At 42.9% G+C, this 130,138-nt stretch overlaps 4 protein-coding genes, 1 long non-coding RNA gene and 1 pseudogene across 9 annotated transcripts; 4 read left to right on the forward strand and 2 right to left on the reverse strand.

The window, feature by feature from the left end:
• Positions 1–13,085: 13,085 nt before the first annotated feature.
• LOC109894110 (uncharacterized) lies at positions 13,086–21,862 on the reverse strand. The gene is made up of 6 exons (XM_031828182.1): positions 21,361–21,862; positions 20,346–20,473; positions 19,984–20,151; positions 16,388–16,537; positions 14,703–14,814; positions 13,086–14,510 (listed from the first exon to the last, which is right to left on the reverse strand). The coding sequence occupies exons 1-6, from the start codon at positions 21,614–21,616 to the stop codon at positions 13,564–13,566; spliced, it is 1,761 nt and encodes a 586-aa protein (XP_031684042.1). The 5' UTR covers positions 21,617–21,862; the 3' UTR covers positions 13,086–13,563.
• An 11,250-nt stretch (positions 21,863–33,112) lies between these two features.
• Positions 33,113–37,519, reverse strand: LOC109894108 (uncharacterized). 3 transcript variants are annotated; one of them, XR_002255843.2, is made up of 5 exons: positions 37,205–37,466; positions 36,519–36,580; positions 36,220–36,354; positions 33,967–34,093; positions 33,113–33,845 (listed from the first exon to the last, which is right to left on the reverse strand). It is a non-coding gene; the product is annotated as an uncharacterized LOC109894108 (long non-coding RNA). The 3 variants fall into 3 exon arrangements; XR_002255842.2 differs by having other exon boundaries at positions 33,967–36,354; positions 37,205–37,519; XR_002255844.2 differs by lacking the exon at positions 36,220–36,354 and having other exon boundaries at positions 37,205–37,389.
• Positions 37,520–38,269: 750 nt separating this feature from the next.
• Positions 38,270–58,175, forward strand: LOC109894756 (uncharacterized; annotated as a pseudogene).
• An 8,086-nt stretch (positions 58,176–66,261) lies between these two features.
• LOC116374614 (myoneurin-like) lies at positions 66,262–75,500 on the forward strand. Of its 2 annotated transcripts, XR_004210511.1 has the most exons (5): positions 66,262–66,704; positions 67,119–67,249; positions 67,469–67,654; positions 74,117–74,228; positions 74,457–75,500. XR_004210511.1 is itself a non-coding variant. In XM_031828186.1 (3 exons), exons 1-3 carry the CDS (start codon positions 66,437–66,439, stop codon positions 68,729–68,731), a joined length of 1,662 nt encoding a protein of 553 aa, XP_031684046.1. In that variant the 5' UTR covers positions 66,262–66,436; the 3' UTR covers positions 68,732–70,271. The 2 variants fall into 2 exon arrangements, 1 of the variants encoding a protein (XP_031684046.1); XM_031828186.1 differs by lacking the exons at positions 74,117–74,228; positions 74,457–75,500 and having other exon boundaries at positions 67,469–70,271.
• Positions 75,501–81,281: 5,781 nt separating this feature from the next.
• On the forward strand, positions 81,282–98,205 carry LOC109894059 (uncharacterized). Its single transcript, XM_020487276.2, has 6 exons — positions 81,282–81,776; positions 83,569–83,699; positions 83,897–84,061; positions 94,650–94,761; positions 96,063–96,160; positions 96,878–98,205. The coding sequence occupies exons 1-6, from the start codon at positions 81,488–81,490 to the stop codon at positions 97,793–97,795; spliced, it is 1,713 nt and encodes a 570-aa protein (XP_020342865.2). The 5' UTR covers positions 81,282–81,487; the 3' UTR covers positions 97,796–98,205.
• A 13,552-nt stretch (positions 98,206–111,757) lies between these two features.
• LOC109894091 (zinc finger E-box-binding homeobox protein zag-1-like) lies at positions 111,758–122,193 on the forward strand. Of its 2 annotated transcripts, XM_031828120.1 has the most exons (7): positions 111,758–112,238; positions 112,757–112,887; positions 113,063–113,224; positions 115,902–116,054; positions 118,679–118,790; positions 118,996–119,117; positions 120,683–122,193. In XM_031828120.1, the coding sequence occupies exons 1-7, from the start codon at positions 111,980–111,982 to the stop codon at positions 121,691–121,693; spliced, it is 1,950 nt and encodes a 649-aa protein (XP_031683980.1). In that variant the 5' UTR covers positions 111,758–111,979; the 3' UTR covers positions 121,694–122,193. The 2 variants fall into 2 exon arrangements, with proteins under 2 accessions (XP_031683980.1, XP_020342911.2); XM_020487322.2 differs by lacking the exon at positions 120,683–122,193 and having other exon boundaries at positions 111,761–112,238; positions 118,996–120,646.
• Positions 122,194–130,138: the final 7,945 nt, after the last annotated feature.

Genomic DNA, 130,138 nt, shown 5'->3' on the forward strand with positions numbered 1-130,138 from the left:
ATTGGACACTGCGGTTTTGTTGTTTGCGCCAAAGTCTGACCAAAGGCAGTACAGAAACTCTGTGGTCCAACAATTGTGACGCAGGCAAGAAGAACTAAGTACTTCCGAGTCACGGATTTTTCGAATCCTGAATAAGAGTCCTGTAGTGCCAAAATAATGGAAAAGGTCCACAATTATCGATCTATTTTTACTAGTTATCATACAAATAATACTTGAAAGTATTTTTATGTGATTCATGTTTAATTTTTTAAATCCTAAATGATCAACAATGTTTTTTGTGTGTGTTAGTCCTATCATTTATTGGACTGTACCACAGGAGGTTGGTGGCACCTTAATTGGGGAGGACGGGCTCATGGTAACAGCTGGAGTGGAACATTATCAAATGTTATTCCATTCGCGCCTTTCCAGGCATTATTATGAGCCGTCCTCCCCTTAGCAGCCTCCACTGGACTGTACCGCAGAATGAGCAGCAACGCTCCTTGGGGTGTAAACCTTGTGGATTTGGAATGTAGAAGTTCTCCCGAGTAGAATGATTTTCCCTTTTACTGAGACACAACGTACAGGCAATTGTGTATTGGTATTTATTATGGATCCCAGGCAGCAGCTACTCTTCCTGGGGGCCAGCAAAATTAAGGCAATTATACAATTTAAAAAACCTTACAATACATTTACAACAGATTTCACAACACATTAAGTGTGTGCCCTCAGGCCCCTACTCTACTACCACATATCTACAACACAAAATCCATGTGTATGTGTGTGTATAGTGCGTATGTTATTGTGTGTGTGTGTATGCATATGTCTGTGCCTATGTTTATGTTGCTTCACAGTCCCCCTTGTTCCATAAGGTGTATTTGTATCTGTTTTTTTCATCTAATTTTACTGCTTGCATGAGTTACTTGGAGTCATGGCTCTATGTAGTATTGTGTGCCTCCCATAGTCTGTTCTGAACTTGGGGACTGTGAAGAGACCCCTGGTGTCCCATGTCTTATGTGGTATGCATGGGTGTCTAAGCTGTGTGCAAGTAGTTCAAATAGACAGCTATGTGCATTCAACATGTCAATTACTCTCACAAATCCACTTTGGGCCAGGAGAGATTGACATGCATATTATTAATGTTTGCTCTCTGTGTACATCCAAGGGCCAGCCTGCTGCCCTGTTCTGAGCCTATTGCATTTTTCCTACGTCCCTCTTTGTGGCACCTGACCACCCAACTGAACAGTAGTCCAGGTGTGACAAAATTAGGGCCTGCAGGACCTGCCTTGTTGATAGTGCTGTTCAGAAGGCAGAGTAACGCTTTATTATGGACAGACTTATCCCCATCTTAGCTACTGTTGTATCGATATGTTTTGACCATCACAGTGTTACTCCAAGCAGTTTAGTTTTTGAAATATTTGGGACTAACTTATTACTTGCCACCCATTCTGAAACTAACTGTACCTCTTTGTTAAGTGTTGCAGTCATTGCAGTCTCTGTAGTAGCTGACGTGTATAGTGTTGAGTCTTCCGCATACATAGACACACTGGCTTTCCTCAACATTATATTGTTATGATTAGAACACAGGAAAATCCAAACTCAGAGGGGGAAATGTAGTGTTACACTTTAATGCCAGCACACCAAACAACAAGTCATGTGAGAATGTGAGCATACCCAGATGCTCAACTGAGGCACTTAGTCATCCAAAGAAAACTCTTACGCCAAGACACTTCACATGACAACCATAATAGGTCAGCTAAAGAATGGTGCACAGATAACCCCTGCGTACATCTCAAGTGCTACAGTGCTACGATTTCTCCCCATTGTGGACACTCCTATGTCTGGTAAGGTTACTCAGGAAGAAGAAGCTCTTGTAACATAGTTTACACTTGAAGGGCCTCTCCTTGGTGAGAACGATCTGGTGCCTCTTCACATAGTTTGCCTCAGTGAAGCAGTTCCCAAAAGTGGGGCAGGCGTACAGCTTGTCAGCGTCCGTCCTAATGCTCGACCTCTCACATTGTGACCCAATGACACTAGAGGTAGAAACAGAAGCAACCACCCACATGTGGTTAGTCTTTGAGCTCCCTCCTTGACCTTGTTGTTGTTGGGATTGTGTGCTGTGTTATAGGCTAGATACCTCTTGTGTTGAACACCCATCCTGTATTGGTGGGGTAACCATGAGGTAACTGAGGAAGGCCTAGACCTTCTATGAACCCATTCACTAGGCATTAGACGATATCCTGAAAGAGAAGACAGACTTCCTATTAGACTACCACCAGGGGGGTCTCCCACAACTCTCTGTGAAGGCTGAAGCCCAGGGTGACCTGCTCAGTTCATCATGGATACTCTGGTGTTTGTATCATAGGAACAGGAGGGTCTATCTCTATCAGCCCCAGGTCCGGCTCCATCCCTGCACTGAGCCTGAAGAGAATGGTCTGGGCTGCAGACTGGATCCCTGACTGGAGCCTCTGTCTCACTGATGACCACCAGGACTGAAGTTGTTCAGTCCACCTGTCCACTGGTTGTGTTTTGTGCAATGGTGGAGTCTCTGTCCCTTGCGGTTCGGTCCTGGTTCTGACTCGGGAAGGAAGAGCAATGGCTTCTGATCCAGGGTCAGGGTTTGTGACCAGCCGCTTTAGAGTCTCTCCCCCAGCATGGACTGCAGACTGTCATAACAAATGGCCATTTTCATGTAAAAGGATCCATGAGAACTGACATGACATTTGCCTGGGGTTAGGTTTATGACAGTCATAAATACTTCTTCCCCCATTTTTCATCTCTCTACCCTACTGATGTGACATTTGAAAACCCCTTGGTTAACATAGAGATTCTGGGAACATCAGAAGGTGGGGGGAAATGAACTATATTCTGGTAATCCGACCAATTGAACATATGCGGTGGTACTTAATAAATATGATGTCAGTTCGGTTGTCATCTGAGACATAATCATCGATGATAGAATGACAAACTCTACCGTGGAAAGTCTACACATCGGAGAGTTATCGGATTCACATGGAATTGTTGTTCAATTTAAATGTTTGAATATAAAATTATTAATGAAAAGATTAAATGTAATTTTAGCTTCCAAATGAGAGATTTGAGTGGCCCGCCCCTGTGAAGAGACATGGGTTATAAAACTTTTCAAACACACCCTTCTCACTCCACTATATAAAGCCTTGACGAAAATGTAACCTCCTGTTCCAAGTACCTGAGGTCTGCAGCCTCTGCGTTAAAAGGACTAACATGTCAACTACAGAACTAAGCCAACCTCAGAGTGAGCTTTGGTTGCGAATGGTATGAACTTTGAACTCTTATTCACTACAGAAGTGATACCTCCTAGCCGTTGAGTTAGCCACAGCAGCTGCAAACGCGGGCTAGGAAAGAACAGACAGAGTATCCCATCTACCACACAACGACTTTACTACAATGTATCCAATTGACCACCAGAGACATTCTTCAAAGGACTCGGTTTGGCAACATGGCCTTCCTTCTACCACCAACCTACCGAAGCGCAGCGCAGAGAAAATATTTATTGCATTTTCCTTTTCCAAATGGGAAGTAATTTAGAATGCATAAGATACTGTATTTACGATAGCACAGCTTCTCCCTTTGTCCCTCAGTCTTCCCGCTCTTTCACTCAAACCCAGCCCCTTTTCTTTTGTGTAACCAGCTGTCATATCTGTTCCGCCCGCTAGGGACGTTTTCCTTTATGACGTAATTTGTAATCAAGGTATTATTCATTCTTTGTATATGTAATTCTGTGTGATTAGTTAGGTATTTAGTAAATAAATAATTAAACCCAATTTTGTATTCCTGATTCAACTTGTTAGCCAGGGTTTGTGAAGAAGTTTTATAGAATAGCATGTCATATCACTTAATCCGGCATAGCCAAAGATACGACAACACCAACACGTGAACATCATAGGATCATGTCAAATTGGGTGTCAAATGAAAGGTAAGAGTCTATATTTTTGGGAAATGTAGGCATATATACAGATTTAAACCATTTTATATACTAAAAAAATTGTTATATGCAAAGGCTTTGATTGCTGGTCAAACAAAACAGCTTATTATTTTAGGGTGTTGTTATAGGCCACCAAGTACTTACAGTCAGTATCTAGATAATGTGGTGAAATGCTTGATAGCTTGTGATGTAAACAGAGAGGGCTACTTCCTTGGGGACCTGAATATTGACTGGTTTTCATCAAGAGGAAGCTTCTCTGTAACCAGTGCCTGTAATCTGGTTCAGGTTATTAATCAACCTACCACGGTGTTTACAAACACCACAGGTGTAATGCTCCGGGTGTCGTGGGTGTGGAGTCAAATGCAGGAGACAGAGAGTTCAATGCTGTGCGTCTTTTAATAGCGCCTAACACACCACAGGGTGCTCACAAAAGTAACGTTCCCAAACACAGGGAATCAAAAATGTACAATGGAACAAATCACGACCAGGCACAAAACACGTACCTCTACAACAGAGCCGAAGGTTACATAGAAATAATCCCGCACAACAACCAGGCGGGCCGGCTGTCTAATAAAGACAAACTAATTAACCCTACACAGGTGCTACCACTAAACATACAAGGAGGGGGAGGAAAAACAATCAGTGGCAGCTAATAGGCCGGTGACGACGACCGCCGAGCGCCACCCGTCCGGGAAAAGGAAACACCCTCGGTCGGACTCGTGACAACAGGAACTGTGTAGTCCTCATGTAATTATCACATTGGTACTAATACTGTAGAACTATATTCTAAAGCTATATCCGTATCCATTGGATGCACACAATATAGTGGCTATATCAAGGAAAGCCAAGGTTCCAAAAGCTGGGCCTAAAATAATGTATAAGATCATACACAAATATTTGTAAGAAGCACCCAGATGCTGCATTTGATGAATTTATGAAATTGCTTCTTCCAAGAAACGTTATTATGAAGCCAAGATCAATGATATAAAGAATTATAGAAAACAAACTTGAGTACTTCAAATTAAATTATGGGCAGAAATACAAATTCAACTACATCTTTCCTCAAGTCAGATTGGCAACATCAAATGCTTTTGTGATGAATAACCAACCATTTGAATGATTACTTCATTGGCAAAGTGGGCAAACGTAGGCAGGAAATGCCAAGAACGAACAGAAAACCATCGTATTCATGCATAAAAAAACAAGTAATGAAAAAAGCATTCAAAGTTTGAATTTTGTTACTGTGAGAGAGGTGGAAAAAAGTATTGTTATTGATCAATATTTGTCCTCGGGCCTGGAGGTAGGCCAAAGTCATTCTGCTACCCAAGAATGGTAAGGTGACCTTTACTGGTTTTAACAGCCGACCTATCGGCTTGCTGCCAGTTCTTAGCAAACTTGGGAAAAATGGTGTTTGACCAATATAGACTTTCAGAATTCTTAAAGAGAAGGGCACTCAACATGTACTACTGACACAAATGACTGATGATTGGTTAAAATAAATTGATAATAAGAAGATTGTGAGAGCTATACTGTTACATTTCAGTGCAGCCTTTGATGATTCAACCCTATATGTGTCAGCAACCACAGCTAGTGAAATCACTGCAACCCTAAACAAAGTGACCCTAAGCATGGAGTTGCAGTCAGTTTTAGAATGGGTGACCAGTAACAAACTGGTCCCGACATATCTACAGTATTATACAGAGCACAGGAGCTTGGTGGCACTTTAATTGGAGCTTGTGGTAATAGCTGTAGCTAATGGAATAGCCATTCCAGCCACTATTATGAGCCGTCCTCCCCTCAGCAGCCTCCTCTGATACAGAGACATGATGGCAAGGAACTCCCTTCCATCTAATATAGCACAAGTTAACCGCAAACCTGGTTTAAAAAAAACAAATAAAGCAACACCTCACGCTACAACAGCTCTCCCCCATGTGACCAACTTTGTGTGTATGTACTGAAATGTACAGTGACCTCATTAAGTATTCATACCTCTTGACTTATTCCACATTGTTGTTACAGCCTGAATTCAAAATGGATTAAAGATAACAATTCTCACCCATCTACACACAATACTCCATAATTACAAAGTGAAAACATATATTTTTTATTTTTACATTTGAGCAAATTTCTTCAAATTGAAATACAGAATTATCTAATTCACATACGTATCCACATCCCTTTGTTGATACTCCTGAAGACACTGTACATTTCAGCATCCTTGAGATGTCACTACATCTCTCAATTGGAGTCCTCCTGTAGCCAATTCAATTGTTTGGACATGATTTAGAAAGAAACACACCTGTCTATATAAAGGTCCCACAGTTGACCCCGCAGATGGCCGTGCATCTAAGAGCAAAAACTATACTATGAAGTCCAAGGTACTGTCTGTAGATCCCCGAGATAGAATTGGAGTTTCTCCCAATGGTTGTTTCTCCCATTCTTATCTGCAGATCCTTTCAAGCTCTGTCAGGTTGGATGAGGAGCGTCACTGCACAGCTATTTTCAGGTCTTTCCAGAGATGTCCAATCGGGTTCAAGTCCGGGCTCTGGCTGGGCCACTCAAGGACATTCATAGACTTGTCCGGAAGCCACTCGTGCATTGTCTTGGCTGTGTACTTGGGGTCGTTGTCCTGTTGGAAAGTAAACATTTGCCCCAGTCTGAGGTCCTGAACGCTCTGGAGCAGGTTTTCATCAAGGATCTCTCTTATTTCGTTCTGTTCATCTTTCCCTCGATCCTGAATAGTTTCTCAGTCCCTGCCTCTGAAAAACATCCCACAGCATGATGCTGCCACCAACATGCTTCACCAGAGGGATGGTGCCATGTTTCCTACAGACATGACGCTTGGCATTCAGGCCAAAGAGTTCAATCTTGGTTTCATCAAAACAGAGAATCTTGTTTCTCATGGTCTGAGAGTTCTTTAGGTGCCTTTTGGCAAACTCCAAGCGGTTTGTCGTGTGCCTTTTACTGAGGAGTGGCTTCCGTCTGGCTATTCTATATTTAAGGCCTGGTCGGTGGAGTGCTGCAGAGATTTTTGTCTTTCTGGAAGGTTCTCCAATCTCCACAGAGGAACTCTGGAGCTCTGTCACAGTGACCATGGTCACCTTCCTGACCGAGGCCCTTCTCCCTCAGTTTGGCCGGGCAGCCAGCTCTAGGAAGAATGTTAGTGGTTCTACATTTCTTCCATTTAAGAATGATGGAGGCCACTGTGTTCTTGGGGACCTTCAATGATGCAGACATTTTTTTGGTACCCTTCCCCAGATCTGTGCCTCGACACAATCCTGTCTAAGAGCTCTACAGACAATTCCTTCGACCTCATTGCTTGGTTTTTGCACCGCCCGATGGGACTTCCGGTCGCGGCTGGCTGCGTAAGAGCCTGGACTCGAACCCAGAATCTGCGCCATTTGGGAGCCCCCGCATTTGCAAACATTTCTAAAAACATGTTTTCGCTTTGTCATTATGGGGTGTGTAGATTGATGAGGAAAATATTTTATTTAATACATTTTAGAATAAGGCTGTAACGTAACAAAATGTGGAAAAAGTCAAGGGGTCTGAATACTTTCCACTGAACTCTACTGTGATGTCCAAACTTGTGAAACGTCGATGTACAGTTGAAGTCGGAAGTTTGCATACACCTTAGCCAACTACATTTAAACTCAGTTTTTCACAATACCTGACATTTTATCCTAGTAAACATTCCCTGTCTTAGGTCAGTTAGGATCACCACTTTATTTAAAGAATGTTAAATGTCAGAAAAATAGTAGAGAGAATGATTTATTTCAGCTTTTATTTCTTTCATCACATTCCCAGTGGGTCAGAAGTTTACATACACTCAATTAGTATTTGGTAGGTAGCATTGCCTATAAATTGTTTAACTTGGGTCAAACATTTTGGGTAGCCTTTCACAAGCTTCCCACAATAGAGCTGGTGTAACTGAGTGAGGTTTGTAGACCTTGCTCGCACACGCTTTTTCAGTTCTGCACACAAATTTTCTATAGAATTGAGGTTAGGCCTTTGTGACGGCTACTCCAATACCTTGACTTTGTTGTCCTGAAGCCATTTTGCCACAACTTTGGAAGTATGCTTGGGGTCATTGTCCATTTAGAAGACCCATTTGCGACCAAGCTTTAACTTCCTGACTGATGTCTTGAGATATTGTTTCAATATATCCACATCATTTTCCTTCCTCATGATGCCATCTATTTGTGAAGTGCACCAGGCCCTCCTGCAGCAAAGCACCCCCACAACATGATGCTGCCAACCCCGTGCTGCACGGTTGGGATGGTGTTCTTCGGCTTGCAAGCCTCACCCTTTTTCTTCTAAACATAACGATAGTCATTATGGCCAAACAGTTCTATTTTTGTTTCATCAGACTGGAGGACATTTCTCCAAAAAGTACGCTCTTTGTCCCCATGTGCAGTTGCAAACTGTAGTCTGGCTTTTTTTATGGCGGTTTTGAGGCAGTGGCTTCTTCCTTGCTGAGTGGCCTTTCAGGTTATGTCGATATAGGACTCGTTTTTACTGTGGATATAGATACTTTTGTACCTGTTTCCTCCGGCATCTACACAAGGTCCTTTGCTGTTGTTCTGGGATTGATTTGCACTTTTCGCACCAAAGTACGTTCATCTCTCTCCTTCCTGAGTGGTATGACGGCTGCGTGGTCCCATGGTGTTTATACTTGCGTACTATTGTCTGTACAGATGAATGTTGTACCTTCAGGCATTTGGAAATTGCTTCCAAGGATGAACCAGACTTGTGGAGGTCTACAATTTTTTTTCTGAGGTCTTGGCTGATTCCTTTTGATTTTCCCATGATGTCAAGCGAAGAGGCACTGGGTTCAAAGGTAGGCCTTGAAATACATCCACAGGTACACCTCCAATTGACTCAAATTATGTCAATTAGCCTATCAGAAGCTTCTAAAGCCATGACATCATTTTCTAGAATTTCCCAAACGGTTTAAAGGCACAGTCAACTTAGTGTATGTACACTTCTGACCCACTGGAATTGTGATACAGTGAATTATAAGTGAAATAATCTGTCTGTAAACAATTGTTGGAAAAATGACTTGTGTCATGCACAAAGTAGATGTCCTAACCGACTTGCCAAAACTATAGTTCGTTAACAAGAAATTTGTGGAGTGATTGAAAAACAAGTTTTAATGACTCCAACCTAAGTGTATGTAAACTTCCGACTTCATCTGTACATGATAGGTTTAGATTTTGTCTGGTTCGGACCAACTGTGGTCTTGTTTGGGGGGGTCGAGTGCTTTAGAATAATAGCCTGTGTGTAGATTAATACCCAAATATGCAAAGGTGGATATCACATATTCCTACCTGTGTGTACCTATTCAGAATTCATTACCATGAACATTGAAATCCATAATTATGCATTTCTGTACAGTACAAATAGGGGTACAAATAGGGGACCCATAACGTAATTCCGTTACCGTAATTCTGTTAGCGGATGTAAATCAACTTCGATTACTGTAGTTCAATTACCCAAATAGATGTTCTCAAGGTGTCATGTCATAGCTGACACCCCATTCTTTCTGCAGACATCTTTGCATCTTAATTCTTAATTCAATCACTTTTTATAGCTACTGTTTACAGCCCTCCTGGGCCATATACAGCGTTCCTCATTGAGTTCCCTGAATTCCTATCGGACCTTGTAGTCATGGCAAATAATATTCAAATTTTTGGTGACTTTAATATTCACATGGAAAAGTCCACAGACCCACTCCAAAAGGCTTTCGGAGCCATCATCGACTCAGTGGGTTTTGTCCAACATGTCTCTGGACCTACTCACTGTCACAGTCATACTCTGGACCTAGTTTTGTCCCATGGAATAAATGTTGTGGATCTTAATGTTTTTCCTCATAATCCTGGACTATCGGCCACCATTTTATTATGTTTGCAATTGCAACAAATAATCTGCTCAGACCCCAACCAAGGAGCATCAATAGTCGTGCTATAAATTCACAGGCAACACAAAGATTCCTTGATGCCCTTCCAGACTCCCTCTGCCTACCCAAGGACGTCAGAGGAATAAAATCAGTTAACCACCTAACTGAGGAACTCAATTTAACCTTGCGCAATACCCTAGATGCAGGTGCACCCCATAAAAGTAAAAACATTTCTCATAAGAAATTAGCTCCCTGGTATACAGAAAATACCAGAGCTCTGAAGCAAACTTCCAGAAAATTGGAACGGAAATGGCGCCACACCAAACTGGAAGTCTTCCGACTAGCTTGGAAAGACAGTACCGTGCAGTATCGAAGAGCCCTTACTGCTGCTCGATCATCCTATTTTTCCAACTTAATTGAGGAAAATAAGAACAATCCGACATTTATTTTTGATACTGTCACAAAGCTAACTAAAAAGCAGCATTCCCCAAGTGAGGATGGCTCTCAGTTCAGCAGTAATAAATTCATGAACTTCTTTGAGGAAAAGATCATGATTATTAGAAAGCAAATTACGGACTCCTCTTTAAATCTGCGTATTCCTTCAAAGCTCAGTTGTTCTGAGTCTGCACAACTCTGCCAGGACCTAGGATCAAGAAAGACACTCAAGTGTTTTAGTACTATATCTCTTGACACAATGATGAAAATAATCATGGCCTCTAACCTTCAAGCTCCATACTGGACCCTATTCCAACTAAACTACTGAAAGAGCTTCTTCCTGTGCTTGGCCCTCCTATGTTGAACCTAATAAAGGGCTCTCTATCCACCGGATGTTTACCAAACTCACTAAAAGTGACAGTAGTAAAGCCTCTCTTGAAAAAGCCAAACCTTGACACGGAAAATATTTAAGAACTATCGGCCTATATCGAATCTTCCATTCCTCTCAAAAGTTTTAGAAAAGGCTGTTAAGCAGCAACTCACTGCCTTCCTGAAGACAAACAATGTATACGAAATGCTTCAGTCTGGTTTTAGACTCCATCATAGCACTGAAACTGCACTTGTGATGGTGGTAAATTACCTTTTAATGGCATCAGACCGAGGCTCTGCATCTGTCCTCATGCTCCTAGACCTTAGTGCTGCTTTTAATACCATCGATCACCACATTCTTTTGGAGAGATTGGAAACCCAAATTGGTCTACACGGAAAAGTTCTGGCCTGGTTTAGATCTTATCTGTCGGAAAGATATCAGTTTGTCTCTGTGAATGGTTTGTCCTCTGACAAATCAACTGTAAATTTCAGTGTTCCTCAAGGTTCAGTTTTAGGACCACTATTGTTTTCACTATATATTTGACCTCTTGGGGATGTCATTCGAAAGCATCATGTTAACTTTCACTGCTATGCGGATGACACACAGCTGTACATTTCAATGAAACATGGTGAAGCCCCAAAATTGCCCAGACATAAGGAAGTGGATGGCTGCAAACTTTCTACTTTAAAACTCGGACAAAACAGAGATGCTAGTTCTAGGTCCCAAGAAACAAAGAGATCTTCTGTTGAATCTGACAATTAATCTTAATGGTTGTACAGTAGTCTCAAATAAAACTGTGAAGGACCTCGGCATTACTCTGGACCCTGATCTCTCTTTTGACGAACATATCAAGACTGTTTCAAGGACAGCTCTTTTCCATCATTGCAAAAATCAGATACTTTCTGTCCAAAAATGTGGCAAAATAAACTTCAGTTAGTGCTAAATACGGCTGCCAGAATCCTGACTAGAACCAAACATTTTTATCATATTACTCCAGTGCTAGCCTCCCTACACTGGCTTCCTGTCATGGCAAGGGCTGATTTCAAGGTTTTACTGCGAACCTACACAGCATTACATGGGCTTGCTCCTACCTATCTCTCTGATTTGGTCCTGCCGTGCATACCTACACATACGCTACGGTCACAAGACGCAGGCCTCCTAATTGTCAGCTGGAGGCAGGGCTTTCTCCTATTGAGCTCCATTTTTATGGAATGGTCTGCCTACCCATGTGAGAGACGCAAACTCGGTCTCAACCTTTAAGTCTTTACTGAAGACTCATCTCTTCAGTGGGTCATATGATTGAGTCTAGTCTGGCCCAGGAGTGTGAAGGTGAACGGAAAGGCTCTGGAGCAACGAACCGCCCTTGCTGCCTCTGCCTGGCCGGTTCCCCTTTTTCCACTGGGATTCTCTGCCTCTAACCCTATTACAAGGGCTGAGTCACTGGCTTACTGGTGCTCTTTCATGCCTAACCTAGGAGGGGTGCGTCACTTGAGTGGGTTGAGTCACTGATGTGATCTTCCTGTCTGGGGGTATCATCGGATGGGGCCACAGTGTCTCCTGACCCCTCCTGTCTCAGCCTCCAGTATTTATGCTGCAGTAGTTTGTGTCGGGGGGCTAGTGTCAGTTTGTTATATCTGGAGTACTTTTCCTGTCTTATCCGGTGTCCTGTGTGAATTTAAGTATGCTCTCTCTAATTCTCTCTTTCTTTCTCTCTCTTGGAGGACCTGAGCCTTAGGACCATGCCTCAGGACTACCTGGCATGATGACTCCTTGCTGTCCCCAGTCCACCTGGCCGTGCTGCTGCTCCAGTTTCAACTGTTCTGCCTGCTGCTATGGAATCCGGACGTGCTACCTGTCCCAGACCTATTATTTGACCATGCTGGTCATTTATGAACATTTGAACATCTTGGCCATGTTGTTATAATCTCCACCCGGCACAGCCAGAAGAGGACTGGCCACCCCTCATAGCCTGGTTCCTCTCTAGGTTTCTTCCTAGGTTTGGGCCTTTCTAGGGAGTTTTTCCTAGCCAACGTGCTTCAACACCTGCATTGCTTGCTGTTTGGGGTTTTAGGCTGGGTTTCTGTACAGCACTTTGAGATATCAGCTGATGTAAGAAGGGCTATATAAATACATTTGATTATATATATACACATATATATATATATATATATATATATATAATGATTATATAGATATTCACCAAATTCAACAGAAAAGCATAAAGGTTTTCTAAGAAACTATTTGCTGTACTTACAGAAACATGAAATTATATAATAAAATGTTAATCACAGTCAAGCCCATCTTTAACACTGTGATTGAAGTACCTAACAACATGGAGTCATTGGAGTTCATAAAAAAATTCCATATGTGTTGATTCAAGAATTAAGTATAATGTTTTGGTTTGACTGAGCTAAGGGCAACTCAGTCCCTGCAATGATACAAAAATAACCAAGTCAGTCAGTCAGCAGAGTCTATTTTGTAATTAATGTTTTTTTAAATGGTCACACACATTGCACAAATGATATATGTGACAAGTAGAATAACTTTTCTCACTATGGTAACACTTTACCTTTTTCTGTAAATCTGGTTCCCTCGCTTTGGAAAAGGTTCAACATTACAGTACGCACATCTTCACTACTTTATGTCAAGTAAACATGAATTAAGGCACTATAATTTCCTCATTATAAAACACCAGCATCAAACAAAAAAGACAAGGTTATCAATTTATCATTGAAGCATTTTTACAGACACCATCATCACCATATCATCTACTCTGTCTCATCATACTCATTCTTTCCTCAGTTCACCTCATCCAGTTCCCCACTACATCCAAAACCAACAGAATTAACTACAAACTAACTAGTACTACATTACATGTCACTGTACACTAAACTAGCTAATACTACATATCACTACAATCTATACAAGGCTGTGTGTATTTTCTGCTGGTGTATCCTGAGGTAACGTACAGGCGAACGGCCTCTCTCCTGTGTGGATCTTAAGGTGCATCTTCAGATGGTGCTGGTGGGAGAACCTCTTCTCACACTGGGGGCAGCTGTAGGGCTTCTCCCCCGTGTGGACCCTCTGGTGCCTCTTCAGGTGGCCAGCCTGCGTGAAGCGCATGTGACACTGGGTACAGCTGAAGGGTTTCACACCTGTGTGGACCCTCTGGTGCCTCTTCAGGTTGGACGGGTGGGAGAAACTGGCCCGGCATAGGGGGCAGACAAACGGTTTCTCCCCCGTATGCATCCTCTGGTGGATCTTCACCTGTTTGGGGAAACTGAAGGCTTTCCCACAGAACGAACACGGGAATCGCTTCTCTTTGGCGCTGCCACCTTTACTGATTCCATCTCTACTACTGTCATTTGTCAATGGGCTTGTGTAGCCATTTAGTGTTGAGGCACTGGTATTGTCTGAGGTCTGGTTTAACATTAGGAGAGTGTGAGGAGGATGAAGGCCAGGGAGTGTCTGTGTTGTCGCAGGGTCCATGTTCCAGTTGATAGATCCTATAGAAGGCAGGCTGAAGGCAGCACCTGTTAGGGGGTTAACCTGAGGCCCCATCAGTCTCTCTGAATCACAACTATAGGAGCAGGACGGACGTCCCTGTCCCCGCAGACCTAATCTACGCCCCGCCCTGGTCTCAGCCAGTCTGTTGTCATGGAGACTAAGTTCGGTTGTTGTTTTGTGATCGACTGTCTGTTTCTGGTTGTGCTTAACAGTGTTGTTCCCCATCCCAAAGTTGATGCTGTCCCCTCTGGTCCTGGCCTGCTCAGTGACCTTGTCCCCTGTGCTCTTAGCTGCACCCGTCTGGGTCTGGGAATCCAAGATGGCCACCCAGTCTGCTCTGTTAGCCTCCAGCCAACCACCTTCAGGAAGAGGTTCGAAAATAGACTTCACAAACATGGCAGAGAAGACTCTACACGTGCAGAAATTATAATGTGTGTGTTTTGTATGTAAACATAAGTTGTATTGATTTCATTTTATGAATGAAGAAAATAAAAAAATAGTCCCATTGAAGATCTATTACTGTATGTAGGCTATATGTATTTCTCCCTTACCTTGCTCCCCCCTCTTTAGTCCACTCAGCAGGTCAATACTCTCTGGTCGGTCTTCTACTTTCTCCTCTTTGACCAGCAGCAGATGAGGCTTCCCATCCTCCATGTCTACTGACTGTAAGAGATACAGAGTGAGAGGATGTTGGATCAAGAAATCTGATATCAGCACCCTGCTATGGATCATCTTCTGATTGGGCAATGAGGGATTTCTATGAGTATTATGCAAACATGTTAGTTAATTTGATTACTTGACACTCTTCAATGGTTTGATAATTCAAAGACATGGTCCCACACTAAAGACAAAATTTATCAAGACCTGGGCCCGTATCCACAAAGCATGTCAGAGTAGGAAATTGGTCGTAAGTGCTGAGAATACTCCTACTCTTATGGGTAAATATGCAGCGAGTCAGTGGTTCCTGTGCCACTTGCAAATGCTTTAGAGTTGTTCAAATAATGTTTTGATATTTCTATATGATCAATCCATAAATAATATAGACCTACATGCAACATTATATCTTGCACTTTTGATAAAGATTTCATGAGGCCCATTTCACATATGTCTAAATACTTATAACCACTAGGCAAAAAAAAAAAGTATAAACATGTTTTTCTTTAATTATTGAATTTCCTACACGTTATGCCAAGCTATCCCTTTGTAGCAATGGAAGGCATCTAGAGCTTATGTTAACTTTGATTGTGTTCGATGAAAATTAATCGACCTTTAGTAAAATGTTGCATGTAACATTATTGACAAGTGACTTGATGCCTACTGTGCCAAAGCGATATAGAGTTGTTAAAAAGGAGTGACGAGTGTGTTGACATAACAGCAACATTTTGCTTTTAACAACCCATCATAATTGGTTAAAAAAAATACTTTTAAAAAAAGGATATGCATGCCAACATATTATATAGGCAATAATTAAGACTAGGCAAAGTGATCGTGTCAGGTGACAAATGATATCAAACGATTTACTATTGCAACATTCACAGTCACATTCATTGTGGTTGTCTAAAGCGTGCTACAGAGCAGGGGTTCCCAAACTTTTTCACTCAGGCCCCCCTATCCAGCATTGCGGAACATCCCGTAATATTTGAGTAACTCAAGCATTACAAAAAAATCTATGGGCTAAAAAATGTTAGCTGACGTGGGCTAGTTGATCTGGACATTTCTGACAAGTTCAAAATAGCTCTCTAAGGTATACAATGACTGACATGACAAGAGAAAAACGAATTTCCAAATTACACTGCCTCCCCAGTTTTGGAATCACTGCTCTAGAGTTCACAGCTGGCGATGCCTCATTGCGATTGGTTATTCCCCATTATTTGAGACAATGCCAATGAGCGTCAACTGTCGAGTTTACCAGCTGACAAACTTTTATGAGTTGATTTTACTCCTGGCTCAGAGTTTGTCTGAACAGTGTCTTTACATCATCCTAAAACCTACTCTGAGCTGGGAGTTTTTTTAGTCTTAAAAAAAACTTTGAACTGGATTCCTTAGGCCCTTTTCTGAGATGCCCAGGGCCCGTATCCACAAAGAGTCTCAGAGTAGAAGTGCTGATTGAGGATCAGGTCCCCACTTGTCTATGTAGTCTTATTCATTATGATCTAAAAGACAAACTGATCCTAGATCAGCACTCATACTCTGAGAGGCCTAATACCAAACAGACTGTAGTTCACAGTGGGTTTACCTCAGTGAGACTGTGTGTGGTCCTGTGCTGCTCAGCTGGTTCCTCTGTGGGTTCAGGAGGAGGTGTAGTCTGGTTGTCCTCCATGACCATGTTCCCCAGACCCTCCTCACACCCCTCCTCCTTCACCAGCAGCACCTCCAGACCCTCCTCCTGGAAGAGACAAGTGATACAGATTACACAGACATACACTCCCTCAGGTACACACACACACACAGATAAACACGGAGTGTTTATCAATCCCCACTACATCCGAGTCCTATACTGTAGTTAGAGAATGATTTCATTGTTGTTAAACCCATCATGGAGGACATAAATATGATGTGGGTAAATATGAGTCAGCTATGATAAGTCAAAAGTCAGACAAACCTGACAAAACTATTTTGACATGACCAGTAGGTGTTTGTTAGTGTGTGGGTATGTGTGGGTATATTTAGTCAGTGTATAATGGTTATAAAGTGCTGTTGGATGTTTGCAGAATAGGGTGAAATCATATGTGATGTATATTAAAGAGAGCCTCAATGATAGTCTTAGAAGAGTAGCATTTTGTGTTTATTAATAAACAAACAAGTTTTAAATACACCACAAATATACATGTCAACTACAAATCTGCATTCATATGCTCATTAAAAGGGAAAAAAATTAAGTATTGAATGGAAGTAATGAAATAGGCATTTGTGAACATCATTATAGACTACACAGTACAAACACAATATCTAACAGACTTTTTAGGCTTATACACCAAGTGTACAAAACATTAGGAACTAGGCTTGGGAAGTAAACCGTGTATACTGGGGTATTTGGAAATAGCCACAGGATGGTTTATCAATACCGTATTAACTATTTCTTTGCTGTTTTTCAATACATTTTTATATTTGTAGCTACTTAAAATGTATAACTTGACCAATTCGGCACATTTGGGCAAATTCCTGGCAGACTTGATACAAAATGGTGTAATTGTTCGCTGCCCGCACCTGCCCGCCCGTCCAGCATCACTACCCCTGGACGGTTCTGACTTAGAATATGTGGACAACTACAAATACCTAGGTGTCTGGTTAGACTGTAAACTCTCCTTCCAGACTTACACTAAACATCTACAATCTCCTTCCAGTTCTCTGCTGCCAATGACTGGAATGAACTGCAAAAATCTCTGAAGCTGGAGACTCATATCTCCCTCACTAGCTTTAGGCACCAGCTGTCAGAGCAGCTCACAGATCACTGCACCTATACATAGCTCATCTGTAAATAGCCCATCCAATCTACCTCATCCCCATACTCTATTTATTTATTTATCTTACTCCTTTGCACCCCAGTATCTCAACTTGCACATTCATCTTCTGCACATCCTACCATTCCAGTGTGTAATTGCTATATTGTAATTACTTTGCCACCATGGTCTATTTATTGCTTTACCTCTCTTATCCTACCTCATTTGCACATGCTGTATATAGATTTTTCTACTGTATTATTGATTGTATGTTTGTTTATTCTATGTGTAATTCTGTGTTGTTGTATGTGTCGAACTGCTTTGCTTTATCTTGGCCAGGTTGCAGTTGCAAATGAGAACTTGTTCTCAACTAGCCTACCTGGTTAAATAAAAGGGTGAAATAAAATAAAACAATTAATAAACTGATCAGTCTGAAACTTTGCACACACACTGCTGCCATCTTGTGGACAACATCTAAATTACACAGAATCCTAAATGGACTTTCTATTGCATTTCAAACATGATGGAACAAACATGTTTTTTTTTTGTATTATTATATTTTACTAGATCTAATGTGTTATATTATCTTACATTAATTCCACATTCACACAATCTTCAAAGTGTTTACTTTCAAATGGTATCAAGTCAGGGCCTGAGCTACAGGCAGTTAGATTAGATGTCATTTTAGGCAAGAATTTTAAAAAAGGGCCCGATCCTATTAAGTAAACTTGTGCAATACGTTAGGAGATAAAGCAGATTGCGTTCTTCATTATGAAGCTTACTGCAGTTCCCCAGAACAGTTGGTTTGCAAATAGCACAACGGGAGAAAGCGGGTGCAGGTGAGTCAACCTGTGTAGACAGTGTCGCGTTTTTAAGTGCCTTTGAATGGGGTATGGTAGTAGGTGCCAGGTGCACCGGTTTGAGTGTGTCAAGAACTGCAACGCCGCTGTGTTTTTCTCACTCAACAGTTTACATGTGTATCAAGAATGTTCCACCACCCAAAAGGCATCCAGCCAACTTGACACAACTGTGGGAAGCATTGGAGTCAACATGGGCCAGCATCCCTGTGGAAAGCTTTCGACACCTTGTAGAGTCATTTCCCTGACGAATTGAGGCTGTTCTGAGGGCAAAAATGGGGTATAACTCAATATTAGGAAGGTGTTCCACACAATGTCTGGATGCAATATTCTACCCAGGAATATTCAACATTTAAATCTGTTACTCTTGTTATTCTATATGAATCTGTGGATATTTTCTGCTTACAACAATGAAAATGTATATTTTCCTTTAGCGCAGGGTTTGATCTAAATGTCAGAATTTATTTAGTGGAATGTTTTTTCTGCTGGTGTATCCTGAGGTATCTCCTCTCTGAAAACCTCTTCCCACACTGCGTACTGGTAAACGGCCTCTCTCCCATGTGGACCCTCTGGTGCCTCTTCAGGTCACCAGCCTGGGTGAAACGCATGTGACACTGGGTACAGCTGAAGGGTTTCTCCCCTGTGTGGACCCTCTGGTGTCTCTTCAGGTCACCAGCCTGGGCGAAGCGCATGTGACACTGGCTACAGCTAAATGGTTTCTCCCCTGTGTGGACCATATGGTGCCTCTTCAGGTTGCCAGCCTTGGCGAAGTGCATATGACACTGTGTACAGCTGAAGGATTTCACCCCTGTGTGGACCCTCTGGTGGATCTCCACCTTCTGGGGGCAGCTGAAGCCTTTGTTACAGAACATGCAGAGGAACCGTTTCTCTTTACTGTTGTTTGATGTTGCTCCCCCTCCCTGAGCCTGCGCTCTAGCCCTGTTGTTTGAGTACAATACCTGATCGAAAAGGATGCGGCCGTGTGAATTGGAAGGTGCCATCGACGTGGACACTGGGTCGCGATCTCTGAACGCGAGTAAAGGGGAGTGGGTCGCAACATTTAGATTTGTCTCTAAGCTTTCCCTGTAGTCTAAGAAGTCACTGGTGTTTCCCTGCGAGTGTCCTTCTCCTAAATGAGTCTGGTCTGCATTCCATGTCAGAGGAGCACCGCCCTCCACTTTCACAGTCACCTCATCTACGACCAGCCCCTCCCCTTTATTATCTTGGACCCCTTCAGAGTATACACTACTACTGTACTGGTTCCAGTCCCCTGTCATTGAATTAGTCTGTGTATCCAAGACCAAAGGCATGTCACCAGGTATCATCTCTGTCTCTGCAGCATATGAACAGGACGGGCCATTCTGTGTCTGTAACAAGTCACTTGAATACGGATGGGACCTCACCGTCCTCTGGCTCGTGTTACCATAAAGTAAATACTCTGAGCGGGAAGCAAGAGGACAGCCAAGTTGCCCCAGCCCCGTTAAAGTCTCGGAGTCTGTCTCTGACTTGAGGACGGCGTTCGGCGTTCCACTGACCTCCGTGATTCTGCGTCGGGTCCTGGGCTGCACTGGGGGGGTGGTGGGGTCCTCCATGGCTACAGGGGGCTCGTTAGCTGCTCCAGTCCGAATGTCTCTGCTGTGCCGTAGGTCCTCCTCTCCTTCAGACCTCTCCTGCTTGACTCCAGGACCTGCAGCCTCTGCAGACTGACACAAAAAGAGAGGAGGTTATCAGTACATGAGTTCAATTGTATAACAATGTTGTAGGGAAGTCTCACAAGCTCCCCTATGGCAGATACATGAGGATGTACATGTAAACAAGTGAATAGCTGAGGGGAGCCTTTCTGAAATACTTTGATTTACAAAGTAGCAAATTTTTTATGCAACACTATTACACTAACCTCTATCATGATAATGTGCTGGGTTGAGGTTCCACTCCCCTCATCAACAGTGATTGGTTGGTCATCTCTCCATGTATTATGTCCCGCTGGTTTCACAAAGCTCCTGTAGCCTCCAGTGAGATGTCCACCTGAGAGAGTGATTGGGGGGGAAAGAGGTGGTTAGGTTAGCTACTGTCAATGTTCAACTGTACACTATTGACACTGTCTAGAATTGGCCAGGATGTAAGGCAACACTTCTCATTACTTCTTGATATACTATTTATTGATTGACGTATTATATTCCATGCATCACATTGTTTTCATTGAGTAAATAACAAGTGCAGTAAATTAAGAATCTGGTTAGAATGAGTGTCTTTGAGCAAGACAGCTAGCTAAGTAATCAGTGGAATTATTGCATAATATCCAAAAACTGCCCAAGACCCAATTCTTGGCAACACATCTCAATAGGGTCCAGTTGCTACATCCTCTCTCAGAGCAGTCATCCCTTTAGAAAGTGGGCATTTTGGGAAGGGTGGATTTCGAGAAGTGCTGGAACCACAATGACTTGATATATCAATTATATTTCAAATATTGTAAAAAAAAAGTTAAGGTAGTTAACGTTAGCTAGTACTTACATTTACGAAAACATAGTTACATACATGGCTACCTGTAGGTAACGTTCAAAGACAGCTCACAATAGACATTTTCTTTGCATAACTGAAATTCCTTGCGGTCATCTCTGCAGAGTGCAGACCACGACTAAAGTCCTATAACCCAAACGAAGTCTTGAGTTGCACCTTTTAAAAACCCCACATCTTCTTATATGGTTCCTTTCTAAATGTCCACTCCTTTCGAAACCACTACTTTTCCTGAGAGATGAGCTGCGCTGCACTGAGAGATTGATTTACATATCAGTAGGTGGCAGCATAGAGAACGTAAAGGGATGACCTCACAGCTGGGCCGCTGTCACACATCTGAACACATGTGCAGGAGGCGACAGACATATATTTACAGCCTCGGCCTTTGCTAAATGTACCTCTTGCCATTCCTCTGTATCGGTCGATGATCTTGACACTACTGGGACTGGCGAGGACGCGCTCCCGTGCCACCTTCAGTTCCAGTAGCTGTAGTTTCCTTCGCAATGTCCTGTTTTCTTTTTGGGTTTGAGTTATTTCCAAACGAAACACTGCATAGTCGTCGTCTACGACTTTACAGATCTCTGCCACGGCTGCATTCGCTAGCACCTCCATGATGGAGGCTATTTGAGTGTGAAAAACAATACAGTTAGCCATTGTTAGCAGCTTGCTAACGTCAGTATCTAGCTAGCTATCGTCCCCTAGATAACTTCTATTGACAACGTCTGGTCTCCAATGCGAACTAAAGACTACATGTGGTAAGTGTGTGATATTGTGCAGTTAAATTAGTCATATCTTCAGTTCCAGAGTGTTAATAAATCCATAAATAGCAACGCTAACCTGGAAACGGTTCTTGTTCACCGTTTAACTTTTTTTGTATTAATTTCCGGCAGACTAGACGCTGTGTTGCGTATTACTGCCTGTCACAGGTCGGAGTGTGAATTGCACATTTTGTTCACAAAAGAAAAGCTTTAACAGATCCTGGATGCAAGCCCTTCTCTCAAAACCCCCTGCACTAAAATATCTGCTGTTGCTACTACCAAATCAAACTTCTGGGATTTCCATTCCATTTGTGCGGTACAATTAATGACCATAGCAATAAACAGACATTTGCCGCCGTCCTCGCGCTCTAATAGAAAGTAGTGCGTAAAACCAGTCTATTAATGCCAAATAATACAGTCAGTCCACCATCAACACTACCTTACTAGGGCTTGTACTATTTATAGCTATATACTGTTTAAGGTGCTATTTAACCATTTGATACAACAATTACACATCAAATCGTCTAACAATGAGGAAAAAAGTAGCCGGTTTGAGGATAAATGCAGAAAAACATATTCACCACCCGGATTGAATATTAGAAACACCTTTGGCAGCGATTGAAGCTGTGAGTCTTCTTGGGTAATGGTTAAAGGTCTCATAAGAGCTTTGCACACCTTTAACCATTACCAGGTCTTGCCATAGATTTTCAAGCAGATTTAAGTACAAACTGTAACCCGGTGTTACAGCTGTCCAACAAAGCCAAGAAGACTGGTTTCAGCACCAGCGTAACATATGTGATCGTACTTCTTAACTCTCTTGCATAGTGTTTTTAAAGAAAGGACTGTCTAGCCAGCGAGCCCAGTTGATTGGTGTTTATTCTGACGAAAGACACAAGGAAGCACATTAGATGTGCAGGACAACAGTATGTTGATGGCTGTAGATTTGTGATTAGTCGCTTGCATGTCAGTATTAGACGGGGTATTTTGAAAATCAAATATATCATAATGTAAAAAAAATACAATAAATGTAAGTACCTGACGATAGGCACAAGGAACTCTGCAAGGTGTCGAAAGCGTTCAACAGGGATGCTGGCCCATGTTGACGCCAGTGTTTCTCCCAGCTGTGTCAAGTTGGCTGGATGTCCTTTGGGTGGTGGACCATTCTTGATACACACGGGAAACTGCTGAGCGTGACAATCCCAGCAGCGTTGCATTTCTTGACACAAACCTGCACGCTAGGCACCTACTACCATACGCCATTCAAAAGGCACTTCAATCTTTTGTCTTGCCCATTCACCCTCTGAATGGCAAACATACACAATCTATGTCTCAACGCATAAAACTCAGTCTTTAACCTGTCTCCTACCCTTCATCTTTACTGATTGAAGTGGATTTAACAGGTGACATCAAAAAGGGATCATAGCTTTCACCTCGATTCACCTGGCCAGTCTGTCATGGAAAGAGCAGGTGTTTTGTATACAAAGATAAATATCGCTCTAGATATATGTATATATATATATCGCTCTCAATATATATGTGTGTGTGTATATAGAGCGATATCGCTCTCTCAGCAAAAAAAGAAACCCCCTCATTGTCAACTGCGTTTATTTTCAGCAAATTAATGTGTAAATATTTGTATGAACATAACAAGATTCAACAACTGAGACATAAACTGAACAAGTTCCACAGACATTTGACTAGCAAATGGAATGTGTCCATGAACAAAGGGGGGGTCAAAATCAAAAGTAACAGTCAGTATCTGGTGTGGCCACCAACTGCATTAAGCACTGCAGTGCATCTCCTCCTCATGGACTGCACCAGATTTGCCAGTTCTTGCTGTGAGATGTTACCCCACTCTTCCACCAAGGCACTTGCAAGTTCCCGGACATTTCTGGGGGAAAGGCACTAGCCCTCACCCTCCGATCCAATAGGTCCAAGACGTGCTCAATTGGATTGAGATCCGGGCTTGTCGCTGGCCATGGCAGAACACTGACATTCCTGTCTTGCAGGAAATCACGCACAGAACGAGCAGTATGGCTGGTGGCATTGTCATGTTGGAGGGTCATGTCAGGATGAGCCTGAAGGAAGGGTACCACATGAGGGAGGAGGATGTCTTGCCTGTAACGCACAGCATTGAGATTGCCTGCAATGGCAACAGGCTCAGTCCGATGATGCTGTGACACACCGCCACAGACCATGACGGACCCTCCACCTCGATCCCGCTCCAGAGTACAGGCCTCGGTGTAACACTCATTCCTTCGACAAACAAAAATCCGACCTGCCTTACAACAGGCCTACAAGCCCTCAGTCCAGCCTCTCTCAGCATGTAGGGGACAGTCTGAGCACTGATGAAAAGTGTGCGTTCCTGGTGTAACTCGGGCAGTTGTTGTTGCCATCCTGTACCTGTCCCGCAGGTGTGATGTTCGAATGTACCGATCCTGTGCAGGTGTTTTTACACGTGGTCTGCCACTGGGAGGACAATCAGCTGTCCGTCCTGTCTTCCTGTAGTGCTGTCTTAGGCGTCTCACAGTATGGACATTGACATTTATTTCCCTGACCACATCTGCAGTCCTCATGTCTCCTTGCAGCATGCCTAAGGCACGTTCACCCAGATGAGCAGGGACACTGGGCATCTTTCTTGTGGTGTTTCTCAGAGTCAGTAGAAATGAAAACTTAGGACACTAAAGAGGCCTAACTGTCACCTCAATTGCCTACTGTCTGTAAGCTGTTTGTCTTAACGACCGTTCCACAGGTGCACGTTCATTAATTATGGTTCATTGAACAAGCATGGGAAACGGTGTTTAAACCCTTTACAATGCAGATCTGTGAAGTTATTTGTATTTTTCAAAATTATCTTTAAAAGACAGGGTTCTGAAAAAGGGATTTTCTTTTGTTTGTTGCTGAGATACACACACACACACACATACACCAGGACATGTACATAATGACCTCGTACACATTGTAAATATGAAAATAGAATACAGTATTTCAGACGTGACCTACCGCTTACATGTCAATATCAGACTGGGAAGAATTAAACGTTTGCCATTTCCACCTATCTGTAAGCATGACAAATGGCATAACACTTTATTGATTTGTGAATTCAACCAACCAATAGGAATACCTAAACATCAAATACATATTTCTGTCTTGCCAAGTGGAAACATAACTAACCCTGTTACACCGGCAACACGGTAACATTCACTGTCTTCTTAGTAAGCAACTCCAGTGTAGATTTGGCCTTCTGTTTTAAGTTATTATTCTGCGGAAAGGTGAATTCATCTCCCAGTGTCTGGTGGAAAGCAAACTGAACATGGTTTTCCTCTAGGATTTTGCCTGTGCTAACTCCCTAGTCCTTACAATTATAAGCATACCCATCACTTTACTTGAAAATATTGAGAGTAGTACTCAGTAATGTGTTGTATGTTTGGGGAAAATCCAATAACACTTTGTATTCAAGACAAAAAGTGAATTGCCTTACAACATTTTTTGCAGTATTACTTTAGTGTCTTGTTGCAAACAGGATGCATGTTTTTGATTCTTTTTAGTCTGTACAGGCTTCTTTCTTTTCACTCTGTCTATTAGGTTAGTATTGAGGAGTAACTACAATGTTGTTCTCCCATCACAGCCATTAAACTCTAACTGTTTTAAAGTCCCCATTGGCCTCATGGGGAAATCCGTGAGCGGTTTCCTTCCTATCCGGCAACTGAGTTAGGAAGGACGTCTATATCTTTTTAGTGACTGGGTGTATTGATACACCATCCAAAGTGTAATTCATAACTTGACCATGCTCAAAAGGATATTTAATGTCTGCTTAAAAAAAAAACCATCTACCAATAGGTGCCCTTCTTTGCAAGGCATTTGAAAACCTTGCCAGTCTTTGGTTGAATCTGTGTTTGAAATTCACTGCTCGACTGAGGGACCTTACAATTATCTGTATGTGGGGGGATACAGGGATAAGGTAGTCATTCACTACATACGCATACCGACAACACACATCATATGCTGCTGTCAGGATATATAATAAACAGAGTACCAGCAGCGTATATGAAGTGTGAAAAATGTGTGTGGCATGTAAGCATATGTAGGGAGTGTCAGTGTAGAATGTCTGAGTGTGTGGGTAGTGAGTAGTGGGTGTGCATAGAGCCAGTGCAAGGAAGTCAGTGCAAAAACAATTAAGATAAATGAATAATAAAGGGGGTCAATGTACAGTTGAAGTGGGAAGTTTACATACACCTTAGGAAAATACATTTTAAGCTCAGTTTTTCACAATTCCTGACAATTAATCCTGAGTAAAAATTCCCTGTTTTAGGTCAGTTAGGATTACCACTTTATTTTAAGAATGTGAAATGTCATAATAGTAGAGTGATTTATTTCAGCTTTTATTTCTTTCATCACATTCCCAGTGGGTCAGAAGTTTACATACACTCAATTAGTATTTGGTTTCATTGCCATTAAATTGTTTAACTTGGGTCAAACGTTTTGGGTAGCCTTCCACAAGCTTCTCACAATAAGTTGGGTGAATTTTGGCCCAATCCTCCTGACAGAGCTGGTGTAATTGAGTCAGGTTTGTAGGCCTCCTTGCTCGCACATGCTTTTTCAGTTCTGCCCACAAATGTTCTATAGGATTGAGGTCAGGCTTTGTGATGGCCACTCCAATACCTTGACTTTGTTGTCCTTAAGCCATTTTGCCACAACTTTGGAAGTATGCGTGGGGTCATTGTCCATTTGGAAGACCCATTTGCGACCAAGCTTTAACTTCCTGACTGATGTCTTGAGATGTTGCTTCAATATATCCACATAATTTTCCCGCCTCATGATGCCATCTATTTTGTGAAGTGCACCAGTCCCTCCTGCAGCGAAGCACCCCCACAACATGATCCTGCAGCCCCCGTGCTTCACGGTTGGGATGGTGCTCTTCGGCTTGCAAGCCTCCCCCTTTTCCTCCAAACATAACGATGGTCATTATGAATAAACAGTTATTTTTTTGTTTCATCAGACCGGAGGGCATTTCTCCAGAAAGTACTATCTTTGTCCCTATGTGCAGTTGCATACCGTAGTGTGGCTTTTTTATGGAGGTTTTGGAGCAGTGGCTTCTTCCTTGCTGAACGGTCTTTCAGGTTATGTTGATTTAGGACTCGTTTTACTGTGGATATCGATACTTTTGTACCTGATTTCTCCAGCATCTTCACAAGGTCCTTTGTTGTTCTGGGATTGATTTGCACTTTTCGCACGAAAGTACGTTAATCTCTAGGAGACCGAACACGTCTCTTTCCTGAGCTGTATGATGGCTGCGTGGTCCCATGGTGTTTATACTTGCGTACTATTGTTTGTACAGATGAATGTGGTACCTTCAGGCATTTGGAAATTGCTCCCAAGGATGAGGTCTACAATTTGTTTTCTGAGGTCTTGGCTGATTTCTTTAGATTTTCCCATGATATCAAGGAAAGAGGCACTGAGTTTGAAGGTAGGCCTTGAAATACATGCACAGGTAAACCTCCAATTGACTCAAATGTCAATTAGCCTATCAGAAGCTTCTAAAGCCATGACATCATTTTCTGGAATTTTCCAAGCTGTTTAAAGGCACAGTCAACTTAGTGTATGTAAATGTCTGACCCACTGGAATTGTGATGCAGTAAATAAGTGAAATAATCTGTCTGTAAACAATTGTTGGAAAATTGTGTCATGCATAAAGTAGATGTCCTAACCGACTTGCCAAAACTATAGTTTTCTAACATGAAATGTGTGGAGTGGTTGAAACACTTAGGTTGGAGTCATTAAAACTAGTTTATGTAAACTTCTGACTTCAACTGTAAATAATCCGTTTTGATTAACTGTTGAGCGAGTAGTCTTATTGTTTTGGGGGTAGAAGCTGTTCATGTGCCTTTTGGTCCCAGACTTTTGCGCTCGGGTACCACTTGCCATGCCGTAGCAGTGAGAAGTCTATGACTTGGGTGGCTTTCCTCTGACACCGCCTGGTATAGAGGTCCTGGATGGCAGGGTTCGGCCCCAGTGATGTACTGGGCCGTACGCATTACCCTCTGTATACGCCCTGCGGTGGGATGCCGAGCAGTTGCCATACCAAGCAGTGATGCAGCCAGTCAATATGTTCTCAATGATGCAGCTGTAGAACTTTGAGGATCTGAGGGCCCATGCCAAATCTTTTCAGCCTCCTGAGGGGGAAGAGTCATTGTCGTGCCCTCTTCACAACTGTTTTTGTGTGTTTGGACCATGATAGGTCCTTAGTGATGTGGACACCGAGAAACTTGAAGCGCTCGACCTGCTCCACTACAGCACCGTCGCTGTGAATGGGGGCGTGTTCGTACCTCCATTTCCTGTAGTCCACAATAAGCTCCTCTGTCTTGCCCATGTTAGTTTTTGTCCAAGAGTTAAATACACTACCGTTCAAAAGTTTAGGGTCACTTAGAAATGTCCTTGTTTTTGAAAGAACATTTATTTTTTTGTCCATTATCAGAAACCATCAATCCTTTGTTCCAATGGTGCATTGAGTTAGCTAATCCAAGTTTATAATTTTTAAAAGGCTAATTGATCATTAGAAAATCCTTTAGCAATTGTTAGCACAGCTGAAATCTTTTGTTCTGATTAAAGAAGCAATAAAACTGTCCCTCTTTAGACTAGTTGAGTATCTGGAGCATCAGCATTTGTGGGTTTGATTACAGGCTCAAAATGGCCAGAAACAAAGAACTTTCTTCTGAAACTCGTCAGTCATTCTTGTTCTGAGAAATGAACGCTATTCCATGAGATAAATTGCCAAGAAACTGAAGATCTTGTACATCGCTGTGTACTACACACCTTCACAGAACAGAACAAACTGGCGCTAACCAGAATAGAAAGAGTGGGAGGCCCTGGTGCACAACTGAGCAAGAGGACAAGTACATTACTGTCTAGTTTGAGAAACAGACATCTCACAAGTCCTCAACTGGCAGCTTCCTTAAATAGTACTCGCAAAACACCAGTCTCAATGTCAACAGTGAAGAGGCGACTCCGGGATGCTGGCCTTCTAGGCAGAGTTGCAAAGAAAAAGCCATATCTCAGACAATAAAAGATTAAGATGGGCAAAAGAACACAGACACTGGACATAGGAAGATTGGGAAAAAGGTGTTATGGACAGACATAAAGAACATTCGTGACACACAGAAAAAATGAAAAGATGCTGGAGGAGTGCTTGACGCCATCTGTCAAGTATGGTGGAGGCAATATGGTCTGGAGGTGCTTTGGTGGTGAAGTGGGAGATTTGTACAGGGTAAAAGAGACTTCCTTCTTCAAGATACATCACTCCATTTTGCAACACCATGCCATACCCTGTGGATGGTGCTTAATTGGAGCAAATTTCCTCCTACAACAGGACAATGACCCAAAGCACAGCTCCAAACTATGCAATATTATTTAGGGAAGAAGCAGTCCACTGGTATTCTGTCTATAATGGAGTGGCCAGCACAGTCACTGGATCTCAACCCTATTGAGCTGTTGTGGGAGCAGCTTGACCGTATGGTACTTAAGAAGTGTCCATCAAGCCAAACCAACTTGTGGGAGGTGCTTCACTAAGCATGGGGTGAAATCTCTTCAGATTACCTCAACAAATTGACAACTAGAATGCCAAAGGTCTGCAAGGCTGTAATTGCTGCAAATGGAGGATTCTTTGATGAAAGCAAAGTCTGAAGGACACAATTATTTAAATAAAAAATCATTATTTATAACCTTGTCAATGTCTTGACTATATTCCTTATTCATTTTGCAACTAATTTCATGTATGTATAAATGGAAAACAAAGACATTTCTAAGTGACCCCAAACTTTTAAACGGTAGTGTATCTCCTTTAAATACATGGGTTCCTTGAGGGGCGGTCCAAGGCGCTGCCTCGAAGCGGTCCAAGGCGCTGCCTCGAAGCGGTCCAAGGCGCTGCCTCGAAGCGGTCCAAGGCGCTGCCTCGAAGCGGTCCAAGGCGCTGCCTCGAAGCGGTCCAAGGCGCTGCCTCGAAGCGGTCCAAGGCGCTGCCTCGAAGCGGTCCAAGGCGCTGCCTCGAAGCGGTCCAAGGCGCTCCCTCGCAGTGACTTGCCTAGTTAAATAGAGGTTAAACAAATAAAATAAAACATTGTACCCTTGCACATTGATCTGGTTCCCTCTGTTATAGCTTCTTTCTTGTGTATTTTATTCCTCTTGTGTTACTATTTTTATAAAAAATAACTGCATTGTTGGGAAGGGCTCATAAGCAAGCATTTCAGCGCATATGACAAAGAAAATGTGGATTTGATTTAGAAGAACGACGGTGTTGCAATTGTGGTGGGGATCATGATCCCGAGTGCCCTGTAAGGGTGAAGGGGATTGAGGTGTCACAAGTTAAATGTCAATCAAACTTCCTATGCCATTTTAAAGAGGTCAGAAAACAAGTGACGCCCATCGACAATATGGATATTGCAGCCAGTCAAAATATACCCTGGTGTTAAGGTAGATTTTGTGGCGTTCATTGCCACAGTTCTAAACTGTACGGCACTGTTTCCATCCCGCACAGTAGGTGGCGACATGCACACTAAATTGTGTGATAGTGAATATACCATAGAAGAAGAAGTAAACGGAAGTAAGCCTTGACCAATACATTTTGACGTTAGGGTTTTTGTTGTTATTTATTAATACCCTGCAACTTAGCATATGACAAATTTGAACTGCAAAGCATAACATGCTTACCCCAGGTAGTCGTTAATTCGCGTTGGAGACAGGGCTTGGTTGATAGATGAGATCTAACTAGGTGGTAACGTTAACTAACAATGGCCAATTGTGTGGTTTTTCACACTCAAATAACCTCCATTATGGAGGTGCTAGCGAATGCAGCCGTGGCAGAGACTTGTAAACGACGACTATGCAGTGTTTCGTCTGGAAATAACTCAAAAGACAAAAAGAAAACAGGGCATTGCGGAGGAAACTACAGCTACTGGAACTGAAGGTGTCACGGGAGCGCGTCCTCGCCATTCGTCCCAGTAGTGTCAAGATCTTCGACCGATACAGAGGAATGGCAAGAGGTACCGTTTTTAACCACATTGGGTTAAACACTTCGTCAGTTTTTGGATTGTATGAAATAGTTCCCCTGATTACTTAGCTATCTTGCACAAATACATCATCATGTTCTTGATGTACTGCATGTCCTATGACTAACTCATTGAAAACAATGATGCAAATCAACTCATGTCACATGCACCGAATACAACAGGCTGTAGACTTTACAGTGAACTGCTTACTTATGAGCCATTTCCCAACGATGCAGTTAAAGTAAATAGTAGCACAATATAACAATAACGAGGCTATATATGCATGTGACATATCAATCAATAAATAGAATATCAAAAAGTTATTTAAAGTGTTACCTTACATCCTTCTAGACAGTGTCAATGGTGTATAATATACCATTTGAGCATTGACAGTAGCTAACCTAATCAACTCTTTTCCACCAATCACTCTCAGGTGAAGGACATCTCACTGGAAGCCACAGAAGCTTTGTGAAGCCAACAGGACACAATAGATGGAGAGAGAACCAACCAATCACTCTTGATGAGGGGAACGGAACCTCAACCCAGCATGTTATCATGATAGAGGTTAGTGTAATAGTGTTGCATAAAATATTAACGTTACTTTGTAAATAAAATGTGTCAGGTTTAAATCAGTAAGGCTCCCCCTCAGTTATTCACTTGATTACATTGTCATTTATCTGCCATAGGGGAGCTAGTGAGACTTCCTTACGACACCGATAATAACCTCTTCTCTTCTTGTCAGTCTGCAGATGCAGAGGCTGCAGGTCCTGGGGTCAAGCAGGAGAGGACTAAAGGAGAGAAGGAACCACAGCACATGGGAGACATCCAGACTGGAGTGCCCCCTGAAGCCATGGAGGACCCCACCTCCACCCCAGCACCATCCATGACCCGACCCAGCATCACGGAGGTCAGTGGAACGCCGAATGCCGTCCTCAAGTCAGAGACAGACACGGAGACGTTAACTGCAACACACAGGCTCTTACACACAGGATCTGACCACAGCTCAGACCCAGAGATTTGGGCTGGGGCCATTGGGCTGTCATTCTCCCTGTTCAGAATACTTGCCAGTATTTCACCAGAGCAAGAGGACGGTTCATTCCTGTGGAGGCGGTGATGGTGACACGTTAGACGCTGGTGTTGATGTTCCGTCTTGTTCTTACGCTACAGAGATGGACCCTGACAACATGTCCATGGGTTTAGACACACAGGCTGATCTGTCAAGAGGGGGACTGGAACCATTATACTAGTAGTGTATACTCTGGGAGGTTATAGTCATAGATGAAGTCAAAGTGGATGGAGACTCTCCTCTGACCTTGAACGCAGACAAGACTCACTTAGGGGAAGGACACTCACAAGGCAGAGATTTCTTAGATTACAGGGAAAGCTTAGAGACAAATCCAAATGTTGCGGCCCACTCCCCTTTACACACGCTCAGGGATCGTGACCCAGTGTCCACGTTGATGGGGCCTTCCGATTCACAGGGCTGCGTCCTTTTGGATCAGGTATTGAACTCAAAGGGCCAAGGGGAGGGGAGGGGGAGCAACATCAGGCAATAGTAAAGAGAAACGGTTCCTCTGCATGTTCTATAACAAAGGCTTTGGCTGCCTCCAGAAGGTGGAGATCCACCAAAGGGTCCCCACAGGGGTGAAACCCTTCAGCTGTTCCCAGTGTCACATGCGTTTTGCTGAGGCTGGCAATCTGAAGAGGCACTAGAGGGTCCACACAGGGGAGAAACCCTTCAGCTGTACCCAGTGTCATATGCGCTTCTCCCACTCATCCAGCATGAAGAGGCACCGGAGGGTCCACACAGGGGAGAAATATTAAAGCTGCCCCGAGTGTAAGAAAGGTTTTCCCATCAGAACTACCTGAAGATGCACCTTCAGGTCCACATGGGTGAAAGGCTGTTCACCTCCTAAGCAAAGTGGGAAGAGGTTCTCAGAGGAGATACCTCAGGATACACCAGCAGAAAAAAATTCCACTAAATAACTTCCGGACATTTTAGATCAAACCCTGCATTAAAGACAAAGATACATTTTCAGTATTGTCCGCAGAAAAGATCCACAGATGCATTTGGAATGACGAGAGTGACAGATTTCAGTGTTGAATATTCTTGGGTAGAATATTGCATCCAGACATTGTGATATATAAGGCATATTTTAAGCCTAAAGTCTGTTACATATTGTGTAGGCTATATGATGTATATTACTTCCATTTAACTACTGTACTTCATTTTTTCCCCCAAGACAATTGTAATGAGAAAATGATTGCAGTTTATAAAGTTTAGGGCTGTCCCCGACAAAAAAGAAAGAAAAGTTAGTTGACCGAGAGTCGTCTGTTCTTTTGACAATCGATTGGTAGACATTTTTTACATAATTTTTTTTATACATAGTGTTTTAATAAAATCAACTGTATGATTGTGTGATGATTTAAAGGAGAATTACACCTGTTGATTTGGCCTTGTTTTTTGGCTTGCTCCTCAAGAAATGCTGGTGGCCATGACAGAAGCCAAACCTGAGTTGGCTTGGGGGTGTGGTTTGATGCAGGTGTTTGTTTGTCCTTGCCACCACCAAAACACACCCATCTGTCAGAACCTTGCCCACAACTGTTTCCCCCCACTCAGTTACAACAAACACACCTCCTGCAGGTTGAGCTCAATAACTACAGGCAGATATAGAGAAGCTTTGAATAGATCAGCAGCCTGAAGAGTAACATGAGATGAATGTAATTGCTAAATTTATGTATATATTCTGAACTAAGTGTTTTGCTAACTTTCAGATGTAGTCACAGGTCCATGTAGAATAAACAACACTTCACATAATATTATAATATATAATAATTCCTGTGTGGTGTCCTGTTCACAACAGCAGTTCCCTGATCCTGGTGCAGAATAACACAGGGTTTCTCCCTCCACATCTTGTCTGATCCTTTATTTTTTATTGAATTAAATGGTAAAAGTTGTCTTGTAAAATGTTACTGCCGAGTGCCAGGTCTTTCTCCATTCAGAGACATCAGTATCAAGCCCGCCTGTCAGTCTGGACTTCACATCATCTTCCAAGTCTCCATGTGCTGCCTCCATACATGTTTCTATGAACACATACATACATACTCACTGTTCTATTACCACTGGCCATTACAAGGATAGATAGTACCTGTTTGTGTATCTTAGATATTGTGTTGAAGTTTGAACAAGTCAGACTAAACCTACCTTATTCTGTTCTCCCTATTGACAACTGTTGGTGAGCAGGCAAAAGGTGAGGCTGGAGGTGAGGTCTTTTCTACAGCTCCATTGATGGGCATAGCAGCATAGAGCAGCTCCTGGCCCCTCAAAGGTACTGGTGGGTCACACACACACAGAGCACTGATTACATTATCAATGGTGGTTCTAAATAGCCTGGTCCTGGTGGAACCAACCGGATCGCTTCGTTCACCTTTCTACTTCACTGCAGATATCATCAAATGTGAAGTGAAATAGAATGGTAAAAAAAGATCAGGCTGGATCCACCAGGCTAGGTTATGTCCTGGACATTATATGCAACAAATAATGTCAGTTTAAATAAAATGTTTCATAATTGGGGTTATTTTTACATTATGATGAGCCTGTGAAAGCTGTTGCCGTCGACAGGTGAAGATTACTGGCCAGGTACTTGCCAACATGCTAGCTATATTTTAAAGACTTGTTACTGACTTTGAACACTTGTCAAACTACCTCACTGCCTGTTCATTGATTATTTGGTGACTGAAAAACTTAAGGTACATGTGGCTCACTGAAATGAGCCGCACTGAAATGTAAGCAGTGGGGTTAATGTCTTCCCCCTCTCTGCCATTTTCCTCAGGTTGAAGCACATCCCTAACACCCAGACATATGTCAAGAACTTGGGAACCTCCTAACCACCAGGATAATCATCTTGTTTAGGGGGTTTATTCACATGGTTAGATAGAGAATAACCTGGGTGGATCTATTTATATCATGCAGAATTGTAGCTAAACTTGTAACTTGGGAAGCTCATTCAATAATACAGATGTGGGTGATTTCTGGGCAAGGGACTGAACTGTGTACAAGTGTTTGTTCAATTTAGACCACAATTAGTTGAATGAGGTGTTAGTGAAGTGCTGGAATAAAAACCTGTACACTCCTGTGTAAAGAACCTATGGCTGTCATGACTTCAACTGCATAAATACAGTTGCCATTTTATTTTGTTAATCTATGCAGGTTTGTCATATGATTTCCAGGAGCCTGGTGGAGATGGATACAACCATACTCCAAGGCATGCCATTTCCCTGCAACCAGCAGGAACATGGAGCACTCCATGTAAGTCATGCATGCATACACATCGATACCTTATGCACCATAAACCTGTCAACTCCTGGAGTAACTCCCTGTCAGAGAGACTGATTAGAGGGTTTTGCCAGAGGCCCTGGGCCAATGGGAGGTCAGGCATGAGGGCTTAGGGGTCAGACGGAGTGAGAGTGAAGTTACAGACATGAAGATACAACTTGAACCACAGAGTAAGGCTACCTTCAAACCTAAATACATGAAATGCTTATCTGTTTGGTGGGGTAAAATGCTGTTTTACGTTTGTAATTGGTTGATGGATAGTCTTTGGAACTTTTCTGACGGACAGCACAACACAAGTCTAGCCCCCCCCCCCGTCTTTTACGCATAATTTGTGTGATTGGAAGGCACCCTTATAACCCTCAATCGTCAATGTCAACTCTCTTACTGTACTCACTCAAACTAATGCACTCGCCTCCCTCTAAAAAAAGTCTCCCAGACTTTTATAAAAACTAAAGATGTCCATCTCCCATCCCCAGGGGAGTCTGCTGGGCCATGGAACTCTGACAACATGGTGGTAGGTATCAGCAGAAAGTTGCATCCTTCCTCAGGGAAATATCAAGGCTTAAAAATGGTCAAATTTGGGGGAGGGATGACCACCAAATGCAATCAAGTTTTGTATAAACTACTCATGTTCATTTAAAAAAAATACAAAACCACAACTGTTTCAGCCTGGTCTTCTCATTTTGACGAACTACTATACTACAAACTACTACTTAAACATCTGACAACATGCAGACTTTATCCATCAAGACTGCACTTCTGATTCAAAGAGGTCTAAAAATCAATGCAAGTCTGAAAAAAGTATTATTCATATATAAAATATATCACACAGGTGTGCCAACTAAAATATAGATATCCCAGACAAGCCTGACGAATAGGACAAATAGGCTGTGTTTACAGGCAGCCCAAGTCTGACACTTTTTTCTCCCACCAATTGGTCTTTTGATCAATCAGCTCTGAAAAATGAACCAATGTGAAAAGATCTGTGATTGGTCAAAAGACCAATTAGTGGAAAAAATATCAGAATTGGGCTGCCTGTAAACACAGCCAGAGGCAAGTGAATATAAGTCTGTTCATGTATTCGTATAAGTTTGTAAGAATTTGAGTGGTTACATAAAGTACATGTTAAATGGCTATAAGACTTAATAAGGAGACTCTTGCTGTAATCAAAGGGAAGGTACTGCTGAAGGCCCCTGTATTGTCAGGCAGCTTGAAGCATATGTCACCATCCGGGCCCTTGTCACAGCAGGCTGAGGCCTGACAGGGAGATGACAATAAATACATTATTTACCTTGCATCACCAAAGCCGTGTTAGCATTTAGTGCACATGTTTCTGAACAAACCAACCATTTGGTTAGTGTCATTTATATAAATGGGCAATTCAAATTCAATATCTGGTTCATAAGCATTGACTGTAATACCTCTAGGGTCCTGTGGTGGTCTGGCAGCATGCTGCTTTCTAGTGGTCTTACTCCCGCTCCACCTGAAATGCAATAACAAAAACATGAAAAACAATAAGCCCAGTCAGTAAATTGGCTAATTAAACACTCATGTAATGTGCACACCAGCCAAATGATACTCAACCAATACAGCCGACTAGTCTATTTGCAGTGAAATTGGGAGGGGCACTTTTTCAGTCACCCATTAATCAATAAACAGGCAGTGGAATTAAGTAGTTTGACAAGTGTTCAAAAGTAACGTCTTTAAATTATAGCTAGCAAATATCGTTTTTATTTTCTAGAAACCTAGCTAACATTAGCTACACTTCATTGATGATGGTAGGAGTTAGCTAGCTTTTCCCCAGTACATTCAATTTAACTAGATAGCTAGTTAAGTAAGTAATGGCATGTATATCAACTTTACCAATCAGCTGGTTAACTAGCAAATATATTCGGTTTCCCCTCGCATTTAAAGCTGCATGATAAAGTTTGTCATAGTAAAGCTAGGATGAATGTCAGAAGCCAGATAACTAACCCTAGCGGCTGTCAATGCAATGGCTAGTCTGGAGTTCGTCTGAAATGTACCATTTTATTTCACATGATAAGCAAACTGTCATGCATTTTCACAGCAACAACAAAAAAATCGATGTACACATATAAACTATTACCTTCGAATAGATCATTTTTGTTTTATTTACTCTCTTGTTCAAGTGGGTAGCTATTTCCTGAGATTGGTTAGGCGGCTGTGGTTTTGGCAAAGGGAACTGATTGGTCAGGAGTAAAAGGTCCTGTCCCCAGAGCTTGCGAAATCTCTTTCTTCAAATTTACAAATCTCTTTAGCGTGTCAACAGTAACAGAACGCGCAGATTAAAAAACTGCAAGTGTATTTTTGATTCACAGCAGAATATTCATTCTCGTAAAAGGATTTGTAATCATTCTGAAAAATAAATTATGCTTACAAATCTTGCTCCTCAAGCAAAGGGGAGGCTAATGACATCACATTTGACCATCAGGCCAACTATTGAGCAGTTGTCTAAAAAACACTATTTTTCTCAAAACATATGTTTTATCCTTTAGTGTGTGCGTACTTTACTGTATTTATACTTCGAACATCGTTTTTCAACAGGAAATTGTTTTTTTTTAATCGCTGGAGGACATCGTAACTGTTTCTGCTCAAAGGCTTATCTATCATCTGTGGTTTGGGACCTTTACAAACAGTCCTTGACCTCAAGCTGTTTACAGTAAATGGCCTGAAGCCTTCAGGTCTTGTGATGATTGGGTTGAAATATTAAACATGAACTAAAGTGCACCTGTACTTGATATTCCAGAATGACTGGTCTCCACAAACGGTGTCAGAGTGTTCAGCATTTTAATGTCTGTTTAAGAGGGTAATTAACCACATACCCCTCATTAACCCTGTTTTTAGAGAGACAGTAAACCTAGGCAGTTGAATATTTACGTTACTGTGGTGATGTAAACCTAGATGGAATAAAGTCATTATATAATTGTTATATTCTGGCTAACACACTGTTCTTTCTAAGCAAGTCTTCTCAGATTCAAAGATACTGCACATAAAAGGTCGTGATTTGTTGTTGATTTCTATTTATGAATATTTCTGTTGTGGAGACACAATGTCTGTGCAATTTGTCTAATTTGTAATGGAATTAGCATTACCGTAGTTCAAAGAGCAGCACGCACTCTTTTTTTCATTTAATCACGCCCCAAGACGTCCACCAATGAAATCATTTTTCGTCGTGTGGATGGGAAGTAAACAGTGACCAAGAACAATTTTCACGATAGTGTTTTTATTATTGTTATTTAGACATTTATTAACACAGGACTTGGTTGATCGATAGTACGTTATTTAGACAACGCTAGATAGCTTCTAACGTTAGCTAGCTAACAACAATGGCTATGGGTTTTCACACTCAAATGGCCTCCATTATGGAGGTGCTAGCGAATGCAGCCGTGGCAGAGATCTGTAAACTCGTAGACGACGACTATGCAGTGTTTCGTTTGGAAATTTCTCAAAGCCAAAATGAAAACAGGGCATTGCGGAGGAAACTACAGCTACTAGAATTGAAGGTGGCACGGGAGCGCGCAGAGAGGACAATCAGAGAACGCGTCCTCGTCAGTAGTGACAAGATCCTTGACCGATACAGAGGAATGGCAAGAGGTACATTTTGCCCCGTTCCCCTCTGCGCATGTTGGATAGTATGCAGTAATTCCCCTGATTACAACTTAGCTATCTTTCAATAAGTTATGAGACGTGTTACCTAACAGACAGTGTCAATAGTGTACAATTGAGCATTGACAGTACCTAACCACCTCTTTTCCCCCAATCACTCTCAGGTGAGGGACATCTCTCTGGAGGCCACAGGAGCTTTGTGAAGCCAGCGGGACACAATACATGGAGCGATGACCAACAAATCACTGTTGATGAGGGGAGTGGAACCTCAACCCAGCACGTTATTGTGATAGAGGTTAGTGTAATAGTATTACATCAAAATTACAGTACATCAAATGTGTCCAGTTTTATTTCAGAAAGACTCCCCTCAGCTATTCACTTCCTGACATGCAACATCCTCATTTATCTGCCATAGGGGAGCATGTGAGACTTCCTTAAGACATTATCCAATTAAACTCATGTACTGACAATAACCTCTTTCTTGTGTCAGTCTGCAGATGCAGAGGCTGCAGGTTATGGAGGATTGTCTCTGGTCAAGCAGGAGAGGACTGAAGCAGAGGACCCACAACACAGCAGAGACATTCAGACTGGAGCAACGTCTGGAGTGGTGCTCCCTGTAGCCACGGAGGACCTATCCACCGTCGCTGCGCCTCAGCCCAGAACCCGACACAGCATTACGGAGGTCAGTGGAATGCCAAACGCCATCCTCAAGTCAGAGACAGAGACTTTAACTGTAACACAAAGGCTTTTACACGCAGTACCTGACCACAGGTCAGACCCAGGGAGACTGGGCTGTCCTCCTGCTCCTGGCTCAGAGTATTTACTTTACGGTAACCCGAGCCCGAGGACTGTTCATTCCCATCGGGACTCAGGTGACGCGTTAGAGACTGGCAGTGATCCGTCTTGTTCTTACACTACAGAGATGGACCCTGGCAACATGCCCTTGGGTTTAGAAACACACACTGATCTGTCTAGAGGGGACTGGAACCGGTACAGTAGTAGTGTATACTCTGAAGGGTGCCTAGATAAGAAAGAGGCAGGTCTGGTCGTAGATGAAGTGACCATGAAAGTGGAGGGTGACGTTCCTCCAACATGGAATGCAGATAATCACCTAGGAGATAGACACTCACAGGGCAGAGATTTCTTAGATTGCAACGAAAGCTTAGAGACAAATCCAAATGTTGCAACCCACTCCCCTTTACACGTGTTCGGGGATTGCAACCCAGTGTGTACGTTGATGAGGCATTCCGACTCAGACAGCCGTGTCCTTTTCAATCAGGTATTGAACTCAAACGACAGGGCTAGAGCCCAGGCTCAGGGAGGGGGAGCCACATCAGGCAATTGTAAAGAAAAACGGTTCCTCTGCATGTTCTGTAACAAAGGCTTCAGCAGCCCCCAGAAGGTGGAAATCCACCAGAGGGTCCACACAGGGGTGAAACCCTTCAGCTGTACCAAGTGTCACATGTGCTTTGCCCAGGCTAGTGACCTGAAGAGACACCAGAAGGTCCACACAGGGGAGAAACCATTTGGCTGCCACCTGTGCCGGGCCAGTTTCTCCCACTCGTTCAACCTGAAGAGGCACCAGAAAGTCCACACAGGGGAGAACCCTACAGCGGCCCCCAGTGTGAGAAGAGGTTCTCCCACCAGCTGAAGATGCACCTTGAAGGTCCACATGGGATAGAGGCCGTTCACCTTTACGCACTGTGGGAAGAGGTTCTCAGAGAGGAGCAACCTCAGGATACACCTGCATAAAGACCCCTTTTGTCCTCAGAACAGCCACAATTCTTCAGGCCATGGACTCTACAATGTGTCAGAAGCGGTCCACAGGGATGCTGGCCCATGTTGACTCCAGTGCTTCTCACAGTTGTGTCGGGTTGGCTGGATGTCCTTTGGGTGGTGGAACATTCTTGATAGACATGTAAACTGTTGAGTGAGAAAAACCCTGCAGCGTTGCAGTTCTTGACATTCAAACCGATGCGCCTGGCACCTACTACCATACCCCATTCAAAGGCACTTAAATATTTTGTCTTGTCTGGTCTCCCTCTGAATGACACACATACACAATCCATGTCTCAATTGTCTCAACACTTAAAAATCTACACGTATTTGAAATGGATTTAAAATAATTGCGTCATGTATAATGGAAATGGCAGAAATAGCAGACATTTTCTAGAGATTGACAACATTTATATCCGTTCGACCGGTGGATTTTTCTTCTGTCTAATTTTCTTTGTGACAAATTAGGACGTAAACTGTTTTTCAAAATAAATTGCAGAATGATTTTGAAGGCACGTGATGTCACCGTGTAACAATAAAGCTCCACTCCACATTTTAATTCTAAATGCCAACTGCCAAGACAGTAGTTTTGGAATTGTTAGTTAGATTACTTGTTGGTTATTACTGCATTGTCGGAACTAGAAGCACAAGCATTTCGCTACACTCGCATTAACATCTGCTAACCATGTGTATGTGACAAATTAAATTTGATTTGATTTTTGATTTGATTTGCTTGCAAAATACATTTTCCACTGTAAAAATGTTTCTTTGCAGAACAAGGATTGTCCTGAATTTCAAGAGCGTCTGAATTGTTTCACCTTGCTTTTCTGGTTGGCTTTAAGTTTCACCATCCAATTATTTCAGATCGACAGGAGTGCACGTTTCACCATGGCACAGACCATGGCGATACATTGGCACTTGAGAATTATTAGTATATGGAAAATATGAGTAAATTCTTGCATTCTATCCATGGGGGCTTTCGTAGACTACCTGAGACATGAAAGAGATAGGTGGGAGGGCATACAGGCTTGCCAATTTATGAATGTGCAAATTGCCTAAAATGGGTAATGGAAACACTTCAACCACTACATTTTTATTTGACACTATATGTTCTTGCGATGTTACATTTTTTTTGAAAATGAAAAAAAACAAACAGGTGTGACATCATTACGTTCAGGTGTTTCCATTTATCTATCTTGTGTCGATGAAGACGCACACTAGCAGGCAATTGTTGCATCTATTTTCTATGCTAACGTTCTAAATGTCGACAAAAAAAATGACTGGACAAGTTAATGAAAACACTAGCTTTGTCACTGAAATGACGTGTTCCTAATGTGTGTACACTCAGTGCATAAGCCTAAAGTCTGTTACATGTTGTGTTTGTACTGTGTTGGCTATATGATGTTCACAAAGTGCCTGTTTTATTACTTCAATCCAACTACTTTAAACTGCATTCAGAAAGAAAAAAAATATTAAGTTTATGCAAGTCTTTAGTTGAGATGGGCATGTGTGGTTTTCATGTGGTTTATTTAAAACTTGTTCATGTTTAATAAACACAGTTGGACCTTTTCGTTTTAAGACTTTCATTGAGACTATCTTTAGTATACATCACATCTGATCCCACCCTATTCTACATATACCCGACAACGCTTGATAACCAATATACACTTACTAAATATACCCACACACCTACTGTACATGTCAAAATAGATTTGTCAGGATTTTCTGACTTTTGAATTATCATAGCTGACAGAGTTTTAACAATGAAGTTCATCTGTAACTACAGTATAGGACTCAAATGTAGTGGGGATGGGTAAACACTTTGGATCAATACTTGCAAACACAGGGGTATAAAAATACTTTAAAGTAATACTTTTTATTTTATGTTGGCGTATCTGTACTTTACTATTTATATTTGACTACTTTTACTTCACTACATTCCTAAAGAAAATTATGTACTTTTTACTCCATACATTTCAACTGACACTCAACAGTACTCATTATACTCGTTATATTTTGAATGCTTAGCAGTCCAATTCACACACTTATCAAGAGAACATCCAAATAAAATGTTATTGGTCACATACACATGGTTAGCAGATGTTAATGCGAGTGTAGCGAAATGGTTGTGCTTCTATTTCCGACAGTGCAGTAATATCTAACAAGTAATCTAACAAATTCACAACGACTACCTTATACACACAAATGTAAAGGGATTACACGGGTGGTGCAGTGGTTAAGGGTGCTGTACTGCAGTTCTGCTGTGCCACCAGAGACCCTGGGTTCGCGCCCAGGCTCTGTCGTAACCGGCCGCGACCGGGAGGTCCGTGGGGCGATGCACAATTGGCCTAGCGTCGTCCGCGTTAGGGAGGGCTTGGCCGGTAGGGATATCCTTGTCTCATCGCGCACCAGCGACTCCTGTGGCGGGCCGGGCACAGTGCACGCTAACCAAGGTTGCCAAGTGCACTGTGTTTCCTCCGACACATTGGTGTGGCTGGCTTGGATGCGCACTGTGTTAAGAAGCAGTGCGGCTTGGTTGGGTTGAGTATCGGAGGACGCATGACTTTCAACCTTCGTCTCTCCCGAGCCCGTACGGGAGTTGTAGCGAGGAGACAACAATTGGATACCACGAAATTAGAGTAGAAAAATCTATATACAGCATGTGCAAATGAGGTAGGATAAGAGAGGTAAAGCAATAAATAGACCATGGTGGCAAAGTAATTACAATATAGCAATTAAACACTGGAATGGTAGGATTTGCAGAAGATGAATGTGCAAGTTGAGATACTGGGGTGCAAAGGAGCAAGATAAATAAATACAGTATGGGGATGAGGTAGATTGGATGGGCTATTTACAGATGAGCTATGTACAGGTGCAGTGATCTGTGAGCTGTCTGACAGCTTCAGAGATTGTTGCAGTTCGTTCCAGTCATTGGCAGCAGATAACTGTAAGGAGAGGTGGCCAAAGGAAGAATTGGCTATGGGGGTGACCAGTGAGATATACCTGCTGGAGCGCGTGCTGCTATGGTGACCAGTGAGCTGAGATAAGGCGGGGATTTACCTAGCAGAGACTTGTAGATGACCTGGAGCCAGTGGGTTTGGCGATGAGTATGAAGCGAGGGCCAGCCAACGAGAGCATACAGGTCGCAGTGGTGAGTAGTAACAACTCGGTTGGCACTGTGATAGACTGCATCCAATTTGTTGAGTAGAGTGTTGGAGGCTATTTTGTAAATGACATCGCCAAAGTCAAGGATGGTCAGTTTTACGAGGGTATGTTTGGCAGCATGAGTAAAGGATGCGTTGTTGCGAAATAGGAAGCCGATTCTAGATTTCATTTTGGATTGGAGATGTTTAATGTGAGTCTGGAAGGAGAGTTTACAGTCTAACCAGACACCTAGGTATTTGTAGATGTCCACATATTCTTTGTCAGAACCGTCCAGAGTAGTGATGCTGACGGGCGGGCAGCGATCGGTTGAAGAGCATGCATTTAGTTTTACTTGCATTTTTAAAGCAGTTGGAGGCCACGGAAGGAGAGTTGTTTGGCATTGAAGCTCATCTGGAGGTTAGTTAAAACCTCTTAGAACTACCCATCCTGGATCCGGTATATTTGTCATCAGCAACGCTGAATAGCATAGCGCAAAGTCAAAAAATATTACTAGAAAATATTCATATTCATGAAATCACAAGTGAAATATAGCGAAACACAGTTTATCCTTTTGTTAATCACCTTGTCATCTCAGATTTTGAAATGATGCTTTACAGCGAAAGCAATACAAGCATTTGTGTAAGTTTATCGATAGCCTAGCATAGCATTATGTACACTTAGCATCAGGAAGCTTGGTAACGAAAATCAGAAAAGCAATCAAATTAATCGTTTACCTTTGATGAGCTTCAGATGTTTTCACTCACGAGACTCCAAGTTATACATGTTCCTTTTGTTCCATAAAGATATTTTTTATATCCAAATACCTCCGTTTGTTTGATGCGTTATGCCTAGGTATCCAACGGAAATAGCGGTCACGACAACGCAGACAAAAATTCCAAATTATATCCATAATATCGACAGAAACATGGCAAACGTTTTTTATAATCAATCCTCAAGGTGTTTTTCAAATACAGTGCCTTGCAAAAGTATTCAGCCCCCTTGAACTTTGCGAACTTTTGCCACATTTCAGGCTTAAAACATAAAGATATAAAACTGTATTTTTTTGTGAAGAATCAACAACAAGTGGGACACAATCATGAAGTGGAACGACATTTATTGGATATTTCAAACTTTTTTAACAATCAAAAACTGAAAAATTGGGCGTGCAAAATTATTCAGCCCCCTTAAGTTAATACTTTGTTGCGCCACCTTTTGCTGCGATTACAGCTGTAAGTCGCTTGGGGTATGTCTCTATCAGTTTTGCACATCGAGAGACTGAATTTTTTTCCCATTCCTCCTTGCAAAACAGCTCGAGCTCAGTGAGGTTGGATGGAGAGCATTTGTGAACAGCAGTTTTCAGTTCTTTCCACAGATTCTCGATTGGATTCAGGTCTGGACTATCCATCAGATATGAGAGGTTGAACAGGCTAGTAATAGGGGTTGCAATAATTTTGGCAGATAATTTTAGAAAGATAGGGTCCAGATTGTCTAGCCCGGCTGATTTGTAGGCGTTCAGACTTTGCTGCTCTTTCAGAACATCAGCTATCTGGATTTGGGTGAAGGAGAAATGGGGGAGTGCAGTGGGCAGCTGGGAGGAGGTGCTCTTATTCTCCATGGACTTTACAGTGTCCCAGAACTTTTTTGAGTTTGTACTACAGTTTCTGTTTGAAAAAGCTAGCCTTAGCTTTCCTAACTGCCTGTGTATATTGGTTCCTAACTTCCCTGAAAAGTTGCATATCACGGGGGCTATTCGATGCTAATGCAGAACGCCACAGGAAGTTTTTGTGCTGGTCAAGGGCAGACTGGTCTGGAGTGAACCAAGGGCTATATCTATTCCTAGTTCTCCATTTTTTGAATGGAGCATGCTTATTTAAGATGGTGAGGAAGGCACTTTTAAAGAATTACCAGGCATCTTCTACTGATGGGATGAGATCATGATACTCCGGCCAGGTCGATTAGAAAGGCCTGCTCGCCGAAGTGTTTTAGGGAGCGTTTGACAGTGATGAGGGGTGGTCGTTGACCGCAGACCCATTACGGATGCAGGCAATGAGGAAGTGATCGCTGAGATCTTGGTTGAAAACAGCAGAGGTATATTTGGAGGGCGAGTTAGTTACGATGATATCTTTGAGGGTGCCCGTGTTTACGGATTTGGGGTTGTACCTGGTAGGTTCATAGATCATTTGTGTGAGCTTGAGAGCATCAAACTTAGATTGTAGGATGGCCGGGGTGTGAAGCATGGCCCAGTTTAGGGCACCTAGCAGCACAAGCTCAGAAGATAGATGGGGGGCAATCAATTCACATATGGTGTCCAGGGCACAGCTGGGGGCAGAGGGTGGTCTATAGCAAGCGGCAACCGTGAGAAACCTGTTTCTGGAAAGGTACATTTTTAGAAGTAGAAGCTCAAATTGGTTTGGTATAGACCTGGATAGTAAGACAGAACTCTGCAGGCTATCTCTGCAGTAGATTGCAACACCGCCCTCCTTTGGCAGTTCTATCTTGGCGGAAAATGTTATAGTTAGGGATGGAAATTTCAGGGGTTTTGGTGGTTTTCCTAAGCCAGGATTCAGACATGGCTAAGACATAAAGCAGTGAATAAAGCAAACTTAGGGACTATGCTTCTAATGTTAACAAGGCTTTTACAGTTGCAGAAGTCAACAAATGAGAGCACCTGGGGAGTAGGAGTGGAGCTAGGCACTAGAGGCCCTGGATTAACATCTACATCACCAGAGGAACAGAGGAGAAGTAGGATAAGGGTACAGCTAAAGGCTATAAGAACTGGCCATCTAGCATGTTTGGAACAGAGAGTAAAGGGAGCAGGTTTCTGGGCACGATAGCATAGATTCAAGGCATAATGTACAGACAAAGGTATGGTAGGAAGAGAGTACATTGGAGGTAAACCTAGGCATTGTGTAATGATGAGAGAGATGTAGTCTCTGGAGACGTTTAAACCAGGTGATGTCATCGCATATGTGGGAGGTGGAATAACATGGTTGGTTAAAGCATATTGAGCAGGGCTAGAGGCTCTACAGTGAAATAAGTTAATCGCTAACCAGGACAGTAATGGACAAGGCATATTGATATTAGGGAGAGGCATGCGTAGCCAAGTGATCGTATGGGTCCAGTGAGTGGTTGGGCTGGCTGGGGACACGGCGATTCAGACAGTTAGCAGGCCGGGGCTAGCAAGCTAGCAGTTAGCAGGCCGGGGCTAGCAAGCTAGCATAAGGGCCTTAGAGAGACGTCGCGATGGGGGGGAAGTCTGTTTTTGCCTCCTCGTGCGGTGACGTTGCTAGACCAGTCGTGGAATTAGTAGGGTTCCAAGTAGCAGAGGGGTCCAAGTCCAATTGGCAAAATGGGTATAGTGGTTCAAGAAACTGGCCGATGGATCAGCTAACAGTCCAATATGCTATAGATAGCTAGCAGGCCGCGGTTAGCAGAATGGGCCTTCAGGGGACGTCGCACCTGAGGGGCCTGTTGGGATCCTCGGGCAGATTACGTCGGTATTCCAGTCGTGAAGGATCGGCGGGGTTCCGTGCAGTTAGCTAGCTGCCATGATCCAGATGAAAAGGTTCAGAGTTTGCGGTAGGGATCCGGGGATATGGAGAGAAAAATAGGTCCGGTATGCTCTAGTTTGAAACGCATTGTACGAACTGGCGAGAGCTTAGCTGGTTAGCTGATGAAGTTGAGGTTTAGGTGAAAATTACAGGCCTCTCATCTTTTTAAGTGGGAGAACTTGCACAATTGGTGGCTGACTAAATACTTTTTTGCCCCACTGTATACATGGGACGAGACAAGACAAAGACATATGACTGCTCTGCCGTCTTGGAAAACTCGAGGAGTTTTCATTATAAATGATGTCAGAGTGTGTCCCTGGCTATCTGTCGATTAAAAAAAATAAAAATAGCATTGTCATTTGGTTTGCTTAATATAAGGAATTTGACATTATTTATACTTTTACTTTTGATACTTAAGTATATCTTTGCAGTTGCATTTACTTTTGATACTTAAGTATGTTTAAAACCAAATACTTTTAGACTTTTACTCAAGTAGAATCTTACCGAGTGACTCACTTTTACTTGGTATTTTTCTATTAAGGTATTTTTACATTTACTCAAGGATGAGTGTCGGGTATTTTTTCTACCACTGTGCAAACATAAACCATTTAAATGGTTGCTTATCTGCCACAAAATGCGTATCAACCAATTAAAATCATCATACTTGCACGTGACAGAATGCTAAATTGTAGTAGCTGGTCCCATAACATGGCACACTTTGGCCTATGCTAACCTCAACAGGTAGCACTGATTTATATCCTGGCACAAATTCTTAATCAGCCTATCAAAGACCTTAGACATTTTATCCACCAACCAATAGCATTTCATAAAATAGGTCAACCCTAGCAACTAGATTGATATTTTAAACCTTCAAATTCAAGGTGACTTTTGTTCCGTTGGTCTGTAACAAAATGTTGGGTGCCAATATTGCATTGATGCATCCTAGGTTACTAGCTAATACTAATGTTAGACTACATTTTCACAGTTTTGGCATATATGACAAAATTCATGTTTCTGTTTCACACACACTTATCCACAAGAGGTCCTTACGACACAAGTTTATCATACATCGTAAACACGTTTTCAGTCATGTAGGCTACCATTATCACCATTACTTCTAGGCAGCACACTCTGCTAAAGAGGTTGACTCTAAATCAATAGTGCACTTTCTCCATGAGCCCCTCCGCATCAAGCTTTTTAGTTTAGGAAAAAACTGTTCACTGCCGGACCTTGATGTTCGATTCAAAGCGCACGTGACAAAATGGATGATTTATAATAATGCATAGCCTATAAAACGTTATAGGCCTGCATGTAAGTGTAGCCTACATAAGAATATACTAATGACAGCCAAGTGTCATCCTACATTAAGACTGTCGATTTAAACATCTTTAAAGGAACTGCAATACTGCCTCGTGTAGGATGAGAACGAGAATGCAACCTATAATCCTACTGTACACTAATGCTCATCCTCCTCCAGTCAAGTGATGCATCTGTAACCACGTTTCCATCCACAGTTTAAGTAAAGTCATACTGTATATAAAAACAGGACTGCTGTGATGATGGAAACAGGAAGTTTTGGTAAAATTGTATCTTTGCAGACATAATTTGTTCTTTCGTCATGGTGGGATGTTTTTGGGTTGGTAAAGTGTATTGTGTGAGAAATGGTGGTGGAAACGCCTTTTATATCTAAATATTGATATTTAGATATCATCAAGCTCGAGACCCTGGGTCTCGACCCCGCCCAGTGCAACTGGGTACTGGACTTCCTGACAGGCCGCCCCCAGGTGGTGAGGATAGGTAACAACATCTCTACCCCGCTGATCCTCAACACTGGGGCCCCACAAGGATGCGTTCTGAGTCCTCTCCTGTACTCCCTGTTCACCTGTCACGGCTTTCGTCGGAAGAAGAAGAGGAGTCATTGGACCATAATGCAGCGGGGTACGTGTTCATCTTTATTAGCTTAACTGACTGAACACTGAATACAAAATAATAAAAAGAATAGCCAAAACAGTTCTGCAAGGTGCAACCAACACTAAACAGAAAATAACCACCCACAACTAACAGTGGGAAAACAGGCTACCTAAGTATGGTTCTCAATCAGAGACAACGATAGACAGCTGCCTCTGATTGAGAACCACACTCGGCCAAACAAGTAAGAAATCCAAAACATAGAAAATTAACATAGAATGCCCCCACTAGTCACACCCTGGCCTAACCAAAATAGAGAATAAAAGCCTCTCTATGGCCAGGACGTGGCATCACCCACGACTGCGTGGCCATGCATGCCTCCAACTCAACCATCAAGTTTGCGGACGACACTACAGTGGTAGGCTTGATTACCAACAACAACCAGACGGCCTACAGGGAGGAGGTGAGGGCCCTCGGAGTGTGGTGTCGGGAAAATAACCTCACACTCAACATCAACAAAACAAAGGAGATGATTGTGGACTTCAGGAAACAGCAGAGGGAGCACCCCCTATCCACATCGACGGGACAGTAGTGGAGAGGTTAATAAGTTTTAAATTCCTCGGCGTACATATCACGGACAAATTTAATTGGTCCACCCATACAGGCAGCGTTGTGAAGAAGGCGCAGCAGCGCCTCTTCAACCTCAGGAGACTGAAGAAATTTGTCTTGTCACCAAAAGCACTCACAAACTTCTATAGATGCACAATCGAGAGCATCCTGTTGGGCTGTATCACCGCCTGGTACGGCAACTGCTCCGCCCACAACCGTTAGGCTCTCCAGAGGGTAGTGAGGTCTGCACAACGCATCACCGGGGGCAAACTACCTGCACTCCAGGACACCTACACCACCCGATGTCATAGGAAGGCCATAAAGATCATCAAGGACAACAACCACCCGAGCCACTGCCTGTTCACCCCGCTATCATCCAGAAGGCGAGGTCAGTACAGGTGCATCAAAGCAGGGACCGAGAGACTGAAAAACAGCTTCTATCTCAAAGCCATCAGACTGTTAAACAGCCACCACTAACATTGAGTGGCTGCTGCCAACATATTGACCCAACTCCAGCTCACTTTAATGATGGAAATTGATGGAAAAAATGTATCACTAGCCACTTTAAACAATGCCACTTAATATAATGTTTACATACCCTACATTACTCATCTCATATGTATATGTATATACTGTACTCAATATCATCTACTGCATCTTGCCATCTTTATGTAATACATGTATCACTAGCCACTTTAAACTATGCCACTTTTATGTTTACATACCCTACATTATTCATCTCATATGTATATTCTGTACTCGATACCATCTACTGCATCTTGCCTATGCCGTTCTGTACCATCACACATTCATATATATTTTTGTACATATTCTTTATCCCTTTACACTTGTGTGTATAAAGTAGTAGTTGTGGAATTGTTAGGTTAGATTACTCGTTGGTTATTACTGCATTATCGGAACTAGAAGCACAAGCATTTCGCTACGCTCACATTAACATCTGCTAACCATGTGTATGTGACAAATACAATTTGATTTGATTTAACTATCATATCGAAGTAAACTTGGAGTCACGCAACAATATGTTGTGTGGTCCTCCCACTACGACTCGGGAAACCATGCAGTTTACAAGGCTACAGATGAAATAAGTTACGATGAGCTTCACAGGGGAGTGAAGGTGCACAGTATTGAGTTTGATGCTCCTTTCCAATAAATATTGAGGGTCTTCTGGTGACTTGATGCTTGACCGCCATTTGGCAAATACAAATATTATCGCTCTTATCCATAATCTAAATATGTAGACTAGCCTATGCAATACATTTGAAAGTGTTACATTTAACACTGTCAGCGAGTACATATTGTCCCACTCTACACAGAGGAAAAAGTACAAAGTGTTACATTTTCTAGTGTTGATTTAACACGAGTGCAAAAAGTTAACCCTGCACTACACTGGCCAGTGTTGATCAAATTGAACACTAAGGTAATCAACACTGTGTTATAGTGACACTCACTTGTGTTGATCTTGGGTGACTCCTATTAGAGTACACATGTGTTGACTCTATTCAGTGTTTAATTGATTTACTCTCTTGTAAATCATATTTTGTAAAAGCGCTTGGAATTTCACAAACTCAAGCAAAGCGGTTTCAACATTCAAATATGTTTTATGACCAAAACATACGTCTCAGCCCTGGCTTAAACTATTATCAAGTGACAGTAGAATGTAGTCAAACAAATCCCTTGCTCCATATGACATGAGCAAATCAATAGGTTTGTTGGAAAATGCTGACATTTACATTAAAAACAAATGTTTCTCACAACCTAACCATAAGTAACAGCCCTGGCTTAAACTTATCAAGTGACAGTGTGGGACAATATAGTAAAAAAAATCCCTTGCTCCATATGACATGAGCAAATCAAAAAGTTTGTGGTCATGTTAAATACCTTGCATGGTGGACTTTGCTTCAAAACAACTTTAAATGCATGCAAATTATCAAAAAAACGAGCTGACCCAACCAAAAAAAAAACATTTCTCTTTCGGAACAATAGCCTTATTTTTGTAAAATACTGCCATTTCAATGACTGTTTCACCACATATGACCAAATCAAGACGATATTCTGTAGCATGGGGCTTTATCCATTTACCTGACAAAACATTTGTGTGCACTGAGACATTCAACTTGGCTGCAATCTCATTGCTTTCTTTCAGGTCATTGAGCCTTGACATCTTTCTGGACCTGTAGCTAGTCTACTGAACGTTTCCCAATTATATGCCATGTCATTTTGGTGTTACTTGGCTACATTCTTAAAACCCTTCAGTTTCTTTTTAAAGAAATTATGTTTTGCCTCGAAGCGCATACACCACAAGTGAAGAATGGGCCCAATATTCCTTATACAACGAGGATAATGTGTCATGAAGTGGTGTTTCGGTAACAGATTTCTATCAGGAAACAAATACTTGAAAAGGCTGATGATGTTCAGCAATTAAGTGCTTCAGATAGATTTTTTTTATTTATTTAGCTTTAACTAGGCAAGTCAGTTAAGAACAAATTCTTATTTTCAATGACGGCCTAGGAACAGTGGGTTAACTGCCTTGTTCAGGGGCAGAACGACAGAGTTTTACCTTGTCAGCTCAGGGATTCGATCTTCCTTTCGGTTAGTAGTCCAACGCTCTAACCACTAGGCTACCTGCCGCCCCAGATAGTAATGCCCTCTGTTAGTATAGGAGAAAACACAATATTTACAATTTGTAGTAGTAACAGAAGCAGCTGCCAGTATTTATCATCTTTCTGTACCAGATCACCAAATATCAATGTCAAATTACGAAGACACCAAGACTGAATAGCATTTAGATCCAAATCATTGCTCCCATCATCCAATTTGAGTGCAGGTGGACGATTCCTCTTCTCTGTGTGGCCATAGTTAAATGATACCGTACACATCTTTAGCAGTCACAAAGTTGGCTTGTATATAGAGTAACAAGTTTTACCTCATTGTGCAACTCCTTCTAAAATGTCATGCATTATATCAACAAAAATTGCCTGTAGTATTGAAGTACTGCAGAGTTCAATAAGCAAGCATGCTTCACACCGTACATATGAGGTAGTGTTGGGTTTGACTGAGTAGTTTGACAATGGTCTGAGTTCATGTGTTTTGTTCGTAAAGTCAGTCTTTGGTAATCCTCAGAACACTGTTTGAAAATCCACTTTCTCATTGAGGCAAAAACGGCAACAATAACGAGCACTAAATGATTCCACACAACCAAACAGGCAATGTATACCAAGATTATCTCTAGTTACTTGGACATTACTGCCATGTATACGACCACTGAAGAAGGGAACTTCAATACCCTCAGTCTCAAGCACTCTCAAGCACTTTCAAATCGCCATGAATGGATTCAAATCCATAAATTAAGGTCCTGGGTATGGAATAGTGCACATAAGTGAATATTTACCAAAATTGAATTAAACTTTGGGGTAACATTTCTGAAAGTAAAATATATACCTCCCAAATTGTGAATACCCTTTTTTGATCGCAATGGATTAGCAGTCTCAAAGTCATCAAAATAGTTGAATTTGCAATGCATTTTTCTCATTATAAAAGAGAGGATATCTCTTATATATATTTTAGGCCATCTTCCAAATCAAAGTAAACTCCATATTTAAAATTGTGCCCCGAGTTAATTTCTACAAAATTGACTGCAATGTCTCGAGAATTGGAACGTAAGAAAATGTATCAGTTATGACTGTTTGATCATAAGTTCCAGTAGTGTTCTTTCTTCTACTGTCAAATCGAACAGTAGAAAGGATGTGAAAGGATTTTCAATATCCTGAAAAGAATGTTGGATGTTTCTGACAGTTTGTCTCTTTTGAAGATATACAAAGGGGTCGCTTTAGCTTGACCCTGTATCTCCTGAACTAGTCCTTCCATGGAAGATACAAAACTATTTACAGTTGTCTGACCTGTAGACTGCAGTTGTGCAATTGCAGACGCACACATATCAAGTGTGTTCTTGTTAGATATTGGTACAACCTGGTTACAACTAGAATTTGAAGGAAAATCCCCATTACTTGGCTGATTATCAACGGCTATATTAGCATCCAAGTTAGCGTTTAACAAAATTTGACAGTCTCCGGAATTGTGCCCTGTTCAAATGCTTCCTAAAGCCTGAAAATTTACCAAATACACGACAACAATCTGCTTGACCACATTTTAGTTTAAAAGTTCTACCAGGGCACATTCCATGCATCAACTTGAGATGCCTCATGAGGAAGTTGGTACTTCCATGAATAGCATGGCAAACAAAACATAACTTAATCAGCATTAGTGCAGGAGTCTAGCTCTGAGCTCACAACCCTTGGAGTCTCCTTAACCTTCCCAATGTCTGTTGTACACAGTTGTCTGTTTATGAAGGTGTACATGTTGTGCAGCATTGTATTGTAAGCAGTACCAAAAACAAAGTGAGTCTTGAAAAGCTCATCGAAGGCACCAAGAGTGCTCGTTGACATAAAAGGCTCGCTTGTCCAGGATGATGAAGTAAGAATGGATGCTGCTCTTCCTGGTCCCGACTGCAAGAATATATGGTTGGCGGCTCGGGTCAATCGTATCAAGGTGCTCCTGGATACTGGTTCCTGCCTGAAGACAATATGAACTAATGATGGTGTTCGTTTTTAACGGCTACAGCACTGTCCAAGAATAAGAATGCCAATACAAACCTTTTAGAATATCACAAGATGCAGTTCAGCTTGGAATTCAGACATCTTGGCTGGTCTTTTGCGGCTTCGTGATGAAGGAGGAATCAAATGGAGCAGGAGAAGGATGGAGGAAAGGTCACCGTCCCATCCTAAACAAAGAGATCCTGATTAAAATGGTAAATTCCATCATCAGTGACATTAACATTTCAGAGTCATTTGAAATATAAATGATAAATGATGATCATCTAACCGTCAGCATTCGTGTCAGCTCATCAACTGCAGATTCTGCCATCTGGATCAGCTCCTGAAGTTCAGCTCCCTGAGTGGCCTTGCTTAGGGTCTTGCTTAGCATGAGGATCTTTTGCTTGAATGTAGTTGGCCACCTCTGCAAAAACTTGGCTGATGTGCCCTCTCCAAACAGCAGCACAAAATCCTGTTCAATCTGAAACAAATAAGACAAAGACAACTTTAGTTTTGTGTCAATTTCTTTCTCACAAAACATTCCACTTTAGTAAATCACCAGCCTTCAACTCACTCAGCAGTTGGGCCTCCAGAGTATAATTGAGTGGGCAGTTTCTTGAAGTTGAAGCCAAATTCTATACCAGAGGTACCTTTCTCCACTATTAGGGTCGTAATAATGTTCCTTAAGAAAATGAACATGGTTACTAATCTTGAAAGAAAAACCAAATAACCAAGTCCCATTTGCTCCGATACCATACCAGACGAATTAAATGCAGATGCCCTTTATCAGTCGTAATGTATACTTACATATCCATTTGCAGTGTAGGGATCTTTCAGGTTATGGGAACAAGGAGACAATTCCTTGTGCAAACGTTTCTCACACTGAGCGGTGGTGATGTCCTGACAAGGATATAATTATAAAATTGCATATAAACATTTAGGCCTACATTTAAGTGTATGCGTATGACCATTTGAAATAACCTATACAATACGATTATTAGCCAATAGCAGCGTGTTTGTGCAAGGCTTAATGATTCATTCTTAATCTTCATTTTCAAGTTGTTGGCTGTAGGCTACGTCCCTTTTCAACACACTAAGACAATACATGTAAATCTACATTTCAAAGAGTGTGAAAAACGTGTGCGATTCGAACACTTGCCGCCACAATTTGCAACAATTATGTGGACTAGGCAATTTACACAGAGAGCAATTTGACCAGTCAGTCAAATACATGTGATAGTTGTTTTGATGATCAGAACGTGTGGTTGGAAGAACTTGTGCCTGGATAAAATCAGTGAGGTTAGCATAGGGCTAACCTCACTGTGTGCCATGTTGTCTGATGGGACCAGCTACAATTTAGCGCTTCGTCACGATTTTAATTGGCTGATACATATTTTGTATCAGGGGATCAGTTTAAATTTAAGCGGTTGCTTATGTTTGCAAGTATATCCGTTGAAAGTGTGTTTATTATCTGTGTGTATATACCTGAGGGAGTGTATGTCTGTGTAATCTGTATCACCTCTCTTCCAGGAGGATGAAGGTTCAGAGGTGCTGCTGGTGAAGGAGGAGGGTCTGGGGAACACTGAGGGGACCATGGTCATGGAGGACAACCAGACTACACCTCCTCCTGAACCCACAGAGGAACCAGCTGAGCAGCACAGGACCACACACAGTCTCACTGAGGTGAGCCCACTATGAATTAACATTTTAATGGTACTAGGTCAGGCTCTGTCCACAAAGTAGGAGTGCTGATCTAAGATCAGTTTGGTCATCAAAATGAATAAGACTATATAGACAGGTGCGGGACCTGATCCTCAATCAGCACTTCTACTCTGAGATAGTTTGTGGATACAAGCCCAGGTCTTGATTAATTTGGTCTTAAGATTTGGACCATGCCTTTCAATTATCAAACCATGAATTAAAAAGTGTCAAGTAATCAAATCAACTAACATGTTTGCATATTATTCATAGCAATCCCTCATTGCCCAATCAGGAGATGCTCCATAGCAGGGTGCTCATATCAGATTTCTTGATCCAACATCCTCTCACTCTGTATCTCTTACAGTCAGTAGACATGGAGGATGGGAAGATTGATCTGCTGGTAGTCAAAGAGGAGACAATAGAAGATGGACCAGAGAGCATTGATCTGCTGAGTGGACTAAAGATGGGGGAGCAAGGTAAGGGAGAAATACATATAGCCTCCATACAGTAATAGATCTCAATGGGAATAGTGATGCACCTGGCTATTGTTTTTTCTCCATTCATGAAATGAAATGAATACACCTTATGTTTATTCACAAAAACACGTATTATAATGTATGAACTTGACCAGGTAATTGACAAACTCCATATATAGAGTTTTCTCTGCCATTTCTATTAATTAGATTTTGTAACCTCTTCCTGCAGGTGGTTGGCAGGAGGCTAACAGAGGAGACTGGGCAACCATCTTGGATTCCCAGACTGGTATAGCCAAGAGCCCAGGGGACGCCATCACCGAGCAGGCCAGGACCAGAGGCGACATAGTGGATGTTAGTGGATGGGACAATATACTTAACTCTTTGCTGGGGAACAAAACTGTTAACCACAACCAGAAACAGACAGTGGAACACAAAACAACATCTGAATTTAGTCTCCAAGGCAACAGACTGGCTGAGACCAGGGCGAGGCGTAGATTTGGTCTGCGGGGACGGGGAGGTGTCTGTATGAGAACAGACTCGGCTAGCGATGCTCCGTCCTGCTCCTATAGTTGTGATTCAGAGAGACTGATGGCGCCTCAGGTTAACCCCCTAACAGGTGCTGCCTTCAGCCTGCCTTCTATAGGATCTATCAACTGGAACATGGACCCTGAGAAAACACAGACACTCCCTGGCCTTCGTCCTCCTCACACTCTCCTTATGTTAAACCAGACCTCAGAAAATGCCAGTGCCTCAACAGCAAATGGCTACACAAGCCCATTGACAAATGACAGTAGTAGTAACGCTATCAGTAGATCTGGTAGCAAAGAGAAGCGCTTCCTGTGTTCGTTCTGTGGGAAAGCCTTTCGTTTCTCTAAACAGGTGGAGATCCACCAGAGGATGCACACGGGAGAGAAACCGTTCGGCTGCCACCTGTGCCGGGCCAGTTTTTCACACTTGTCCAGCCTGAAGAGGCACCAGAGAGTTCACACAGGGGAGAAACTTTTCAGCTGCCTCCTGTGCAGGGCCAGTTTTTCACACTCCTCCAGCCTGAAGAGGCACCAGAGGGTCCACACAGGGGAGAAGCCTTATACCTGCTCTCAGTGTGAAAAGAGGTTCTCCCACCAGCACCATCTCAAGATGCACCTGAAGGTCCACACGGGAGAGGCCATTCACCCATTCACAATGCGGGAAGAGGTTCTTAGAGAGGAGTTACCTGACAATACACCAGCAGAAAATGCACACGCCCCATGAATAGTGTATGTACTAGTTTGTTTGTAGTTAATTTAGCTGGTTTTGGATGTAGTCGGAAACTGGATGAGGTGAACTGAGGAAAGAAGGAGTATGATGAGGCAGATGAGAGATGGTGGTTGGTATGATGGTGTAAAAATGATTCTCAGATGGAAAGTGACAACCTTGTCCTGTTTGATGCTGGTGTTTTATAAGGAAATGATAGTGCCTTAATTAATGTTTTCTTGACTTTAAGTAGTGACGATGTTGAACCTTTTTCAAAGCATTCTAAAAAATAATTTTATCAAAGCAAACCTTTTTCAAAGCGTTCTAAAATTAATTTATCAAAGCGAGGATACCAGATTCACAGAAAAGTGTTACCATAGAGAGAAAAGTTATTCTACAATACTTGTCTGTATATTTTTGTGCAATAAAAGTACTGACCAGTTTGTTGAAATTAAATAGGAAATTTAATCTGTGCTGACTGACTTGGTTATTTTTATCATTGCAGGGACTGAGTTTCCCTTATTTCAGTCAATCCAAAACATTCTTAATTCTTGAATCAACACATGGATAAAAATATTTAAAAAACTCCAATGGTCCATATTGTTAGGTATTTGAATCACATTGTTAGAAATGGGCTTGCTTGTGGTTAACATTTTATAATGTCATGTTTCTGTGTGTACAGCAGAGTTTTATGTAAACGATTATGCTTTTCTGTTCAATATGTGTTTTACAGTCTGCAGCCCATGAGGACATACTGATATTTGATGTTGCTGGTGGGAGAGATTGGACCTCTGAAGCGGCTGGTCACAAACCCTGGCACCAAATCGGACCGAAGTGCGAGGGACAGACTCCACCACACAGAACAAAACCAATGGACAGATGGACTGAACAACCTCAGTCCTGGTGGTCATCAGAGAGACAGAGGCTCCAGTCAGGGATCCAGTCTGCAGCCCAGACCCTTCTTTTCACAGTCTCAGTGCAGGGATGAAGCAGGGCCTGGGGCTGATAGAGATAGACCTTCCTATTCCTATGATGCAAACACCACAGTATCCATGATGAACAGAGCAGGTCACCCTGCGCTTCAGCCTTCACAGAGAGTGGGGGGTAACCCTCCTGGTGGTAGTCTTTCAGGAAGAGCCTTCTTCTTCTTCAGGATCTCATCCAATGCCTAGCAAATTGGATCATAGGGTCTGTATAGGTAGCTCTTGTGGGCGTTCACCGCAAGGTACCTAGCCTTTGACACAGCACACAATCCCAACAACACCCAAACAATGGCTAGAGGTTAAGGAGGGAGCTCAAAGATTAACCACCTGAGGGTGGTGGCTCCTGCTTCTACCTCCTCTGGTGTCATTGGGTCACAACATGAGAGGCCGAGCAGTAGGACAGACACCGACAAGCCATATGACGTGTGGGAAGCGCTTTACTGAGGCGAACTGGGAAGAAGCACCAGACTGTTCACACCATGGACGCCCATCAAGTGCAAACTGTTACATGAGCTTCTCCTTCCTGAGTAGCCTTAACAGACATAGGGAAGAAATCGTAGCAGTGTGGCTTGAGATGTACACATGGGTTATCTGGGAACCATTCCCCATATATTCCCATACGCATCGGAGTCCCGTCTTTCCAGGTTATTTCACAGCTTGTTTCTAGCATAAGGCATTGCAGCCAAAGTGCTGTTATACTGTAGATCACCTTATATAATCGGATCAGTTTAATTTTCTTTCAAATCATAAGCTGTAAAAGGGGTAGGCCTGTGCTTTTTGCAATCTTTTAAAATAAAACGTAAGTCGGTTTGACAGACAATTAGGCTATAGGCTGCTATATCCATCGATTTGTCGATCAATTCCCCCACCCACCATGCACCCTTTAGGACCAAGTCTCTAATTGACGGGGTATGAGAGGGTATTAAAATGAAGACTGTTTAAATTAATTATGCCTACTCAAATTTGTCTACTTTCAGCACCATGTGCTGTTAATTTCCAATTGATTGTGCCTTTGCTACTGCTTCACGTTTCGGCACCACAATGTAAGTCACTTGAATTGGGCTTATTGTGAGGTCAGTAACTTTGATAAATACATAATTGGCAAGAATTTTTTATTTTTATAAAATCACTTCTAGTAGTAGCCAGCTATAAAAGTTGTGCTCCAGTCCTCCTCATCTTCGCCCTCTCCTCAATTGAAATTGCGCACCCAGCATTGAATCAGAAATGGCATTGGGCATACCAATATACACTGCTCAAAAAAATAAAGGGAACACTAAAATAACACATCCTAGATCTGAATGAATGAAATATTCTTATTAAATACTATTTGATTTACATAGTTGAATGTGCTGACAACAAAATCACACAAAAATGATCAATGGAAATCATATTTATCAACCCATGGGGGTCTGGATTTGGAGTCACACTCAAAATTAAAGTGGAAAACCACACTACAGGCTGATCCAACTTTGATGTAATGTCCTTAAAACAAGTCAAAATTAGGCTCAGTAGTGTGTGTGGCCTCCACGTGCCTGTATGACCTCCCTACAACGCCTGGGCATGCTCCTAATGAGATGGCGGATGGTCTCCTGAGGGATCTCCTCCCAGACCTGGACTAAAGCATCGAGACATGATGTCCCAGATGTGCTCAATTGGATTCAGGTCTGGGGAACGGTCGGGCCAGTCCATAGCATCAATGCCTTCCTCTTGCAGGAACTGCTGACACACTCCAGCCACATGAGGTCTAGCATTGTCTTGCATTAGGAGGAACCCAGGGCCAACCGCACCAGCATATGGTCTCACAAGGGGTCTGAGGATCTCATCTCGGTACCTAATGGCAGTCAGGCCACTTTGTTTTTGTACATTTTCTGCAAAAGCGCAAAAAAAAAAAAACTTGTTTTAAAAGCCTGTGGGATTGTTATTTTTGTTGTTTTGTAATTTGCTTGTTTCTGTTGTTTGTTTCTGCTGGCGAGCACATGGAGGGCTGTGCGGCCCCCCCAAAGAAATACCACCCCACACCATGACTGACCCACCGCCAAACCGGTCATGCTGGAGGATGTTGCAGGCAGCAGAACGTTCTCCACGGCGTCTCCAGTCTGTCACGTCTGTCACATGTGCTCAGTGTGAACCTGCTTTCATCTGTGAAGAGCACAGGGCGCCAGTGGTGAATTTGCCAATCTTGGTGTTCTCTGGCAAATGCCAAACGTCCTGCACGGTGTTGGGCTGTAAGCACAACCCCCACCTGTTGTTCGCCTTTTTAGAAAGAATTTTAGCAGAATTTCAGGTCCCCAGAAAGGGACTGATCTATGGACACACTTGTTTTAGTTACTTGTTACTTGTTACAGATTCAATCTTTTTACCAAATGTAGCGACAATTTGTCAGTCAACCAATCTCTAACAAAATGCAATTCCTTACTCAGGGTCTCCTCTATATAAACATTATCCTTCACTGATACCAGTATGGCTGAGTCATCAGCATAAAGCAAGAGTTTGCACTTTACTGTATCTGGCATATCATTAACGAAATAAGAGAGGCCCTAAAATGTATCCCTGCGGTACTCCACAGGATATTTATTTGGACTTTTGACAGAACATCACCAACATTACATACTTGTGTTCTGTTGGTCAGATAAGACCTAAACCAATTCACTGCTACACAATTTAGACCCATGGATTACAGTTTCATCAGAAGAACATCATGGTCCACAGTGTCAAAAGCTTTCTGCACGTCTAACATGACCATACCTGTATAGTTCCCCTTCTCACTTTCCTGCTTGATGTGGTCAAAAAGGTGGATGAGGCAACTATCAATGTAATGAGCTGTTCTAAAGCCAGATTGGAGTTCATAAAGAAGTTTGCGCTCGAGAAGGAATCCCTCAAGTTGATTAAAAACGAATCTCTGAACAACTTTGGATAAGGTGCTGAGGATTGACACAGGCCTGTAGTTTCCTACATTTGTTTTACTGCTCTTCTTGTGGAGTGGAACCACCCGGGCTGTTTTGAGATCATTGGGAAATGTACCACTACTAATAGAAAGGTTTACAATATGTGTTATCATTTTATCAGTGACACAAGCACTATACTTTATGAATCTTGCAGGAAGGTTATCCAGCCAAATTGCTTTGTTTGTGCTCATTAAGCATAGTAGATTGGAAACTTTGTCCTCTGTTACCATGTACAGCTCAAGCAAATCATTTGAGATAACTTTGCTAAGGTACAAGTTGTTAATGAATGACTGGCCATAGTGTCCAGAGCAGGTCGGTAATTCTTAACTAGAGATGAGGCTATAGTGGTAAAAAATTTGTTAAAATAATTGTTCAACCTTTGCCTGGTCATGACATAAAACATGATCAATATCCAGGCCAATGTACCAAATATAATTTAATCTCTGAGAAATTAAGCTAATTGATTTCAACCCAATTGGCCATTTTAAATGTACAGGATTCGTTTAATATTCAAAAAATATAGTACCTAACATCCGATTTGGACAAAACTTTTTTCTAACAATGAGTTGGGTGCAATCAATTACCTGAATTTCTCAGAGATTACATTATATTTCAACAAAATAATGATTCCAGAATCATCTGTTTCTAAATACAGAAACTATTTCAGAACAATCAGATGGTGGGTGTCATGGCTTGCAGAAATGACATGGAATGACCCGGAAGCAATATCTAAATGACATACGTCATATCATGTTGATTGACTATCTGTATTGATTATTATTACAGCTGTGGTAATTGGGTAACTGATAAGGGAATTATATGCTTAAAGGTAATGATTAAAATATTCCACCCTGAAACCATATAATTGTAGGAAATTTATAAGAATCATAAGTCTATAATCTGATGGTGTGTGTAGTTTTAGTCAGAATTAGAACAAGGACCGTTTGCTCCTTTTTAGTATGTAAGCAGGGTGCAAGTGGGAAACAAATGATAAGAGGAGCTATCGACAGACAAGTTGTACTACTTTGTTCCTTACAGGACATTCTGTCTCCACCCGTGGAGAGGAGAAACTGTTAGGCTTGCAGAAGATTATGAAACGTTGCAAATTAAAGAAACAATGTATCTGTTTAGTGGAAAAACACTGACTGTCTGAGCAAGCGTAGCTTAAGATTTGAACTTGTTTGTGTGTGTGTTATAAAGACTGTGTTTGCATTTTTGATTTCAGAGCGTTCTCGTGAATAAACTGTACGAACCTTTTGCATAAGCTGAGTCTTTGCCTAATTATTATTAAACGCATGGTCTTACAAACCTCGGGGATTGGTCAAGCTATTGATTGTTAGTTATTATCATTGTGATTGAAAATTCTCCTGACAGTAACACACTGGAAATATTTTTTTTTAAAGTATTGTGATGATTAAGTAAGCATTTGTATTGTGATGATTAAGTAAGCATTTCGTTGGACGATGTACACCATGTGTATCCCGAATATCCCATTAATAAAACTGTAATAATAATAATAACAACACAGGGTCATATTCAATCTCTCTTCCCCCCTTCAACCAGTGCTATTCTGGTTGGAGTAAATATTACAGGACCTGATGGGTAACAATGTAATGTACTGCATGTTCACAGAAAATTAATGATATATAAATGCATCCAGTAGCTAGCAGCAATTGTCAATTGTTTTTGTGTTAAGTTAGCATTTCGTTGGATGATGTATCTACCAGCTCTCACAGTCTCACATCAGAAGACGCTCATCCATGTTTATCAAACGTCACATTTTTAAGTATTGAAGGTTAATGCCTTAACTCCGCATTTTTAAAGTTAGTGTTAAGTTCAGGCATTAACTCCAAATTCTTTAGGTTCAGAGACAGATGCTTACACCCACCCGCCATCCCCATCCACAACGCCCTAGCAAAATCAAAATCTACTTGAAGGTAACAGAACTCACCTGTAGCCCCTCGTGGCCGGTTTCCATGTCATCTCCCAACGTTCTCAAACATGGATGGACGTTGAGTACTGACTTGTATCATGGGTGACCTGGCTGAGTGTATACAGTAGGCCTACCATGTGTATCCCGTACATATGACCAGTGGCGATTTTAGCATGTAAATCTTGGTGGGTCAAAAAAAAAAGAAAAGTGGAATGCATGCCAGCAAAGCCACTACACAACACTAAACAATACATTAATTGCACTAGAACGGTGACAAACTGTGCCCTCAAACTGTTAGGACCTACAACAAACTTTGTCATCAAAGTCTGGCATTCTCTGGATTTATGGTGGGAACTCAAGGGGTGGGGGGGGGGAAACAGCCACTCCATTGAATAGCAGGCTGACGTTAGTGGTTTCTTTGCAATGCTTGCTGTTAGCCACTGATTCCTTCCAAACGACTCATTGTTGAATTTGAGATTTCCAACTTGTGTAATCTATGTACAATGTAATCTTTATGTACAATTTCTCTTCATTATTTATCTTCATATGACAAGGAATAAAAAGGATTTGCCAGTAGATTGTCGACTTGATGACAACTGATGATGACTGCTGGCTAAGACTTTGAAAGTAAGATGATCAGTCCAATCAAACTGGCCAATCAGGTGCAGCACTCTGTATTTTCTGCTGGCTAACTCAGAAAGCTCTGAGCTAGGCTGAAACACCTTCATTTTGGAGCTGCCTTACTCAAGAAAGCAAAAAGGAGACCATGTTAGACCATAAAGGCTTTAATTAACTCAATTAGATTTTTTTAGTTTGCAAACTGATATGACACATGTTAATACCAAAATAACATACATATATATATTTTTTACCTAAAAGTGTGGTGCTCAAAACAGGTGTGGCTCTGCCTTTGAATGACTGGTTGCCACTGCAATATGACTAATAAAACTTGATTAAGTATAACACGGGGTCATAATCAATCTCTCTTCCCCCCTTCAACCAGTGTTATTATGGTTGGAGTAAAGATTACAGGAGCGGATGGTAACAAATAATATAATGTAACATTTGTTCACGGAAAATCAACTATATATAAAATGCATCCAGTAGCTGGCAATTCTCATACTCTAGTCTGTTTACAAACCCCAAAAATAAGGACAACAGAAACAACTTTTGGTGTTTCAGAACACATGATTTTTTTTTTTCAACAATACACAGACATTACAGTAGACCATTCAATTACAGGTTATATTATAATAACTTTCCCCAACAAGAGCAAAAAATGACATGGTTAGATTAATCTCACCCAGGCGCACGTGCATGCATGTTTTGAATCGGCTGAAAGTTGATTGCATTCGATTAGGAACCGGGCTGCCTCACAGAGTGACCTAATTAAGCTATCATTTTTACATTTAGAATGAAAGTGTTTTTAAGTATGTTGTACACTGAACAAAATTATAAACACAACATGTAAAGTGTCGGTCCCATGTTTCATGAGCTGAAATAAATGATCCCAGAAATGTTCCATATGCACACAAAGCTTATTTCTCTCACATTTTGTGCAGAAATGTGTTTACATCCCTGTTAGTGAGCATTTTAGCCTTTGTCAAGATGATCCATCCACCTGACAGATGTGACATATCAACAAGCTGATTAAACAGCATGATCATTACACAAGTGCACCTTGTGCAGGGGACAATAAAAGGCCACTAAAATGTGCAGCTTTGTCACAACACAATGCCACAGATGTCTAAGGTTGAGGGAGTGTGCAATTCATGATGGCAGCAGGAATGTCCACCAGAGCCATTGCCAGAGAATCCAATGTTAATTTCTCTACAATGTCATTCGAACTGGTGAACTGTTACATCAAAATCATTGAAATTGTTGCATGTTGCGTTTATATATTTGTTCAGTATAGTTTGTTGATTAAGAGGACATAAGTATGTTAAAAATTACCAACCAAGCATATCCAAAATGTTTATTGTTAATGAAATTATTGTAAAAATAATACAGGATATGAGTAAAGTAAGCAATTTATCATAGGAGTAATGGGGTACCCTACAGCTGAACTCTAATCAGGGGCGTGGTCACGTTAAACCCTGCCTCGCTGTGTGTATCTTTGTGAATGCGGAATTTATCTGCTGTAGCGCCAATGAGAATGAGAAGAAAATATGGGCAAAGACGACGAGGTGTCAATGGGAAGAAAGAAGGGGCTTTGCAAGGGAACGTACCCTTGCCGCATTCAGACCATATTTAAGCAATGCGGTGCGAGGAGGTGTGGTATATGGCCAATAAACCACGGCTAACGGCTATTCTTACGCACAACGCAACGCGGAGTGCCTGGATACAGCCCTTAGCTGTGGTGTATTGGCCATATGCCAGACACCCCGAGGTGCCTTATTGCTATTATAAACGGGTTACCAACGTAATTAGAGCAGAAAAATAAATGATATCCGTGGTATATCACGGCTTTCAGTTAATCAGCATTCAGGGCTCGAACTACCCAGTTTATAATGCAAATTAGAGCCCTGAATGTGTAATGTAATAAGCAATAACGTAATACAAATTACAACGCGCATATCTTTAAATATAATACCCGTTTTCATTTAGCCACACCTTTTGAGCTATGACGCACACCAATAAGATCCGTTCTCTTCAGTGTAAACGGAAGTGAACATTGACCAAGAACCACTTTAGCGTTTTTAATTGTTGTTATTTAGACGTTTATTGACATACTGAACCAAAACAATTAATCATAACAGCATCACATTACCCCAGGTAGCGTTTAATTTGCGTTGGAGACTGGACTTTGTTAATCGATGTTATCTAGGTAAAGCTAGCTAACAATGGCTAACTGTATGGTTTTTCACACTCAAATAGCCTCCATCATGGAGGTACTAGCGAATGCAGCCGTGGCAGAGATATGTAAACTCGTAGACGACGACTATTCAGTGTTTCGTTTGGAAATGTCTCAAAGCCAGAAAGAAAACAGGGTATTGCGGAGGAAGCTACAGCTATTCGAACTGAAGGTGGCACGGGAGCGCGCAGAGCGCGTCCTTGCCAGTCGTCCCAGTAGTGTCAAGATCCTCGACCGATACAAAGGAATCGCAAGAGGTACATTTTGCAGAAGGCCGAGGGTGCGTGACATGTGGTCCTGTTCGCCTCTGCGCATGTGTGACTTTAGATGTTTAACCACATTATGGTTAACCTGAATTGGGTCTTGGTCGGTTTTTGATACCTTGCTAAACTTATTCCCCTGATTACTTAGCTTGCACAAAGACACAATATCATAATTTATAACCATATTTTTTATTTACTGCATTTCATATTATTTACTGAATTAAAACAATGTGACACATGGAACATAATCAAGCAATCTATAAATATTATATCAAGAACTTATGGGAAGGGTTAGCTTACATCCTTGCCAATTCTAGACAGTGGCAAAATTGTATTGGTGAACAATATAGTGTTGAGCATTGACAGTAGCTAACCTAACCACCTCTTTTCTCCCAATCACTCTCTCAGGTGAAGGACATCTCACTGGAGGCCACAGGAGCTTCGTGAAACCAGCGGGACACAATACATGGAGAGATGACCAACCAATAACTATTGATGAGGGAAGTGGAACCTCAACCCAGCGAGTTATCGTGATAGAGGTTTGTGTAATAGTGTTGCATAAAAAAACTAGTCACTTTGTAAATAAAATCTGGCCTGTTTATTTCAGAAAGGCTCCCCTCAGCTATTCACTTGCTTACATGTAAATCCTCATTTGTTTGCCATATTGGAGCTTGTCGCGACTTCACTACGACATTGTTATCCAATTCTACTAATTTCTATTCATCCTACTCCAGTAATAACCTCTCTTCTTGTGCCAGTCTGCAGAAGCTGCAGGTCCAGGAGGATTGTCTCTGGTGAAACAAGAGAGGACTGAAGAAGAGGACCCACGACACAGCAGAAGCACCCCTACTGGTGTAACATCTGGAGTGGCGTCCCCTGTAGCCACGGAAGACCTATCCACCGCTGCTGCGACCCAGCCCAGGACACGATGCAGCATCACGGAGGTCAGTGGAACGCTGAACGCCGTACTCAAGTCAGACACAGATACTTCAACTGTAACACAAAGGCTTTTACAAGACGGATCATCTGACCACAGGTCAGACGCAGAGGGACTGGGGCCGGGGAGACTGGGCTGTACTGCTGCTACCGGCTCAGAGTATTTACTTTACGGTAATCGAAGCCCAAGGATGGTTCATTCCTATCGGGACTCCGGTGACGCGTTAGAGACTGGCAATGATCCATCTTGTTCTTATACTACAGAGATGGACCCTGGCAACATGCCCTTGGGTTTAGAGGCACAGACTACTCTGTCTAGAGGGGACTGGAACCGGTACAGTAGTAGTGTATACTCTGAAGGGTGCCTAGATAAGAAAGGGGAGGTTAAAGTGGTAGATGATGGGACTGTGAAAGTGGAGGCCGACGCTCCTCCCACATGGAATGCAGATAGTCACCTAGGAGACAGACAATCACAGGGCAGAGATTTTTTAGATTACAGTGAAAACTTAGAGACAAATCCAAATGTCACAACCAACTCCCCTTTACACACGCTCAGAGATCGCGACCCAGCGTCCATGTCATTGGGGCCTTCTGATTCACATGGCCATGTCTTTTTCGATCAGGTATTGAACTCAAACGACAGGGCTAGAGGCCAGGTTCAGGAAGGGGGAGCCACATCTGGCAGTAGTAAAGAGAAACGATTCTTCTGCATGTTCTGTAACAAAGGCTTCAGCTGCCCCCAGAAGGTGGAGATCCACCAGAGGGTCCACACAGGGGTGAAACCCTTCAGCTGTACCCAGTGTCACATGCGCTTCGCCCAGGCTGGTGACCTGAAGAGGCACCATAGGGTCCACACAGGGGTAAAACCTTTCAGCTGTACCCAGTGTCACATGCGTTTTGCCCAGGCTGGTGACCTGAAGAGGCACCAGAGGGTCCACACAGGGGAGAAACCGTTCGGCTGTCACCTGTGCCGTGCTAGTTTCTCCCACTCATCCAGCCTGAAGAGGCACCAGAGGGTCCACACAGGGGAGAAGCATACAGCTGCCCCCAGGTCGAGAAGAGGTTCTCCCACCAGCACCAGCTGAAGATGCACCTGAAGGTCCACACGGGAGAGAGGCCATTCGCCTGTACGCACTGCAGGAAGAGGTTCTCAGAGAGACCATTCAATGCGTGGGTGGTTTGAATAAAAAAAAATCAAACATTTGGGGGGGCATTTGAAATCACTAAAACCAAATGGGAACTGTAGGAATGATAATGGAGCTAAATTGATGGTCTCCTCACTCATGTCCAGCTTGCTAACAGGCATCGAAATGAAATCTAGACCGTTTTTGAGCATCAATTTATTTATTTTTAAAAGGGGAAAAATGGCAAATTTAAAAAAAGTCCTGACTCATTGTTTGACTGTCTGTCAAAGGGAGAGAGAGCTAGAGCCAGAGCTACATCACCATAGCTACTGATGCATGCATGTTATTGAAATGTGATTAATGCTCACTGTCCAATTTTTCCTTGGGGTAGATCAAATGTGTTATTATTACATGTATTATAAGCCTGCATTTACAAAATCGGTAGACTAATGACAATCATTTACAAAATGATGCAGGGGATTTTGTTTGTAAGCCAGGGCCAAATTGCCTTCCTCAAGCGAGAAAGATAATGTGGTAATGCAGGCTAATTTTATGCAATGGAAAAGCATTCTAATAGCCGTGCATCAAATAACCTACTCCTTGAAAGTCATGTATTGATTATACACTGAGTTTACAAAACATTGGAGACACCTGCTCTTTCCATGACATAGACTGACCAGATGAAAGCTATGATCCCTTATTGATGTTACTTGTTAAATACACTTCAATCAATGTTGATGAAGGGGAGGAGAAGGATATTTAAGCCTTGAGACAATTGAGACATGGATTGTGTGTGTGCCATTCAGAGGGTGAATGGGCAATACAAACAATGTAGATGCCTTTGAATGGGGTTTGGTAGTAGGTGCCATTAGCAGCAGTTTGGGTCAAGAACTGCAACACTGCTAGGATTTTCACACTCAACAGTTTCTCGTGCGCATCAAGAATGGTCCGCCACACAACTGTGGGAAGCATTGGAGTCAACATGGGCCAGCATCCCTGTGGAACGCTTTCGACACCATGTAGAGTCCATGCTCTGACGAATTGAGGCTGTTCTGAGGGCAAAAGGTGGGGGTGCAACTCAATGTTAGGAAGGTTTTCTTAATGTGTTGTACACTCAGTGTACAGTATATAGCATACTTGATGAATGATGATCACTGCAATCAACAGCTGCAGTGTTGCTCATTGGATTACCCCATATCATGAAATAGGCTATGTGAAAGTATATAAAGACAAAAGGCGAACACATGGAATTATTTTTATTTGGATGGATGGTTGGCATTACAAAGGTAAGCAGATATTTTCTTATTTAAATGTGGGTGAAACTTTTCTTCTGTATACATTTGTCAAGCTCGTTATGTGTTCTTTCGCGCACAGCACCCTCGTCTGAATGGGCTTGTGCTTGGTAAAAACCTTAGACTATTTATGCAATAAGACCTGAGGTGTGGTATATGGCCAATATACCACGGCTAAGGGCTGTTCTCCGCACGACGCAACCCCGAGTGCCTGGACACAGCCCTTAGCCGTGGTATATTGGCCATATACCACAAATCCCAGAGGTGCCTTATTGCTATTATAAACTGGTTACCAACGTAATTAGAGCAGTAAAAATAAATGTTTTGTCATACCCGTGGTATACGGTCTAATATACCACAGCTGTCAGCCAAATCAGCATTCAGGGCTCGAACCACCCAGTTTATAATGCACAATATATTCCAACAAAATACACCAACGACATCAGTTAGGAGATAAAGGTTGTGAGCACAGTGTTTCTGATTAGATCAACAATTATATTCTAATGTACAGTGCCTTCGGAAAGTATTCAGACCCCTTGACTTTTTCCACATTTTGTTACTTCAGCCTTATTCTAAAATGGATTAAGTAAAAACACTCTTCTGCAATATACACACAAAACCCCATAATGACAAAGCAAACACAGCTAATTATATTTTGAAAATGTATTAAAAATATATATATACATAAGTATTCAGACCCTTTGCTATGAGACTCAAAATTGAGCTCAGGTGCATCCTGTTTCCATTGATCATCCTTGAGATGTTTCTACAACAGGATTGAGTCCACCTGTGGTAAATTCAATTGATTGGACATGATTAGGATAGGCACACAACTGTCTATATCAGGTCCCACAGTTGACAGTGCATGTCAGAGCAAAAACCAAGCCATGAGGTCGAAGGAATTGTCCGTAGAGCCCAGAGACATTGTGTCGAGGCACAGATCTGGGGATGGGTACCAAAACATTTCTGCAGCATTGAAGGTCCCAAGAACACAGCGGCCTCCATAATTCTTAAATGGAAGGAGTTTGGAACCACCAAGACTTTTCCTAGAGCTGGCCGCCCGGCCAGACTGAGCAATCGAGGGAGAAGGGCCTTGGTCAGGAAGGTGACCATAACCCGATGGTCACTCTGACAGAGCTCTAGAGTTCCTCTGTGGAGATGGGAGAACCTTCCAGAAGGAAAACCATCTCTGCAGCACTCCACCAATCAAGCCTTTATGGTAGAGTGGCCAGACAGAAGCCACTCCTCAGTAAAAGCCTGCTTTGAGTTTGCCAAAAGACACCTAAAGAAAAAAGATTCTCTGGTCTGATGAAACCAAGATTGAACTCTTTGGCCTGAATGCCAAGCGTCACACCTGGAGGAAACTTGGCACCATCCCTACGGTGAAGCATGGTGGTGGCAGAATCATGCTGTGCGAATGGTTTTTAGCAGCGGAGACTGGGAGACTAGTCAGTATCGAGGCAAAGATGAACGGAGCAAAGTACAGAGAGATCCTTGATGAAAACCTGCTCCAGAGTGCTCAGGACCTCAGACTGGGGCGAAGGTTCACCTCCCAACAGGACAACAACCCTAAGCACACAGCCAAGACAACGCATGAGTGGCTTCGGGTCAAGTCTCTGAATGTCCTTGAGCGGCCCAGCCAGAGCCCGGACTTGAACCCAATCGAACATCTCTGGAGAGACCTGAAAATAGCTGTGCAGCAAAGCTCCCCATCCAACCTGACAGTGCTTGAGAGGATCTGCAGAGAAGAATGGGAGAAACTCCCCAAATGGCTGCAATCGCTGCCAAAGGTGCTTAAACAATGTACTGAGTAAAGGGTCTGCATATTTATGTAAATGTGATAAGTTTAATTTTTTTTATAAATGTTCAAAAATATTTCATCCATTTTAGAATAAGGCTGTAACTTAACAAAATGTGGAAAAAGTCAAGGGGTCTGAATAAGTTCTGAATGCACTGTATTTGTGTGGCTACGATGTAATCTTTAGAGCACAGCATTTTCTGCTTGGTTTCCCGAAAAATGCATTGAAAGAAATTGAATAGGCTACTACAGAGGTCTGATGATGCTTCTAACAATATAGTAAAAGGCGTGTTGTGTTGGGTGATGTGCTAAAGTCTGATGTAGGTTATTTTTAATACTACCGGTGTGTTTGAGTTGTCCCTTCTCAGAAAAGGTAAAATTGCAACCCACAGCCCAAATTTATCATGTAAAAGTTATGGCATTTCTCAATCGTTTGGGCTTCCTGAATTTAGTATGTTTGCTGATAACGTTTATTATTATCGTAGATTTGCTTTTATTCTACAAAGCTCTATCTTAAGTTACCTTAACCTGGTAACGTAACTCTTGCTCTACCTCTGCCTCTCGCTCCCTGAATGAGAAATGTGTACACTTTGACAGTCCAACAATGAGTCAGAAAGGTTTAAGGTTAAGACACATTTTCTAAATGTGCTGTTATTCCCTTTTAAGAGTAGCCCCCCGACCTCTGGGAAGACTGAATGCGGCCTGTAGGACAAAATGAGTTTGACTATAGGCTATATGATGTTCACAAAATGCCTATTTCATTACTTATTTTTATCCCAATACACTTTTAATGAGAAAATGTATGCAGTTTATCAAGTTCATGATAATTTTTTTGTTGAGGTATGTGTGGTTTTCATATGGTGTATTTAACATTTGTTTTTGTTTAATAAACACAAAATGAGACATTTTATTCGAAAGACTAATTGAGACTCTTTAGTATACATCACATCAAGGCTGTGTCCACAAAGCATATCAGAAAAGGTCCTAGGAATCCTGAGAAAAAAAAACTCCCAGCTCAGAGTAGGTTTTAGGATGATGTTAAGACACTGCTCAGACAAACTCTGAGCCAGGAGTAAAATCAACTCATAAAAGTTTATATCAGCTGATATTCAAGACAGTTTGAGATACCGCAAAGGGAAGACAGTGACGACGATGCTCATTGAAATTGTTGCAAATGAAGGGTGATAATTGCGATGAGGCATCGCCCGCTATGAACTCTATAGCACGCTTCAGACAACCACAGTGAATGTGACAGTACATCAAATGTTGCGATGGTAAAACGTTTGATAGAATTTTCACCTGACACGATCACTTTGCCTTCTCTTAATTATCGCCTAATATGTTGGCATGCATAACCTTTTCATTTTTATTATATTCTTGTTGTTGACAACATTACCATTATATCAACACACTCGTCACTCCTGTTTGACAATTGTACATTGCTTTGGCACATTTGGAATCAAGTCACTTGCCGATAATGTTGTATACAATGTTGCCTACAACATCTATTTGAATTAAACACAATCACATTTAACATAAGCCAATGTCCAATTTAGACATGTTTTTAACAATGTGTTATTGCGCTCCAAAGGGATAACTTGAAATAACATAATGTAGGTAATTAAATAATCAAAAGAAAAACAGGTTTATTTATTATGTGAAATATGCCTAATTTGAATTCATTGTCAAAGGTGCAAGGTATACTGTTGCATGTAGGTCTAGATTATTTATGGACTGATCACATGGCAGTATCAAAACATTATTTCAACAACTCCAAAGTAATTGCATGTGGCGCAGGAACCACTGACTCACTGCATTGTTCCAAGACACCTGCTGGTAACTCTTAACTGGTTAGGACAGCTCAAGAGGTCTCCTAAATATCTGTCAACTAGGTGTGACTCTTATGACTAAAGAGGCTTCATGCATAGCTTTTATTTTGACCCATTAGAGTAGGAGTAAACTCCCACTGGGCACAGAAGTCTATTCCCTGTTGGTTCAAACGTGGAAATGTTGATTCAACCAGTGTGTGCCCAGTGGGATGTCTCTATTCTCAACCTATTCTGCATACACCTAACAGCACTTTATTACCAATCACTTCATTATAAATAAATGTACATAGTGTAAAGTAATCAAATCAACTAACATGTTTGCAATCTCTCATTACCCAATCAGAAAATGCTCCATAGCATAACCCTACAGCAGAGTGCTCATTTAGATTTCTTAATCCAAGATTCTCTCACTCTTTATCTCTTACAGTCAGTAGACATAGAAAATGGGAAGCCTGATCTGCTGCTGTTCAAATAGGAGACAATAGAAGATGGACCAGAGAGCACTGACCTGCGGAATGGATTAAAGATGGGAGAGCAAGGTAAGGGAGAAATACATATAGCCTACATACAGTAATAGATCTTCAATGGGAATAGTGATGCACCTGGCTATAGTTTTTTTCTTCATCCATAAAATTAAATCAATGCAACTTATGTTGCCACAAAAACACACGTTATAATGTATGAACTTGACCAGGTAATTGACAAAAAATAAACTGTAGTTTTCTCTGCCATGTTTGTAATGTCTATTTTGTAACTTCTTCATGCAGGTGGTTGGCTGGAGGCTAACAGAGGAGACCGGGCAGCCATCTTTGATTCCTAGACCCAGACCGATGCAGTCAAGTGCCCAGGGGACAACATCACTGAGCAGGCAATGGACCAGAGGTGACATAGTGGAGGTCAGGGGATGGGACAAAGTCCTGGGTGACGAGGCGTAGATTTGGTCGATGGGGAGGTGTCCGTATGCAGGGGGAGAGAACAGACACTGACTCGGCTAGCGATGCTCCGTCCTGCTCCTATAGTTGTGATTCAGAGAGACTGATGGCGCCTCAGGTTAACCCCCCAACAGGTGCTGCCTTCAGCCTGCCTTCTACAGGATATATCAACTGGAACATGGACCCTGCGACAACACAGACACTCCCTGGCCTTCGTCCTCATCACACCCTCCTTATGTTAAACCAGACCTCAGAAAATGTTGGTGTCTCAACACTAAATGGCTGCACAACTCATTGACAAATGAGAGTAGTAGAGATGGAATCAGTAACGTTGGAAGCGTCAAAGTGAAGCGATTCAGTTTTCCCAAACAGATGGAGATCTACCAGAGGATGCACACGGTGGAGAAACCCTTCGGCTGCCACCCGTCCAACCTGAAGAGGCACCAGAGGGTCCACACAGGAGAAACCCTACAGCTGCCCCCAATGTGAAAAGAGGTTCTGAAGGTGCCTGAAGGTCCACACGGGACATGCACGCACTGCGGGAAGAGGTTCTCAGAAAGGAGCTACCTCAGGATACACCAGCAGAAAATGCACACAGACCATGTATAGAGTATAGTGACATGTAATGTAGTACTAGTTAGTTTGTAGTTAATTCTGTTGATTTTGGCTGTACAGGGAACTTCAACTGGATGAAGTGAACTGAGGAAATAATTAGTATGAGGCAGAGTAGATATGGTGATGGTTGGTTTGGTGGTGCCTGTAAAAATGCTGATATTTTGAAACTAGTGTCAGTGCTGGAAAAAGTACCCAAAGGTCATACTTTAGTAAAAGTAAAGATACCTTAATAGAAAATGACTCAAGTAAAAGTCACCCAGTAAAATACTACTTGAGTAAAAGTATAAAGGTATTTGGTTTTAAATACACTTAAGTATCAAAAGTAAATGTACAGGGCCTCCTGAGGGGCGCAGCGATCTAAGGCAATGCATCGCCGTGCTAGAGGCGTCACTACAAACCCGGGTTCGAACCCAGGCTGTATCACAACCGGCCGTGATCGGGAGTCCCATAGGGCGGCGCATAATTGGCCCAGCGGGTCATGTTTCAGAGGACGCAGCTCCCCAACGGGCTTCGTCTCCCAAGCCCGTTGGGGAGTTGCAGCAATGAGACAAGATCCAAATTGTGCATTTATGCTTAGTGTGTCCACAAGATCAGAGGTAGTAGGGATGACCAGGGATGTTCTCTTGATAAGTGCGTGAGGAACATTTTCCTGTCCTGCTAATCATTCAAAATGTAATGAGTACTTTTGGGTGTCAGGGAAAATGTATGGAGTAAAAAGTACATTATTTTCTTGAGGAACGTAGTGAAGTAAAAGTTGTCCAAAATATGAATAGTAAAGTATAGATGCCCCAAAAAAAGACTTCAAATACTTTAAAGTATTTTTACTTAAGTACTTTAGACCACTGGCTGGTGTTTTATAGTGAGATAAGGATAGTGCCTTAATTCATGTTTACTTGACATGAAGTAGTGAAGATGTGTGTAATGTTGACCCTTTTCCAAACTATTCTAAAATTCATTGTATCAAAGCTAGGGTACCAGATTTACAGAAAAGTTATTATTTTTGTCACCTATAGTTTTGTGAAATAAAAGTACTGTACTTCAAAGTCCCTTATGTGAGTGTATGACCCTTTTGTTGAAATTAAATACAAAATTGACTTTTCAGTCAGCTCCTAGTGTCCAGGGACTTTAATGCAGGGAAACTTAAATCCGTTTTACCTCATTTCTATCAGCATATTAAATGTACAACTAGAGGGAAAACAACTCTAGACCACCTTTACCCCACACACAGAGATGCGTACAAAGCAGGTGCGTTACACACAGGTGGATTGTATTTATCATCATTAGTCATTTAGGTCAACATTGGATCATTCAGAGATCCTCACTGAACTTCTGGAGAGAGTTTGCTGCACTGAAAGTAAAGGGGCTGAATAATTTTGCACGCCCAATTTTTCAGTTTTTGATTTGTTAAAAAAGTTAGAAATATCCAATAAATGTCGTTCCACTTCATGATTGTGTCATGACAGTGCAGGGACGGAGCAGGGCCTGGGGATAATCGAGATAGACCATCCTGTTTCCATGATACAAACATCACAGTATCCATGATCAGGATGGGTGTTCACCACGAGAGGTACCTAGCCTATAACACAGCACACAATCCCAACAACACCCAAACAATGGCTCGAGGTCAAGGAGGGAGCTTAAAGACTAACCACCTCAGGGCGGTGACTCCTGCTACTGCCTCGTCTGGTGTCATTGGGTCACAACGTGGGAGGCCGAGCATTAGGACGGGCGCCAAAAAGCAGTAATTACACCTGCCCAACGTGTAGCAAGGGCTTCGCTTAGGTGAACTACACTACATGACCAAAAGTATGTGGACACCTGCCAGTCGAACCGACCTGCCAGTCGAACAGTCGAACATTCCAAAATCATTTAATATGGAGTTGGTCCCCCCTTTGCTACTACAACAGTCTCTACTCTTCTGGGAAGGCTTTCCACTAGATGTTGGAACATTGCTGCGGGGACTTGCTTCCATTCAGCCACAAGAGCATTAGTGAAGTCGGGCACTGATGTTGGGCAATTAGGCCTGGCTCGCAGTCGGCGTTCCAATTCATCCCAAAGGTGTTAGATGGGATTGAGGTCAGGGCTCTGTGCAGGCCAGTCAAGTTCTTCCACGCCGATCTGGACAAACCATTTCTGTATGGACCTTGCTTTGTGCACGGGGGCATTGTCATGCTGAAACAAGAAAAGGCCTTCCCCAAACTGTTGCCACAAAGTTTGAAACAGAGAATCGTCTAGAATGTCATTGTATGCTGTAGCGTTAAGAATTCCCTTCACTGGAACTAAGGGGCCTAGCCCGAACCATGAAAAACAGCCCTAGACCATTACCGGTACCGAGTCAATGTGCGGGGGTACAGGTTAGTAGAGGTAATTTGTACATGTCGGTAGGGGTAAAGTGACTATGCATAGATAACAAATGTAAATAGTCCAGGTGGCCATTTAATTAATTGTTCATCAGTCTTATGGCTTGGGGGTAGAAGCTGTTAAGGAGCCTTATGTAGTGTATTTACTGAACAAAAATAGAAAATGCAAGAATTTCAACCATTTTACTGAGTTACAGTTCATAAGGAATTTAAATAAATAAATGAGGCCCTCATCTATGGATTTCACATGACTGGGCAGGGGCGCAGCCATGGGTGGGCCTGGGACGTTATAGGCCCACCCACTTGGAAGCCAGTAGTGATGGGTCGTTCACGAACGAGTCAGCTCTAAGAGCCGGATGTTGTAGGTGAACGTTGGGAGCCGTCTCGCATATCAGAAGAGCCTAATATATTTATAAAAAATAAAAATAAAATAAAGATATGAATAATCAAAATAATTAAATGAATAGAATTAACTAATTCAAAGAACGAAAAAATAAATAAAATAATATAGGCCTAAATGCTTAAGCGCACACAGGTTCGTTCTGACTGTCTGCTCAGACTAACAGCCTCACCTGTTGTTCCTGTCAATCAATGAACCAATGAACCAAAGATGCGTGAGGGAGGGCCAAGACAACTCACTCACAGTCACACACTTAGCAGCCGAGGAGAGAGAGAGGAAGGACAGCTGTGAAAACAACAGCTGGAAAATGAGTCGGAGGCATAGTAGCATTTGGATGCATTTTAATAATGTAGACCATGTTAAAGCACAATGTTGAATTTGCCAAAACAAAATCTCATATAAAGCCGGTTCTACGCACAACCTACACCGGCATATGCGAACTGTGTACCCAACTGTGAAGCTAGCTGTAGTGGAGCTTCGAGAAACTAGCGGGCTTGCTAGTGATAGTGGTGGAGCCAGCACCTCCACACGTGGAGATGTATCCACTCAGTCAAGTAGGCCAACTCCACGACCCACAGCAACGGACTCTTCTATAAACCAGTTTATACCAAAGTCTATGTCTGTAGCAAAACAAGGCCAAATTTATATTGCATTGGCTAAAATGATGGCCACCAATTTCCTGCCATTTTCGATCGTGGAGGACAGAGGTTATAGAAATTATAGCAATAGTCTAAATCAAATGTACACAATTCCAAGCAGAAATAACCCTTTCAAAATCACTTATTCTACAACTGTACTAGAGCACAAATGCATCAGTGCGGGAAAGAGTCCAAAAGCTACTGCAGTTTGCCTTACCACTGACTGCTGAACATCAGGGGTAACCACGTATTACATGTTGGTTACATGTCACTTCATTGAAGATTTCTCGATGTCTAGCTGTCTTCTGGACTGCTTTGAGTTCAGTGACAGACACACCTCAGAGAACTTGGCAGAGGAACTGTTGAGAGTGGCCAGTGAATGGCAAGTAGATGGAAAGGTGGTCTGTTGTGTTAGCGACAATGCAGCTAACATAACCAAAGCCATGAAAATGTTTAAATGTACCTATCATCCATGTCTTGCCCACACAATCAACATGATTGTAACAGATGCTCTGAAGGTGACAAAGCCCACTGTGGACAAAGTGAAAGCAGCTGTGGAATACTTCCACAGGAGCACAGCAGGTGCTGAAAAAAAAAGTCTACACAACACCAGATGAGCTGAGGCCTAAACAAGACTGCCCTACAAGGTGTAATTTAACATTTTAGATGTTGAAGCGGTTTCTTGAGTCAAAGGATGCCATCATCTCTACCCTGGCCATTGTCAATGCACCTGTTGATGCTCTGACCTAAGAGAAATGGGAGGTGGTGGAGGAGGTGTGCAGAGTCCTGGAACCCTTCGAGCAGGTCACTGTGGAGATCAGTGGAGAGAGGTACAGTAAGCAGTTATTAATACATCATTATTTAATCCAGTATTATATATGTATATGAGCAGTAGATGAGAATGTAGTGTCAGTACACAAAACATGAACCTAAACTAATAAGTTACTGTTCTCTCTTTTCAACTATGTGACAGCCTCAAAAATGATACTCCTGTGTAAGGGTCTGCAGCGAATCACAGCCAGCTACCAGAGAGAAGCAAATGTAACCACAGGACATGTGACAGAGTTGATGGATACCCTGTGTTCATCAATGGACAGAAAGTTCCACAGAATGGAATATAATCACGTGCTATCAGAAACCGCTGCACTTGACCCCAGGTTTAAGAAGTTAGCCTTCAGTGATACAAGAGCAATTGATGAGGCTCTTCAAAAAATAGCCTCAGCAGCAGGGAGGGACAGCCCCAGCAGTCAGCTGGCTCAACACCAGGGCAACAGGAAGAAGAGGGAGCAGAAGCACCAGTAGTAGTGCCACAAATGTCTGCTGTTTGACGAGAGAGCAACTGGGGATGCAGCATGAAGGAATCCCTTAGCAGATGCCATAATGGAGATCCAATCCTATTTGGAGGAGCCCCTCTCTCATAAAAGCAAAATATGGTCAGCATTGCTGTGTGCTGCTGGTTATAACATGGCAATAAAGAGAGAAAATAGGGACCAGTTTAATGTTTTAAGTGGAATGCTGCAGTTTTGCACATGGTTTATTTTTCTTTGATATGGTGCAATATTCTATTATGTTTTTCAGACTGTATTCATTTTGAATTGTTACATTTATATGCACTTTGTTTATATACATTAAAATAGTTGTACTTTAAATGCACATGGGTAATAGCATCCTTCTTTCTTACATTCATTTCAATTTGTGGGATGCTGCAGTTTTGCATATTGTAATTAATTTTTCTTTGATATGGTGCAGTATTCTATTGTGCTGTTCAGATTGTATTAATTTTGAATGGTTAGATTTATATGCACTTTGTTAATATACATAAAAAGTTCTACTTTAAATGCAAATGTTTAATAGCATTCTTTTTCATAATAAACCCATGCATTTTTAAATAAATTGTGGTAAAGATAGAGTATGATTTCATTTAATAATTTAATTAGACTTGTTTTAACACCAATCATTGTCAAACTATCGCAAACGGTTTGACTTGAAAAAATACAAAACCTATATACAGTGGGGATATATATTGGCTGGGTCTATATTGGCTGGGTCTGGCTCCCCAGTGGATGGGCCTGGTTTCTAGTGATGGGCATTCCAGTTCTTTCCAGTGAGCCGGCTCATTCGGCTCAGCTCACCAAAAAGAGACCGCTCTTTTGGCTCCCAAATGGCTCTTTAAAAAAAAAATATATATATATATATATAGTGGGGAGAACAAGTATTTGATAACCTGCAAAATCGGCAGTGTTTCCTACTTACAAAGCATGTAGAGGTCTGTAATTTTTTATCATAGGTACACTTCAACTGTGAGAGACGGAATCTAAAACACAACTCCAGAAAATCACATTATGATTTTTAAGTAATTAATTTGCATTAACACAAAACTAAACAATTGCACAACACCACTACATGTAACCTTAACGTTTTTTCAACAGACTATTGTATTTGTTGATTTAATCCGACTGTATTCATATAATGAGTAATCCAGGAATGGCACGAGTTAATGGACACGCTAAAACCGCAAGTCCACAGATCGCAATCACACTCTATAAACATTACCGTATTTCAAAGAACAGCGCGCATACCTTTTTAATTTAACCACACCCATTTGAGCTATGACGCCTACCAATAAGATCCTTTCTATTTAGTGTAAACGGAAGTGATCAAAAACTATTTCCACGTTAGCATTGTTATTTAGACGTTTATTATCACCATGGAACTCAATATCAGTCCTTTAACTGCATAGCGTCACATACTTACCCAATGTAATTTAAAATTCGCGTTGATGCCAGGACTTGGTTAATAGATATTATTTAGGTAACGCTAACTAGGTATAGTAGCTGATCACGTTAGCTAACAATGGCTAACTGTAACGATATGGTTTTTCACACTCAAATAGCCTCCATCATGGAGGTGCTAGCGAATGCAGCCGTGGCAGAGATCTGTAAACTCGTAGACGACGACTATGCAGTGTTTCGTTTGGAAATAACTCGAAGCCAGAAAGATAACAGGACATTGCGGAGGAAACTACAGCTACTGGAACTGAAGATGACACGGGAGCGCGCAGAGGGGACAATGCGAGAGCCCGCCCTGGCAAGTCGTCCCAGTAGTGTCAAGTTCCTCGACCGACACAGAGGAATGGCAAGAGGTATATTTTGCAGAAGGCTGTCGCCGTTCATAAACTTAATTGCCCCTTTCCTCCCTGCACACGTGTTCAGATGTTACACATAATTGGGTCTTGGTCAGTTTTTAGATGGTATGCAATATTTCAAATTCCCTGATTACGAGCCATCTAGCGCAAAGATTCAATATCATATTCTAAACAAATGCACACGACTTGGATGCAGAATAAAAACAGGTCATCTTGCCAGACGATACCGACCCTACTATTACTATTGTTTACAATGAGCTGCACTGGGGCTCCAGTCATGGTTAGTAAGTGTAAATAACATTTTATTCAACATGCTGGAATGTAGAGACTATTGTCTTTTTTTGGGGGCTCCAATCATGTTTACATTAAGACACCAGCACAAGATATGGTCGGAAAACATACCTCAATGCAGGGATAGGATATGCCACTGTACTTGACCTTTAATGGGTTTCCAGCCGCATACAAGCCTAAGATCACCATGCACAATGCCATGCGTCGGCTGGTGTGGTGTAAAGCTCGCCGACATTGAACTCTGGAGCAGTGGAAGCACGTTCTCTGGAGTGATGAATCAAGTCTCACCATCTGGCAGTCAGACGGACAAATCTGGATTTAGCGGATGCCAGGAGAATGTTACCTGCCCGAGTGCAGGGTGCCAACTATAAAGTTTGGTGGATGAGGAATAATGGGAGTTTTTCATGGTTTGGGCTAGGCCCCCTAGTTCCAGTGAAGGGAAATCTTAATGCTACAGCATACAATGACGTTTCAGACGATTCTGTTCTTCTGACTTCGTGGCAACAGTTTGGGGAAGGCCCTTTCCTGTTTCAACAGGGCAATGCCCCCGTGCACAAAGTGAGGTCCATACAGAAATGGTTTGGCAAGATCAGTATGGAATAACTTGACTGACCTGCACAGAGCCCTGACCTCAACCCCATCGAACACATTTGGGATGAATTGGAACGCCGACTGTGAGCCAGGCCTAATCACCCAACATCAGTGCCCGACCTCACTAATGCTCTTGTGGCTGAAATTGAATGGAAGAAAGTCCCTGCAGCAATGTTCGAACATCTAGTGGAAAGCCTTCCCAGAAGACTGGAGCCAACGTGACATGCAATTCCATTATGGCAGTTTTCTGGGAAAATGAACACTATTTCAACCTTCTCGATGAAGCAGTGTGGATAAAGGTCAGATCTCGAGTACTGCACTGACCCATATCTCGTTGCCGGCTCCATGGTGTCTTAATGTAACAATGAAAAGATGCAGTAGTCTCTACAAGCCAGAATGTTTATTAAAATTATATTTACACTTTACCGGTTGTTCATGCTGTTGGTCCTTTTGGCAGTAGGAGATAAGGTATCCACACTTCCCTGATAAGATAAGGTGATAACACTTCCCTGTGGATATTTTGTACCAGATTATCACCGACATAGGGACAAAATCAGCAGACAACAACTAAAGTAAGTTGAAATGAAGTTTGTTCAACATTCTGACTTGACTGGTCAGGAATGGTGAGCCTACATGTTAGAGACGAGTGTGGAAGTATTTCACCCTCAGATTCTAAAAGAGGCTATTATAACCAGAGCCATTGATTTTTGGGTTGTCATATGCTTACACAGTTATATTAAGTAGGACTTTCATACAAGCCTTAAAATGAGAACTTCCCTGTGTTCTGCAACCAAATTGCACTCTTTGCCCTCATGCAGAAGTATTTGCAAACACAGAAAAGGGTCTATACCATTGAGCAGACAGTAGCCAACACAACCTCCTTTTTTTCTCCCAATCACTTTCTCAGGTGAAGGAAGTCTCACTGGAGGCCACAGGAGCTTTGTTAAGCCAATGAAGCACAATTCATGGAGAGATGACCAACCAATTACTGTTGATGAGGGGAGTGGAACCTCAACCCAGCATGTTATCATGATAGAGGTTAGTGTAATAGTGTTGCATAAAAATTACAGTTACTTTGTAATCTAATGTGGCCCGTTTATTTCAGAAAGGCTCACCTCAGCTATTCACTTGCTTACATGTACATCTGCCATAGGGGAGCTTTTGAGACTTCCCTACGACATTGTTATCCAATTCTACAAATTTACCGGTAATAACCTCCTCTCTTTTTGTGTCAGTCTGCAGATGCAGAGACTGCAGGTCCTGGGGTCAAGATGGAGAGGTCTGAAGGAGAGGAAGACCCACGGCACAGCAGAGACATCCAGACTGGAACGCCCTCTGTAGCCATGGAGGACCCCACCACCGCCCCAGCGCAGCCCAGGACCCGAAGCAGCATCACTGAGGTCAGTGGAACGCCGAACGCCGTCCTCAAGTCAGAGACAGACTCCAATACTTTAAATGTAACAAAAAGGCTCTTACACACAGGATCTGACCACAGATCAGACCCAGAGAGACTGGGGTTGGGGACACTGGGCTGTCCTCCTGCTCCCGGTTCAGAGTACTTACCCGTATTTCACCAGAGCCAAAGAACGTTTAATTCCCGTGGAGATGGTGATGCGTTAGACACTAGTGGTGATGATCCGTCTTGTTCTTACTCTACAGAAATGGACCCTGGCAACATATCCTTGGGTTTAGAGACACAGACTGATCTGTCTAGAGGGGACTGGAACCAGTACAGTAGTAGTGTATACTCTGAAGGGTACCTAGATAAGAAAAGGGAGGTTATAATCATAGATGAGGTGACTGTGAAAGTGGAGGGTGACGCTTCTCCCACACGGAATGTAGAAAGTCACCTTGGAGATGGACACTCACAGGGCAGAGATTTCTTAGATTATAGGGAAAGCTTAGAGACAAATCCAACCGTTGTGACCCACTCTCCTATACACGAGTTCAGGGATCGCGACCCAGTGTCCACGTCGATGGGGCCTTCCGATTCACCCAGCCATGTCCTTTTCGATCAGGTATTGAACTCAAACGACAGGACTAGAGCCCAGGCTCAGGGAGGGGGAGCCACATCAGGCAATGTTAAAGAGAAACGGTTCCTATGCATGTTCTGTAACAAAGGCTTCAGCAGCCCCCAGAAGGTGGAGATCCACCAGAGGGTCCACACAGGGGTGAAACCCTTCAGCTGTACCCAGTGTCAAATGCGTTTCGCCCAGGCTCGTGACTTGAAGAGGCACCAGAGGGTCCACACAGGTGAGAAACCCTACAGCTGCCCCCAGTGTGAGAAGAGGTTCTCCCGCCAGGACCATGTGAAGATGCACCTGAAGGTCCACACAGGAGAGAGGCCATTTGCCTGTACGCACTGCGGGAAGAGGTTCTCAGAGAGGAGCTACCTCAGGATACACCAGCAGAAAAAACATTTCACTCTATAACATAGAAAGTAACTATTTCACTCGATAGATTCTGATGTTTAGATCAAACTCTGCATTAAAGACAAAGATACATTTTCATTGTTGTCAGCAGAATAGATCCATAGATGTGTTTGGAATATCGAGAGGAACAGATATCAGTGTTGAATATTCCTTGGTAGAATACTGCATCCAGACATGGTAGATATATATGCCAATGTAACAGTATAACTTTAGACCATCCCCTCGCCCATACCCTGGCGCGAAACAGGGACCCTCTGCACACATCAACAACAGTCACCCACGAAGCATCGTTACCCATCGCTCCACAAAAGCCGCGGCCCTTGCAGAGCAAGGGGAACCACTACTTCAAGGTCTCAGAGCAAGTGACGTCACCGATTGAAAAGCTATTTAGCGCGCACCACCGCTAACTAGCTAGCAGTTTCACATCCGTTACACCAACAAAGTCTGATACATGTTGTGGTTGTACTGTGTGGGCTATATGATGTTCACAAATGCCTATTTTAATTACTTTCATTCAACTACTTAATTTTTTTCCCAAGACACTTTTCATGAGAAAATTTATGCAATTGATCAAATTCATTCAGATTATTAGTTCAGATGTGTATGTGTGGTTTTCATATGGTGTATTTAAATCTTGTTTATGTTCAATAAACACAAAATTTAACTTTTCATTCTAAGCCTTTCATTTAGACTCTTAGTATACATCACATCTGATCTCACCCTATTCTGCATACACACGATATTATAACCAATATACACTTACTAAATATACCCAACACCTACTGTACACGTCAACATAGTTTAGTCAGGTTTGTCTGATGACTTTTAACTTATCATAGCTGACTTATTTTTAACCACATAATATTTATGTCCCATGATGTTTTTTGTTTTTTTAAATTAAGTCATTCTGTAACTACAGTATAGAACTCTGACGTAGTGGGGAACATAAGTAACCATTTCAATGTGCGGCTCAAAATGAGTATCAGCCAGTGAAAATGTTTGATTTACTTGCAGTTGACAAAACACTAAATTGTAGCTGGTCTCATCAGATTATATCCTGGAACAAGTTCTGCATCAGCCAATTAAAATGGTCGACGTTGTTGGATGTCTTCCAACACTTGTTCATGGAAGAGTCCTTAACATACCGCAGTCCATCTGCACGTTCTGATCATCAAAGCAACTATCACGTGTATTTGACTGTGATCAAATTGCTCTCTGTGTAAATTGCCTAGTCTGCGTAATTGACGCAGTTTGTGACAAGGCTTTGAATCTCAAATGAGTCCCCCCCCCCCCCCCCCCCCCCCCCTTTAAAATGTAGATTTACGTGTATTGTGTTAGTGTGTTGAAAAGGGACGTAGCCAACAGCTTGAAAATGCAGAGCTGCCTCTTAAGAGTTGCACACAAACACACAGCTATTTGGGCATCTAACTTTCCTACGGTGTGTTTGTAAATCCAATCTGGAGTGCCAAAGTGCCCTCTGGGCATTTGTAAATTGTCGGATTGTTCGTTTGTTGGAAATTCAAGAGCGTTGTGCTCGCGGAGCGTTCAGAGCGCATACTGGACGCTCTGGCAGAGGAGTAGGGTTGATCCAGGTTTCTGACCTCACAACGGCAGGCAAGCACCCAATCTAACCTTCATTTAACTAGGCAAGTCAGTTAAGAACAAATTCTTATTTTACAATGACGGCCTACCCCGGCCAAACCTTCCCCTAACCCAGACGACGCTGGGCCAATTGTGTGCTGCCCTATGGGACTCCCAATCACGGCCGGTTGTGATACCGCCCGGGATCAAACCAGGGTCTGTAGAGATTCCTCTAGCACTGAGATGCAGTGCCTTAGACCGTTGCGTCACTTGGGAGCCCGAAAGTGAGAGAACACCTCACTCTCCATTTTACTCTCCATAGCAGAGCTGGTTAGGCTGTTTTCCTTGTATCCAGAGCTTTGGTGACTAAACTGCTCCTGGCAACAATTTAATTACGCTTTTTCGCTGAAGTTTGCTGACACCGGCCATATTCAAGGGGTGTTGAGCGTCAGTTATTCTGCGCTTTCGCACACTCGGAGGAGAGTGCTCTGAAATCGGAGTAGATAGCCAGAGCGAATTTATGAACGCACCCTTAGTCCTGAGTGAATTGTGAATAATGATGAGTAAGAAAGTTACAGATGTAGAAATATCATACCCCCAAGACATGCTAACCTCTCACCATTAGAATAACGGGGGGGGGGGGTGTATGATATTTGTAAGTGTAACTTTCTCACTCATCATTATTCATGATTCATTCAGGATTATCCGTAATGATGGTAGCATCCACATTAATATAGAAGAGTTTAGAAACATATTATTTTCTTAGTTACAATAAAAGTGACTCAAATGACACAATACATTATTTACCATTAATTTCTATTGGGCACAAAATTCTCTGAAACGCAACCAGAATTAACAGCAACGCATCCAACAAGTTTGTGGAGTCACACGCTTGATGTAATCATTGCGCGCTAGGAATATGGAACCAAATACTAAACCTTTGAAAACTTTAATACACACAAGTGAGGGGACTATGTACAAAAGGTGCTCTAATTTCTTAACGGTTCACCCGATATGGATGACAATAACCTTAAATAAAATCTAACAGTCTTCACTTTACCCTCAGTCGTGTGGTCAGGTGCCACAAAGGGAGTCCTCGGAAAATTCCAATTGGCTCAGAACAGGGCAGCACGGCTGGCCCTTAAATGTACATGGAGAGCTAACATTAATAATATGCATGTCAATCTCTCATGGCTCAAAGTGGAGGAGAGATTGACTTCATCACTACTTGTTTTTGTAAGAAGTGTTGACATGCTGAATGCACCGAGCTGTCTGTTTAAACTACTAGCACACAGCTCGGAGACCCATGCATACCCCACAAGACATGCCACCAAAGGTCTCTTCACAATCCCCAAGTCTAGAACAGACTATGGGAGGCGCACAGTACTACATAGAGCCATGTCTACATGGAACTCTATTCCACATCAGGTAACTGATGCAAGCAGTAGAATCCGATTTAGAAAACAGATAAAAATACACCTTATGGAACAGCGGGACTATGAAGAGACACAGACACACATACATGGATGTTGTATTGTAAATATGTGATTGTGGAGTAGTGGCCTGAGGGAACACACTAAATGTATTGGATAAAGTGTTATGAAATGTAATGTCATGTAATATTTAAATTGTATATAACTGCCTTAATGTTGCTGGACTCTAGGAAGAGTAGCTGCTGCATCGGCAGGAACTAATGGGGATCCATAATAAACCCCAGGAAGATTAGCTGCTGCCTTGGCAAGAACTAATAGGGATCCATAATAAACCCCAGGAAGATTAGCTGCTGCATCGGCAGGAACTAATGGGGATCCATAATAAACCCCAGGAAGATTAGCTGCTGCCTTGGCAAGAACTAATAGGGATCCATAATAACCCCAGGAAGAGTAGCTGCTGCATCGGCAGGAACTAATGGGGATCCATAATAAACCCCAGGAAGATTAGCTGCTGCCTTGGCAAGAACTAATAGGGATCCATAATAAACCCCAGGAAGATTAGCTGCTGCCTTGGCAAGAACTAATAATAAACCCCAGGAAGATTAGCTGCTGCCTTGGCAGGAACTAATGGGGATACATAATAAACCCCAGGAAGATTAGCTGCTGCCTTGGCAAGAACTAATGGGGATCCATAATAAACCCCAGGAAGATTAGCTGCTGCCTTGGCAAGAACTAATGGGGATCCATAATAAATACAAATACAAATACACTGCTCAAAAAAACAACAACACAATGTAACTCCAAGTCATTCACACTTCTGTGAAATCAAACTGTCCACTTAGGAAGCAACACTGATTGACAATAAATTGTCAATAACTCCACAACAGGTGGAAATTATAGACAATTATCAAGACACCCCCAATAAAGGAGTGGTTCTGCAGGTGGTGACCACAGACCACTTCTCAGTTCCTATGCTTCCTGGCTGATGTTTTGGTCACTTTTGAATGCTGGCGGTGCTTTCACTCTAGTGGTAGCATGAGACGGAGTCTACAACCCACACAAGTGCCTCAGGTAGTGCAGCTCATCCAGGATGGAACATCAATGCGAGCTGTGGCAAGAAGGTTTGCTGTGTCTGTCAGCGTAGTGTCCAGAGCATAGAGGCGCTACCAGGAGACAGGCCAGTACATCAGGAGACGTGGAGGAGGCCGTAGGAGGTCAACAACCCAGCAGCAGGACCGCTACCTCCGCCTTTGTGCAAGGAGGAGCAGGAGGGGGACTGCCAGAGCCCTGCAAAATGACCTCCAGCAGGCCACAAATGTGCATGTGTCTGCTCAAACGGTCAGAAACAGACTCCACGAGGGTGGTATGAGGGCCCGACGTCCACAGGTGGGGGTTGTGCTTACAGCCCAACACCGTGCAGGACGTTGGCATTTGCCAGAGTACACCAAAATTGGCAAATTCACCACTGACGCCCTGTGCTCTTCACAGATGAAAGCAGGTTCACACTGAGCACATGTGACAGAGTCTGGAGACGCCGTGAAGAACGTTCTGCTGCCTGCAACATCCTCCAGCATGACCGGTTTGGCGGTGGGTCAGTCATGGTGTGGGGTGGCATTTCTTTGACGGGTCGCACAGCCCTCCATGTGCTCGCCAGAGGTAGCCTGACTGCCATTAGGTACCGAGATGAGATCCTCAGACCCCTTGTGAGACCATATGCTGGTGCGGTTGGCCCTGGGTTCCTCCTAATGCAAGACAATGCTAGACCTCCTGTGGCTGGAGTGTGTCAGCAGTTCCTGCAAGAGGAAGGCATTGATGCTATGGACTGGCCCGCCCATTCCCCAGACCTGAATCCAATTGAGCACATCTGGGACATCATGTCTCGCTCCATCCACCAACGCCACGTTGCACCACAGACTGTCCAGGAGTTGGCGGTTGCTTTTGTGCAGGTCTGGGAGGAGATCCCTCAGGAGACCATCCGCCACCTCATCAGGAGCATGCCCAGGCGTTGTAGGGAGGGCATACAGGCACGTGGAGGCCACACACACTACTGAGCCTCATTTTGACTTGTTTTAAGGACATTACATCAAAGTTGGATCCGCCTGTAGTGTGGTTTTCCACTTAAATTTTGAGTGTGACTCCAAATCCAGACCTCCATGGGTTGATAAATTTGATTTCCATTAATAATTTTTGTGTGATTTTGTTGGCAGCACATTCAACTATGTAAAGAAAAAAGTATTTAATAAGAATCTTTCATTCATTCAGATTTAGGAGGTGTTACTTTAGTGTTCCCTTTATTTTTTTGAGCAGTGTAGTTATTGTATCATTTCAAATCCAAAGTGCTGGAGTACAGAGCCAAAACAACAAAAATTGTCCCAATTAGTTTGGAGCTCACTGTATGTCAGGGAAGTGTTTGATGCCCTCCCAGCTCCCCCGTCCCTATCCCTCCACTCTCGCCAATAACCACCATTGGAATTGACCTATAATGGCAAACAAGGAATAATAATGACTTGTCCTCCTAATTTGTCCAGAACTCTTATTCATTTTGCAGCAGGTTTGCAAGTCACAAAAATAAATACAATTACATTGTAGTATAGATGAATCCTTTCTTCCCACTTCTCCAAGCCAAACTTGTCCCTCAAAACCTCCCCCTCCCAGTCCCCCCCCCCCCCCCAAAGCCAAGCTCATCACACCCTCCCCCTTTATTCCACCCAATCCAAGCTTGTCACACCCTCCCATCCTTGCCCACCCAGGCCAAGCTTGTCACACCCTCCCATCCTTGCCAAGCTTGTCTCAACCTCCCTTCCTTGCACACCCTTACCCACCCAAGTCAAGTCTGTCCCAACCTTTTTCCCTTCTTCTCAGATACATTTACATACATCGACTTACTCATCCATTCTCCTTCATTCACACATACTCTATGCATCCACACACCCATTCACCCCCTACCCACACGTATTAATTCACCCTCCTTCACACGCACAAACATACACCCACACACACCTACACTCACGCCCAAACACACACACATCCATAGAACAGTTGGTTCATAAAGCCTTTCATAAAGCCTTGATATAGGGTTCATAAGCACTGCATAAATGGGCAAAAATCCGTCATCTTTAATCGTATTTCATGCTCTATAAAAGATGTATAAATATGTCAAACAGTTATGCCACATTATGAATCTTTATAGAGCATGATATACGGTTATAGATGAGATGCTTCACAAATATGTAGTGTTATGATGCCTATATGAAGGCTTTATGAAGCTATCATAGGGGGCACTTAAAAAAAAGCGGGACCAAAAAGTTATTTACATGCTATATTTTCCCTTTTGTATTATATTGTCCTTGTAGCCCATTGGCATCGGCTACTTCTATTGTTACTTCCTAGAGAAGAATAGTTACTTGGGGAAAGTAGATTATATATTTTATTGGGGGAGGGGGAAATAATATTATCTCAATTTACCATAAACTGATCATAGGCATCACCGTATGTAGCCTAGTGCGCTCATAGTTTTTTCCTACTTCGTCCTTTTCTCAGAACAGGGGGTTCTCCTTCAATTGGAAAGGTTTCTTGTAGCTTGATTAGGGCTTCATCGGCGCTTGTGAATCCCATCCTTTGTGTTCCCTTCCATACCCACAGCACTGCCGGGAAGCAGAGTTGAGATTTGATTCTGACTGTCTGATCTGAATGTATTCCTTGCGTTTTCTCCTCAGCCTAGCAGACAGGTCCGAGACGAATCGAATGGACTGGCTGTGGATTTTGATCTCCTTTCCCCCCTGTGCTTTCAGAATGTTGACTTTGGTCTGATAGTTCCACAGTTTGAAGATTACCATGCAGGGATATTTAGCGTTCTTCTGTTTCACGCCCAATCCAGATCCTCTGGTGCTATATCCACAGCAAGTTCCTCTGCTATCAGTTTGACCACGTAGCTGGAAAGGTGTCCTTTTTCCTCGTCTTCTGGTACAGACAGTATTCTCATGTTTCGTCTCATTCTGTTTTCTTGCTGGTCCAATTCATCTTCTAAAGTTTGCAACTTTGTTTCCAGCAGGTTCATTTTTTGTGTGTTGTTCTTTCATGTGCATGTCTGACACGATAGGCTACTTTCTTTTCGTGCAAATCTACTTTTTTAACAACAGATTGTAGCAGTTTGTTTTGGTGTGCATTGAGAGCATTTTAGCTTTGCTTGATATTATTTAGCTGTTCATTACTCTTGTTTGCATCTCCTAATTGCTCCTTGTCTTTTGCTTTGGGGGAAGTAATGCCTTGTTAGATTTGTGTCGCCGTGCCGCTTTACCAAGTGATTGGCTTGCGTTTGTATATAACTGACCGCTCACGCTTTCCCAGTCGCTTGGGGATATATTGATCTATTTGATTTTAGAGACTTCATTTAAACTTAAACTTATTGTTTGCCTTCTACATATAACCACAGTTTTGTCAGTACAAGACGGAACTAGTCACACCTGTCATAACTCTCCTGTGAAGAGCTGAAGGATCAGGGTACAGTGGGTCCGCTCTACTGCGCCCTCTCTCTCCCGCAGAGGTGGAGGAGGACGCTTTATGGCGGTCGTAAAATACTCTGCTTCTGGACTCTGTAGTATCGAGATTGGAATGTGACTATGGAACACAGAGACACTTGGACATCAAAAGGTTGAATAATTTAACAGTATTTCGGTATTCCAAGCAGTTGGAGTGGTCCATGGACACTAAAGGAACAGTCCTGTCGAGTTTGTTTCATTTGGTGACCTCATGAAGGACAGGAGACACACATTACTGTTTCTTTGTTTGCATACACTTCTCAATTATGGGGTTTTCATCTGAATGTTGTATTAAATTAATGATTAAGCATAAGAATAATTTTGGAAAGATAACAATGTGATCTTAGTCTTCTAAATGAGAATTGTTTTTCATAGTAACTTATGATCAGTCAGTGGCCACGCCCCCATGAGCACAGACACTACATGGTGTCATGGAACGCCCCCTTTTCTGCTACTGTGTAAAACCACCCGTGACAAAATGTACATTAGACCAGAAAACATGGAAGCTGTCGCTATATGTTGAAATGGTTGGCAACTCTACCAAAGGACAAGACCAGCGAACATGGAGATCATTCCCACGTTGAAATGGCTAAGAAATCTACACACTAAATAACAATTATTCAGGCTGCAGCTGTTTAAGTACTTTAGTCTGGTAAATGCAACCGGTCGAATGACCGAATGGTACTCTGACGTATCCATTATAACAAGCTACAACCAGAGACTTTGATCTCTGGTGGTCAAACTAGAGACTTTGTGTCGGCAATCTATCCAGCAGACGGACTGGCGATCGCAGAGAGGGACAACAAAGGCATACACTTGTAAATATGTAAATTGCCATTTCTTTTCGAATGAGCGGTTGTTCATGTTCAAAGTATTAGCATTTCCATGAGTGTAGTTATCAACTCTGAATTTTCCCGCTCTTAAGCTTTCCCCACCCCTTTCCTTTGTCTACCAAGCCATCATATTGGCTTAGCCCACTAGGGACTTATCTTTGTGTCATGTTAGTAACCAATGTATTATCTTCTGTGTGTGTGTTTATGTAATTCTGTGATTGATTAGTTAGTTAGTTCGTAAATAAATAAGCCAATTTGTATATCACTATTCATGATTTATGATGATAGGGTACGTGCAGATATCCAAGGGTTTACGACATTCTGGAATAAGATTGATGAGGTAATAATACATTAATATAAGTCTGTAATCAATGAGATAATAAAATATCTGAAGAGTTATATTTGGGAAATTGCAACTCTATAAACAACATTTTCCTGTGGTGCCCCAACTTCTTAGTTAGTTACTATTCCGTGATTAAACGAATCACGGAATAGTAATTAATTAGAAAGTTAGGGCAATAATTACACAGATAATTGATTTGATAATATAACAGTCTTCACATTTAATGACAGCAAACGTTGCGACACACCCCATGCATCCTATCGGTACGCGCATGCGTGGCAATTACCTTGTACCGAGAGTTTGTGAGTTCTAACATGTAAACTAAGGACCTCATTTTTATTTTTTTCATAAAAGCACATGGATGTGTGTGAAACAGGCAAACAAAAACGTCGGATTTTGTCATATATGCAAAAATATGAGACTGGGCTTACTGAGGTGAGCACACTATGAACTACAGTCTAAATGGTATTAGGTCAGGGCCCGTATCCACAAAGCCTCTGAGTAGGAGTGCTGATCTAGGATCAGTGTTTCCTTGTAGATCATAAGAAATAGGATTATACGGAAAGATCCTAGATCAGCACTCCTACTCTGATTCTCTTTGAAGATAAGGGCCGAGGTCTTGATTAATTTTGTGGGACCATGGCTTTTAAATGATCAAACCATTAAAGAGTGTCAAGTAGTCAAATCAACTAACATGTTTGCATAGTATAAAATAAATTGACATGTTTGCACAGTATGCATAGAAATCCCCCATTGCCCAATCAGAAGATAGCAGGTCGCTCATATCAGATTTCTTGATCCAACACCCTCTCACTCTGTATCTCTTAGTCAGTAGACTTGGAGGATGGGAAGCCTGATCTGCTGCTGGTAAAAGAGGAGACAATAGAAGACGAACCAGAGAGCATTGATCTGCTGAGTGGACTAAAGATGGGGGCGCAAGGTATGGGAGAAATACACTACCGTTCAAAAGTTTGGGGTCACTTAGAAATGTCCTTGTTTTTTGAAAGAAAATTACTTTTAAAATAACATACAATTGATCAGAAATACAGTGCAGACATTGTTAATGTTGTAAATGACTATTGTAGCTGGAAACTGCAGATTTTTTATGGAATATCTACATAAGCGAACAGAGGCCCATTGTCAGCAACCATCACTCCTGTGTTCCAATGGCACATTGTGTTAGCTAATCCAAGTTGATCATTTTAAAAGGCTAATTGATCATTAGAAAACCCTTTTGCAATTATGTTAGCACAAGCTGAAAACTGTTGTCCTGATTAAAAAAGCAATAAAACTGGCCTTCTTTAGACTAGTTGAGTATCTGGAGCATCAGCATTTGTGGGTTCGATTACAGGCTCAAAATGGCTAGAAACAAATAACTTTCTCCTGAAACCCGTCAGTCTATTCTTGTTCGGAGAAATGAAGGCTATTCCATGCAAGAATTTGCCAAGAAACTGAAGATCTCCTACAACGCTGTGTACTACTCCCTTCACAGAACAGTGCAAATTGGCTCTAACCAGAATATGAAGAGGAGTGGAAGGCCCCAGTGCACAACTGAGCAAGGGGACAAGTACATTAGAGTGTCTAGTTTGAGAAACAGACGCCGCGCAAGTCCTCAACTGGCAGCTTCATTAAATAGTACCCGCAAAACACCGATCTCAACGTCAACAGTGAAGAGGCGACTCCGTGATGCTGGCCTTCTAGGCAGAGTTGCAAAGAGAAAGCCATATCTCAGACTAGCCAATAAATATTAAATATTAAGATGGGCAAAAGAACGCAGACACTGGACAGAGGAACTCTAACACAACGTGCCATTGGAACACAGGAGTGATAGTTGCTGATAATGGGCCACTGCATGCCGATGTAGATATAAAAAATAAAAAAATCTGCAGTTTCCAACTACAATAGTCATTTACAACATTACCAATGTCTACACTGTATATCTGATCCATTTGATGTTATTTTAAATGGACAAGAAAATGTGTTTTTCTTTCAAAAACAAGGACATTTCTAAGTGACCCCCAACTTTTGAACAGGAGTGTACATATAGCCTACATACAGTAATAAATCTTCAATGGGAATAGTGATGCACCTGGCTATTCTTTTTTTTCTTCATTCATAAAATTAAATCAATGCAACTTATGTTCACCTACAAAAACACATTATAATGTATGAACTTGACCAGGTAATTGACAAAAAAAAACACCATATGTAGAGTTTCTATTCTCTAACCTCTTCCTACAGGAGACTGGGTGGCCATCTTGGATACCCAGACCAGTGCAGCCAAGAGCCCAGGGGACAACATCATTGATCAGGGCAGGACCAGAGGTGATATAGTGGAGGTCAGTGGATGGGACAGCATCCTCAACTCTGGGCTGGGGAACAACACTGTTAACCACAACCAGAAACAAACAGGCGAACAAAAAACAACATCCACACTTAGTCTCCATAACAACAGACTGGCTGAGACCAGGGCGAGGAGTGGATTTGGTGTGCAGGGCGGGGATGGGGAGGTGTCCGTATGCGGCGGGAGAGAACAGACACAGCCTTGGCTAGTGATGTTCCGGCCTGCTCCTATTGTTGTGATTCAGAGAGACTGATGGCATCTCAGGTTAACCCCCTAACAGGTGCCGCCTTCAGCCTGCCTTCTATAGGATACTGGTGTCTTATAATGAGGAAATAGTGCCCTAATTACTTGATATAAAGTAGTAAAGTATTCCAAAAATGTATTTAATCAAAGCGAGGGTAGCAGATGTACAGAAAAGGGAAAGTGTTACCATAGTGAGAAAAAATATTCTACTTTTTAGGTGTATCAATTTGTGCAATAAAAGTATTGTATGACCATTGTGTTGAAATTAAATACAGTGCTGACCGACTTGGTTATTTTTGTATCATTGCAGGGACTGAGTTTCAACACATGGACATTAAAATTAAAATTTAAAAATCCAATGGCTCCATATTGTTATGTACTTGAATCAGTGTTTTAGAAATAGGCTTGACTGTGGTTAAATGTGTCTTATATAAACCTTTATGCTTTTCGGTACAATATTTGTTTTCAGTCTGCAGCCCATGAAGACCTGCTGATATCCAGTGTTACTGGTGGGAGAGAGTGGACCTCTGAGGTGGCTGGCCATAAACCCTGGACCCGGATCAGGACCCTGGATCAGGAGCCTTCGCTCTTCATTCCCGAGTCGGAACCAGGACACAATCGCGAAGTACAGAGACTCCACCACACAGAACACAACCAGTGGACAGGTGGACTGAACAACCTCAGTCCTGGTGGTCATCAGAGAGACAGAGGCTCCAGTCAGGGATCCAGTCTGCAGTCCAGACCCTTCTCTTCACAGTCTCAGTGCAGGGATGAAGCAGGGCCTGGAGCTGATAGAGATAGACCCTCCTGTTCCTATGATATGAACAGAGCAGGTCAACCTGGGCTTCAGCCTTCTCAGAGAGTGGTGGGAGACCCCCCTGGTGGTAGTTTTTCAGCAAGTCTGTCTTCTCCTTCAGGTTCTCATCTAATGCCTGGTGACTGGATTCATGGAAAGCCTGGGCCTGGGTCTAACCTTCCTCAGTTTCCTCCTGGTTACCCCACCAATACAGACAGGGTCAGGATGGGTGTACAACACGAGAGGTACCTAGCCTATAACACATCACATAATCCCAACAACACCCAAACAATGGCTAGAGGTCAGGGAGGGAGCTCAAAGACTAACAATCTGAGGGTGGTTCTACCTGCTTCTACCACCTCTGGTGTCATTGGGTCACAACATGGGAGGCCGAGCATTAGGACGGATGCAGACAAGCCGTATGCCTGCCCCACATGTGGGAAGAATTTTGCTAAGGCAAAATATGTGAAGCAGCACCAGACCATTCACACCAATGAGAGGCCCTTCAAGTGCAAACTATGTTACAAGAGCTTCTCCTTCCTGAGTATCCTTATCAGACATAAGAGTGTTCACAATGGGGAGAAATCGTAGCAGTGTGGCTTGAGTTTTACGCAGGGGATATCTGGGAACTATTCTTTAGCTGAAATATTATTGTTATCATGTGAAGTGTCTTGGGGTAAGAGAGTTTTTTGGATTACTAAGTCCCTCAGTATTTGGGCATGCTGTCTTTCTCACAGGATACAGACTTCTTGTTTGGTGTGCTGGCATAGCTATAACACTGTCATTTAAGTCTAACACTATATTCACACTTTGAATTTGGTTTTGCCTGTGTACTATTCATAACAAAAATAATGTCCCTCTTTTATATAACACCTTTATAACAGGCATCTGTTTCTTTATGTACTAAAAATAGATTATCTGTTACGGTTTTCTTGCAGTGAAGGAGAGGAGGACCAAAATGCAGCGTGGTTATTATTATACATCTTTAATAAAGATGAAAACGAACAATACAAAAACAAGAAACGTAACGTGAAAACCTAAACAGCCTATACTGGTGCAAACTAACACAGAGACAGGAACAATCACCCACGAAACACTCAAAGAATATGGCTGCCTAAATATGGTTCCCAATCAGAGACAACGATAAACAACTGCCTCTGATTGAGAACCACTCCAGGCAACCATAGACTTTTCTAGAAAACCCCACTATACCACAATCCCAATACCTACAAAAAAAACAAGACTAAACACACCACATAATAAACCCATGTCACACCCTGGCCTGACCAAAATAATAAAGAAAACACAAAATACTAAGACCAGGGCGTGACAGAACCCCCCCCCCCCCCCCCCCCCCAAGGTGCGGACTCCCGGCCGCACACCTAAACCCATAGGGTCCGGGTGGGCGTCTGTCCACGGTGGCGGCTCCGGCTCCGGCGCGGGACGTGGACCCCACTCCAACAAAGTCTTAGTCCCCTTGCATCGCGTCCTTAGATTGGCGACCCTCGCCGCTGACCTTGGCCTAGTAACCCTCACCAAGGGCCCCACTGGACTGAGGGGCAGCTCGGGACTGAGGGGCAGCTCGGGACTGAGGGGTAGCTCGGGACTGAGGGGTAGCTCGGGACTGAGGGGTAGCTCAGGGCTGAGAGGAAGCTCAGGGCTGAGAGGAAGCTCAGTACTGAGAGGAAGCTCAGGCAGGTAGTTGGCTCTGGCAGATCCTGGCTGGCTGGCGGCTCTGGCTGCTCCATGCAGACTGGCGGCTCTGGCTGCTCCATGCAGACTGGCGGCTCTGGCTGCTCCATGCAGACTGGCGGCTCTGGCTGCGACAGCATAACACGGTGCCTGCCCGGTCTCTCTAGCCCCCCGGTAAGCACAGGAAGTTTGCGCAGGTCTCCTACCTCCTACCTACATTTTTGGGGCTGACTCTCGGGCTTCCATCCGCGTCGCCGTGCTGCCTCCTCATACCAGCACCTCCTCGCTTTTTCCGCCTCCAGTTCACAGCCTGGATATTCTCCAGGCTGTGCCCAGGGTCCTTTTCCATCCAATATCTCCTCCCAAGTCCAGAAGTCCTGTGATTGCTGCTCCTCCTGCCGCTGCCTGTCACCACGCCGCTTGGTCCTGTTGTGGTAGGTGATTCTGTTACGGTTTTCCTGCAGTGAAGGAGAGGAGGACCAAAATGCAGCGTGGTTATTATTATACATCTTTAATAAAGATGAAAACTAACAATACAAAAACAAGAAACGTAACGTGAAAACCTAAACAGCCTTTTTTGGGGGGAAAAAATAATTGATTACATTCAATACCATTCATTCTTTACAACTCATAATTTTCATTCATACTTCAATAATGGTATTTTAATTTAACTAAACAAAAACCCCAAACAAAACCTCAGGGGAGCATCTTCCCTCCCCGTCATCCTACAAACTACCTTTCCCTATCTCCCCATCCCTAATCTATCCCCTTACAAATCTAAATGACACCCAGCCCTAAACCCCCCTTCCACCTCTCCCGGGCAGCATGCTGCCCCCACTTCCTCTCCTCCCTCTTCATCCTCCCCCTCAAATATCCTTCCACCCTCATCACTATCTCTTCCACCCCCCAATCTCACCCTGTCTTCACCATGTTCTGCCTGGATTCCCACAGCCCCCGTTTAAAGAGACTCATGAGAAGCCAGAGCAGAAACCTGTCCCTATCCGTCCCTCTCGCTCTCCCTACACCTCTCTCTAACCTGGCCCACGTCAATACAAAATCCCCTCTTACCAAACCTAACAACACCCGTGCCCTAGCCCATACTACTCCGGCAAAGGCACAGTCCCAAAAGACATAGCGCACAGTCTCCTCCCTGCCACAAGAGGATCTTGGACAGGTGGGGGATTGCGCCAAACTATGCCGGTACCGGCAAGCACTTGTGGAGGCTCAACCAATTCAGGTCCTTGAGCCTGTTGTCCAGGCCCCTTCGCCTGCACTCCCTCCCAGACCACTGCCGAGATGCCCACTACAGGCGCCGGACTCCCTGCCTTCCTCATACAGGTGCCTGTGATCTAAACCTACTCGGGCAACTTCAACCTCAGGGTGCGCCCTCAGGGTGCGCACGGCAGCTGTTCCACCCGAGGACCCATGTTAGACCACACCATTACGCTTCTCGCCTGATACGAGAAGAGCACCCGCAGGAGGTAACCGGGCGGGTGTATCACTGGATGAGCAAGCTCCGTTAACAAGAAAGAAACAAAAATTGCGTCCAGCTTGAGAGGGAGATGTGGTACCCCCCCTACCTCCCTCCCCGATGGGACAGAGCATGCGTGCCCTGGCGACCCACTCGTACCTGCCACCCCACATGAACTGAAACACAAGCCTCACTAGTGGCCTCCTCAGACAAGCCGTCAATGGGTAGATGTACGCCGAATACAAAAGAGACGGCAACACATCCACCTTTAGGACCAGGACTTTGCCCATAAAAGACAAATACCTAGCCTTCCACATTGCTAGCTTCCTCTGTACCACTGCGATACCCATGTTCCAATTTAGTGTCGCTGAGCCGGAGGTCTCAAAATGGACCCCGAGAATCCTCAGGGCCCCCTCACATAGAGATAACCCCCCGGGCACATCTGTTCTACCGCGCCATCTTCCAAAAAACTTAACGGAAGACTTTGCATGGTTCAGAACCGCTCCCGACGCTCGGGTGAAATTCCCAATTATGGCAAGGGACCTTGTCAGGCACGAGTCCTTGCACAGCAGCAAGGAAGTGTCGTCGGCGTACTGCGTCATCTTAACACACAGCCCACCACTTCCAGGGATCAACAAGCCTTCCACCCCTGTGTCTGCCCTAATGGCAGCCCCCAGAGGCTCCATGTACAGAACGAAGAGGAGAGCCGAGAGTGGGCACCCCTGCCTGACCCCAGACGAGAGGTCAAAAACGTCACCCAAGTGACTATTTACACTAACTCGGCACCCCGCTCCGACATATAATGTACGAATCCATCCTATGAACTTCTCCCCAAATCCTAATCGACCTAACACTCTGAATCAAAAATATCTATTCACGCGATCAAAGGCTTTCGCCTGATCTAGCGCTGCTACCATTAAAGGCAGTCCTCTATCTTCAACCCAAGCGATGGAGTCCCTGATTAACTGTAGGTTCCATCTAATAGAGCGGCCCTCTACCCCGCACGTCTGATCCTCATGGACGACGTAGGGAAGGGCTGTGCGCAACCGGTCTGCTAAAACCTTTGCAAGTAGCTTGTAATCTACACACAGCATGGTCAACGGCCGCCAGTTGCCAAGGTCTGTTACTTCCCCCTTCTTATATAAAAGTGACAGCACACCAACAGCCATTGATCCCCCCGGGACCCCCGTCTCAAGGATGGCCTTCAAAACTTTGAGGACCACTGGTCCAAGTATACCCCAAATCTTGAGATAAAACTCAGCCGGCAGCCCATCCATCCCAGGCACCTTCCCTTTTCCCATCCTCCTAAGAGCGCTCTCAACCTCTTCTAGTGAAATCTGGGCCTCCATCACTTCTCTAATGTCCTCCGGCAACCGCCTGGACAAGTGTTCTAAAAACACATTTCCCTGCTCTACATCTATTTCCCTTTCCTTAAATAAACCTTGGAAATGATCAGTTGTCACCCTGACCATATCCTCTGGTTCTCTAACTATACTACCATTTTCTTCCCTAACGCCATGCATTACCTTCCTACTCTGTCTGGCCCTAACCGACTTAAAGAACATAGCAGAACAAGTCTCATTGTGTTCTAGAAAGCCACTATGCGCACGCTCCAGGAAAGCTTGAGCCTTCCGCTCCTGCAACTCCCTGAGCTGCGCCTTTAGGGTTGCGGATCTCTCCCAGTCAAACGACCCGCCGAGGTTGCTTGCCTCATACTCGAGTTCAATTAACCTTTGGATACGATCCACCTCCCTCCTCTCCTCCCTTTTTTTCCTCTTGCAATATCCTATTATAAAAGCCCTAATCCTCACCTTAACTAATTCCCACCACTCTAACACCCCCCTCGCACATGGACCGGAGGCCTTCAAGCCTCCAAAAGAAACCAAAAAACCCGTCAACAAAAGCCTGCTCCTCCAGCACATCCCGATCTAACTTCCAGTACCCCCTACCAAAGAGGCAGACTGGCGACCCCACCTACAGGAGCACCCCGTCGTGATCCGAAAAGAAAACAGGCAACAGCCGCCCAGAGAACTTACCCAAAGACCTGGGTACAAAAATATAGTCGAGCCTCCGCACAACCCCCCTGGAGTTGCGCCATGTAGGACCGGCCATTTTCAGAGTAGTGTGCAGGCCACCATCAACCAGACCATGGCAAGCCATTAGCCCGGTGATGGCGCCTGCACTGCTATCCCCCCCTATTCCTAAATCTGTATTAAAATCCCCCCCTATCACTAATTTCCTATTTGTGACACACAGGGGCGCCAGACAGTCCACCATCTCCCTCCTGTCTGCCACCACCTGTGGCCCATACACCACCACTAATCTAAATTTACAATCCCTTATCGTGACATCCACCCCTATAACCCTCCCCTGCATCACCACAAAAGAACCCTCCACTTTTACCTCCCTGTGCCCACACAAAATCCCTACCCCCGATGAGTGCACCCCACCAACACCCCCTTGTCCCACTCCCTCTTAAACCTACTAACATCCCCTCCATCCCTCAGGTGAACCTCCTGTAAAAAACAAAAATCAAACCCCACACCCTCCAAATAACTAAAAACCGCCCTCCTCTTAACAAAATCCCTTAAACCTCTTACATTTAAACTAACAAAAGTAAAATTTGACCCCATGAAAGAAAAAGAAAAACATGTAATACACTCAAATACTAAACCCAGACAGAAAAAAACAAAAACAGGAGACTCACCCGATGCTCCCCTGCTCCATATCTACCTGTGAAAACACCATCCGTACTCCCGACATCCCCCCCTCTTCCTCCATCTCACCAACCCAGGATGCAGGAATAGTGTTTGGCTCCGGGGTACCCTGCACCCTGGGTCTACCCCCACACTCCTCCCCCTCCCCAGTACTGCAGCTGGTTTGGAAAAAAATAGGGGAGGCTGAGTCCCCAAACAAAAAACTCCCCACCTCCTCCTGTACCCAGTCCTGAGTCTTGTTAGGTGTGACCCCACCCAACAGAAGTTGAGGGCCTGGGGAAACCAGCAGCAACCCAGAGGTTTCTCCCACCCCCATCACTCTCTTGACCATCCCCTCCCTCTCACTGTCGGCCAATCTCACCCTCCTCTTCATTCTCTTCTTTGGTGATGGTGGCAGTGGAGAGATACCACCCTCCCTCCCCGCCAGCTCCTCCACCATACCCCTCATCTCTTCCACCAGGGCACTTTCCCCCCACTCCACTTGCTCTTCCATCGTCTCCTTCTCCACCACCCCTCCCTCGCTTTCTTCTCTCTCATGCTCCTCCACTCGCTTGCCTTCTTCCGCTGCTTTTCCTGGTTCTCCTACTCCCGTGCCTTCCGTTTCCTTCTCTCTTCCATCCGCCGCTTCTTGCTCCTCCTCCTTCCTTGCGACCCTCCCCTCTGGACCTGTACTCTGGTCATGAGGCATTCTTCCTTCCCCTCCTCTTCTTCCACCATCCCCCGCTCCTACTCCCCCCCCAGCCACAGACGCGTATGACCTCTGATGAGCCGGGCACCCCCGCCACAGGTGTGCTAACGAGCCACACCCGTGGCACGCCTTAGGCTCGTCACAATCCTTCGCCTCGTGCTCCCCAGATCCACAAAATCTGCATTTTCTTGCGCTGCACAAGGCGAAGATGTGGCTATAGGCCATACAGCGCCTGCAAAATGGAGGCTGACGTGCATAAAACAACGTCCCCCTGTCAGCCCCCAGGGAGAACATAGCAGGAGGATGGAGGTAGCCACCATGTCCCTTTGGGTCCTCCTTGAGGAGGGCCTGGAAGCCTCTCCTCCCATTCCAAAACCCAAGGGAGTCTTTGAGGTGCCTTGCTGAGGAGACGTTATCCATGTATCTCCCCAGAAAGGCCCTCACCTTTTCGTCCTTAACGTATGGGTTGTATATGTTGACAGTTACAACCCTAAAGTTGTTCCTCGCCAGGCTTGTTATTTCATAGTGGCTCATCGGCCTCTCACCTCCCACTGCTCTTGCCCTTCTCAGGATATCATCGTGTTTCTCCTCAGTATGTAGTGCCACGTCATATGCTCCCTCCAACGAGTTGCCTTGGAAACAAAACACGTCCTTCACCGTCAGCTTTAGAATCCCCATCAATATAGTCCTTCCAAAAGTGTCCCGTCCTAAAGGCTCCAACTCCTTTTCCTTCCAAGCAAACCGAATCGTGTTGGCCAGCCCAATCCCAGGGACCGACCGTGTTGGTGGATTTTGCACCATCTCCGCAAGGAGAATGGCGAACCCGGCTCACGTTCTCTTCTCTTCCAAAACAAGGAAAAAAGAAAAACCAAAGTGACTGAGCCTATCTGGTGCAAACAAACACAGAGACAGGAACAATCACCCACGAAACACTCAAAGAATATGGCTGCCTAAATATGGTTGCCAATCAGAGACGATAAACACGATATCAGAGACGATATCAGAACGATAAACACCTGCCTCTGATTGAGAACCACTTCAGGCAACCATAGACTTTTCTAGAAAACCCCAATATATCCACAATCCCAATACCTACAAAAAAAAACAAGACTAAACACAGCACATAATAAACCCATGTCACACCCTGGCCTGACCAAAATAATAAAGAAAACACAAAATACTAAGACCAGGGCGTGACATGATCAAATCGGTTAATGAGAAATTATGTTATCTTGTTATTTGCTTAAAAATTTGACTTTGTTTCCTTGAATTCCTTGGCTTCCTTCGAACATATTGTCACATATTGTCACATATTGTCCTTCGAAACATATTGTCACAACAATGAGCCAGATATTTCACCGGATGTTTAAATGTGAAGCATCCATTTGGTGTTGCCACTCACGACCAAATATGGTGATGAGAGGAAGCCCAGTGGTCGACAGTGAGAGAAAATGGAGCGAGATTGATTTTGGCCGACATTCTGTTCATTTTCTCATCAATTAAACATTTGATCTCAATACAGTTTTCTGCTTTCAAAACTATAATCTGTTAGGAACAGAGTGGACTAAGTTTGGCAGACTTTACCCTTTGCCAAAACACAATACCTCATAATGACAAAACCAAAAAAAGTTTTGTTTGAAATGTTTGCTCATTTACAACCTCAAGTCTTCTTGGGGATGACGCTACAAGCTTGGCACACCTGTATTTGGGGAGTTTCTCCCATTTTTCTCTGCAGATCCTCTCAAGCTCTGTCAGGTTGGATGGGGAGCGTCGCTGCACAGCTATTTTCTGGTCTTTCCAGAGATGTTTGATCGGGTTCATGTCCGGACTCTGGAGGTGTTTTGTCGTCTTTTTTAAAATCAGATTTTACTGCCCTTCTGACATGAATTCTACAAGGTGATGCTTTCAAACGTTGCTCAATTCATATCAAGGGACCTAACGTGTACCAGGAAAACATTCCCCACACCATAACACCAGCCTGTACTGTTGACACCGGGCAGGATGGGGCCATGGACCCATGCTGCTTACGCCAAATCCTGAATCTGCCATCAGCATGACGCAACAAGAACCGGGATTCTGCTGCAATGGCCCATCCGTGACAAGGACCAAATAGTTGTGCGTTCCGAGATGCCGTTCTACGCCGGTATTTTCCTGTTTGTGGCCCACCTGTTAGCTTGCACAATTCTTGCCATTCTCCTTCGACTTCTCTCATCAACAAGCTATTTTTGGCCACAGGACTGCCGCTGACTGGATGTTTTTTTGTTTGTCGCACAATTCTCGGTAAACCCTAGACACTGTCATGCATTGTAAGCTCAAGAGGCCGGCCGTTTCTGAGATACTGGAAGCGGCACGCTTGGCACCAACGGTCATATCACGCTCAAAGTCGCTTAGGTCACTAATTTTTCCCATACTAACGTTCAATCGAATAGTAACTGAATACCTCAATGCCTGTCTGCCTGCTTTATATAGCAAGCCATGGCCACGTGACTCACTGTCTCTAGAAGCAAACCATTCTTGCGAACGGATTATTGTACCAAATAAACTGGCCACTTAGTGTATTTAGTACTAGCTTATTGCTTGCCATCCATTCTAAAAACGGACTGCAGCTCTTTGTTAAGTGTAGTAGGGATTTCACTTGTGTGGTAGGTGATGTATACTAATGTTGAATCATCAGCATAGATAAACACAGGCTTTACTCAATGCTAGTGGTAGATAATTTGTAAAAATAGAAAAAAGTATGGGGCAAGATGGCTACCTTGAGGTATGCCAAGCTCTACCTGGTTTAAGTTTAGAGAGGCTTCCATTGTCTGTGTTCTGTTAGATAGGTAACTCTCAATCAACGATATCGCATAGGATGTAAAGCCATAACACATTTTTTCACCAGCACACTATGATCGATAAAGTCCAAAGCTGCACTGAATTCTAACAAAAAAGCTCCCACAATCTTTTTCACAGTATTTTTTTCAATTTCTTTCAGCCAATCATCAGTCATTTGTGTTAGTGCCGTACATGTTACGTGCCCTTCCCTATAAGCGTGCTGAAAGTCAGATGTCAAATTGTTTAATGTAACATAGCATTGTATCTGGTGAAACACAATTTCTTCCAGAAGTTCACTAACGGTTGGTAGTAGGCTGATTGGTCGGCTGTTTGAACCAGTAAAGGGTGTTTTGCTCTTCTTGGGTAACGGTATGACTTTTGCTTCCCTCCAGGCATGATGGCATACACTTTCCTGTAGGCTTAGATTGAAGACATGGCAAATAGGAGTGGCAATATAGTCAGTCCACTACCATCCTCAATAATTTTCTATCCAATTTGTCAGTGCTAAGTTGTTTGTCATTATAGATAGATAACACTACCTTTTCCCCGCTTCCACACTCACAATAGGGAATTCAAAGTTACAATGCGTGTCTTTCATAATTTGGTCAGGTATGCATGGGTATGAAGGTTCAGAGTTTGTTGTTGTCATGCCTAAATTTGCTAACCTTGTCAATGAAAAAGTTATTAAAGTAGTTGGCAATATCGGAGAGTTTTGTGATGAATGAGCCATCTGATTCAATGAAGGATGGAGCCGAGTTCGCCTTTTTGCCCAAAATCTCATTTAAGGTGCTCCAAAGCATTTTACTATCATCCTTTATATAATTTATCTTCGTTTCATAGTACAGTTTCTTCTTTTTGTTTAGTTTAGATACATGATTTCTCAATTTACAGCACGTTTGACAATCGGCTGTGCAGCCAGACTTATTTGCCATTCTTTTTGCCTTGTCCCTCTCAACCATACAATTGTTTTATTCCTCATCAATCCACGGGGAATTAGATGTTTTTACAGTCCGTTTCTTAATGGGTGCATGGTTATTAGTAACTGGAAAAAGCAATTTCATAAATGTTTCTCCTCATTTACACACAACAGACCAGCAAATATTATAGACATCTTCAAAATAGGACTCCTTACTCAACCTCATGTATGATCTCTCATACACAATTTTAGGCCCAGCCTTTGGAACTTTGGTTTCTGATCACTTTATCCGATGGGTGTGGATACTTCTTTAGAGCAGATTTCTGCAGCATTAGTGAAGATGTGATCAACACACGTGGATGATTTATTTCCTGTGCTGTTTGTATGTAGGTTGAATGATTACCTGAACCAGATTGCAAGCACGGGTTACATTTGGAAGATTTTTGTTGAGTGGACAGCTTGATGACAACCAGTCAATATTTAGGTCACTCAGAAAATATACCTCTCTGTTAATATCACATACACCATTGAGCATTTCACACATTATCTAGATACTTACTGTTAGCACTCGGTGGTCTATAGCAACTTCTCTTTGTGCCTCTGTAGCTTTCTCCCTCATCATTATTCACAATTCATATTCATAATTATCCATAATCATGGTAGCATTTATATTAATGTAGCAGTGTTCAGAAACATATTCTATTCTTAATTACAATAAAAGTTACTTCAAAATGACACAGTATTCATTATTTGCCATTTGTTTATATCGCTTCATAGGAAACATTTGATCTCAAATCCAAAATGCTGGAATAGGCTATAGAGCCAAATTAAAAGCTTGTCCAAATAAATAAGTAAGGCAGTGTACATAACCATGTCACTGCGTTTAGTCTACAGTCCTTGGCCTCAAGTGGTTTGCAGTAAATGGCCTATAATCTACCTTCAGGTCTAGTGATGATTGAGATGAAATATTAAACATGAACTAAAGTCCACCTGTACTTGATATTCCAGACCGACTGGTCTTTACAAACTGGGTCAGAGTGTGTGACCTGTTTACTTCTGTTTAGGAGGGTGGTAAACAACAAATCAAAGTTTATTGGTCATGTACACAGTTTAGCAGATGTTATAGCAGGTGCAGTGAAATGCTTATATTACTAGCTCCTGACAATGCTGTAAAATGTCAAACAGGTACACAAACAATCAATAACTGCGGTTAAGGGTGAAAGGCCACTGGTTTGAATCCCAGCGATGACTAGGTGTAAAATCTGCCCTTGAGTAAGGCACTTAACCCTAACTGCTCCTGTAAGTCGCTTGGGATAAGAGCGTCTGCTAAATGACAAAAATGCAAATGTAAATGCATTTTAGAACTGTAAGAACAACAGTAATTCAAGAAATGTCAGCGCGAATCCAATTTACAACCCAAACAAACATATTAACATACTCCTCATTAACCCTTTGTTAACTTGAATTTGAAACAGGCTTGTAAATACCTGTTTTTAGAGAGACAGTATACCTAGGCTAGATAAACCTAGGTTAGAATGTGCATCTGATGCACATTCAAATGTCATAAAAAAATCATCATTGCAGAGCTCTCCCTGTCCTCTGCTGTGCCCTGATTGTATTACTACTGATGATATTTGGAAATGTGCATGTACACCCTGGCCCATCTACTGTTGCTATCCCCAATTCTGACTTATGCTCTGATATCTGCTTCACTGATTTCTACTCTTGTAAAAGCCTGGGTTTTCTGCACGTTAACACTAGAAGCGTATTACCTAAAATTTATAAATTGAAAGTGTGGGTTCACGGCTCCAATCCAGATGTGTTGGTCATTACTGAGACGTGGTTAAGAAAGAGTGTTTTGAACACGAATGTTAACCTTTCTGGTTATAACCTTTTTCGGTAAGACAGATCTTCCAAAGGTGGTGGAGTGGCAATCTTTACCAAGGAACACCTTCAGTGCTCGGTTGTCTCCAGCAAGTCTGTCCCCAAACAATTTGATTTGCTGGTTTTAAGCATTAAACTTTCAAATAGCTCTTTGTTGACTGTCGCTGGGTGTTATCGTTCACCATCAGCACCGGCCTGTACTCTACCTGCCCTAAACTCTTTCCTGGCCCCTTACACTAAGTCTGAATTTGTCCTACTAGGTGACCTAAACTGGGACATGCTTAAACAACCTTATCAAGTCCTAAAGCAATGGGACTACCTAAATCTTTCTCAGATTATTACCAATCCCACAAGGTATCTCCAAACACCCAGAAAATGCTACTCTCCTTGATGTTATCCTCACAAATAATCCTCTTAGGTATCAGTCTGGTGTTTTCTGTAATGACCTTAGTGATCACTGTTTTACAGCCTGTGTTTGTAATGGCTGCTCAATGAAACAACCTGTCCTGATTTGTCATAGACACTTGCTAAACAACTTTAATGAGCAAGCCTTCCTTCATGACCTTGCCTCTGTAAATTGGTTTAGAATCAGCTTGATCCCCTCTGTCGAAGACACTTGGACCTTATGTTTTGATATTTTCAGTGGTATTGTGAACAAACACGCCCCCCATAAAGAAAATGATAATTAAAACCAGGTTCAGCCCTGGATGCCACCATTGCCTTTGATTCTAAGCAATATTGTGCTGCTATTTGTATTGACTTGGCCAAAGCTTTTGATACGGTAGACTATTCCATTCTTGTGGGCCGGCTAACGAGTATAGGTGTCACTGAGGGGGTCTTTGGCCTGGTTTGCTAACTTATCTCTCTCAAAGAGTGCAGTGTATAAAGTCAGAACATCTGCTGACTCAGCCACTGCCTGTCTCCAAGGGAGTACCCCAAGGCTTGATCCTAGGCCCCACGCTCTTCCCAATTTACATCAACAACGTTGCTCAGGCAGTAGGAAGCTCTCATTTATTTATATGCAAATGCTTCAGTCTTATACTCAGTTGGCCCTTCCCCGGATTTTGTGTTAAACACTCTACAACAAAGATTTCTTAATGTACTACAATCTTTCTCTGCCCTTAACCTTGTTCTGAACACCTCCAAAACAAAGGTCATGTGGTTTGGTAAGAAGAATGCCCTCTCCCCACTGGTGTGATTACTACCTCTCAGGGTTTAGAGCTTGAGGTAGTCACCTCATACAAGTACTTGGGAGTATGGCTAGATGGTACACTGTCCTTCTCTCAGCACATATCAAAGCTGCAGGCTAAGGTTACATCTCCAATTGGTTTACTCTATCGTAATTGCTCCTCTTTCACCCCAGGTGCCAAACTAACACTGATTCAGATGACCATCCTACCTATGCTAGATTACGGAGACGTAATTTATAGATTGGCAGGTAAGGGTGCTCTTGAGCGGCTAGATGTTCTTTACCATTCAACCATCAGATTTGCCACCAATGTTCCGTATAGGACACATCACTGTACTCTATACTCCACTGTAAACTGATCATCTCTGTATACTCGTCGTAAGACCCACTTGTTGATGCTTATTTATAAAACCATCTTAGGCCTCACTCCCCCCTATCTGAGATACCTACTGCAGCCCTCATCCTCCACAAACAATGCCCGTTCTTCCAGTCACATTCTGTTAAAGGTCTCCAAAGCACACACATCTCTGGGTCGCTCGTCTTTTCAGTTCACTGCAGCTAGCAACTGGAATGAGCTGCAAAAAACACTCAAACTCTTCATTCAATGACTAAATCATGGACACTCTTACTGACAGTTGTGGCTGCTTTTTGTGGCTGCTTTGTGTGATGTATTGTTGTCTCTAACTTCTTGCCCTTTGTGCTGTTGTGCCCAATAATGTTTGTACCATGTTTTGTGCTGCTGCCATGTTGTGTTGCTACCACGCTGTGTTGTCATGTGTTGCTGCCATGCTATGTTGTTGTCTTAGGTCTCTCTTTATGTAGTGTTGTGGTGTCGCTTGTCATGATGTGTTTTGGCCTATATTCTTATTTCTAATCTCAGCCCCCATCCCCGCAGGAGATCTTTTGTGCTTAACTGACATGCCTAGTTCAATAAAGGTTCAATAAAAAAAATAAAGGACAGTTGAATATTTACCTTAATGAGGTGATGTAGATGGAATAAAATAATTATATTGTATTCTATTCTACTATGTTCTTGCTAACACACTGTTCTTTATAAACAAATTTGATCTGAGCTTGAAAGATACTTGAATTGGAGCCTTGACTTGTAACGTAATAATCAGTACCGTTTTTCAAAAAACAGTGCGCATACCCTACATTTAGCCACACCTTTTGCGCTATGACGCCTGCATTAATATTCGTTCAGTGTAAACGGAAGTGAACAGTGACCAGGAAAATGTCCACGTTAGCGGTTTATTGTCGTTTATTATCACCATGGAATTCAAAATATGACTAATTTAACTTCCCAGCATTACATATTCAACACATGTAGTCTTTAATTCGCTTTAGAGAAAATACTTGTTCGATATACATTATCTAGGTAACGCTAGCTAGCTGCTAACAATGGCTAACTGTATGGTTTTTCACACTCAAATAGCCTCCATCATGGAGGTTCTAGCGAATGCAGCCGTGGCCGATATCTGTAAAATCGTAGACGACGACTATGCAGTGTTTCGTTTGGAAATAACTCAAAGCCAGAAAGAAAATAGGGCATTGCGGAGGAAACTACAGCTACTGGAACTGAAGACCGCACGAGAGCGCGTCCTCGTCAGTCGTCCCAGTAGTGTCAAGATCCTCGACCGATACAGAGGAATCGCAAGAGGTACATCAGTGGAGGCTGCTGACTCATAATACTGGCTGGAATGGAGCAAATGGAATGACATCAAACACATTGATTCACATCATTCTACTAATTATGTTCCAGCCATTACCATGAGCCCGTCCTCCCCAATTAAGGAGCCTCCAACCTCCCGTGGTGTTCATATATAGCTTAGCACCGTTTCCTTCTGCACGTGTTCAGATGTGTTACCCAGAATTTGGTCTTGGTCACTTTTTGGATAGTATGCAATAATTCCCCTGATTACTTAACTATCTTGCAAAGACAATATATCATATTCTAACCAGATTATTGATTACTGCATTTCCTATTATTTCCTCAATGAAAACAATGTGATGCATGGAACACAATACATCGATCAATAAATAGTATACCCAGAAGTTAAGCGAACTGTTATCTTTCATCCTTGCCAATTCTAGATCAAAACTGTCAATAGTGTACAACATAGTGGTAAGCATTGACAGTAAGTAACCTAATCACCTGTCCCCCAATCACTCTCTAAGGTGAAGGACATCTCACTGGAGGCTACAGGAGCTTTGTGAAGCCAGCGGGACACAATACATGGAGAGATGACCAACCAATCACAGTTGATGAGGGGAGTGGAACCTCAACCCAGCATGTTATCATGATAGAGGTTAGTGTTATAGTGTTGCGTTAAACATGTGAGTTACTTTGTATATCAAATATGGCCCTTTTATTTCGGAAAGGGTCCCCTCAGCTATGTACATCCTCATTTATCTGCCATAGAGGAGTTTGTGAGACTTCTCTATGACATTGTTATCCAATAGCCTCCTCTCATCTTGTGTCAGTCTGCAGAGGCTGCAGGTCCTGGGGTCAAGCTGGATAAGTCTGAAGAAGAGGAAGACCCACGACACAGAAGAGACATTCAGACTGGAGGGGCTGGAGCGCCCCCTGTAGCCACGGAGGACCCCACCCCAGCGCAGCCCAGGACCCAACCCAGCATCACGGAGGTCAGTGGAACGCTGAACACCGTCCTCAAGTCAGAGACCGACACAGAGACTGTAACTGTAACACAAAGGATTTTACACACAGGATCTGACCATAGGTCAGACCCGGAGCGACTGAGGCTGGGGGGACTGGGGTGTCCTCCTGCTCCAAGCTCAGAATATTTACTTTACGGTAACCCGAGCCAGAGGACGGTTCATTCCAATCCCGATTCAGGTGATGTGTTAAATGCTGGCGATGATCCGTGTTGTTCTTACACTACAGAGATGGACCCTGGCAACATGCCCTTGGGTTTAGAGAGACAGACTGATCTGTCTAGAGGGGACTGGAAGCGGTACAGTAGTAGTGTGTACTCTGAAGGATGCCTTGATAAGAAAGGGGAGGGTCTGGTCGGAGATGAAGTGACTGTGAAAGTGGAGGGCGACGTTCCTCCCACATGGAATGCAGATAGTCACCTAGGCGACGGACATTCACAGGGCATAGATTTCTTAGATTACAGGGAAAGGTTAGTGTCCACGTTGATGGGGCCTTCCGATTCACCGATGGGGCCTTCCGATTCAAACGGGTGTATGCTTTTCGATCAGTTATTGAACTCAAATGACAGGACTAGAGCCCAGGCTCGGGGAGGGGGAGCAACATCAGGCAATGTTAAAGAGAAACGGTTCCTCTGCATGTTCTGCAACAAAGGCTTCAGCTGCGCCCAGAAGGTGGAGATCCACCAGAGGGTCCACACAGGAGAGAAACCATACAGCTGCCCCCAGTGTCACATGCGCTTCGCCCAATCTGGCAGCCTGAAGAGGCACCAGAAGGTCCACACAGGGGAGAAACCCTTCAGCTGCTCCCAGTGTGATAAGAGGTTCTCTCGCCAGCACCTGCTGAAGACGCATCTGAAAGTCCACACAGGAGAGAGGCCGTTCGCCTGTACACACTGTGGGAAGAGGTTTTCAGAGAGGCGCTACCTCAAGATACACCAGAAGAAAAACCATTCCACTCTATAGCTTCTGACTTGTTGATCACCTGCATTAAAAACAAACATTGATTGCCATTGTTGTCAAGAGAAAAGATCCACAGATGCATTTGGAATAACAAGAGTAACAGATTTCAGTGTTGAATATTCAACACTACGTAAAGGTAGACGAAGCGAGATTATGTAGATCCGGGTTCCCCAACTGGCGGGTGAGTTTTCTGAGCAATTAAAACTAATACATTCGTATATGTTTTTTATTGTTGGACATAAAACACCAGCAAATTTAAGTATTCCCACGCCTAATGGAAAGATATATGTGATCATATACAAATTTAAGCAAGATTTGAAATTCTTACAGTGGGGCAAAAAAGTATTTAGTGAGCCACCAATTGTGCAAGTTCTCCCACTTAAAAAGATGAGAGAGTCCTGTAATGTTCATCATAGGTACACTTCAACTATGACAGACAAAATGAGAAAAAAAAATCCAGAAAATCACATTGTAGGATTTTTTATGAATTTATTTGCAAATTATGGTGGAAAATAAGTATTTGGTCAATAACAAAAGTTTATCTCAATACTTTGTTATATACTTTTTATGTGGGAGAACTTGCACAATTGGTGGCTGACTAAATACTTTTTTTACCCCACTGTATATCTTCGTCAAATATATCTGTTTGAGCTTCTTGCGGTCAATTTGCAGTCTACAAATTATAATTATGTTCCGGCTCCTTGACCATCTGCAAAAAATAAATCGGCCCATGGCTGAATCTAGTTGATGATCCCTGACTTAGATGCACAAAGTGAACAGCAGTAGTGGGTCAATTTCCGCAACAACGAAGAGTGTTGAAGCACGAGGCTAAACAAGGAACAATGTGAGTAACAGATTTCAGTGTTGAATATTCCTGGGTAGAATATTGCATCCAGACATTGTGTGATATATAAGCCTAACAAGTCTGTTTCAGATTGTTTGTACTGTACATTTGATGTTAAAAATGCATTACTTCCATTCAACTACCAACAGAAATTCCCCACGGCTATTTTTATGAGAAAAGAAATGCAGTTTATCCAGTAAATACAGATGTGTATCTGAGACGTGTATGTGTGATTTTCATATGGCCTATTTAAAGTATTTTTTATTTAATAAACACAAAATGGGACTTTTCATTCGAAGACTTTCATTGAGACTCTTTAGTATACATCCCATCTGATCTCACCCTGTTCTGCATAAACACGACGTTATAACCAATATACTCTATAAACTTACTAAATATACCTACACATACCCACCACAGGAGGCTGCTGAGAGGAGCATGGCAAATGGAATGACGTCAAACACCTGGAAACCATGTGTTTGATACCATTCCACCTATTCCACTCCAGTCATTAACACAAGCCCGTCCTCCCTAATTAAGGTGCTACCAACCTCCTGTGATACCCACACGCTAACAAACACCTCCTGTACACATCAGAATAGTTTTGTCAGGTTTGTCTGATGACTTTTGACTTATCATAGCTGACTTGCTTTAACCCACAACATCATATTTATGTCCACCATGATGGGTTTAACAACAATGAAGTCATTCTCTAACTACAGTATGGGACTCAAATGGAGTGGGGATGGGTAAACATTCCATGTTGAAAGTGTGTTTGTTATCTGTGTGTGTGTACCTGAGGGAGTGTATGTCTGTGTAATCTTTATCACCTGTCTCTTCCAGGAGGTGGAGGGTCCAGAGGTGCTGCTGGTGAAGGAGGAGGGTCTGGGGAACCCTGAGGAGACCATGGTCATGGAGGACAACCAGACTACACCTCCTCCTGAACCCGCAGAGGAACCAGCTGAGCAGCACAGAGCCACACACAGTCTCACTGAGGTGACCCCACTGTCTGTATGGTGTTAAGTCAGTCGCGTATCCACAAAGCCACTCAGAGTGCTGATCTAGGATCAGTTTAGCCTTTTAGAGCATAATGAATAAGATTTATATAGAAGGATCCTGGATCAGCAATCCTACTCTGAAACTCTTTGTGGATACGGGCCCAGGTTTTTAATAATTTTGTCTTAAGTGTGGGACCATGCCTTTGAACTGTCAAACTATTAAACAGTTTGTGGTGGGAATTCTACACATAGGATACTCAAAGTCAATCTTAAATGAATCATTGTTTATTACCAGCATGCTGAAGAGGTCACAGTCAAACTTAGATGCATAAGGTATCAGTCTGAAGTGAGCCCTACCGGGGCAGTCCCGTATGCTCTCTTATATATTTACACAGGCAAGTTATATTTGATGATTTAGCTCATTCATCATTCATAATTAATTCATGGTTCATGCTTGTGACAGACCAATACCTCACGAGGCATCTTCTCTACAAGCTGAGACATTGAAACTGAGAGAGCCTTTCAAATCAAATCAAATTGTATTGGTCACATACACATGGTTAGCAGATGTTAATGTGAGTGTAGCGAAAGGCTTGTGCTTCTAGTTCCGACCATGCATTAATATCTAACAAGTAATCTAACCTAACAATTTCACTACAACTACCTTATACACACAAGTGTAAAGGAATGAATAAGAATATGTACCGGTACATATAAATATATGGATGAGCGATGGCCGAACGGCATAGGCAAGACGCAGTAAATGGTATAGAGTACAGTATATACATATGAGATAAGTAATGTAGGGTATGTAAACATTATATAAAGTGGCATTGTTTAAAGTGGCTAGTGATATATTTATTACATAAATGTTTCATTATTAAAGTGGTTACAGATGAGTCAGTATGTTGGCAGCAGCCACTCAATGTTAGTGATGGCTGTTTAACAGTCTGATGGCCTTGAGATAGAAGCTGTTTTTCAGTCTCTCGGTCCCCGCTTTTGACGCACCTGTACTGACCTCGCCTTCTGGATGAACAGGCAGTGGCTCGGGTGGTTGTTGTCCTTGATGATTTTTTTGGCCTTCCTGTGACATCGGGTGGTGTAGGCAGGTAGTTTGCCCCCGGTGATGCGTTGTGCAGACCTCACTACCCTCTGCAGAGCCTTGCGGTTGTGGGCGGAGCAGTTTCCGTACCAGGCGGTGATACAGCCCTACAGGATGCTCTCGATTGTGCACCTGTAGAAGTTTGAGTGTTTTTGGTAACAAGCCAAATTTCTTCAGCCTCCTGAGGTTAAAGAGGCGCTACTGCGCCTTCTTCACCACGCTGTCTGTCTGTGTGGGGGGACCATTTCAGTTTGTCCGTGATGTGTACGACGAGGAACTTAAAACTTTCCACCTTCTCCACTACTGTCCCGTCGATGTGGATAGGGGGCTGCTCCCTCTGCTGTTTCCTGAAGTCCACGATCATCTCCTTGTTTTGTTGACATTGAGTGTGAGGTTATTTTCCTGACACCACACTCCGAGGGCCGTCAGGAAGTCCAGGACCCAGTTGCACAGTGCGGGGTCGAGACCCAGGGTCTCGAGCTTAATGACAAGTATGGAGGGTATTATGGTGTTAAATGCTGAGCTGTAGTCGATTAACTACATTCTTACATAGGTATTCCTCTTGTCCAGATGGGTTAGGGCAGTGTGATTGCGATTGCGTCGTCTGTGGACCTATTGGGGTGGTAAGCAAATTGGAGTGGGTCTAGGGTGTCAGGTAGGGTGGTGATATGGTCCTTGACTAGTCTCTCAAAGCACTTCATGATGACGGAAGTGAGTGCTACGGGGCGATAGTCATTTAGCTCAGTTACCTTAGCTTTCTTGGGAACAGGAACAATGGTGGCCCTCTTGAAGCATGTGGGAATAGCAGACTGGGATAAGGATTGATTGAATATGTCTGTAAACACACCAGCCAGCTGGTCTGTGCATGCTCTTGAGGACGCGACTGGGGATGCCGTCTGGGCCGGCAGCCTTGCGAGAGTTAACACGTTTAAATGTTTTACTCACGTTGGATGCAGTGAAGGAGAGCCCGCAGGTTTTTGTAGCGGGCCGTGTCAGTGGCACTGTATTGTCCTGAAAGCGAGCAAATAAGTTGTTTAGTTTGTTTGGGAGCAAGACATCGTGGTCTGCGACGGGGCTGGTTTTCCTTTTGTAGTCCGTGATTGACTGTAGACCCTGCCACATACCTTTCGTGTCTGAGCCGTTGAATTGCAACTCTACTTTGTCTCTATACTGACACTTAGCTTGTTTGATTGCCTTGCGGAGGGAATAGCTATACTGTTTGTATTCGGTCATGTTTTCGGTCACCTTGCCCTTTCTTTCTCAAAACAAAGTTTTGGGCATACTGCCAAATTGCAGATACTGATAGTGAGGATTGGTTCAATCAGTCACTTGAATGAACACAGAAATTGATTAAAGCACAAATATACAATTTGTCATCATAAGTGTCAAGTAATCAAATCAACTAACATGTTTGCATAGTACTCATCGCAATCCCTCATTGCCCAATCAGAAGATGCTCCATAGCGGGGTGCTCATCAGATTGCTTGATCCAACATCCTCTCACTCTGTACCTCTTACAGTCAGTAGACATGAAGGATGGGAAGCCTGATCTGCTGCTAGTCAAAGAGGAGACAATAGAAGACGAACCAGAGAGCATTGACCTGCTGAGTGGACTAAAGATGGGGGAGCAAGGTAAGGGAGAAGTACATACAGTAATAGATATTCAATCGGAATAGTGATGCACCTGTCTATTTTTTTTCTCTTCATTCATAACTGCAATTTATGTTTACATACAAAACCACACATTATAATGAATGAACTTGACCAGGTAAAAAATCGACATACGTGGAGTTCTCTGCCGTGTTTGTAAAGTCTATTTTGTAACCTCTTCCTGCAGATGGTTGGCTGGAGGCTAACAGAGGAGACTGGGAGGCCATCTTAGATTCCCAGACCGGTGCAGTCAAGCGCCCAGGGGACAATATCACTAAGCAGGCCAGGACCAGAGGCAACATAGTGGAGGTCAGTGGATGGGACAGTGTCTTCAACTCTGGGCTGGGGAACAACACTGTTAACCACAACCAGAAACAGACAGTGGAACACAAAACAACAACCGATCTTAGACTCCATGAAAACAGACTGGCTATGACCAGGACGAGGCATAGATTTGGTCTGCAGGGACAGGGAGGTGTCTGTATGCGGCGGGAGAGAACAGATACAGACTCGGCTAGCGATGCTCCGTCCTGCTCCTATAGTTGTGATTCAGAGAGACTGATGGCGCCTCAGGTTAACCACCTAACAGATGCTGCCTTCAGCCTGCCTTCTATAGGATCTATGAACTGGAACATGGACCCTGCGACAACACAGACACTTCCTGGCCTTCGTCCACATCACACCCTCCTTATGTTAAACCAAACCTCAGACAATGCCAGTGCCTCAACACTAAATGGCTACACAAGTCCATTGACAAATGACGCTATCAGTAGAGCCGGTGGCAAAGAGAAGCGCTTCCCCTGTTCATTCTGTGGGAAAGCCTTCAGTTTTCCCAAACAAGTGGAAATCCACCAGAGGATGCACACGGGGGAGAAACCATTCAGCTGCCAACTGTGTGAGAAGAGGTTCTCCCATCAGCACCACCTGAAGAGGCACCAGAGGGTCCACACAGGGGAGAAACCTTTCAGCTGCCCCCAGTGTGAGAAGAGGTTCTCCCACCAGCACCAGCTGAAGATGCACCTGAAGGTCCACACGGGAGAAAGGCCGTTCGCCTGTATGCATTGCGGGAAGAGTTTCTCAGAGAGGAGCTACCTCAGGATACACCAGCAGAAAATGCACACGGCCCATGTATAGAGTATTGTGACATGTAATGTAGTACTAGCTAGTTTGTTTGTAGTTAATTCTGTTGGTTTTCAATGAAGTAGGGAACCGGATGAGGTTAACTGAAGAAAGAATGAGTATGATGAGGCAGAGTAGATTATATGGTGAAGGTTGGTGTTTGTAAAAATGCTTCACTGATGAAGAGTGACACATTTTCTCCCTTTAGGTTATACTGGTGTTTTATAGTGAGATCATGATGGTGCCTTAATTCATGTTTATGTCACATGAAGTAGGGAAGCTGTGTCTTATGTAATGTTGAACCTTTTCCAATGTATTCTAAAAATATATATTTTTAAAGCAAGGGTACCAGATTTACAGAAAATGTCAAGTGTTACCATAGTGAGAAAAGTTATTATATTTGTCACATATCGTTTTGTGCAATAAAAGTACTGTACTTCATGTTATGTGAGTGTATGACCATTTTGTGAAATGAAATCCAAAATTGACACTGTGCTGACTGACTTGGTTAATTGTGTATCAGTGCAGGGACTGCGTTTCCCTTATTTCAGTCGAACCAAAACATACTTAATTCTTGAATCAACACATGGAATCGTTTAAAAATAAACTCCAATGGCTCCATATTGTTAGGTACTTGAATCACAGTGTTAGAGATGGGCTTGACTCTGGTTAACATTTTATAATGTCATGTTTCTGTGTACAGCAGTTTCTTATATAAACCTTTATATGCTCTTCTGTACAATTTGTGTTTACAGTCTGCAGTCCATGAGGACCTGCTGATTTCAGGTGTTGCTGGCAGGAGAGACTGGACCTCTGAAGTGGCTGGTCACAAACCCTGGCCCCGGACCCTGGATCAGGAGCCATCACTCTTCCTTCTAGAGTCGGAACCAGGACCGAACCGTGAGGGACAGAGACTCCACCACCACACAGAACACAACCAGTGGACAGGTGGACTGAACAACCTCAGTCCTGGTGGTCATCAGAGAGACAGAGGCTCCAGTCAGGGATCCAGTCTGCAGCCCAGACCCTTCTCTTCACAGTCTCAGTGCAGGGATGAAGCCGGGCCTGGGGCTGATAGAGATAGACCCTCCTGTTCCTATGATACAAACACCACAGTATCCATGATGAACAGAGCAGGTCACCCTGGGCTTCAGCCTTCACAGAGTGTAGTGGGAGACCCCCCTCGTGGTAGTCTATCAGCAAGTCTGTCTTCTCCTTCAGAGTCTCGTCTAATGCCTGGTGACTGGGTTCATAGGACGTCTGGGTCTACCCTTCCTCAGTTACCTCAGGTTTACCACACAAATACAGACAGGGTCAGGATGGGCGTTCACCACAAGAGGTACCTAGCCTATAACACAGCACACAATCCTAACAACACCCAAACAATGGCTAGAGGTCAAGGAGGGAGCTCAAAGACTAACGACCTGAGTGTGGTGGCTCCTGCTTCTACCTCCTCGGGGTCACAACGTGGGAAGCGATGCATTAGGACAGACGCCGACAAGCCATATGCCTGCCCCACGTGTGGGAAGCGCTTCTCTGAGGCGAACTATGTGAAGCAACACCAGACTGTTCATACCAAGGAGAGGCCCTTCAAGTGTAAGCTGTGTTACAAGAGCTTCTCCTTCCTGAGTAACCTTATCAGGCATAGGGGAGTCCACAATGGGGAGGAACCCTTCAGCTGTACCCAGTGTCACATGCACTTCGCCCATGCTGGCAACCTGAAGAGGCACCAGAGGGTCCACACAGGGGAGAAATCCTCCAGCTGACCCCATTGTGAGAAGAGATTCTCCAGCCAGCAACTACTGAAGATGCACCTGATGGTCCACACGGGAGAGAGGCCTTTCGCCTGTACGTACTGCAGGAAGAGGTTCTCAGAAAGGAGCTACCTCAGGATACACCAATAGAAAACCATTCCACTCTATAACATAGAAAGTAGCCATACCACTCAAACCCTGCATTAAAGACAAACATGAATTGTCAATTTTGTCAGCAGATGCATTTGGAGTTAACGAGAGTAACCATGTTGAATATTCCTGGTGCAAATATTGTATCCAGACATTGTGATATATAAGCCTAAAATGTCTGTTCATATTGTGTTTGGACTGTGTAGGCTATATGATGTTCACAAATACCATTCAACTACTTAATTTCTGTCCCAAGACACTTTTATTGAGAAAATTAATGTAGTTTATCATGCAGATTTATAGTTGAGACAGGTGTATTTAACACCTTTTTAAGTTTAATAAACACGAAATGTGACACTTCATTCTAAGACTTTCATTGACTAGTATACATCACATCTGATCTCATCACACCAGTGGAGGCTCCTCAGAGGCGGAAGGGGAGAAACATCCTCAGTGAATTTCATAGAAATAAAAATAGTGAACATTTTAAAAAGTTTACCTTTTTAGATAAGACTTTACTAAATATATTCACGCCACCAAATCATTGATTAAAATACATTGTTTTGCAATGAAGGTAAACAGTAGCCTCAACAGCACTCAGTAGGGTAGCACTATGGTATAGCCGGAGGACAGCTAGTTTCCGCCCTCCTCTGGGTACTTGACTTCAATGCAAAACCTAGGAGGCTCGTGGTTCTCACCTCCTTCCATAGACTTACACAGTAATTATGACAACTTACGGATGACGTCCTCCAACCTATCAGAGCTCTTGCAGCATGAACTGACATGTTTCCACCCAATCAAAGGATCAGAGAATGAATCTAATACTGAAAGCATAAGCTACAGCTAGCTAGCACGGCAGTGCATAAAATGTGGTGAGTAGTTCACTCAAAGAGCGAGAAAGACAATAGTTTAACAGTTTTGAACAAATTAGTTTTTTCAAAAATTAAGGTGAAGGAAGAGTCATTTCTTTCCGTTTCACTTACTTACAGTTGAAGTTTGAAGTTTACATACACCTTAGCCAAATACATTTGAACTCAGTTTTTCACAATTCCTGACATTTAATCCTAGTAAAAATTCCCTGTCTTAAGTCAGTTAGGATCACCACTTTATTTTAAGAATGTGAAATGACAGAATAACAGTAGAGAGAATTGTTTATTTCAGCTTTTATTTCTTTCATCACATGCCCAATGGGTCAGAAGTTTACAGACACTCAATTTAATATTTGGTAGCGTTGCCATTAAATTGTTTAACTTGGGTCAAACGTTACAGGTAGCCTTCCACAAGCTTCCTAAAATAAGTTGGGTGAATTTTGGCCCATTCTTCCTGACAGAGCTGGTGTAACTGAGTCAGGTTTGTTGGCCTCCTTGCTCGCACACCCTTTTTCAGTTCAGCCCACAAATTTTCTATAGGATTGAGGGTCAGGGCTTTGTGATGGCCACTCCAATAGCTTGACTTTGTTGTCCTTAAGCCATTTTGCCACAACTTTGGATGTGTGCTTGGGGTCATTGTCCATTTGAAAGACCCATTTGCGACCAAGCTTTAACTTCCTGACTGATGTCTTGAGATGTTGCTTCAATATATCCATATAATTTTCCTTTCTCGTGATGCCATTTATTTTGTGAAGTGCACCAGTCCCTCCTGTAGCAAAGCACCCCCACAACATAATGCTGCCACCCCCGTGCTTCACGGTTGGGATGGTTTTCTTAGTCTTTCAAGCCTCTTAACGTTTTTCCTCCAATCATAACGATGGTCATTATGGCCAAACAGTTCTATTTATGTTTCATCAGACCGGAGGACATTTCCCCAAAAAGTACGATCTTTGTCCCCATGTGCAGTTGCAAACCGTAGTCTGGCTTTTTAATGTCGGTTTTTAAGTAGTGGCTTCTTCCTTGCTGAGCGGCCTTTCAGGTTATGTCGATATAGGACTCGTTTTTACTGTGGATATAGATACTTTTGTACCTGTTAATTCCAGCATCTTCACAAGGTCCTTTGCTGTTGCTCAAGGATTGATTTGTACTTTTCACACCAAAATACGTTCATCTCTAGGAGACAGAACGCGTCTCCTTCCTGAGCTCTATGACGGCTGTGTGGTCCCATGGTGTTTATACTTGCGTACTATTGTTTGTACAGATGAACGTGGTACCTTCAGGCGTTTGGAAATTGCTCCCAAGGATGAAACAGACTTGTGGAGGTCTGTCAAGCAAAGAGGCACTGTGTTTGAAGGTAGGCCATGAAATACATCCATAGGTACACCTCCAATTGACTCGAATTATGTCAATTAGCATATCAGAAGCTTCTAAACCATGACATCATTTTCTGGAATTTTCCAAGCTGTTTAAAGGCACATCAACTTAGTGTATGTAAACTTCTGACCCACTGGAATTGTGATACAGTGAATTATAAGTGAAATAATCTGTCTGTAAACAATGGCTGTAAAAATACTTGGTTCATGCACAAAGTATATTTCCTAACCGACTTGCCAAAGCTATAGTGGGTGAAAAACAAATGACTCCAACCTAATTGTATGTAAACTTCCGACTTTAACTGTAGTTAGCAAATGCAGCTAGCTAGTTTAGCTCACTCAAGCCCTGCTCAAACAGAGGGATGCTGTGTTAGCTAGCTGGCTATGTCCAACACAACACTGGTACTTCCAAATAAAGGTAATCTTTTGGTTTTACAAATGTATTTAAATAAAATGTTATTTGTCACATACACATGGTTAGCAGATGTTAATGCGAGGGTAGCGAAATGCTTGTGCTTCTAGTTCCGACAATGCAGTAATAACCAACGAGTAATCTAACCTAACAATTCCAAAAGTACAACCTTATACACAAGTGTAAAGGGATAAAGAATATGTACATAAAGATATATCAATGAGTGTGATACAGAACGGCATAGGCAAGATGCAGTAGATGGTATCGAGTACAGTATATACATATGAGATGAGTAGGGTATGTAGGGTATGTAAACAAAGTATTTTTACATTTTTAATTTTACCTTTATTTAACTAGGCAAGTCAGTTAAGAACAAATTCTTATTTTCAATGACGGCCTAGGAACAGTGGGTTAACTGCCTGTTCAGGGGCAGAACGACAGATTTGTACCTTGTCAGCTCAGGGGTTTGAACTTGCAACCTTCCGGTTACATAAACGGTGATGCGTTGTGCAGACCTCACTACCCTCTGGAGAGCCTTACGGTTGTGGGTGGAGCAGTTGCCGTACCAGGCGGTGATACAGCCTGACAGGTTGCTCTCGATTGTGCATCTGTAGAAGTTTGTGAGTGCTTTTGGTGACAAGCCAAATTTCTTCAGTCTCCTGAGGTTGAAGAGGTGCTGCTGCTCCTTCTTCTGATGCTGTCTGTGTGGGTGGACCAATTCAGTTTGTCCGTGATGTGTACTCAGAGGAACTTAAAACTTACTACCCTCTCCACTACTGTCCCATCGATGTGGATAGGGGGCTGCTCCCTCTGCGGTTTCCTGAAGTCCACAATCATCTCCTTTGTTTTGTTGAGTGTGAGGTTATTTTCCTGGAGCCACACTCCGAGGCCCCTCACCTCCTCCCTGTAGGCCGTCTCGTCGTTGTGGTAATCAAGCCTACCACTGTTGTGTCGTTGTCACACCCTGACCATAGTTTGCTTTGTATGTTTCTATGTTTTGGTTGGTCAGGGTGTGAACTGAGTGGGCATTCTATGTTGGATGTCTTGTTTGTCTATTTCTATGTCTGGCCTGATATGGTTCTCAATCAGAGGCAGGTGTTAGTCATTGTCTCTTTTTGGGAACCATATTTAGGTAGCCTGGGTTTAACTGTGTGTTTGTGGGTGATTGTTCCTGTCTCTGTGTTTTGCACCAGATAGGGCTGTTTTTGGTTTTCCACGTTTATTGTTTTTGTAGTGTTCGTGTTTATCTTTTGTTATTAAACATGAATCAAAGAAACCACGCTGCATTTTGGTCCGCTTCTCCTTCACCTAAAGAAAACCGTTACAGTCGTCCGCAAACTTGATGATTGAGTTGGAAGCGTGCATGGCCGCGCAGTCGTGGGTGAACAGGGAATATTGCTGCATGATTAGCGAGTTTACTAACACGTTAGTTCTATTAGCTATGCTGACTCTGACGTTACTTTAGCTAACATGGTGTGTAGCGGTTTTGATACGGTTTGGCTAGGAAAGTTTTTTTTCACCTGTTCAAATACAGCTAATGTGTTGTGCATTGAAGTCCACAAATGAAGGGAAAAGGTGAGGGGAGGAGAGCACATAGATGCGAGAAGGAATACAACTGTTTTTACACGTGATAAGGGGTGTATTCATTTCACCAATTCTGTTAAAACGTTTCTCAAACGGAACGAAACAGGGATAAACTTATCTGAATTTGTCCAATGGGAACTCTCGTTTGCAACTGTTGGACGAATGATTCCACATTAAATCAGCTAGATGCAGGCAAGAGTGTGCAAGGCAGTATTGAATGGGTCACTGTCTGTCACCTGAAAATGTTCTGTTGACCTGCTGTGCTACATTCGTAGGCTAAGTTGTAGCAACCTCATTATGGTTATAGGGAAAATGTGAGTATCATGTAGTAGCCTAAACCTATCAATGTTGCATTGAACTGGGTGAATGGAATTTGAATGACAGTCATCCAATATGCTGTAATAGAAATAAGGCCATGCTCATGAAAAACAAACGTCCCCCCTCATCATAAACGGCACCGACCGCCACTGCTATGACGTTAGCTAATTTGGTGACAACGAGTGGTGCGTGGGTCACCTGCACCCGCTAATAACCTATCTGCAACCCCCTGACAGTGCATTTGGAAAGTTCAGACCCGTTCACTTTTTCCACCATTATTTTTCCTCATCAATCTACACATCATACCCCATAACAAAGAAGCTAAAACAGTTTTTTAGAATATTTTGCTTTAAAAAAAAATATACAACTGAAATACCTTATTTACCTAAGTATTCAGACCCTTTGCTATGAGACTCAAAATGGATCTCAGGTGCATCCTGTTTCCATTGATCATCCTTGAGATGTTTCTACAACTTTACTGGAGTCCACCTGTGGTAAATTCAAGTTATTGGACATGATTTGGAAAGGCACACACCTGTCTATAAGGTCCTACAGTTGACAGTGCATGTCAGAGCAAAAACCAAGCCATGAGGTCGAAGGAATTGTCCATAGAGCTCTGGGACAGGATTGCGTTGAGGCACAGATCTGGGGAAGGGTACCAAACAATGTCTGCAGCATTGAAGATTACCAAGATCACAGTGGCCTCCATCCTTCTTAAATGGAAGTTTGGAACCACCGAGACCCTTCCTAAAGCTGGAGTGTGACTCCAAATTCAGACCTCCATGGGTTGATAAATTTGATTTCCATTGATAATTTTTGTGTGATTTTGTTCAGCACATTCAACTATATAAAGAAAAAAGTATTTAATAAGAATATTTCATTCATTCAGATCTAGAATGTGTTATTTTAGTGTTCCCTTTATTTTTTTGAGCAGTGTATAATGTTCTTAGCCCTTTGAGAGGAGCGCCAAATGGCACCTATTGGTTGTGTGGGAAGAGCCCTATTATACCCTGCCCCTGAACTGGGGAGGTAGTTGTACTGTTGGGTTTGTGGTGACAGCTATGAGAACTGTTCCAAACAATGATAAGACAGTCTGAAGGCTCTGTTTAGGGACTACAAACCTCCTGGAATGAGGAGAGATAAGAGGTCTCTGGCTGACATCACTCACACTCAGGCACCTGCCTCCAGGTTCTTTGGTGTGTTTTTTTCCGAGGTATGTGGAGGAACACGTGGAGGAAATCGGCAATGCTACTCGAAATTGTCAATGTGTACGCTGGGAGTTGGGAAGCAAGTACAGGGAGTGACTTTAATAATAAATAACACAAGGAACAAAACAAGAGTAGCGTACAGACATGAAACAGAAACATAAACAATAACACCTAGGGAAATAACCTAAGGGAGTGACATATATAGGGAAAGTAATCAGGCAGGTGATGGAGTCCAGGTGAGTCTAATGAGGCGCTAGTGAATGTGACAATGGTGACAGGTGTGCGTAATAAACGAGCCTGCTGAAGCATTTCACGAGAAATGGGCTTGTTTTCCTTTTGTGTGTTTCTGCTGATCAGAAAAGGCGTGTTGCGTCTCCCCCAAATTGATTAATTGAAGGTGTCTTGCATTGATCTGCAGAGCAGGGCTCCTGTCAAAGGAGTCATTTCTGGAGTCTCAGAATAATTTTTTATTTAACCTTTATTTAACTAGGCAAGTCAGTTAAGAACAAATTATTATTTACAATGACCAGCGGTGTAAAGTACTTAAGTAAAAATACTTTAAAGTACTATTTAAGTAGTATCTGTACTTTACTATTTATATTTTTGACTACATTACTCCATACATATTCCTTGACCCCCAAAAGTACTCGTTGCATTTTGAATGCTTAGCAGAACAGGAAAATGGTCAAATTCACACACTTATCAACAGAACATCCCTGGTCATCCCTACTGCCTCTGATCTAGTGGACTCACTAAACACACATTGTTTGTTTGTAAATTATGTTTGAATGTTGGAGTGTGCCCCTGGCTATTCTTAAATTTAAAAAACAAAAAATGGTGCTGTCTGGTTTGCTTAATATAAGACATTTCAAATGGTTTATACTTTTACTTTTGATACTTAGGTATATTTTAGCAATTACATTTACTTTTGATACCTAAGTATATTTTAAACCAAATACTTTTACTCAAGTAGAAGTTTACTGGGTGACTTTTACTTGAGTCATTTTCTATGAAGATATCTTTAATTTTACTAAAAAATGACAATTGGGTACCTTTTCCACCACTGACAATGATGGCCTACCAAAAGGCCACCTGTGGGGATGGGGGCTGGGATTAAAAATAAAATATTGGACAAAACACACATCATGACAAGAGAGACACCCCAACGCTACATTAAAAGAGACCTAAGACAACAAAATAGCATGGCAGCAACACATGACAACACAACATGGTGACAACACAACATGATAGCATCACAAAACATGGTACAAACATTATTGGGCATAGACAACAGCACAAAGGCAAGAAGGTAGAGACAACAATAAATCACAGGAAGCAGCGACAACTGTCAGTAAGAGTGTCCATGATTGAGTCTTGTGAAGAGATGGAAGATAAAACTGTCCAGTTTGAGTGTTTTTTTGCAGCTCATTCCAGTCGCTAGCTGCAGCGAACAGAAAAGACAAGTGACCCAGAGATGTGTGTGCTTTGGGAACCTTTGCTCTACTCTAGAATGTTCCTGGAGAAATATGCACAAAGGATGAATGATACTGGGATGTGGGATGATTTTTGTAATGTTTTTACATTTTTTATTAGTAGTGTGTATGGATTCATTACGTTTTTCCCTTATCCGTAATGGGAATGTACTTTGTATTTTCCTTCCCCGACCCCCATTCAGTTGGTGGTGGCAATACAACATTAGTTGTGGAATGCCATAACCTCAAAGAAGAAGTAAACGGATGCGCTCCAGGACTTCACGGCTGGATCATTGCAGGGAATATTGACTGAAGATGTACTCCCCTCCCAGGCTCCTGAGTCTGGAAGGGAGTGTAGGGATCTGAGAAGACATTTGAATCCGACTGAAGGAGTACATTTATTTTGTTGTAAATCCCTGTGAACTACAGAACTTAGATATTATAATTTTTTTCTCTAACTGGTTATCCAAATAATAGTTTTTATTTGTATTTTATTAAGGATCCCCATTAGCTACTGCCACTCTTCCGGTCTCATTGCTGCATCTCCCCAACTGGCTCGGGAGAAACGAAGGTTGAGAAATGCATCCTCCGAAACATGATCCGCCAAGCCACGCTGTTTAAACCGGAAATCAGCAGTATCAATGTGTCGGAGGAAACATTGTTCAACTGACAACCTAAGTCAGCTTGTAGGTGCCCGGCCCGACTCAAGGAGTCGCTAGAGTGTGATGAGCCAAGGAAAACACTGCTGGCCAAACCCTCTCCTAACCTGGATGGCACTGGGCCATTTGTGGGTTGCCGGATGGGGCTCCCGGTAATGGATCGAACCCCAGGATGAAGTGGCGCCTCAGCTTAGACAGCTGCGCCACTCGGGAGGAAGGTGCAGCTTGCCATGCAACTTTGCTAACATCAGTTCGGCTGTTTCCACTCATGAAAACTGACGATGCTAATATGACTGTAGCCATATATAGATTTAGCATGAACTATCCCTTTAAAGTCTCCCAGTTTTCACCTCACCCAATAGGTGGCTGCAATACAGCTTTTTGGTGTAGTCTGCCAATAAAAACTAAAGTA

Source organism: Oncorhynchus kisutch, linkage group LG7 (assembly GCF_002021735.2).
Source record: "Oncorhynchus kisutch isolate 150728-3 linkage group LG7, Okis_V2, whole genome shotgun sequence".
Classification (NCBI taxonomy): Eukaryota; Metazoa; Chordata; class Actinopteri; order Salmoniformes; family Salmonidae; genus Oncorhynchus; species Oncorhynchus kisutch.

Bases quoted from the DNA above. Each gene is read 5' to 3' on its own strand.
- LOC109894110 (XM_031828182.1), bottom strand. From the start codon at position 21,616: ATGGCTAACTGTATTGTTTTTCACACTCAAATAGCCTCCATCATGGAG. The intron at 20,152-20,345 runs GTTAGTGTAATA...TTTTTGTGTCAG, and splicing joins AGCACATTATCATGATAGAG to TCTGCAGAGGCTGCAGGTCC. The intron at 14,815-16,387 runs GTAAACCCACTG...TATCTCTTACAG, and splicing joins CCACACACAGTCTCACTGAG to TCAGTAGACATGGAGGATGG.
- LOC116374614 (XM_031828186.1), top strand. From the start codon at position 66,437: ATGGCTAACTGTATGGTTTTTCACACTCAAATAGCCTCCATCATGGAG. The intron at 66,705-67,118 runs GTACATTTTGCA...TCACTCTCTCAG, and splicing joins ATACAAAGGAATCGCAAGAG to GTGAAGGACATCTCACTGGA. The intron at 67,250-67,468 runs GTTTGTGTAATA...TTCTTGTGCCAG, and splicing joins AGCGAGTTATCGTGATAGAG to TCTGCAGAAGCTGCAGGTCC.
- LOC109894059 (XM_020487276.2), top strand. From the start codon at position 81,488: ATGGCTAACTGTAACGATATGGTTTTTCACACTCAAATAGCCTCCATC. The intron at 83,700-83,896 runs GTTAGTGTAATA...TTTTTGTGTCAG, and splicing joins AGCATGTTATCATGATAGAG to TCTGCAGATGCAGAGACTGC. The intron at 94,762-96,062 runs GTATGGGAGAAA...CTCTTCCTACAG, and splicing joins ACTAAAGATGGGGGCGCAAG to GAGACTGGGTGGCCATCTTG.
- LOC109894091 (XM_031828120.1), top strand. From the start codon at position 111,980: ATGGCTAACTGTATGGTTTTTCACACTCAAATAGCCTCCATCATGGAG. The intron at 112,239-112,756 runs GTACATCAGTGG...TCACTCTCTAAG, and splicing joins ATACAGAGGAATCGCAAGAG to GTGAAGGACATCTCACTGGA. The intron at 119,118-120,682 runs GTCAGTGGATGG...TTGTGTTTACAG, and splicing joins CCAGAGGCAACATAGTGGAG to TCTGCAGTCCATGAGGACCT.